The sequence below is a fragment of the Sminthopsis crassicaudata genome, chromosome 2 (genome assembly GCF_048593235.1).
Source record: "Sminthopsis crassicaudata isolate SCR6 chromosome 2, ASM4859323v1, whole genome shotgun sequence".
NCBI lineage: Eukaryota > Metazoa > Chordata > Mammalia > Dasyuromorphia > Dasyuridae > Sminthopsis > Sminthopsis crassicaudata.
Window position 1 is genome coordinate 514610055 of NC_133618.1, and position 136416 is coordinate 514746470.

Consider the following 136416-nt stretch of genomic DNA (forward strand, 5'->3'; position numbering starts at 1 on the left):
AGCTACTTTGACTTCCAAAGATCCTCTCAGCCAACCTAGAATCCCTTAATATCTGGTTTTAACCCACTTTCCCATTTCCTCCTGCAGAAGCTGCTAGAAGAGGTGCCACTGGGCCAGAACATCCCCCGCAGGAAGAAGTAGCTGAGGCTGGGACCCTCAGGAAGGTCCCTGTACCCCCTCTCCAGGGGCTGGGACCCTCAGGAAGGCCCCTGTGTCCCACCTCCAGGGGCTGGGACCCTCAGGAAAGTCCTTGTGTCCTACCTCCAGGGGCTGGGACCCTCAGGAAGGCCCCTGTGTCCCACCTCCAGAGGCTGGGGCCCTCAGAAGGCCTCTTATGTCCCACCTCCAGGGGCTGGGACTCTCAGGAAGGCCCCTGTGTGCCCCACCAGTTCCCATTTCCTGCGGACTCCCACCGAAACTCCAGCACCAATAAAGGTGTCTCCTCTCCCAGCCTCCTTGGTGGTCCTTCTTATTAGTTCCCTCCAGCCAAGGGCATCTGGGGACTGAGGGTTAGAGGAAGGGTGGGCCAGAGAGAACCTGGAGGAACTTTGCTGTGACCTCTCTCCGGACCCCCCCACTGACGCTCAGGGCCTAGAGCAGTCGAAGATGCCGGATGGCCCCCTCTTCCCCACCACCTGCTTTCCCAAACCCCGGGGGTTTGTCCCGTGCCTAGCACTGTGCTAGATGCCCAGGTGGGAGGGAAGGGCTTAGGAAAAGCCCAAGATGCATCCCCCGGTCCCCATTCAGAACAATTCAGGCTCCTGTGGGAGCAAACTGCCAGATCTCTGTGGAAGTGCCCGCGCCTGGCGGTACCTGGCAGCTGGGCTCTGCTCTGCCCACAAACTCACTCCCGCCCATGCCCAGAGCCAGGGCCCAGAGCCAGGGCCCTGCACAGCTCGGCCTCAGCCAGCCTCAGACACTTTTCCCAGGTCGTTGCTCCCCCCTGGTGGCGGCTGGGTGCCCTGCAGCTCCAGCCCATGTGATTTCAAGGAAAAGGAGGTGCCCAAAGAAAACGAAACTGGGGGACAGTAGGAAGGGGAGGAGAGAGAGAGAGACACCGTCGGGCAGCTGAGCTGTGCCTGTTTTCCTCGCTCTACCCAAACAAGGCACCTGGCTGCCAGCACAGGTAAGGCTCTCCCTCGGGTACCCGGGCTTTGCAGGAGAGGTCCAGTCAGTGGGCAGATACTCTGATTCTGGAGGAAGGTAGGTCAGAGAAAATCCAGTGGAAAGAGTGGACTTTTCGGGCCGGGCCTGGCAGAGGGGCCCAGCAAGGCTCGGCCTCTGTCCGAGGGAGGGTCCCTCCAGGGAGGGTTAGCCCAAGGGTAGATCACCCTCAGACCAGAGGACACCCTCAGCCTTTGTTTTTCTTGTCGCTAATGGTCCCCAGTCCTAGTGTAACTCCGCCTCCTTTTTCTTCTTCCTCTTTTCAGTCTCCCCTATTCCCTCCCCACCCTTTCCTGCCCTGGTCTCTGAGGGACTGCCAGGCCCTAGTTGAACTAAGGGGAGAGAATGAAGGGCCCCAAATGTGATTTGAGAATAAGAAACAGGCTGTGTAAAGGCATAGGTCCAGCCCCAGGAAATGCTATCATGAAAAATGCAAGAAGGGACCTCAGAAGCCTACTAGTCCAACTCCTCCATTTTACAAATGAAGAAACTGAGGCCTCAGGGGAATAGGACCCTTGCCCACTGCCTCAGTGCCAGCCTTCTCTACACTGCACCAAGTTAGTCCTTCTGGCTCACAAATGGTGATTCAAGAGAAGAAAAATGATTTGATTCTCTTCCCTATGAATAGTGAAAATACCCTGACTCTAAATGCAGATAGGAATTTTGTCCCAAATAGAATTGCCTAGTTAAATTAAATTAAAAATTTTTATATAATTTCTATTGTTGATGAAATACAAATGACTGAGTAGTTCAGAGGACTTCGTCCCAGAGTCTTCTGTGATAGTTCTCATCTTATTTCTGCTGATGTTTCCACTTAGTCCCTCCAGAATGGCATCTGGCCGGGCTAGATATACGCGAAAACTTCGGAACTGGATTGTGGAGCAGGTGGAAAGTGGGAAGTTCTCCGGAGTCTGCTGGGAAGATGCAGGCAAGACCATGTTCCGCATCCCCTGGAAGCACGCAGGCAAACAGGATTTCAGAGAAGAACAAGATGCTGCCCTCTTCAAGGTACCACACAACTGAGGGTCCTGACCTGGGCACGGAGACCTTCTTTTCCAAAGACCTGAAAGGCTCTTTTCTGAAGAATCTGAAAACAGGTGTTAGGGACACCTGGAAATTGCCTTTTCTTACAACTGGGTGGTGGGAAGCCTGAGTATTTTCCATATTGGTTATGTTCCACTTAAGGGGGTGGATCTGTTAAATGGTTAAATGTATTAAGTTGATGGGGACCTCGGTGATCATACCCATCCCCTTCCTTCCTTCTCAAGGCATGGGCAATATTCAAAGGGAAATATCGAGAAGGAGACCAAGCAGACCCTGCGGCTTGGAAGACCCGCCTTCGGTGTGCCCTCAACAAGAGCCCTGAATTCGAGGAGGTCCCAGAGCAAGGCCACATGGAGGGGTCTGAGCCCTACAAGGTGTACCGGCTCCTGCCTCCTGGCACTCTTCCTGGTGACTACTGCCCCCCATGCTCCCTAGCTCCCATTCTTGGAAGCAGTGTAAGAGGTGGGTGGGTGGGTGGAAGGCATCTGGGGAGGGTTCCTTTTCCTAGCACAGAACTTCTAGGAAATAACGAGAGTTAAATTTTTTATAGCAATTAGGTTTACAAAGTACTTTACTCCTTGTGAGGTGGGTAGTGTAAATAGCCTCTGTTCATCTCATAGGTGAGGAAACCGAATCTTAGAGAGGTGGGAAGGGACCTGCAGAGCCAAGGGTGGCACTCCCAGACCTCCCATCTTGGTATTTTTTGCTCTTTGCAGATCCATCCTTAACTCCCTCTCCAGGTCCTGACTCCTTCGGGGCTTCCACAGCCCCACAAAGGACCCAGAAACTTCAGCTAAAGAGAAACCACAGTTTATTGTCCTCAGAAGAAGATAATGTAGAGAATAAACGGAGTTGTATCCTTATTGAGCCCTCTCTGAAAAACTCCCCTGGAATCATGGTGAGTCCCAAGGGGTGGGCTGTAAGGGAGGGCATGAGCTTGGCAGCCCAGGTTTGAATCATAGGTTTTAGGAGAGGGAATATCCATTACTGATTGAGCCATTTTTTGACCTTAGGTACCAAGTGAGGGACCCAGCAGCAGCTTTCAGCATATGGACGATTCTGGTATTGGGAGCAGCAGCAACAGTCCTGAGTCCTGTGAAGGTAGATTCCCTGCTCCCTTCCTCCTTCCAACCAAGACAGTCCTTCTAGAGCCATACCACCCTGAACTCACTTAATCTCCTTTGGTATGCTTAGTCCTGACAGCCTGAGTGATCTTTCAAAAGTCACTAATCTCTATGAAGTGTAAAATGAGGGTCCTAGGTTATGGGACCTCTGAATGTCCTTCCAGCTCTAAATCTTGATCCCATCACCTTAATGAAATTTCCAATTAGTCCTTAGGTTAGGTTGATTTTTTCCTGCCTACTTACTGGAACTTTCTCTCCTTTTCTTATATATTTGCTGATTCTACTGATATCACTTTACAAGATGATCCAGAAATTCTCCAGTTTCTTCCTCTTTCAGATGCAGGTAAGTAGACTCTAGAGCCATGGCCTTTCCTTTCTGTGACCCATCCCTACTCTCCTTGTTTTGATCTGTTGTTTTTTTTTTTTAGAGCCCTTGTGTGTTCTACCTTCTAACCTTTCCTTTGGGACATCTCTGAAGCCAGAAGCAAGTGATTCCCTGAGTGATTTTGATTGAGGTTTCTGAGAAGGTCTTTCTGCTCTATTGAACAAGTTTTGAGTGATAAACAATGTCCAGGGAGGGAGAGTGTTAAAAAAAGAAGGAAAGTTTCTTGAGAAACATTAAGGGATCCCAAAAAGATAATCAACAAAGAAGACTAGCTAGTATTTATTAAGGACATTCTGTGTTCCAGATACTGTGCTAAATCCTGGAGATATATATAAAGAGAGGCAAAAAATATTCCCTGCTCTCAAGGAGCTCACAATTTTCTGTGGGAGATAATATGCAAAGAACTATGTGCAAACAAGATATATTCAGGATATGCTGGAGGTGGTTTCATGAAAGGTGCTAAGAGTAAGGAAAATGGGGAAAGATGTCATTCAGAAGTTGGAATATAAGCTAAGACTTGAAAAAAGCCAGGCAAGCTACAAGGTAGAGAAGGGAAAGAAGAGAGTTCCTGCCTTGGATAAGAAGCAGTGAAAATACTTGAAGTTTGGATATGGAGTATCTTCTGCATGAAATAGTAAAGTAGCTAGTCACACTAGATAGAGAGTACTTGGAGGAGAATAACATATAAGGAGACCAGAGAGATAAGAAGGACTTCCAAAGCCAAATGAGTTTAAATTTGGTATTCAGCCAATAGACAACTACCAAAGTTTGTTGAATAGGAGGATGACATGGGCAAACCTTTCCTTCAGGAAAATCAATTTGACAATTGAGTGGGAGATTGATTGGAGTGAAGAGAGAGTTGAGACAAGAAGACCAACTAGCAGGTACGAAACAGTCCAGGAATAAGTTAATGAGAGGCCAAACTAGCATAGGGGCAGTGCCAGAGGAAAGAAAGGGTATATGGGATATGACAAATGTTATGAAAGTCAAATTGACAGGGCCTGGCAACTGATGAGATATGGAATGTGAGAGGATGAAATGTTAAGGATGTCACATAGGTTGTAAGCCTGGTGACTGGGAGGATGGTGGTACCCCTACTTCCTAATAAGTTAGGAAGACAGGAGAGTTTTGGAGAAAAGATAAAGAGTTCAGTTTTAGGTATGTTGAGTTTACAGTGTCTACAGCATGTCCAGTTTGAGTTGTTGAAGGTTAGAGATGTTGGGCATAGGAGATTGGAGATTGTGAGAGAGGTTAATTCTAGACATGTAAGTCGGAGAGTTATCTGCAGAGAAATAATTGCATTCAAGGAAACCAATGAGATCACTAAATGAAATAGCAGAGAGGGAGAAGAGAAAAGAGTACAGGACAGAGCCTTGAGGGGCATAGCATGACTTGGAGTAACACCCAGCTAAGGAAAAAGAAATGGTCAGATGGTGGAAGAACTAGGAAAGAGTGATGTATCGAGTAGAAGAGAGTGATTGACTGTCAGACTGCCAAGACTTCCAAGAAGGAAGAGGACGGAAAAAAGGTCATTGGATTTGGCAGCTAAAAGATCATTAGCAGCTTTGGAGAGAGCAGTTTTGGTGGAATGATGAGGTCATAAGCCAGAGTGGAAAATTAAGAAGAATCATTAAAAAAAAAAAAAAAAAAGTGGAGACACCTCTTGTAGACATCCTTCTCAATAAGTTTAGCCACAAAAGGGAAGAGGAAATATTGCACAATAACTAGTGAAAATGGATGGGTCAAGTGAGGGTTTTTTGAGAATGAGGGAGATGTGGGAATGTTTGTAGACAGTAAGGAAGCAGATAGGAAGAGATTGAAGGCAAATGAGAGTAGACATGAAAAAGGGGGGCACATATTAGAGAAGATGGGTACAGTAAGATCACTTGTACAGGTTTGCTTTCACAAGAAGTTCCATTTCTTTAGATGAGATCAGAATGAAAGAGAGTAGCAAAAGATATCTGTGTGGTGTGAGAAAAGGAATTGGGAGAAGAGAAAGCTGTCTGCAAATGGCCTCAATATTTTACTGACATGTGAGGCAAGGCTGAACTGAGAGAACTGGGGGAGAGGCTTCCATAGGAGGTAGGTCTCTTAAGAGAAGACTAGGTAAAAGGAGATGTGTTCTTGGAGCACTTTGGAATTGGACAATTACTCCCTAATTTGATAGAGTAGGAAAGCAAAGATTAGAGTTGATTTGTCCTAGGTCATATACCTGTCAGGGTTGGGACTGGAAACCTAGATTTCCTAACTTCACTTTCATTACTCCTTTGTCACAAGAGCCACCTGCTAGTGACTGCTGAGATCTAATTCTGACCAGCAGAATAGATCATGTCATGTGAGAGGATGATAATGATACAAGGAGACTGAGAAGCAGTTGCACTGAAGGTCTCTTGACCTCTTACCTCTGATTTATTTCCTCTGTATACCGAATATATATTTTCTAAGCACAGCAAGGTTATTATTATTTTTTAAAAAGCATATATTCTTTCTCAAGCAACATCTGCATCAGTAAATGTGTTTTATGATCTTTAGACAGATATTTCTGACTCTTTGGGTTATGTTGGTCTTTCCTTGGGCTTGCTAGCTTTACTTCAAAGATTGTAAAAACAAAATATTCCCTTAGTCTCTCTAGTATGCTATGTTTCACAGCTGTGGGGGCTTCACCCTAATGGTACAGTCCCCTTTGACCTTTTTACAGGCTTTGTGGATTCCACACTTAAGTCCTCAACACTCCCTTGTCTAAGATCTCAGTGCAGATAATACATTCATCTGTTTGGACCTATTCACTTTCCTGAATTCCAGTTTCCAGATCCTTCCACCTATTGGACTTCTCCCCCTGAATATCTCTGGTCTTTTAAATTCCACACTCAGGGGCAGCTAGGTGGCACAGTGGATAGAGCACTAGCCCTGAATTCTGGAGGACCTGAGTTTAAATCATGTCTCAGACACTTACCACTTCCTAGCTATGTGACCCTGGACAAGTCACTTAACCCCAGCCTCAGGGAGGGAAAAAAAAAATTCCACACTCAGCATGTCTAAAACTAAAATTTTCTTTACCCTGCACACACACATTTTTTGTCTCAACTATTCTATTTTGGTATCACTTTAGTGGGATTATTTTTTACTTGCCTCTCCCTTTCAGCTTCCATATCTAATCATTTACCAAGTGCTGTTGACTCCACCTTGACAGTCTCTCTCACATCTGTTATCTTTTTATTCCAACTATACTATTCCTCATTATCATCCATATGAACATATACAATAGCCTTCTGAAGGTTTCCCTGACTGCCTCCTTCCTTTAACCCATTTCTTCATATCTTGATCAGAACAGGCATTCTTGAGATCTTCAATGGTTCTTTGCTGACCTAAGTAAAGTTTACACTTCAGAGCTGGGTATTCATCTTGCTCCTTCCACAATCTGATACACCCCACTTCCAGACTTATTAAACATCTCTTTCTCTTCCTTGTGGTCTTTTCTCTGGTCAAAAGGGAATATTCTGCCTCATGCTTTTCTAACTTGGTACTTTGTTCATGGTATTTCCTTCTAAGTCTCACAATCTCTTAGTCCCTCTGCCTATTGAGTTCCCGCCTATCCATTAAAACCTTATTCAGATGCCATATACTCAAGGAAATCCTTCTTCCTTCTCCAGTAAGTAAAGTTTTTTTTCCCCTTCTTACCATTTAGCACTTTGCATCTTTCTAATGTACTTATAACCATAACTATATATTATACCTTTGTGTATTTGTGTCTTATCCCCCTAAAGACTATGAGAGCAAAGCACATATCCTAGCTAATCTTTTTCCACTCAAAGTTTCTAACACACTATTCTGCACAAGATATGTTTTTGAGGATAGCTGAATACTTATCCAACCCTAAAATGCTATAGAATTTGAAATTATTGGTATTATAAGTGTTTCTTGAATTAACAAACGGTCAAATTACTGAACCTCTTCAGCCTTCCTTACTATAAAATGAGGGGGTTAGACTAGGTAACCTTTTTCGATTTTAGTGCACTAGTGTGTTGTATGTTGTAGCATGATGTATCTTTTTTCCCCCTCTCTCCAGATTACTCCCTTTTGCTCACCTTCCACTACAGTGGGCATTTGGTCGGAAAAACTGAGGTGAATAGCCCAGACTTCCGACTTGTAGCCAAATCTTCAGGATCCCAGAGTACCATGGAGCAGGTGGTGCTCCCTTCTGCCAGTGTATTGTCTGAATCAACCCTCCAAGTGTCCACAGAGCACCTCCTGAACCTCTTTGATCGTGGCATCTTAGTAGCTAGCAATGCTCGTGGTCTCTTCGTGCAGCGCCTCTGTACCATCCCCATTTCCTGGACTGGGCCCTGTACTCCAGCTGGGCCTGGACCCCATCTTCTACAGGACAAAATATGCGTAGAAGTCTTTAATCCTACCAAATTTTTCCAAGGTGAGGACTGTTCCACTCCAACCCAGCCTTACCTCAAGGACCCTAACCACTACTTCCTCATCTTGGGAGTGTCCTAATTTTTAGAATCTTGCTCTTTTCCTGCTATCAATCCTTTGGTTGTCCTGAGCCCTTGGTCTGTGACTCCTGCCATCCTGAGTCCCTTTGTTCCCTTGCTTCTTCCCCAGTCTAGACACCATTCCTGTGAGACCCTGGGTGGATGGGGGTCATGTTGCCTCTTGTTCTGTATATTTCCCTTCCTCTGATTTCTGACTATCCCCTCCTGTCTTTTCCCTGCTTGTTTTCTTTCCTTTTGTCTTTATCTCCTTTTTCTCCTTGCATGATTTTACTCCTCTCCCACACCTTCTTCTCACCCTTTTGTTCTCTACTGCTTCCCCTCCCAAATTTCTTTCTTTCCATTAGACCTATCTCGATACCACAAAGGCCTGGCCCCACCTCCTGAGTTCCAGGTGACCCTCAATTTTTTGGATGAGCACTGTGGTTCTGAATATACTAATAAGAATCTCATCACAGTCCAGGTAGTATCATTATCTGGGATTGGCTGGAGTCTCTGGGATGAGGGGGGGGATTCTTCCAGAATGAATGATGATTTGACTCACTGGTGTGTCTGTTCTTCCTGGCACAGATGGAGCAGGCCTTTGTCCGAAACCTACAGAAAATTGGACTTGTATAAGGGGAAGTGTTCTGTTCCCTTGGCATCTGTTACACTGGTCTTCTTCCTTTCCTTTAACTTTTGAGGGGCATGCTGTTCATTGTATGTCTTTCTAGTTCATGATGGTGCCTTCTATGAGTTGTATCCACTATGCTTGGGTCTAAGGGGGGAAGTGCCTGAGAAATCCTAACAGCTCAAATTCAGAGCACCTTTCAATTCCAAGCCCTAAAAATAACTTTAGATTCACTGTCTAAGTTTTTGAATAAAGTTTTGTTGAAAATGAAATTATCTGATTTATTGGGAGGAGACTGACATATCAGGGGAAAGCAAGTGTGATCATTGCAGAATCAGGAAAAAAAGCATCTTATCACTTAAACCAAGGGTTCTTAACCTGGATCCCAAGGAGGAGAGATATCAAATGTTTAATTCATTTGTAACTTTTAAAATATTTTGATAATTGTATTTTAATAGAAGTAGGTTCCTTTGTAGTTCTATTTTATTTTTGTGCATTTAAAAACATTAGGAAAAAAAAATGAGAGAAGGGCCAATGGGCTTCAGTGGACACCAAAAGAGTCCAGAACATACACAAAAGGATTAGAAACCCTTGATTTGAACTCTTGTTTTGGGGGATTAGAAAACATGGATTCTCTTCCTGGTCACACCTTGCCCTCACTCCAATCACTTCTCATATTTCTATATTCCCAGAAGTCCTTGACTATACAGGCCTATAAAGACCAAAGTGGGAAGATCTTCTACTCAGAGAGATGAGCAAGGTGCTAAGTTTTAGAAACAAAGATGGGTATGCAGGTCTTCTGTAAGAGGCAATTAGCCAACTAAGTTTGTGCTCTGTGTAAATTGCTAGGGATTTTTTTAAAAGGCAAGAGACACTTCTTGTTCTAAAGGAGCTCACAGCCTAATAGGTGAATCAGCATGCAAACAGCTGTGAATAAAGAAACTATATATGGGATAAATGAAACATAATCAGAATAAGGAAGGATTGGAGTGAAAGAGAATCAAAAAAGGCTTCTCGTTGAAGGGATTTTAGCCCGACATGAAGGAAGCCAGAAAGCAGAGATAGAGGAAGGTAATTGCAGGAATGGGCAGAGAGCCAGTGAAAATGTCCAAGTCAGGAGATAAAACATCTTGTGCAAAAAATAAGGGCAAGGAGCTCAGTATCACTGGCTCACAGAGTATATAGAAAAGTGTAATATAGAAGGACTGGAAAGGTAAGAAGGGCTTTCAATATCAAACGGGATTTTATATTTGCTCTCCGAGGTGATAGGGAGCCATTGGAGTGTACTAGTGGGTGGGGAGGAGTGACTCTGCCAGAGTCGCTTTTTAGGAAGGCAGCTGGGTGGAGCAGACCGGAATGGGGGAAGACTGGGGGCCAGGAGGACCACCGGCAGATTATGGCTGTCTTACTGCAGCAGGGTGCGCAGGGCCGGCAGGAATCAACAGGTCTTGGGTAAGAGTGAGGAGGCAAGGAGGACACCTCCATTTGAGCCTGTGTGCCTGGGAGGATAGTAATGAAGTTAGGAAGAAGGGAGAGTTTGGAGGAAAAGATGATGGATTTAACTTAGTAAGCTGATTGTAAGAGGTCTCCGGAACACCGAGGCAAGCTCTCCGGTAGGCAGGAGACGCAAGACTGGAGCTCCTAAGGGAGCTGGGCCGCCGGGAGAGTGAGGGAAGGCGGGCTCCGGCGGAGCCGGTTGTCATGGGTGGGTAATGCGGGGTAGTTTTTGGTCTCATTCTGTTACAGGAGACAGCGTTCTGTGGAGGTGGGAGGAATGTTGGAAATGAAAGTGATGTAGCCATAAGGGAGCAATTAAAACAAGAGGGGAGAAGGAAAAAGGTGGAGGGTCTTGTGTGCGGAGAGAAAGGCATAGATGAGGCGGCAGCTCACGTGCTATCTTCTCTAAGTCTGGAGAATCCGAGAGTGGGACAAAATTATTCCTGCCCCGGTGCACGGAGTCATTCCGCACGGCTATTGGCCAGGCAGGACTGGTCTCTGGGTGCTGGAAGCGGAGAGGAAAGGATGCTTGCCGGGGCAGAAGCTGATTGGTCAGCCCCACATAATTCAGTCCTCTCGAGATCCTCTCCAGGGCTACCGAACCCAGGCGCACAGATTTTGTGCAGAGATTGCAGGCAAAGATAGGGCTTAAGCTACATCACTGGAGGGAATACCCACGAAGATGACGTCACAGATCAATTGGAAGATGAGAGTACAGGTAACGTTTTTTTTGTTTGTTGTTTTTGCTGAGGCATTTGGAATTAAGTGACTCGCCCAGGGTCACGCAGCTAGGAAGCGTTAAGTGGCTGAGGCCGATTTGAATTCAGGTCCTCCTGACTCCTCTATTCACTGCACTACCTGGCTATCCCTCAGACAGATGCTACTTAAACTGCCATACCTACTTTCACATGGCAGGAATGAGCTGACATTCTGGGTGGGTTTCTGACCCATCCCATTGACCTTGCAGTCATCCTCAAGTCAGTTACATCCTTTACTCCCTCGGCTAGCATGTGCATTTGGCATTACTTTGTTTCATTTCTACCTCAATTTAAGAAAGTTACCAACCACTCGACAGCACAAAGGATTATTCAAAGGTCAAGATTTATTGTGACCAGGATGAGAGGAAGGCCCACCCTGGGGGTTCACGTTATTCTGGATTCTACAGTCTCTACGAGAGAAGCTTTTCAGGGCTTCTTAATTTTAAAATCCCGAGTAGCTCCCAGCCTTGCCCATTTATACAGGACCTTGTGGTCATGTCTGCAGTAAATATGCTTTTCTGCCCCCAACTAGATTGTAAGTTTCTTGGGAACAGGCCAGGGCGTTGTATCTCTGAACCTAACAACTTCAGCGCTTTATAAGTGCTTTTTGAAGGGTGGAGTGGCGACTATGCTCAGTGCCCCACACGGGTTACTGAACGCTGCGCGAGCTTCGCAGTAATTTTTAAAATTTCGGACTGAGGGAACGGAAGGACACAAAGGTGAGTCTCAAGGGCCAACCAAGGATGTTATCCAATAGTCCTTCGTTTCTCTATTGGCTGAGGTCATTGCGCACGCCTATTGGTCAGTCGGAGTCCCCCCCCCAAAAAAAGACTGGAGCGTCAGTACTGTCACTAGGCGCTGGGAAAGAGACGGGGGCGGGGGCCAAGAGGGGGGAAGCAGGGGGAAGGGAGGATGAATGCAAAAACAAAAGATGATTGGTCAGCTCACTTAATTCCGTCGTCCCGAGAAGCATTTCTGATTGGTCACCACGCTGCACCCAGGGCAGCGGACCCCGGACAGCTGACGGGAGGCTGAGGTTCAGAGCTGGAAGCTCCAGGAGAAGCGAACGCTGCTTCTCGGCATCTGTACCTGATTGGCCGTTCCCAGGAGGGCCATCATCCAATCAGAAAGGGTCGGAGAAGGAGTGAGCGAGCCCCCTGCAGTCGGCATCAGTCTAAGGGACAGGCAGGACAAGGGACTCCCGCGGCGAAATCTCCCTACGCTGTGCCCTCGCCCTGGCCCCCGCCCCCGGACACCCAAACCCACAGCTTGGAGGCCCGGAGAAGAGTTGGTGATTAGGGGTAGGGATCAGCCTTCCTCTTGAGCCTGGGTAGCAACAAGTGGCACACAGGACTTCCCATTTCCCTCCTGGGGCAGAGGCAGCCCCATTGCCCCACGCAGGATTCCCTCCACGGGGCAGCATTTCCCAGCCAAGTCCCCTTGGGGGTCCAGAGTGACCGGCCACTGGCACGCGTGACTTCATCTCCCAGGGGTGCGGGAAGCGCCTCCCTGACCTCTGGAAGACAGCCCCTTCTCAGCAAACTTATCCATCTCACCTTTCTCCCTACAATTCTGTGTCTATAGCCAGACTACCCGTCTATTTGCAGTTCTGTTTATCTAGTTATACCTGTCTCTTGATAAATCTCTATCTGTTCACGTAACCATTTGTCTACTTGTAAGCCCAAACCTTTACTGAATTAGTGGAGAGAGCCTCCCTTACATCCTTTGCTAGTAAGGGTCCAGGAAACGGCCCCCTTAAAGGATTTAGCTCACAGGTTCAGAAAGGTGGGGCACGGAGGACCGGAGAGTGAAGATGTTCTACTACCCCAACGTGCTTCAACGCCACAGTGGCTGCTTTGCCACGATCTGGTGAGGGGCTTTGTGGGGGAGGAGGCTGGGAGCAGCTGGGAGAGGGGGGAGGTGGGAAAGGAGGGGACAGACAAGGGAGCAAGACTGTTGTCCCGGCTCTGCCTCTAACCCTCTGGGTCTCTCAGGAAGGTCATTAGTTCTTGAGACCAGTTCTCAAGTGCACTGGAATTCAGGCACTAAAAGGAGGGAGCTGGGGCAGCCAGGTGGCGCAGCGGAGAGAGCACCAGCCCTGAAGTCAGGAGGACCCGAGTTCAAATCTGCCCCCAGACACTTAACCGTCCTAGCTGTGTGACCCTGGGCAAGTCACTTAACCCCAATTGCCCCAGGGGGGAAAAAAAAGGAGGGCACTAGACTAAATCTCTAAAGGGTCTTCTCCATCTTTCTGAGCTTGGGTCCCTCCCGAAGGACCCTCTCTCCTCCAACCTCCCCCCCCAGGTTGGTTCATGTGCTTGTGCTCTTGGAGTGACATGTTAGGAATGGTAAAGGTGACTGATCCTTCTCTTCTACTCCTGTCAACTCCTAGGCTGGCAGCAACAGGCGGCATGAGGCTAGTGAAACGTGAGTACCTGAAGGTGGACGTGGTGCAGACATGGTAAGAGCCCCTGAAGTTTAGGGGGGTGAGGGGGAGAGAACAGTAGATTAGAGATAAGAGTTGTCATTATTTTTATTTATTTATTTATTATTTATTTAATTATTATATATTATTTATTTAATTATTATTATTTGACCAAAGTGGGGGAGGAAAAATAAGGTTTCTTGTTTGGGAAAATGCAGAACAGAGCAGTTGAGGGCTGGGGACAGGGACACAGAGCCATTTGGAGATGAACCAGGGAAGATTTGCCCCCACAGTGAGAAGATCCTGCAGTATATTCTGGTGCAAGTGCAGTCATCTTTGCCAGGTGTCCCCAGGCCCCGCTTCTCCCTTTACCTCTCTGCCCAGCTGCAGTTCGGTGTTATTCGTGTCTATTTCCGCCAGTGCCAGTACCTTGTGGGTAAGGTGGTGACGGAGGATGGGGATTGATAGTGGACTCGGGTCACCTCAGAAGGTTTGGGGCCAGCTGAGTGGGCTGAGAAAGCTGAAGGGCAAAGGTGCTGTGGGAGGAGTGGGCCCAGGGGAAGGTGAAGTACAGCTTGTCCACTTTCTGTGACCCTGACAATTCCACAGAGGATATCCAGCATATCCTGGAGCGCCTACACCGAGCCCAGCAGCAGATCCGTATTGACATGGTGGATCTCGATGTGTGAGTACCTGACTCCATTAGATATTTTCACTCCAGGGCTGGGGATGTGCAAGTCTTCCCATCTCAACTCTTAGCCCTGATTCCTTTCATCTCTCCCATCCTCGCCTCGGCTAACCACCATTTTGGTCTCACCCGGGTCCATCCTTTCCCTCCTTATCTAACTACTTCTCACAGACCCGCTCTCCTACTACCTGACCCCCTGATCACAATGGAGACCTTGGAAGATGCCCCTGACCCCTTCTTTGGAGTGATGACCATTGACCCTAACCTTCCTAGTCCCCTGGATATCCCCCAGGTGTGTACGAGACGCCTAGCGCCCACCACTAACCTCCTCAGTGTTGGTGCTGTAGGGTCCCACTGGTCCTCGTCGGGATAGCCCCAGTGGAGATCTTCCTCTCTCCTGGATTGCCACACCTAGCTACTAGTTTTCTATGTGGAACAGATAAGAATTAGTTATTTGGTAGCACATGTAGGGTTGGGATTGGGAAAAACGGTGCATAGGTCAGGGGGCTCCAGTACTTTGTTAACTACCATATGGAAAACAGAGCAGGAGGCCCATGACTAAACCCTATGCTTTGGGCTTTGCCTAAAGGTTCGACAACTCTTGGAAGCCCCAACCCCTGAGAGGGTTTCTAAAGAGACTCCTCCTCAGATCTACCGCCAACCCAGGAAGCTAGGTGAGCAGTTCCCTGCTTCCCATGGAGCCAGTTAGGTGGCCAGAGAATCCTCTTTCTGGGAAGGGACATAAGGAAGGCGCAGAGGGCTGTGAGACTGTTTAGAACCATGAAGTCAAGGGAAATGGTACTGACATGATCTCCTTCTCTCAGACACATCCCCCATCACTGTCCTGCTTCCTGAAACCATCACCCTTCAGGAGGCAGAGCCAATCCACGTGCTGCACATTGAGGTGAGCAGGATTCTGGAACTGGGGACCTAGAAATGGGAAGCAGTCATCTCCCTTCCCTGGACTTGAGAGGATAGGCACAGGCTCCTGAATTCCAGGCACTCTTCCTCATTTTTCCCACATCTTCCCACCCAGGAGGGCTGTTTGCAGTTCTAGCTGGGACCTAGTCCCACTTGTCTACTTGGCTCTCCTTTTCCTGCAAATGAGAAAGCAGGCATTCATTCCTTATCTGCACAGGGTGAACAGGACCTGCCAGAAATCTCCCATCATGACCTGGACCTGCTGATGGCTGCAGAGGATGAAGCTATTTTGTCTGAGGAAAAGGCCAAGATCTACCCTCCCCAGGAGCAGCTTGAGACCAGAATATCTCATGTCCCGGATGGTCAGCCCTCTGGCAGGGATAGGGTTGGAGCAGGAGTTTTAACTGACTTTAGGAGGGAGGAAACAGGAGCACTTTTGAACCCTCTAATAATGAGTTAGCTGGTGCAAAGGAAATAATCCCCTCCCCTCTACTTCTTGTCTCTCTCAGCTGGAGAGTCGGTGGAAGTTTCCCGGGTCCCTGAGCAGGAAATCACTCCTAGGGTGTCACCCCCACCTCAAGCGAGGTAAGCAGACCAGCCACTTCAGGAGCTGAGTGAAGGTGGGGATGGGTGGCAGTTCAAAGCTGCAGGGTCCACTTCTAAGCCTTGCCTCCAGGATCCAGGAAGTGGCAGAGCCCCTTTTAGAGAAGGAACTAGTCCCTGAAGAATCTGAGTCACTGATTGCAGAAGCTGGTCCTCCACACTCGGGTGAGAAACCCTATCTTTTCACTACCTCTTAGTTCCCCCAAATTTAATATTTTACTGCCTTAACTCTTTGGGGAAGTCCCCTTTTCCAGATGCTTAGATATCTTAATAGTTCCAGCTCTCTCCAGCCCTACCTACACGTCAGGGAATTGGGATGGGGCTTAGTGTTCCAGGGGTGGGCAGGGTTTGGGGGCAGAACCACAACTCCTATGTTGCTCTTGGCAGAAGAGATCCCAACTACAGAACTGCTTCCACCTGGGATGCCCCGCCCTTTGGGGCCTCCAGTTCATGTCCCCAGCAGCCCTGAAGTAAGTATTACCCATGCCTCTCTCTTTCCCCACTGGTTCAGCCTCCTATAACTTTTTGAGCTTTTAAGTCTTGGATGAATCTGGATCAGGCTAGTAGGTAAACCACAAGGCTAACAGATGCCCCGTTTTCTGAAACAGTTGATTCTCCCCGAGCTGTCCGCATCACCTCAGCCTCCACCCTCCCGCCGCCGGCCCCGGTTGCAGCTGTACGATGAGGAGACCCAGATTACTCGAGAGGAATTCCAAAAACAAGTTCTACAGACCCAGGCCCACACCAGGGCTTGTGTGAGTATGGGACAAAACTACTGTTGGACAATAAGAGAAAGCAGTCGTGAGACTGCAGGGCTTTAATGGGACAAAAGAAGGTGGCAATAATAAGAAAGGGGACAACACAGAGCTACTTCCAGTCCCTAGCCAAATGATACAGTGGAGCTAGCAACATGAAGAGTCTCTGATAAACCTAAACACCCGAAGACAGTGGGGGCAGACAGAAGATTTGAGCCAGAGAATGGGGGTTCAGATGGCATCTCTGCCACTTACAACCAATCTGGGCTTAAGTTTTCACTAAGGAGATTAGACTCGATGATAGAGGACCTTTCAGCTTTAAAGCTGTGACCTTCCTTTCTCTTCAATGCAGCCAATGGTCCAGCCTTCCAGTCAGATGAAGAGTCCATCAGAGCTGTTAAGAACTCCAGTTTACCGTAAGAGTGGTGGAATAGGGTTGGGGGATGCTAGAAGTAGCGAATGAATGTAGAGTTCTAATCCACTTTACACATATGTGCAACCTAGATCTTAATCCTTCTGCTCCCAGGATACAAATTCCTACCCAACCTCTCCTTTGTCCCCAGCTGGATGGCTACACCCAGAACTACTTAGTCTCTGGACTCGCTGTGCCCGGGTCCCCCCAAAGGAGCTCCAATATCGGCCACCCCAAGAGCCCGAGTCTCTAATTGAGCAGTTAGAGGAAAGGCGAAAGGCTGAGACTATCAGTGAAATTGAGGTGCCTGGTCCATTCCACTCAAAGAATTGATCCCTCCCAATCCTAGTTTACCTTAATTCAAATCTTTGGGGTTTGGATTATAGCAAAGGCTCCAATTTAGCAATTGGAAACATTCATCACTGCCCCTCTTCCTCACCCATAGATTCTTCGAGATATCCAAGAGCCCAGTGGTCCCCTACTACCGTCTTCAGGTAAATCTTAGGAGGAGAATATGAGTAGAAATGATAACATGAAGGGTTGGACCCTCTCAGACCATTTTCCCCACAACAGAACTCTCCTTGGAGACTACTGAGGAAGAACGATCCCGTCTCAGTTTCATTCCTCCTGAAGAGAGATGGTAAGGGGCAAGGATATTAAGGGAAGAAAGATTGGTGGGAGGGGAGGGAAGAGAACCTTGTTTTTCTGTTACCCCTATGACCACCACCTCACAGGTGACATCTCTGCCTCCAAGGGGCTTAGGTGAGGTGGAAGTGGAGGCGCCTGTGCTGCCTGTGGTCCCTGAACTACCAGAAGTGCCTGAACTCCCCTTGCAGCTGGCCCCAGATGCGCAACTTCTCTCTCCAGAGGCCTTGCAAAAGTACTGATGGGAACAGGGAAAAGAGAGGAGGAGGATGGGGTCTAGAGATAGCCCAAAGTACACTAACTTGGCGTTTCTTGGCCTGGGCAGGGTTATCACAGTGGAGTTACAGGCTTCTGGACAAATAGACTTCAACAACCTCATTCCTCCCTTTGCCCCTCGTTTGGTAGCTGCTAGGGCCTTCTACTTGCTTCTTGGTAAGCTAAGGGAAGGAGATGGGTAGACAGAGGGAGCAGAGTGCTTGGTCCAGGACTTCTCTTACCACAGTTTATCCATTCTCTATCCCCTTCAGTGCTGTCTACGCAGCAAGTTGTGTATGTGGAGCAAGAGGAGCCCTATGGCAGCCTCCTCATCCGGCCAGGGCCTGGGAACCACCGCCATTAGAGACCCTTCTCTTTGAATGTGGCAGAAGACAATGTATTTACCTGCTGTATGATAAACCTTCTGTTTCCCTGTTACCCACCCACAAGCTACAGTTCATCCAAAATAAATGGACTTTATTCAAATCAGAAGTCAAACCTTTGTCCATAAAGTCCAATACAGTAACAGAACCAGCCCCAGGGATAGCTCCCACAAGGCCATTGTCCTGGGGATGGGGATCTTTGGCAGGCACCCAGATGGAGCCAAGGCAGTAAACAGTTCCCCCTGGGAAGGGCAGCTTTCCCTTTTTGATCCAGGAGGTCACTTTCCAGGCCCTAGGTGGGGCTGAGCACAGCCTGAAGTTCCTGGGCTTTGTCAGGGGACAGGGAAAACAGTGCTTCCTGGAATTTGTCTCTGTGCTGCTGGGCCAAATGAGTCAGGAGCAGCAGCAAGGCAGCCTTGGTTTCTGGGGATGGACAAAGAGAGTGCAAGTCACCAAGAAGGACAAGAGACATGATTCACCATAATCATTTTCCCACCTAACCAACCCACAGTTCCCCCTTCTCTAAATGAGTTACTCTGCTCACCCTGTGGGACTTTGCTGGCACTTAGAGTAATACTGCATAGTTTAAGGATCTCAGGAGCCACTTCAACCACCTGAAAGGAAGTTGGGGGAGAAATTAGGTTACAGTAACTTCTATAACTCCTGCCTCCCTGCCCCCCCATATACAAAGAGACCAAGGACTGGGATGAGAACCAGGACTAAGGTTCCAAGGCTGAGTACCTGCTCAGGGAAGCTCTGATAAAGGAAATTGAAAAATTTCCCCATAGTAACCCATTCTTCCAAGTCCTCCTTCAGTGGTAATGCATGGAACAGTGTGGTCAGCACCTAAACATAGAGTCAGCTGAGTGGAAAACCTTTCTTCTATGCTTGAAGCCCCCCCCTTACATTCCCTTCTCCTGGATCCCTTTCCTTTCTACTTTGTATACTTAGCATTCCCTCCTTTCTCCTCTTACCTGTTTCTGGGGCTTTCCTGTGGGGTTAGCCATCATTAAGCGCGCAAGGGCCCCACAAATATTGTCACGAACACGGTTCTGGCATTCCCGGGCAATGAGTGATGACAGAAACTCCAGAATCTTATGGAATTGCCTAGGCTGTAGTCAAGGAACAGGGCCTACAGGCAGGCCTCTCTCCACAGATCCTGGCCCAATACCCCAAACCCCCACCCACAGTGGTGGGATGTAGCACAAAGAGCACTGGACTGGGAATCAGAAGAATAGTCCAGCTCTGCCACTAGATCATGAGCAAATGGCTTCACTTTTCTGAGTTTTGGTTTCCTCATCTGTAAAATGAGGGGGTTGAGCATTGGTTCCAGAGGATTAATGATAAAACAGACCTCCGCCTCAGAAGAGAGGTGGGGGCTATGGTCATGGAATGCTGGCTACCCTCTCTGGTTTTGCTTTATGTGTAGAGGGAGGTATATTAGAAAAAAGACATCAGCAAATGTCCAAGGGAATGGACAAGACGCTATTCTCTTAGGCCCCTCCCATGGCCCCACCAGCTGCCCCAGCAATGAGGATACTCGAGGGCAGGACGGCCCCCATGCTCCATCAGTACGCCCAGCCCAAAGACTGCATTGCTCCGAACCTCAGCATCTGAGTCTCGGCCAGCACCCAGCAGTACCGGTAGCAGCCGTGACACAAACTGGGCTGAAGAGGGGCCCAGGCCTTGCATGGCCTCTGCCAGGGTTCCCACTGCAAACGATTTCTCAGCCACGGAGCAGCTTGGCTTCTATCGAGGGCAGAAGGGGACAGTCAGGCCAGGGGAAGCACAAGTGGGATCAGAGCTGGGAACTGGAACTCGGACATGGGGAGAGGGGAAAAGAGAGGGAAGCCAGGTTACAGGGGTCAGCAGTTAAAGAAGGGAAGTCACTCACTGCCTTCCGGAGCAGCAGAGGTAAGAAACCAGCAAAGAAGGGGGCGAAGGTCTCTCCTCCCGAGGCACTTGCCAAAGTTGGAATGATTTCACCTGCATGCTCCAGCAGCATGGCATCATACTCCGCCTGTGGGGCCGAGCTAGTCAGGGCAGCACATGCAACACCAGGATCCCATCCATCCCAAGCAACCCTCCCAACTGAGAGGAATCAAGGTACAGAGATCATATGAGGGATCTCCCCACTTTTGAAATTCTCCTGTCCAACCCTCTTACTCATCAAACCTTCTTTTTGCCCCCATTCTTTTAAACACGCCCACTCCAATAGAACTACACTTTGTCTCCAATCATCCAAGCCCTCAATGATCTCTCTCCTTTCTCTCCTATCACTCTCATCACCGTCACAGGATTTTACAATTAATTTGCTCATATATTTTGGTTTTCTCTATAATTAGTTGTTAAAGTATAGCTATGCGATCAATGTAAATCACATCTTTTTAATCTCTCTTTTAAGGCTTAGCTTAGAGCTAGACAAATAACAGGCACTCAGTAATACTGATTAACCAACAAGAGTTTCCAGACTATCCCCATTTCCATATACATACATGGTTTTCTCAGCTCCAATCTCTTACCTGTTCTATCTCATCTTCTTCTTCCTCTTCTGGGTCCTGACAGGCTATCTGGAAAATCAGGTAAATGGGTCAGTAAGGTCAGAGGTTGGATGTTAGGGGCAGTACAGCAGGACCAGGCTCAGGATCTCCAGTCTGGGGCATTCTGGCCCCGCTGCCCGACGGGAGCCTTCTCACCTTCTTCTGCAGTACAGATTTGATAACAGTGCAGATCTCTGACAACCGGCTGGGAGGCTGGAGCACGGACGATCCACAGTTCCGGAGAACGTTGTTCAGAGCCTCCAGCACGGCCATGACCACCAATCGTTCACGTTCCATATTCACTGCCTGCAGATAGGCCGGGATCATCCGGCCCAGGGCTGTCTGTAGCACTGGAAAAGCAATGGTTCCCTGACACACCTGCTCCAGCACAGAACCCTGCTGCTGGCTCTGCCTTTGGTACCCAACCCTTTGTGGAGTTGGGCTTGCCTTCTTACCAAAGTTGTTCTGCTCTGAGGGGATGAGCTGGGAAACCTTGTACAGAGAATGGCAAAACCGGCCCAAGTTTTCATAAGCTGACTTCCGGACGTTTATGTGGGGACACTGGTGAGGAAGAAAGAGAGAGACCAAGCACAGCTTAAAAACCTGTCTGCTATATGACAAAGCTGGCTGTCTCCCCGGATCCCCTGGCCAAGATCCTCACCTCCAAGAGTTTGAACACTTCCTCAAAGGCAGTTTCCATGTATGGAAAGAAGGCCATGCTAAGAACAAAAATACCAATGTCAAGGAAGGGCTTCATCAAAGGAGGTGAGATCAGGAGGACAGTGCAGGGCTTACCTAGCATTTACAGAAATCTCTCCCAGGGCAGCACAGGTGTCTTCCTTCTCATCAAAGAAAGCATTCTCTACATTATACCTTGAAAAGTAAAGAGAAATTCAAAAATTGAATAAACACATACTAAATGGAACAACAGAAAATATGGAGAAGAGGAGGATTGGGCACATGATGGCTCACGTCTAGTCCTGGTCAGGACATGGGTAGGGAAGTCCCTCTCCTCAACAGGAACCTCTCAACCCCATCTATCTGTCACCTCAGGGCTTACTGTTACTTTACCCTGGCTCCCTACATGAAGGCATTGCTTGGAGGCAGCAGAGGGCTCCCTCAATGAATCCCAACACATGCTTCCTACTCTAGAACCTCGAAATGGACCCTAGAACATTTCTGTTTGAAGACAGTACTTACAAGCTAGTTGCCATAAAGCCACAGCCCTTTATTTATCACTAAAGTCCAGGTTCCTGACTTCTTGTTTCTTTATCAATGGTTCTAGAAGATTGAAGCTGGAATCCATTATTATGGGGGTTAGGGAGTTTGAAGGACTCCTTGATCCACTACTGGATGGAAACGACCATATATTATGTCCAGTATAACCACCAAAACATTGAAAAGTCCTTCCTAACATTGAAAAACTAAGCAGACTGCCCAGTTCTCTCATATTTATTCTAGTAAAAAAACAAACAAACAAACAAAAAAACAAACCAACCAAAACAACCTTGATATTCACAACAGGCTGAATAAAGATAAAAAAAATTCAATGAGAAACCACAGTAAATGACTTCTGTCCTACAACTGCACAAAGCATCAGCCAGAAGCTCATGGGCAATAGGAATTGGGGCTACTTGTGATCCTAGTGTCAATGCAGGCAAACATTTTAGTCAAATGTTTTCTAGCTGTACCACTGATAGGCCAGAGAAATATGGAACATGCAATTATCTGTGTCTGGAGGCAAATAAATAGAAAAGAAAGCTAGGAGGACAACAGACCTTGGAAACTGTAAAGTAACAGCCTTGGTCCAAATACAGGAATTACAAAATTGAAGAGGTGAATAAACCAAAGTTGTAATGTTCTTTGGTTCAGTTTTCTTAGGGTCTCTGGGAGAAGCTTTCTTTTCAGTTCAGTAATCACCACAAGAGTAGCCAGGTGATAAAGTCTAAATCCTTATTATCTTCTTCCTGGGGCCAGGCAGCTTTCTGGAGATCCTTTCAGAGTCTTGGTTTCAGTGAAGAAAATGCAGGAGGAGCTTACCTCCAGGAAGCTGACCAAAAATCAAATGAATCTCTCTCCTTGGTTCTAAGAGCTTTAGCTCCCGCCCCCAGTGCTTTGTCTTCTTTGTCTCTCTTTTAATGAATCTCGCTGAGGCACTTAGCTTATATACTCTACAATGAGTATAAACCAATCATTTTATCACTAGGAAACCATTATTTGTTATAAGATTAAATCAATCATACTGAACTATTAAGCACCATGCTAAACTAGATAACCATTGTCTCATCAATTCCACTTAGTACCTTGTAAGAATCCTTTGTTTCAAGTTCAGAGTTTTGGCCCATAACACAAAGCCACTAACCAGTACAAAAAAATTACTTAGAGATGACCCCAAATCCAGGAAATGCTAACTATAACAGAAGAGATTCAAAGGAAAAAATGAATTATATAATGATGTAACAGATAAAAAAAACTGAGATAAAAGCTCTAAAGGAAAGATATATATAAGGAAAATATAGTTTAGAAAAGAGAGTGATAAACTTTACCCAAGCAATGTATTCCTGAAAACAAGACCAAACATGCATATATCAGTGATCTTGAGATAAGAATAGGGGGGGAAGGGGAAATAACAGAACATTAAGACATCAAATAACAATTCATCTGGAAAATAGGTCAGGGAGAGTCCCTGAAAGCTGATTTTTAAAAGTCTGAGTACTTTATTATTTATTTCAAGAAATTATGAACAAAAACTGCCTAGATGTATTAGATCCAAAGGATAATGTGAAGAGCAAACAAATCCAATGATTATTTCCTGAAAGGAATACAAAAAGGAAAAATCCCAGGAAGGTCAGGACCAAAACCCAGAGCTTCCACACTGAAGGACTTAAGAATTCCAAGCAACCAGAATCAGATTACATAATAGGTGGCAGCTCATGTCATAGATTGGAAAACAAGATTCCAAAAGGCAAGATTTACAACTGAGAATAGTGAACCCTGCAAAACTGAATATTATTCTACAGCAAGGATATGGGGAGGAGGAGTGGAACTTTAAAAGAACGAGAATTTTCAAGCATTTCCGATGAAAATACTAGAGATGAACAGGAACTTCAAAATACAAATACAAGAATCAAGAAACTTATAAAGGTAAATTTATATAAGCAACTGAAAGGTGTGGCATGATGGCATAGTGCTAATGTTAAACAAGTGTCTTCAAATCTTCAAAGACTAATAAGAGAGCTAAATGGAAAAAGAGGAACTGTGGTAGAGAGGGTTATATTGATTTTGTTCTGATGGAATTTATAATTGCAGAGAAAAAAGAAGGTAAAAGAAATATAACAAACTAATGTAGAAAGGAGGAAAATGGGGATAGAACTGGGTGGGGTTCATAAAATTATGAAAACATATGAAAACAAAAAATTGAACCTATGTGTAGTTTGACATAGAAATACATCAAATTCAACAGAAAAATAACAGGAGATAAGTGTAAAAAGAAGAGGATAGTCATGACAAAACAAACTTTCTGATGCTAATGGGAAGATAAAAAGGAGGGAAAGAGAATTAAAATCTAAAAGTATAGTCTTAATTTACCTCTTAAATCTTAGCTAGGAACAGATGTCTATGAATGTAACAGAATATTACTGCAAGATAAAGTAAGCACAACCAAGAGAATGATTTACAGAAAGGCAGCAACATGGTAAAGAAAAATAAGTGAAAGATTCAACAATTCTCAATCAATGTAATGAACAATCCTATTTTCAAAGGACCTAAGATAAAGTATAATAGTTACCTCCTGACAGTAGTAAAGTAGTAAAGTAGTAAAGAAGCCCATGTTTCCAGGCTTGGCCACTACAATAATTTTGTTTGGCTATAATTATTTGTTATAATGTGCTGGGGGTTTTTTTTGTTTTGTTTTGTTTTGTTTTTTGGTCTTTAATGGAAAAGAGGAAGAATTGGGAGAAGGGAAGGAATTAATGATAGTGATGGCAAAAAAGAGGGACCATTAAAATATTTTTTGAAAACTGTAGGTGACAATGCAAGAAACTTCAGAAGGAAGCAGAGAAAAATAGTATGGCTTTAAAAGTAACATGTGGAATTTATTATATATATAAAAAGCAAGTGATATTAAATGGACACTCAGTTTCACAGGCAATCTTAACGTTCTGTATGTATATGGAAAAATTAATTTTCTGGTGTTCAAAATAATTTAGTTTTAAAAAAAAGGGTTACTATTTAGATAAAAAAAAAACAAAAAACATTTGTTTTAAAACAGGGAGGCAAGCCCAATATTAGAACAAAACAGCACATACATTATTAGTCAAAGTTTCTGTATTTGCTGTTTTTGCTTAATTGTTTTTGTCACAGGAAAGGGTTTGATCTGGGGTGGAAAATGTCTGTGATATAAAGCCAAGACATCAATAATATATATTTAAAATACCACCACCACCACCACCACCACCCAACAACAACAAAAGCAGTTATGAATTGGATTCGAAAGTCTTAATTTATCATCATAGGTAATGATCTACTTTATCTTGTTTCACTGAAATCATCTGAGAAAAGCAGCAATACTTCAGTTTTCCATAATCACTGAGTATTTAATGCCAAAACTTAGGCTTTAGGACACCATGTCCAACTAGGAGACAAAGCCATGATACAAAGGCAGAATATACTTAACTACGGACCATCCTCCTCTACTTTGAGATCAGGCAAAGAAATCAGTATTGTGTATGACTTCAGTGAAACTCCTGTGAACACAAATCATCCAGCTGATTCACCTAATCACCTGTCTTCCCACTGCCCTCCATCATCATAGAATTTTTGGGAGTGTAAACTCTAGTCATAGGACTCTTCCCAACCCCAACAATTCCCTCTCTTGTAACAAGTAAGCAGTCTTTGTTACAAGGGATGATGCCTTGCTGAGTAGGGATATATTCAGAAATGAAGGAGGTGTAAAAACAAAACATCATTCTCGTTACCATGCCTGAAATAAGTACTCAATCTCAGGATCATGAGACCTTTCCATCTGATTTACAGCTGAAATTTCACAAATATACTAACTCTCCCAACAAAATATGAACAAGACTAAAAGCACTGTATCTGTCTATTCTTCTATTTAAATCCCTAGCACTTAATACAGGACTTTGCATGTAATGAACATGACAAATATCTATCCATTTATTCATCTTGGAACGTACAATCCCATCCACGAAAATGACTCCCCAGTTTACTTCTCTAGTTCCTAATTCCTCTTCTGAGCTTCGGTCCCACATCACTTGTGATTATCTGCACTTGTGGTTTCACTGGCAATTCAAACTCAACATGTGCTAAAAAGAACTGGCTTTCTATAAATCTTTTCTTCCTACTGAGATCACCAATATACTAGTCTATGCAGGTTCACAACTTTGATGGCATTCTTGACTTTTTCCTCTCCTTCCCATAACCAGAGAAGACAATCAGTGTCTATTCCACTTCTATTCTAGTTCAGTCTCCCCCTTTTCTCCATTCCATTCACGTCACCATCCTGGTTTCCCTGGGACAACGCCAGCACCTTTGTAGTTGCTTTCCCTATTTCCAAGCTTACCCTCTAACCCATCCTCCTACATAACTGATAAAATAATCTTCCTACAGAAGAAATCTGACATCTCTTCCCCATTTCAGAAATTCAGTCGCTCCTTATCATCTTCAGAGTAAAAATGCAAACTCCGTACTTCTAGCCCTTCATAATCCAGTTCTAACACCAGCATTCTAGGCTCAGGTCCCTTCAAGAATTCCAAAATCACATCAAATTTATGTACCTGCTATTCCTCAAAGTTAACATTCCCTCTTTCCCAAATCAATATCTTGGTATAGATTATCCTTCATGCCTAGAAAGCAGACACCTCTAAGAATCCTAAGCTTTCTTCCTGACTCAGTTCTATAGAAGACTTTTTTGATCCCAATAGAAGTTAAGGCTTTTAATTTCCTTATTTCCTCATATTTCTTCATCCATTTCTCTCAAGAGAATATGAGCTCCTTCAGGGTAGGGACAATTTCCCCCCACTATTATCTCCAATGCCTAACATAGCACCTGACCTGTGGTAAATCAATAAGCAATAAATGCCAATTGAATTGTTAAACTGAGGAGGCTACTACGTTCCAAGAACTGGTGCTACAGAAACACAAATAGGCTCTGTTTCCAAGAAACTTAATTTCAATCAAAGATGATACAGTATGTACAGAGGTAAATATAACACAAGGTAAATTTAGGAGACAAAGAACATTAATAACTGGATAAGATCAACACCAGCTTCAGAGAGGAAAGAGGTGGCAGCTATAGAGATCAGCCACAGCTTCCAATTCATGAGGCACTTCTATGACTTCCTCTTCAATCCCAGAACATGGCTGGCTCTCCCTGCTCCACCAGCCATCCTTGCCTTCCCCACACTTGGTTTCATACCCTGAAATATCAGAATCTTCCTCCTCTTCCTCAGTATCTTCATCCATCAGCTCTTCCTCATCTTCCTCTTCTTCCTCAGATTCATCAAAAAGCAGGAAGGGAGTGCTTGTGTCATAGAGAGGCTGCAAGAGGAGTTGTCAGGGTTAACAGGATCTTGTTACAGCTTCCCACCCTTGAGATACTGGCCAGCTCATCTCCTTCTCCATTGTCCCCAGTCCCATACTTACCACAATGCCCTCAGTTGAGCGCAGTGATGACATCATTAGTGTAATGATTTTCGGTAAATGGGGAGCTAGCCCCTCACCAACCAGTCCTGACAGTGCTGCAAACAGACTATACCTTTTAAGAGAAGCAGACCAAGAGAAAGAGGTAAAGTACAGCCCTACCAGAAAAGGGACGAGCAGAACAGGAAATCAGACCAAAGGTAGAGGAGAAAGGAGAGATAACAAGGAACAGTAAGAAATAAAGGATATAGACAAGAGATCCTGAATTAGTTCAGACATGAGAATTTGGGCAAGTGAGATAGTTGGTTTCCCTAATCCCCATTCCTTATTTCAGATTGCTCACGTGCATCGACGCATGTCAGGGTCATCCACTTGGTCACAGAGGCGCAGTCCCAGGTTGAAACACTCCTCAGCCAACGGCTTCATGGGTTCCCCCACTGCTCGAGCTAGAGTTCCCAGAGTTTCTAAGAAAAGTCAAGAAGAATAGAGAAAAAGTATAGCATTCAAAGCTGGATAGGCTAACATAGTTCTGAGTAAGATAGGCTAAATGAGGGGAGGCATATGAGATCAGTCAGGAATCAAGATGCCAAAAACGAGTTGAATAAACTCATCAGAATTTAAGACCCGCAAGAACTTGAGGGGGCCAAAACAAAGCTTCCACTATAGCCTCTAAGCATTTCCTGTCAAATCAGCAGAAATCCATTAGATGAAATAGGGAATAGTAAAATGGAGAGACATGTGGAAAGGGTGTTCCAAAGAACCTGAGAGGGTGAAAGGAAGGAGTGCTCACCAAGACTCTGGATTTGCACAGATCGAAGGTCCTCACGCCCAGTCAACAGGTATTCCCGGAGGTGTTCCATGATAGTGGGGAAGTAAGGTATCAGGGAGCTTTGGGCCGCACTGGCTGTAGGAATGGTGAAGTTAGCAATACTAGAAGATGGGAAAGACCCTCACAGATATATTCTTTGGGGAAGCCTGCATACATTTTCCAGGCAGTCAAAATATAGCCCTTTCACCCCAACCTGGGCAGCCCTATCACCCCACCTCACCGATGGCCCCTATCGCGCTCACAGCCAACTCCTTGGCTCGGGGGCTGGCAGGTTCTCTAAGGGGCTGTAGCATCCGCTCCATTAACTCTTGGAGGTATGGTTCCACATCTTGTCCTATGAATAACAGAATTACAGAGCTAGAAGGGAAACCACGTAGTTCAAACCTCATTTTGTAGGTGAGGAAACCAAGGCCTAAGTCACACAGGTTGTAAGCATCAGAGGCAAGATAAAAAGTCTAGTCTTTTGTTTACATCATATCCAATTACATCAAGTAGCTGTACCATCCTGAATGATCAGTCCAAAGTCCCTTGATTCATCACCCAGCTCTAGACCCAGCCTTAAATTTACTTCCTATCAAGTGAAGAATAGATCAATGAATCTGCCCCAGGATGAGACACTAAGAGAACAATGCAAATGCAGCTGCAAACATATTTCCATGCCAATGTTCCTTCCTTTCAGCCCTATAAATCCACCTTAAAATAATAGTCATAGAACTCTACAGTCACTGCCAAGTACCCCCCTCCACCTCCCTCCCTCCCTCATACCCAAGTTCTCCACAAAATTCTCGAGGGCATAACAGGCCTTGGCAAGATGTCGAGTATTTCCAGGTGGCACAGACTGGAGGTATGACAGAAGCAGGGGCATCACATCACAAGAGTAGGTGCTGATATTAGGCTATAAAGAGGGACAAGAAGAGATCAGTCTAGGTGATAAAGAAGTTTGAATGAAGAGGTAGACACAGTGTTGGCCAGGAAATAGAGCTCTGTGGTAGGAGTGAAGGACCCAAAGTCTCCAAGAAAGAAAAAGAACATGGCAGAGTGAGAGCTGAATAGCTTTTATGTGGGAAGAACTTGGGGGGGAAGAGGTACCAGTTTCTACATCACCAACCTGTAGGTTCTCTGAGAACTGGCCCATAGCAAATAGAGCGGCACTGCGCACCACCTGGGAAGGATCAGCCAAACCCTTGCACACAATCTGCAGCAGTGGGGTCAGCAATCTGGAAAGATGGCAGCAGAGACAAAGGAGAGTTTGAGATAAAAGGAACCCAGCAATGGGCCCTAAAATAAAGGAAATAGTTGCTAGGAAACTCCTCTTTTCCCTCCTACTGGGAGCTTCATGTCTTTTCTTTTGTTCAAATATCTTCAGATCCTCATGCCCCATGGCCTCCCTATGACCCCATCTACTTTAGAGCCAGGTCTTATCCTTCTTCCTTCCAGGGCATGGCATACCTCTGCCTGATATAGTCACAAGCACCATCAGACAACACAGCCAACACCAAAAGTCCTGCTTTTCGTTGATATGGGTTTTCTCCATGAAGGCTCTCATCCAGCAATGGCATCTATTAAGGGAGACGGATTCAGGCCTAAATCTCTTACCATTCTTTCACTTGGCTCCCCACCTTTCCAAGCCCAGTCAGGATCATCAGATCCTCCCTCTAAAAAGAATAGAGTCATAGGGTTTGGACCCACCCCTACCCTCACCCCAGCTCTGCAGCTGATTCATTCTGTGACTGTAAGCAAGGCACTTGACCTTTGTGGGCCCCAGTTTCCTCATCCATAAAGGACTAACTAGATGGTCTCTAATGTTTCGGGTCTGCGTGCCCAGTGCTACCACAGAAATATCAGTGTCTAATTTATTACTACCAAAAAATAGATTAGGTCAGGATGAAGAAAGAATAGAGGTCAACACTCACCAACTGTGAAAACAGTTTTTCTGGAGCCAGATGGAGAGCTAGTATATCTATCACCTGAAAAAGAGAAGTTTCAATTTCAATTCTGTTCTTTCTACTATCCTCACACTCCCACTTCCAATCCCAACTTTCTACTTCTCTAGAACCTAAACTGAGGCTTTCTTCCTTTACATAAACCCTGCCTGTGACCATCTTTCCCCTCACACTACACCTTCTTGCTCTTCTTCCCACCTGCACAGCAAACTGCTTGGGTGTTTCCACCTCCAGCCCTCCTTCCAGCTCTTCCTCTTCAATATCTTGGTCTTCAGGATCCAGTTGCCCTGGATGGGGCTCAGCAGTCATGATGGGGAAGAGAGTTCGCAATATTGTGCTCAAGAGTCGGTGCTTCAGTACAGCCTATGAGTATTTGAGGTAAAGTGACATATATTAGAGGCTTCTATTACATAACTGTCTTTTCATTCCTAATGTTCCTTCCTTTTAGCCCTATAAACCCAAGTTGACAAGTTTGGAAGAAAGCTAGGGAACTTCAAGATCTGGGGAACACAACCCTGGCTTGTAGGAGCAAGAGCACCTACACAGCTTGGGAATAAATAGGTTTGGGACTGACCTCTCCACTAGACTACTTACTACATACATAATCCCTTACATTTAAGACCCTAAAAATAGGCAAGAAAGCCCAATAGAAAGATAGGGATGGTTCAGAAAGTGTATGGGGCAATGCAGATTAACAGTGGAATAGCAAGTTACTTACCCTGCTCTTAAGTTTGACCAGGAAAGAGACACAGCAGAGAACCCGTACTCGAACTGCATCCCCAAGTGTGACGGTCTTAGCCACCTATGAGGAAAACAAATGTGATTCAGAGATGGAGAAATGTCTTGCCAGGAGAGGCAACATGGAGGCTCTGCAAATTTTTCCTTACCTCCAGACAGAAAGTGAGAACTTCAGAGAGGTAAGGGGTGATGATTGGTAACTCAGACTCTAGCAACTCATCAAGAGCTTCCAGTGCCTCGCAGGCCTTTGTCTAACATAAAAAGACAAACAGATAAGCCTTTGTATAGATAGTTCAGGGGTCTGAACTATATGTTCCTCTTCCTTCGCCAGCAGAGCTATTACCCTTCATTCTTACCTCATCTACTTGGATTAATGCTTGAAGAGCCAGAATGACCTTGGGCACCAGAGTCCTGGCATGAGGCTACAAGAGTAGAGAAAAGAGAATAAGTAGAAACAAAGTATTATAGTATAGAAACATGGTAGCTAATATGTTTGAGCTCCACAGACACAGAGCGTTCCCTTGGATGCTCCTTGACTCTCCCCCACTGAGCTCCTTGAGGACAAGAACTGGTTTTCCCCCACTTTTTGTATCCCCAGCACTTAGCACAGTGGCTCAGCAAAAGGTCTGATAAATGTTTATTGACTGACATGTCTAAGGATAGAGAAACAGGGCATAAAGACAGAATGAAAAGAAAATGGAATTTGGAAAGTTTCTTAGTCTCTCTTTTTAAATATTCAAAGTCCTGCAAGAATAAAGATGAAAGAAGATCTTACTTCCTTGATTTCACCAAAAGACATTAGATTCTAGAAAACTTCACGGGTAAGATGTAGTTACACATGAAGAGCAAAGAGGTTTCTCACCAAAGCACTGGGGCCCAGGTAGGGGGCTAAGGTGGTCAGAGTGCGCAGGGAGTAATACAGCAGCCCCGGTGAGGCCGATTCCCCCAGAGTCTCATTCAGAAGACTAAGGAGCTCTCGGTGGTGTGGTCGGAATGCTTCAGGCCGTGAGGTTACCACCACACTCAGGAGCAGTAGTCCCATCTGCCAGAGGGAAGGAAGGTAGAAGAAAAATTACTTTATACACTTAGCCCTTTCCCAAATTTCCCAACTCCTGACTGGCCCCATCCTCTGACACCCTCAGCCCTCCCTGGCTCTACAAACCATACCTCCCTTTCAGGGATGTGGGAGCTCCGAGTGCTTTGCTGGAGCAGCTGCATTAACTGAGGCCAGGCGTCCAGGCCTTCGTTCCTCAGAATGGTTGCTGACAACTGGGCCAGGCTGAGGCTCACGCTGTGTCTATGGGTTAAAGAGAAGCCATGCGTGTCACCCTCATCCCTCCCCCCCAAAAAAGCCCAGGAACATGGAAGAAAACAAATATTTAAAAGGCCCCTGGTACAGATGCATTCTAGGAGATGTTTTAGCATTTTCTAATACTGTCTCATTCACTTTTTCTAAGCAAAGCTCATGACCAAACTACTTTTTTTCTATTAAATATAATATTTACTTGAGTGCGAACCACTACACAGAATTCCCAATCCCTCTGTTTTTGTCCGCCTGCATTTGCATTTTTTATTTCCTTCACAGCTAATTGTACACTGTTTCAAAGTCCGATTCTTTTTGTACAGTAAAATAACTGTTTGGACAGGTATACATATATTGTATTTAATTTATACTTTAACATATTTAACATGTATTGGTCAACCTGCCATCTGGGGGGGAGGGGGGGAGAAAAGTTGGAACAAAAGGTCTGGCAACTGTCAATGCTGTAAAATTACCCAGGCATGCGTCTGGTAAATAAAAAGCTATACTAATAAATGTACATATAAGTAACATGTACTATCCTTCCTTTCAGGGGACTTGGCACGTCTCCTGCCCCAAGGAATCAAGAACCTGAGCTGGGAGAAGCAGCGGGAGATGCTGGAAACAAGAAAGTCCAGTCATCAGACCCAGGGCGCTCCGACAACAGGCCCACACTCACTCTGTCTCGTTCTGCAGCGCGCTCAGCACCAGGGACTTCAGACTGAAACACAAGAGGCGAGGAGCATTAGGAGGCGGCCGGCCGCATGAGCCCCCCTCCGCCCCCGGGCCGGCAGGTCCTCACCTCTCCCTATGCGTCGCCACCAGCCGCCTCCATCGGGTGTTGAGCCGCCTCCTGATCAGCAGCGCTGAAAACTGCCTGATCTGGGGTGTCAAAGGCGGGCCGGGTCAGAGCAGGGGGGGGGGGGAAAGAGGGGCGAGGAGGGAGCCCCCCCCATCCCGCTGGGGGGAGGGGCAGGCCCAAAGGACGGCACTACGTTTAGGGGTTAGAACTGAGGCCAGGGTAATGCCCTGGGATAAACTGGGAGACCCAAGAGTGGGGATCAAAATCTGGAGTCAAGCAGCGACCCGCATTGCCGACCCCGGACTCTGGATGGGGGAGGGATATGACCAAGCAGCCCAAAGGTCTCAGACAGGCAGAAGGTGTGAAAATTCACGGTTGTGGGAAAAAATCCGCTGAGTGAAAGGGAGAGTGGGACATCACAGTGAGGAGTTAAGTGAAAGCTAAGAAATGAAGAGTGAGGAGACTAAGAGATCAAACAAAACCAAGGTATGGGATCAAGAAATCCCCGGGGGAAGCTGTAAGACAGAGGGAACGGAGAGCCCCGAAGGTCAGAGGTCAAAGGGGACCAGAGGGAGGTCTGGATCAGAGATCGGGCGGTATAGGGGAAGGGCAGTGCTTTTAACAAACTCGGGGAATTTTGGCACCGCTCGGGGAAGGGGGGGGGGGCTCTCACCTGCGGGTCGGGAGCGTGGGCCATCAGCTCGCACAAGGCGGGCACCGCGCCGGGGTTCTGGAGAGCGGCCCGGAGCTGTTCCGTGGCCTGGGGAGAAGCGGGAGGACACGGCGGGTCTCAGGCCCCCGGAGTCCCTCTTCCCTCGGGCCCCGCCCTACCCCGGGGGCCCCATCCCGTACCCGGCGGATTCGCTCTGTGTCCGGCAGAAGCAATTCCCGCAAGATCCGATCCAGCTCCCCGGGATCCATGGCAGCAGAGGTAGCGGCTGCCTGCTGGGACCAGAGAAAGGGGGAGGGGCTGCACGTGGAGACACTGACACCCGCTTCCAGCGGAAGCGGCGCACGCACTTCCTGCAGAGACTACCCATCCTACTTCCGGCAAAAGAACCGAACTGTTCGCCCCCCAGCGTGCGGCGGGAGCACTGCGCCCTGCTTTGGAAAACAGGGAGCTAGGGCGGCTGAGGGAGGATGACTATGGTCGAGAACCAGACCGCCTTAAGGCCACGATCTCTCCACAGCGCCCCCGCTGGCTCAGAGCCTGCAGCCTTGGTCTCCTCCCCCCACCCAGTCCTGCCCGCTCCGCCTTCTGAGGCAGCGTGGTGGTTTCTTAACAAACTTTATTGTGACAGTCGTAAAAAGAAAATCATTGGAACCAAAACGAAAAGCAAATTAAAAATTCTAATATATAAGTCCTTCTATATATAGATATTCATAGATATTTATAGACTTGTAGGGCCTCTCCCCAAGGGGCTCGGAGACCGGCTCAAAGAGCGCGCTGCAGCGGGAGGGGGCTGGAGCCAGGCCACTTGACAGGACCCCCTCCCACCCTGCCTCCTCCGCCCGCTGTCCCTTCCCTCTTCCCCGGGGGGCGGAGGGCTGGCTCTGGGAAGGGGCAGCAAGCCATTCCAGCAGCAGAGGGCCCAGGGTTGGGCGTCGCTTGGAACTCAGTCCATCTTGAGGTTGACATAGATGTAGCGGATGAACTTGAGGGAAGAGAAGAAGGAGATGGTGCCCAGCATGAGGAAGAAGACATAGGCCGTGAGGAAGGAGTAGCCAAAGAACTCCACGGTCTGCACGGCACCCGACATGTTGGAGCGCCGAGCGTAGTAGAAGACAGAGTAGAAGAAGATGAAGAGGCCCGTGGAGCCCACACTGAGCACGGAGCGCCACCACCAGCGGTAGTCCTCCCCCGAGAGCTGGAAGTAGGTGAGGGCGATGGAGATGCAGGCACCCACGCTCAGCAGGATGGCGAAGACGAAGAAGAGGATGCCATAGAGCGTGTATTGCTCGCGGCCCCACACGGTGGCGAAGATGTAGTAGAGCTCCACCGAGATGGCACTGCCAGGAGAGACCGAGGATCAGGGCATGCAGCTGCCCGGGGCTTCTCCCACTCCCACCCAGGTCATTTCAGGAGGCCACTTTGGGCTCCCCTTTTTGATACCCCATGTAATCCCTACTCATGGGCTTATTGGTCCCACCTTTGATCTATAAATTATAACAGGCTTTGGTAACAACAGGAGAAAATAAAATCAGAAATGAGAAGTTCCCTATGATGACAGAAGTAATGTAACAGATACACAATAAATCTCTAGAAAGCTTTAAAAAAAAATTGGAAATGTTCTCTGTAGGATAGAGCCAGATTATCTCTGAGGCTGAGCTAAGTTGTAGGGAATCGGGGCCCTGGAGGGTGGGAAGTGTAAATACCTGAAGGGCAAGAAGCCACCAATGGTCATGTGGACAACAGTAGACTTGTACCAGGGCTGGGGCGGGATCTCCCGGGCTATATTCTTGGTCCGGCAGGGGGCATCAAAAGGAGTGGCATTGTTCTTACCAAAGATGCCACCTATGACAGTGAGAGGGAAGCCCACCAGGAGCCAGACTGTTAGCAGCAACAGGATGGTAGTGGCTGGAAGTGCTTGTGTCGATCCATTGGCCCAATGCACAGAATTCACCACACTCCAAGTCAGGAAGAAAGGCACTGCAGGGATGGGGCCCCAGGAGAGTAGAGTCAGCATTGGAAGTCACATTCTTGGGGAGACTCACTTAGACTGGACCTGAAGGGGGAAGAGGGGGAACTAACCTGCCATTCTAGCCCTAGATTTCTATATGAACCTAGTCCCCACCACCACCACTCAATTTTCCAATTATCCTTACTCTTGGTCTTGTGTCCAACTCAACAGGAGTCTCAATAACAGGGCCAAGTCTTTCTATATGGGATGATTTAAGAGATGAGTATTGTTCCTGAATTCTTCCCACTTTTGACCAAAGTCTGATATTATATCCATAATTGAAAGTATTTGAATTAAGGCATTGTTCAAAACAAATAGTAACTATGAGAGATGGTTACCCTCTATCACCTGTTATTAAAAATCATGAGCTGGTATCTATATAATGCTTTGAAGTTTGCAAAATGTCTTATGTTATCTAGTTTGATCTTTACAACTCGGTGAAATAGGTGCTATTATCATGCCCATTTTATAGATAAGGAACTGATGCTGAGAGATGTTAAGTGATTTGTTCAGATCACAGGGCTAGTGGGACAAAATTTGAAGTCACTCAGGTTTTCCTGACTCCAAGATTATCCATTGTAACACCACAATTACAATATCAAGAATGAGGCCTTATATAAGAAATGGGACATTTTGATTATTAGACTCTTAGATATACAAAACCATAAGAATTCTGAGGGCAGGGACTTTTGTTTTACCACAGTATAGTTCCAAATCTATTCTCCTATAATCATCTCAATGCTAAGAAGACCACTAAGAAAAGTAAGTTTGCAATACATTCCTGTTGAACTAGAGACTAGAAAAGTTCAGAATTTAGACTAGGGCCCTGAAGGGCAGGCCTGTTTGGGGTATTGTAGTGAAGGTCCAGTAGCTATCATATAACAAATATGTAAGCATTCTCCTACAGGGGAAAACACTGTAAAAATAAACAAACAAACAAAACCCTTTTATACAAATTTGTCTCAGGCCAACCCTCCTTTAAAGCCCATTTTGGCCCAAACCAGGGTGAGTGAAGTTCTCACCAGAGAAGAGGCTGGTGGTGAGAATGATGTTCCAGACCCAGCGCTCGCCTCCAATCTGCCGGTAGAAGTGGCTGGACACATAGCCAGAAATGCAACAGGTCAGGGCGTACAGCAAGATGGCTGCTGAGTTGATGGCGCCGTGCCGGTGCACATTGAACATGCCCAGCAGGGCCATGACGATGATGCCTACAGGGTAATAGTGTGAAGCCTGTATTAGATCTTCCCTATCCAAATCAACCTTTCCCCTTATTCATACAGGAACTCCAATGGAAGAATTTGTTCCCTCTTACCCCCTCTAAACGAAACTACCAATTTTTGTATTAAACCTGTAAACCCATAGGTGGAACATGCTTTGCAGCTCTCCTGTTTTTCAGGGAGAAGAACCAAATACTTCCCAATAAGAGTACCATAATTTGAGTTGCCGAGGCCAAGCCACCTCCCCCATCACCTTATGAATAGAGCCAAGAGCCCTAAATTGCCTCACTTTCTAGGTCTTCCTTAGCTGGATCAACAGTCCCATTCCCTAGGGAGATATCTTTAGTTGGTCCTGTTCCCCTCACCAGTGCCAAGGGCCAGGAACTGGGCACCCACACCAAGCACAGCACAGAGCAGACCACGACATGGGGGAAAGCGGAAAACATCAGTGTGGATAATCTTCCAGCCATTGTCACCCTGGTCAAAGTCATCAGTGGAACTACCAGAGTTTGGCTCCTCATCCAAATTGTAGCGGGCTAAGTCATTACGAAGGACCCGCATGAGGATGACGGCTACAAATCCCACCAGTAGAAACACCAGCACCATAGAGTTGATAATAGACAGCCAGTGGATCTCCAGGGTTCGAGGGAAGAATCCACCATCATCACCATGGTGCCTGTCGCCCCGACGTTCTGCTGAAGTCTCAGACCAGTGCACACTGTAAGTGTGAGTGAGGTCCAGAGGCTCTTCAGGCCGCACCACATCCAAGCTATGAGGTTTGACATCGCGAACTGAGACATTGGCAAAAACAATTCGATCCCCATGAAATTCAAGGTGAAAATCCAGGTGAGTCCAGAGTCCTATCTTGTGACTATGTGGAAGGAAACCACTCTCTTCCATGTAGCCCACAAAGCCACGAATTGGCAGGTCATCCACTACAAATTCAAAGTAGTATAATTCCTCAATGGCCTGGCGTAGCCGTTCAACCTATGAAAGATAGATAGCATTGGACAAGATCCTCTCAGGAACAGGGTGGCGGAGGATATGATAATCAGTCCATTCTCCTGAGGATCCTCCAGAAGGGTGGAAATGACATTATGGTACTATATAAAAAAAGGTGAGACCAAGTTTCCTTATGGTCTGAATGCTGCCTTAAAACGGGACTTGCTAGAGAGAAAATATGGAAGAGGGTAGATATGAAGAAAAGGAACTGACAGCAGGCAGCACAGTGGATAGTGTGATAAATCTGGAGTCAGAAGGAACCGAATCCAAATCTAGTTTCAAACACCTACTAGCTGGGTAGCCCTAGACAGATCCATAAGACCCCACTTCAGTTTCCCCACTTGTAAAATGTGTATGATAGCACCTATCTAGGCTTGAGGCAAGGACAAAACGAGATATTTGTAAAGCTCTTTGGGGTTATGTAAGTGCTATATGCATGCTAGCTATTCCTATTATAAGGAATTTGTTGGATGAAACAACCTATTTGAGAATGAAAGATAAAATATTATTGCAAATAAAAAATAAAACTAGAATAAAAATTCCTACCCTCACTAGCTTACAGCAAAGCTTCTAAACTGAGTTGTAATCCCACACGGGGTCACTTAACTGAATGTGTTGCCATCCGCAGATATTTGATTTGTGTACCTATTTTACACGTATACCTGAAATTGTATAAAAATCTTTGGGGAAAAGGGGTTGCAAGTGGGAAAAGTTTAAGAAGCCCTGCCATACAGGATGATTATGGGGAAAAACACTTTGAAGATGAGAACATGCTATGAAAGGTAAGGTATCATTTTAACAGGGGAAGAGGTAACCACGGACAAGCTGACCTGGGCAAAAGTTAGTCGCATCTGGCAGAGAGTCCGTTTCTCAACATTCTCTCGGAAGCGGATCTGGTACATGGACTCGGCCATTCGGTCTCCATCCAACACTTCGCCCAGGCTGAGGCTCTTGTGCCGGATCTTTTCAGGGGAGCACACAGGCAGCTGGTAGTAGTGGTAGGTCTCCTGGGGGTTGTGGTAAGGCCCCACCTTGTTGACATATAGCATGACTGGGTCTCCAGGCTGGTAGTGGGTCTCGCTGGTCACCCCAGGGACGCGGCCAGAGCCCAAGAGAAGCAGCACGGCCAGCCACAAGCAGGGCCCGCCCGGAGAGGCGTCCAGAGCTGTCATCCTGAAGGCAGCCTGACCTGGCAGAAAAGTCGCAGCGTCACACGATCTAGCCCGACCCTCTCTTCCCCACCACACCTCAGAGCTCGGCCGCTGTCTTGTGCACATAAAGTGAGATGGGCCAGGTCCTGTCCAAAGCCGTCCCAGCTTTGAGCCCCAGAGCCATCATTCACCATCTGGGTGAGCTTGGGCACATCACTCCCCTCCCCAGCCTCAGTTTCCTCATGTGTAAATTGAGGATGGGCTGGATGACCTATGTCTCCTTCCAGCTCAAGTTTGGGGTTCTAAGTAGTCAGAGCTCTCTGTCCAGTCCGGAAAGGCCCTGAGCCCAGCTAGTGAGAACGCGGCCCTTCCTCCCCATTCATAACCAGGCCTAGCTCGAGGCCAGGGCATCTGTACGGCCCTGACCCTCCCCCGACCGCCCCGGGGCAGCCTCCGCGCGCAGCGCCCCCGCCCCGCCCCCGCTCTGTTTCTATGGAAACTTGACGGCTCTAAACCCTTCCGCCTCCCGAGCCCTGGGGTCCTCACTTAAGGCGGGAGGGGTGACCGAGGCGGCGCCGGCGGCGGCCTCTGTGGGCCCCTTTACAGCCCAAGGGCTCTTGGTTGGGGTCTTTCCCAGAGCCAGCGGTAGCGGCTCTGGAGAGGTCCTGACGTTCAGTGGACCGCAGAGCGAGGGGCTGGCCCAGTACTTGCCTGTATCCAGCAGCTACCCTGGCTGCAGCTTTAAACCTGATTCAACATCCTTCTCTCCCACCTTCTCCCCTTCCGCGGCACCGCCTTTCAGGGGCACTGTCTCGTGGCCAAGCCGGCCTATTTCGGTCTGCGGAGCGGGGTCGGCAGGGGTAAGAGAGAGGGAGTTCTTCCGGCAAGCTGCCCGGGCAGCCCAGGACACGTCACGATTCCAGGCTTCCGCCCACAGAGGGCGGGGACTTCGCATGCCGCCGCGGCCGGTCGGAGCTTCGGGAGGCCGAGAAGTCACACCCCCTAGCTGGACTTAAAAGATCGGCGCCCTTCCCCGCACCAGTATTTGTGGGAGGGGTTCTGAATGCCCCCCGCCCAAACCCCTCTGAACCGGGCGTTTCTGAAGGCCTGTCGCGGGGCTTTGGTCGGAAATATGGATGATAATGGTTAGGTTGAGGAGGATGTGAAAGAGGGGACCAGGAGAGAGCTGTTACACCTTCATTTTACAGTCTAGGAAGCCGAGCTCCAGAGATTGAGGGACTGGTAGCAGAGGCTGAATTTGAACCCAGGACTCTTTACTCCAAATCCAGACCCTTGATGAGGAGCCTCTCCGGAGCACTCGGGAAAATCTTTACAATCTACTTCCAATAAGTAGGCTGTGCTCCCCCCTCCCCCGAGTTGATGCAGTGGCTGCTGAAAAAGAAATTGAGACGTATATCTAAATGCGCTGCAATACAGAATATAAGGGAGCAGAAGGGGTGGGAGTAGAAAATCGGAGACCCTGAGAACGCCGGTGATTTGTGGAGGTGGGCGTTGGCGAAGGGGAATGGCAGGAAACCGCCTGCGAAGCCTAAGCTCCATTGCCTCTCCTCTGGTCATTCTGATCCGAACTCTTCTCGGAGATCCCCAGGGTCTGCTCCCCTCAGCCCTCCCATTGATTTCTAATTTCCAAGAACCAAAGGATTGCTTAGGGTTTTCGTGAAAAGCTCATGGATGGGTTGAATCGATTCTCTCTCCAGAGAGGAAAGATTATACCACCATCTAAATAGGCGGGGGGGGGGGGGGGGGGGGGGGGGGGGAATTGCATACACCACGTCGTGCCTTTAATTCAAGCAACAAAAAGCCTGGAAAAATTCATCCCGGTAAATATAAAGAGAAGTGGGAGACGGGAGACAGGAAGAATCCTTTGACCGTGATTCTAGTTAAATGCTGAGACATCTTTGTTCAGAGAGACCCATCTAGTGGTTCTACCAGCCCCAGACATTGGGTATTTGCTCAGAGAAGAACTTGAGACTTTTCTATAAAACTCAAATCACCCACAGAACTTTCTCTCCTCCTCTTCTGGAGATAAATGGGTGGTTAGAGTACAACTCTACATTGGACTACTGTGGGGGATGGGGCTAAAAGTCACCAATTCCAATTCACCAGTGTACACTCAGCCTTTTCCAGTCTTAATCCTAGTACCTGCAGGTTTCAGCTCTCCATATGTAATGCTCCTGAAGGCTTGCTAAACAAATGATAGCTGTTACAGTCAGCCAAGGATGGGAGATAGAATCATCCTGATCTCCCTTCTGTACATATGGAGAAAGCAAGACTGCCCTCTGAGATGAGTGAGGCTTCTTTACTTACAGATAGCTTCATATTGCACTGTGGGCTCTAGCCCTCTTCCTGCATGGGACTATTTCCTTTCTAGCACCTTTCTCCTCAAGCATAAGATTAGAGAAGACCTAGTGATTGGTTATCCTCATTCAAATGGTTCTTAGGCAACCACCCACTTTCTGGAATTGGGAATATGACCAACATAAGAATTTAGGGTTCTAGGCCCAGCAGGGATAACTATTTTAGTATTTGTAATTTTACTTGATGACTTATACAGTAATGTGTATGTGAAGTTTTCCAGACTACTGCTCTTAGAAAAAGTTATAGTTAAGGGTAGGAAGGGACCTAAGACATGTCATCTAACCCACTCATTTTATAGATGAAGAACTTGGAACCTTGAGAGGGACAATTAAATAGTACAGCTACTCTGTTCTGCTGAGTCCTAAATCTACTGTTATATTGTATCTCCTTGAGCTGCCTTACTGAGAAAGAACATCCTCTCTCTCTCCAGCATACCTCTGCAGCTGCCTTTATTTCCTCCCAAATCCCTTTGAAAAGACTGACAATGGCCATCCGGGTTTTTATAGATTATCATGAACTTGACATAAGAGTAATGAAGTATCAGTGGTGGTACCTCACCTGGAGCTTGCCAAGGCCCCTGCAGGTTCCCAAGCCATGCTTCCTCCTTGCGCTACATGGCCGGTAAGTGGGTGGAGAACAGATTGTGATGTGTGCGGAACATGGGAACTGAAGGAATTCCGTAACCAGGAGGAGGAAGAAGGAACAACAGCTACTGGAGACAAAAAGAGCAGTCCATCCCTCCTCCTTCCTCTCCCCCTCCAAGTTCCTATTAGACAACAAAGCCCTGTGCCCCAGCCGGGGTATATATACAGGCAAGCATTTGGGGGCCAGCTTCATTTCGGCGCCGCAGCCCCCAGCGGCCAAGGGCGTCAGCCTCCCTGGACGAGAAAGTCAGGCTAGGTGAACATTCCCCTCCGCTCGCCAATGTTACTGTTACTAAGGGGCGAGGGGATGTCACCCAGGCACCAAAACAGTCAACAACAGCCCACCGCTCTGTCATGGAAGAGTATGGCTATGAAGTAGGGAAGGTGATTGGTAATGGCTCTTACGGCACGGTCTATGAGGCCTACTACACTAAGCAAAAAGTCCATGTTGCTGTCAAGATCATCTCTAAAAAGAAAGCCTCTGAGGACTATCTTAACAAGTTCCTGCCCCGTGAGATCCAGGTGGGGATGGGAGAGGGAGGCAAGTTTGGAGGGTCAGGCTATTGGGGCCTTCATCAAGATGGGGCTAAGTGTACCAGAGCCTCCCCAAAACAGGGCTGTAACTTATCCAAGATCCAGTCATTCAACACGGTCATTAGCCTAACCTAGATAACCTAATTCCAAGATCAGCATTCTCTCCAAGATAACCATGTTGATTCCCTCAAATGCCATCTTCTTGAGGAAGCCTTCCCCCCATTCAGCAATGACCTCGCCACTTGTACCTCCCATAGGATTTTGTTTCACACCACACTAATGTACTTATCATAGATGAGACAGTGCTCTTTCTTGGAGTTACCTACTACAGGGATAAGATATAAACAATCATAGTAATCGCTAAGTTTTATATAGTACCTACTATGTGCCAGGAACTCTGCTAAATGCTTTATAAATATCTTATTTGATCTTCATAACAACCCTGCTAGGTAAGTGTTCTTTTTTCTCATTTTTACAGTTGAAGAAATTGAGGCAAATAAGGTTAAGCAATTTGCTTTGGATCACCTAGCCAATAAGTATCTGAGATCAGATGTGAACTCAGGCTTCTGGCCTCCAGGCCCAGCGCCATAGTCACTGTGCTATCTAAGTAAACTTCCCTCTATCACATACAATAAATTACACAATTTATGCATAATGAATGCATCATTATATTGGATTCCAAACTGAGTTCTGAATTCCAATTTTGCCATTGATACTTATTTGCTGTGTGACCTTGTGTGGACTATTTAATCTTTCTGACTTTAGGCTTATTTATAAAATGGGGATGACCCAATCCATAGTATTATCACCTCAGAGGGTAGTTACTCAGATCAAGTGGGATGATAATGTAAAGTACTTTGATAACTTTAAAATTCATCCACTAATTGATGTTAATGATTACATTATTGAAGTAATTTATAAAGGATGGGTAGGAATTGAATTAAACAAGATGGGGGAGGTAATAGGTTAAGGGGTAAAAGGAGGCTGGGGACAAGTCATCTGATTAGAATTTAGAATGAAAAAAATTTGAGATAAGATGAAAGAGCTAAGGTGATATCTTGAAGGCCAAAAGAGCTAGAATTTTGCCCAGGAGGCAAAAGAGTCATTTAGGATTTGTAAGCAAAGTATTAAGTCTATGAATATAGATTATTATTCTAATAATAATATGAAGGATAGGTTGTGGAGAGGGGAGAAATGGATGCAGAAAGACCTACTAGACAGTAATCTTAGGAGTCTGATAGGGTGATAATGTAGTAGGAAACCCTTGTACTAGGAAAATGGCAATAGTAATAGAAAAGAGGGCATGGATCCAACAGTGTTGCAAATATGAAATCAAAATAATTTAGTAACTAATTAGATATGAAAGGTGGGTGAGAGAGGAGCAGGAGAGAGAACACTGTGAACATGGAAGGCAGGATGAAGGCTAAAACAAAGTCAGAAGAAAGAATGGGGTTTAGGGAGAAAGATAATAAGCTTATCTTTGGATGTATTGAATGTAACAAGGCATTCTGGTGAGTTGCACTTGAGAAGTCCTTTGCAGAGAGGCTATGGGAGGCCTTGGGAGAGAATGAATTTGGCAAGAAGAGCAGAGGGTCAACAAGAAACTTTCGAGAGAGATACACATGAAGGGGTTAAGGAGAAGAGGGACAAAATCAGAGAAGTGGTTAGGGTGGATAGAAGAAAAAGCAAGAGATGATCTATGAATCCATAGCAGAAGAGAATATGCAGTAAGAGGGGATAGTTAGTTGGGCCAAAAGCAGCAGTGAACTGCTTTCCAGAGACTGGAAAGTAGCCATTGGATTTGGTGATATGTAGGTGACTTGAAATGGAAGGAAACCTGATTGCAGGGGATTTAGGAGAGTGATGAAGCAGAGGCATTTGGTACAAACGCCACTGATTCCAGGCAGTGTTTGATCCTCTCTCCATTCCAATACAACCCTCTCTCCTTTGCCAAAAGGAAAGGAGCCTAAAATACTGACACAGCCCAATTAGTTCACCTCTGCAAAGCATTTGCCTCTGCTTCATGAAGTCTGATGGCCTGAGTTGTATTTTACCACCTACTCTTAACTGTCTAACTCACTTCTCTGACCCCGTTTCCTCATTTGTAAAATGGTATCATCCCTCTCTCCCTGGTTAATAAGGTTATTCTGAGATTCAGATAAGATCTAGGTAAGTAAAAGAGCGTGGTTAAGCTATAGTCTTATATAAATACAAGAAATCACTACTGTTAATAACTTAGCTATGAAAGGGAAGGAAAGTGTTGAGAGTCAAGCCATGAGCTCTCCCCTGCCAGGTCTGATGAACTCCATTCCTTGGGACCAGGTAATGAAAGTTTCGCGGCACAAGTACCTAATCAACTTCTACCAGGCCATTGAGACCACATCTCGTGTGTATATGATCCTAGAGCTGGCTCAGGGGGGCGATGTTCTTGAGTGGATCCAGCGCTATGGGGCTTGCTCTGAGTCCCTTGCCGGCAAGTGGTTCTCCCAGCTCACCCTAGGCATCGCTTACCTGCATAGCAAGGGCATCGTGCACCGGTGAGGGCACTGCCATCTGGGACTTTTTGGCTCCCAGAGGGGGGTGGTCTCACTGCAGCTTACCTAGCCTCCTTTCTATTAACCTATTCCCCGCCAAAATACATGCCTATCTCCTGCCTTAACTCCCTTCTCACCATTCTCCCCACAAACTAGGCTAGTCTCTCCCTCTCCATCGATCTGTTTTAGACATTTAGAACCCTTTCTGTGCATAACAGTATACAGAGTAGCCTGACAACCCCCAAGTCTCTTGCCCTCTGATAGCCATGTACCTAGACCTGCTTCTCCCCTATAAGCCCAAACCCCAGCTCATTTTCCCCACCTCTTTCCTCTGACCCCTGACCCTCTAGCTCCCAGCCTAATACTGACCCCTCTCCCCAGCCCCTGCCTGACCCTCAGGCCTTCTGCTGCTGGTAGGGACCTAAAGCTGGAGAACCTGTTGCTGGATAAGCGGGAAAATGTGAAGATCTCTGACTTCGGCTTTGCCAAGATGGTGCCAACTACCGTCCAGATTCAGCAGAAATCTTCCCAACACCTCATGGGCTGCTTTTCCCACCTCAGCCAGACCTACTGTGGTAGTTTTGCCTATGCCTCCCCAGAGATCTTGCTGGGTTTGCCCTACAACCCTTTCCTCTCTGACATCTGGAGCATGGGTGTCATTCTCTACACCCTGGTTGCTGCCCATCTACCTTTCGATGATACCAACTTAAAAAAGCTGCTTCGAGAGACCCAGAAGGAGGTCAACTTCCCAGCTAACCACCCCATCTCTCAGGAGTGCAAGGTGCTGGCCCCCCTGGGAGGGCTGGGGCCCTTGGGCTGACCCTTAGAAAGTGGGGTACAAATCCAAAAGGGACCACAAGAGGGTTGGGGGGAAAGCTCAATTAATTAGGATCTATCCCAGGAATCTCACTTATTCCCACTGGCCCCATGACTAAAGCACTAGAGAAGACCAGTGGAGATAGTTAACTACCTTCCTCTGGATCAGAAATTAGTTGAGTACAAGAAAACTTAAGCTTCCATTGCTTCAGGACAGAGGAAGAAATTGACAGTTGCTCTTCCAAGGATCTTGATACCACCCTGCATTCATCCCCTATCCAAGTATTAACCCTGGGCATATCTAAGGGAATCCCAGTTTAATCCTCTCCCTAGGGTAGTACTGTGGGCACTCCTGCTCCTGTCTCAGGTCTAGATGCTGCCACTGCCTAGACAGCATAATTCAGGACAAGCTCAGCGATGGCCTCTCTCTCCCCTGCCCCAGAACCTGATTCACATGATGCTGCGCCAGGCTGCCAAGCGTGCTACCATCCTGGACATCCTCAAGGACCCCTGGGTGCTCAAGTTCCAGCCAGAGCGGCCCAACCATGAAATTCAGATCCTAGAGGTCCTGTGCCTACCAAAAAGCTCCAGCACTACCACCTCACGCCCTGCCGAGGTTGCAAGTTGAGTAGGACTGGGGAAGGAGTCAAGGAGAGGGAATTATTGTGAGCATGGGGAGCAGGACTCCTCCATCCTTTTTTTTTTTTTTTTTTTATACAAGAAATCATAATTCCCATTTAGTTTTATCAGCAGGGGGAAAAGAAATGATTTCCCCAGGGAAAGCTTGGAAAGAGTCACTTCTAGACTGTTATAGAGGTTGGCCTCCATCTGTAGTCTGCAAAGGTATTTTAAACTTAAATACTGGACTGTGATTTCTTTAAGGAAATGTGCCTAAAGGGTTGGGGGGGAGATGGGAAATAAGAAAAGTGTCTTGGTTCTGCTTCTCTCTTCCTTCAAACTTTAAAAGGTGCTGACATGATTGCATTCTGTAAGTATTTCTCATAGTGACCTCTCAAACATTGCAGTAGCAGGGTTCCAAGCAGAGATTTTACAATACCTGGGACAGGGAGAGACGTCAATTTCCTACATATACCCTTCATCTTTATGGTCTTTTGTTTTACCATAAATAGATAAAGGGAGCCAAACTGTGGGCTTGTCTTAGAATCATAGAATTATGTTTAGACCTGGAAGTTATCTAACCATTGGTTATCTAGTCTGGCACCCTCATTTTATAGATGAAGTGACAGAGGAAGCAGAATAGGGTCTCTTGACTCAATATCTAACTGCCTTGGTAAAGGAATAATTGTACTGCCAAAATTCTGTGGCAACATGCTTGAAGAAATTGATCAACTATGATACTATCTAGTTAGATTTTACAGATTAACACAGATTGCTCACCTGATATACAGTAAGGAAGAGAAACGATCCTATAAGCCCAACTATCCCTTCTCTGGAAATAGAGAATGAGAACAGAGACCTGAAATAGGCACGTACAGGCTGATGAGAGATGGCAGACAATGGGGGTCCATCTGCCCAATTTTACTGAGAGTAAGGACCTTTGTAACAGCTTCCAATGAAAACTCTTGTCCCCACCCCACACCTTCCAAAAACTTTCCAGAATAACCCCATTCCAGAAATGAGTCAGTGAGGCATCAAATCCCTCAGGAAGGGTCAGATTACTATCTCACCAGGGCCCTCATGAGGTTTAAACCCGTCAGCTTAGTATGTTGGCACTTGGGGGAAAAGGAAGGAATTAGATGAAGTTTCAAAAACATCAAAGCATTCTTCAGGATACCCAATCAACTAATTGTTTCAGTTCTTCTTCCTCATCAGCCTTGGAAGCTAAGGGGAAAGGAAACAAAAGAAGGGTTAAGTTCCTTAGAATTTTCCAAGCAGCACCCCCATGATCACTGATGGCACCATAAGCCAACTTTCCCAACATGAATTTTAACCTGAGGCCATTCAAGATAGGAGGGATTAATATTATCCTTCCCACAGGCAATGTAGTGCTCAAGGTTGTTCCTCTGGTCAAGCAGGGAGAGTTCTTAGTACCTGGACTGGTGGGTAAATGAGTAGAGGGGACATCAGGCAGCTTATCTAGTGCTGCCTCTTTATCCTCTCCCATATTCAGTAGCTCTTGGTTTAATTTCTCCTGCTCTAGTTCCTCTAGTTCCTCTAATAGTTCATCCTGGAAATGGAGAAAACAAAATTTAATCAGAACACCTTGTACCGCCAAGAAATCACTCCAAAGACCCAAAGCTTCAAAGTCTACTTCCCAAGGGCCTCACAAATCCACTACTATACCTGGATTCCTTTTACTATCCTCAATACTACCCTCATCCTGTTACCTCATCCACACCATCTCCAAAGCCTACAGGCTGAGATATGGCATCAGAAATTTGCTGTGCTATTTCCTGCTGCTCTGTGATATCAGACATCAGCTCATCCACCTTGTTGATGTCCCTGTGGGTAGAGAAATAGGTAGAAAATCAGGACATTATCTTGCCTTTCACTCTGTGTTGGAAAAAAAGTCATTCCCATTCCCCTTAAAGTTTCATGACTTGATGGATCTAACACTCCCTGGCAGAAGGAATCAACAGAAGTCTGCACTTGGGTGGAACATGTTGCAGAGAAAGGGAATAAAGAATCTTTGTTTGGGGAAATATTGGGTTTTTGTTTTTTAAGAACTAGGTATTTTGGCCTGCTCCTTTCCCCTATGTTCTTAACTAGGGAAAAGGAATGTTTTGAAGTAGGGAATTTGATAACTTCTGTAGAAGATTCTTTGCTTCTAAAAAGAAAGGGACATGAGGTCTTGTGGCCAGACCATCCTTTCCCAAGTGTTTGTGCCCATGTCCTTCCTTCCCCCGTACCCACATGTCCTGATGGGCCTTGCTCATGGCACGGGCAGCCAGCCCCATGGTTCGAAGCACTTCAGCATTGGTGGTAGCATTCTCAATGGCTTCACGCTGTAATTCCAGGGTAGATAGAGTCCCATCTGTCTGTGCCAACTGTTGTTCCAGTCTCTTCTTTCTGCGTAGTGCCTGTAGGGCAGCTGATCCAGCCCACAGCCCACCCATCAGTGCTAGAAACCCTTAGACTCTTCCCCCTCCAATGGCTCTATCCTCTATACCTTTCCCCTAATACCTCTCTTGTTCTTGGTCCCATGCTTCTTTGCTGTTTGAAGTTCCTGCTGAATCTTTTGTTCTAAAAACTCCTGCTTCTTGATCAGTATCTTCTCTGTCTCCCGCAATTTCTGAATTGCCTCTTCAGGGCTTGGGTCCTTCTCCTTCTTCCCTGCTGGGTCCAATGGAGCAGGGGCAGTGTTGAGTAGAGGAAACTAGTCCCAATCCCTAGTATAGTTTCCATTGACCATCACTGGAGAAGGGACTGTAAGGCTTCTCTTCAAGACAGAACGTGTGTGTCCGGGGTTGCAGAAGGCAGGTGGGGGAGGGGGAAGGAATAGCAAAACTTGTAAAGAGACCCTAACCCATTAGTACCGACCCTGTTAGATCTGAGCAGAGAAAGGGTCCTAGGAAAGGTCCTATGGCCTATCCTCCTGCCCTCAAAATCCTGAACGCTTTCCTCAAAAATCAAAGGGCAAAATGGGGGAAAGGAAGTTTCTAGGACCCCCCAAGCCTGCTGGTGCGGGTGTTGGGGTTGTTCCCGTAATATTTAGGGTTTGGTGATTTTTCTACCCTCTCCAGCCCCTTATAAAGGCAGGCCTCCAAAGTTGGGCAGCCACACCTCCATTTACACAGAGGCAGGGTTCTGCCAGGGCTCACCCTTGCCAAACAGCCTGCCCAGGCCGCTCATCCTGATTACCGGAACACTGATAGGCCTCGACCCCCACACTTGGCCTTAGCCTCCCGGAGCTTTTCCCACTTCCGCCTTTCCCAGAGAGGCCCCTCCCGCCAGCCCCCAGCCAATCGTAGTTCAATGCTCAGGCTCATCATAGGGCGTCTCCAGCCTGGAGACCTGGGAAAGTATATCCGGAACAGCAGCTCATCACGTGACAGTCACCTGACTAACCCCTCCACATTTTAAAGGGCCCGAGTTTCCCAAGTTAACCACGGACCAGTAAGATCTGTTAGTCCCTGGCAGCCGAGCTGGAGGTCATTGGTTAGGTCTGAAAGAGTTTTACCTAGTCTGACGAAACTGAGGACCACAGGTGAAGTAGAAAATACCTTGCCCTGACCAGTCTGAGTCATGGCTCTGCACCTGTCCTTGAGATCCTGCCTCCGGGACTCCTGCTCAGGCAACCCGGAGTGGCCTCCCTCTCACCCTCCCCAGATCTCCACAGCCACCAAGATAAAGCTGTTTGCCCCAGAGTAACCTAATGGGCTCTGGGGCCAGTCTCTCCAGAGGGCCAAGGGCCTGTGCCAGGTTGCCTGGTCCCTCTCTTCTGGTGGGAGCTCCGTGTGCTATGGTAGGGGCAGGCGGAGGAAGTACAGAAGTATGTCACAGGAAGTTTTATTTGCTGAGCTAGATTGTGATAACACACCAAGAAACAGCACTGGGGAGCAGAGTCTGACAAAGGGCCTGGCATCGGTGCTGACCCACATACATGAGGACAAAGAGGACTTATGGCGAGGGAAGGTTTTGTAGGCTCACGCACAAATGTTTTTTTACAATTCACAGATGACCTGAAAATGTATTCCTCAATCTTGTTCTCTTCCTGCTGGTGTCCATGGCCAGGGCTTCCATCTGCAGGACTGAACCTGGGAGGTCATTTCAAGACTCTGCAAATGTTTCCAGGCCCTTAGTCAGAGTGTGCAAATTCATTTCACTCTGGACGTGAATACAGGTGACACCTAGGAAAGAATGCATGAGAATAGTCTTACCTCTACCATTTTGGGGCCCTTAGCATGCAAACTAGCCATCCCCAATCATCCTCTCACCCCATATATATATCTAAGGCCCCTTTGCCCCCAAAACCACCATTCAGTACCCAGTTTGCTGACATCTATAATGTTCCGCTTCTCATCATCAAAGAAGATCATTTTGGAATAGGGGATACCACTCTTCTGCTGCAATCTGAGTAGAACAGGGCTTTGTGAGGATGGGGACTTAGTTTCCCACTCCCACCATGCCTGTCAGATCCAGTCATATTTTTCTTTTCCTTTTTTGCCCTAAGTACCTCTCAAAGTGTGTGATCTTGCAGCCTGGATAGATTTCTTTGTGTGCAAAATACTTATCGAGGTCAAAAAGCTCCAAGAGCTGATTGGCTCCATGAATCTCACCAGTCCTAAGGTGAAGAGACAAGAAATGGTTATAGGATAGAATTAAGTCAAAAACATAAAAGACTTGGAAAAAGCAAGATGAGGAAACTGAGTGCTAAAATGCAAAGTTGTACAAATTAATATCTAGTTAATAGCCTCTTAAAATTTTACTCTCACTTAAAAGTTTACACTATTCTTTAAAAAAAGGAAATAGATTCTTTATTCCTTAACTTTTTATTTCCAGCCATAGGCTTTTCCTGACCTGTAGAACAGTAGGTCCTTTTCTAATTGCCCCTTTCCAGTACTTTATTTCTTTCATCATGGTATATACTCCTATCATGTCATATCACTAGCCATTTCTCAAACTCTGAACTTTGTCACTTCAATGTTACTTGGCAGTTAGATTCAGAATATAAATAATTTTGAAAAATTAATACAGAACAATGACGAGATACATGTTGGGGTGTGAGCAGACTGCAGCATATAATCACACACATTATATATGAGGAACTGAGAAATAGAGTAAAATACATCAAATAGTCACATGACAGGAACAAAGTGACAGGTGGACAGTCAGAGTGCTCTACTGGTACCCTTTTGATATCAGGAGAATACCAGAAAATTTGGGATTCAAGCACCACCTCAGACACATACTGACTGTGTGACCCTGAGCAAGTCGCTAAAATTTCAGTAATCTGGGTAATCATGACTATATTAAAATTATAACTTTAAAATTTACAACTTCTCCTTCCTAATCCACCCCTCCTTTAAGAAAGCAAGGAAAATACAACCTGTTATAAACTGTACAGTCTAGCAAAACAAATTTCTGCATTGGCCATGGCTCACCCCCTCCCAAGAAAAAATCTTAATCTGTACGTTGAATCCATTGTTTCTGTATCAGAAAGTAGACAAGCATGTCTTCTGGAATTCTAGGTGGCCATTGTATTAATCTTGACTTTCTAAGCCTCCCAAAGACTTAGATGATAAATTGTAAAAAAAAAAAAAAAGTTTGAAATCTGTCCCTGGTCTGGAATGTTCTAACTTTTCAAGAGTCTTTTTCTACCTTTGAGGCTCGGCCTAACACCACCTCCACAAAGGACTTTCCTAACAGATCCAGCTGAAACATTCTCCTCATACTGAATAACTGTTTTGCCTCCTTGGCCCCCACCATGCTTTACCTCAAACATTTATCACTATGCTAGATATAGGCCTCTCAAGCCCCGGAGGTGATGAACGTTTCTAGAAGGGAGGGTCTGTGTGCATTTTTACATCTTTGTATTTCCTAACCTTTGGCAGGGAGTAAGTGCTCCATAAAAATATGCTGCATGGAACGGTCCTTACCGGGATGCAGCCGCGATGGTCACCCCCTGGCTATGCAGACGTTCCAACACATCGCGCACTTCTGGGTAAAGTCTAACAATCTGGTTATTGCAGTCCCGAACAGTCCCGTCCCTAGAACGGGCAGAAGAGGAAGAACTCAGCTCAAGCCTCACCTCCCCACCCAATACATGGGCCTTGGCCCCGCCTTCACTTCATCTCACCTATTCCTATGAAATGGGGGCTCCACATGAGTGTCAACCCAGAAAGGCCAGAGTGTGTAATCTGCAAGGGAAAGGGGAGTGGGTCTTAGGGGGCTCCGGCCTAGGGCTGAGGGGGCGGAGCCCAGGGGACCTCATGTGCCAAGGAGGCGGAGCTTGAAGAGGAGAGAGGTGAGGGCTAGGGGCCGACTCGAGTCTGAGGAGATGTGAGGAACAAGGCACCTCTCTAGTTACGCACACCCTCTCCCGTTCCGCGGTGCACACACCCAAGTCGAAGACTGCGAGCTGCGGCAGGTGGGCCATGACCGACAGGCGCTGGACTTCTGCGGAGGTAGCACGGGTTTGCTGCCTTCAGCAAGCCACCATGTTTGATCATGGAGAGAGGCCTGCTAGAGCGCCGGTATTTGGAGTCTATCCCGTCCCTATGTCAGTGGCGCCACCTAGAGTTGAAGCTGAGGCATGGCAGAAGACGCTCTAGGTACTGCGGCTAGTACTGGGAACACCTAGCAAACTTCTCACTGGCCGGGATCTGAGCTGTCCGCAGGACTTATTTTACCCTAATACAAGTCGTCATCTTCCAATCAGACCCAGATGCAGAAATCAGTTCTTTCTTCCTTTGAATAGTCAAATTCCCCAAAGACCCTTCCCATTACTCCAGATCACCTCTCTCATCCTGATATTCTCAGGCACCAGCATCACCCCTCCTCACCTTGTCTCTTTCACGGTAACTGACCACTAAGCCATAACAAGGAAGCAGGTAGAGGTATCCTAGATAAAAGCTCCCTCTGTAAAATGGTGATCATAAAAATCATATAGTGCCTGAACCCATTTCCCAGGACCAGTATTGTTAAAAATTTAGCTATCCTGTATTCCACCATCAATAACACAACCAATTTATTCCAAGTTCCTGGATCCTAATGGCTCCATTATTTAACATGCCTTTTGGGCCTGATAGGATTCTGTAAGGATTATGATCCATTTTAGTCAGGTTACATTTGAGCACGGTTGAGGAAACATTCCAAGAGGCTGGGAAACGTCTTTATTAACAACCAGGACACAGCCATTAGGGAAGGGGCAGGCGAGACCACAAACTAAAAACCAACAGCTAGCAAAGGGCTCCATAGGCCCAGAAGGCTGGACCCTGGGGTCCTCACAGATCTCCCAGCAATAGACAGAAACACCTGGGCATCTGTCCTGGGAAGGAGGTGGTGGTTCTGTTGTTCCAGGAAGTGGAAGGGTATATGGCGCATCATTATGAGTGATGGGGTAAGGGGACAAAATAGAGGGAGGTCCATCACCGCCCAAGGCTACCTCCCCCACGAAGAGCCAACACCAAATGGAGTACTGAGCCCCCTTGAATCTTGTAATCAGCAGCTGTCTTCTCGTCGTTCCTAGCAAAAGAGAAAAAAAGACTAGGTAGCTGATAATGTCATCCTTCTTAGAACTATCCTACAGGAAACTTGCCTCAAGAAAGAATGAATAGTCCCTACCTCCCTGCCCTCCATTTCCTGATTTATTTGTTTCCTTATCTGTAGGACTAACATGACCTTTACTCCCCCTCTAAACTCACATCTGTTTGCCACTGTAGATGAGTCGCTGCTGCTGTGGAGGAATTCCTTCTTTCTCTTCCACTCGCTCTTTGATCCGTTCCACCTAAAAGGGGATGAAATGGAAAAGATTGCTGGGAGATGGGGCCAGGAAAATAGAGTAGTCCTGAGGAAAACATTGAGGTACATATATAAAAAGGGGACAAGAAATCATAACTAAGGGGAGGAAATATATTACCTTGTCTGTGGGTTCAATGTCGATCTCAATTTCCTTTCCTGTCAGCGTCTGAAATAGGCAAGGGCTTTGTTAGTTCCCATAGCCCAATTCGCCTATATATAATTACTTTCTTGTTAGGTCCTACCACCCATGGAACTACCACCATTATTAGCTAGATGCACCTTATCAAGTAACTTGGATTGGAAAATCAAATTGTTTTCCCTGAAACCTTGAATTTTAACACCAATGATCATTACATGTTTTGTCTGGTTTGCTTTAGACTATCTATTCCAGTCACCCCATGACAAAATTCCTCACCAAAATTAAAGAGAACACTGGTTTTGTTTGTGATGAGATGTCCAATGAGAGATGTCTTTAGAAAACTAATTAATGCCAGAAACACAAAGAAGTGATGCTGCTTTATAAAAATCTGGTGATAACCATAAATATCCTCACAGACTACCAGAGATCATCTTTTGACTACACTTCAAGAACCATTAATCTTTCTCTTTCTCAAAATATTTTTCAATTTCTATCACTTTCATTAAATTTTTAAATCCAGACTCTCAGCTAACTCCATTATATGCTAATATCCCTTTTCCCAACAAGACCCCAGAACTGTACCTTCAAGTTTAATTTAAAGTAAAAATAACTGCTAGCATTTACACATCACAGAGCTTTGGAAAACAATTTACAAATATTTAATTTTATCCTTATAATCCTAAGATTTTATACACAAGGAAACTGAAGCATTAAAAGTTAGAATAATTTGCTCACAATCACACAGCTATTAATATCACATCCAGATCTGAATTCAAGTCTTCCTGATTCCAGGTCTAGAATGCTTTATCCATTATGCTTTGTACCTTTGTACAATTGTACAAATACAGACCTAAGTTGTCTGCATAGAAGCTAGATTTCTGACTTGGCCTCTACACTGTTAGAGGTTTTTCCAGGCTAACCAAACATTAAGTATCAATTCGACATCTTTGTAACTTTTCCTCCAGCACTGAAAAGTGAGCATGTGAATTTATACATTGAATTCTATTCTCACTCATCAAGGATACATACTAGATCTTTGAACATTAGCTTTATAGTGTTTATTCTCAATTGTGTGAACAAATGTGTTCACTTCCAATGAAATTCCTTTTTATATTTTCCAACATGTCCAACCTATTTCTTTTAATTAGATATACTCTCATAGTGGGCAAAGGATAATGGGACAAATGTTGCAGTGACACCCTTACTGTTGTAACAATTTTGTTTTTATTTTCTGCTCATGTATTTGTATTTACTATATTTTTGTGGGTCTAATCCCTTAAACTGGAATGTAAACATTGAAAGGAACAAAATTAATGTTCAAATTATGCTTTTCTATCCAACCGGCCTAACCAAGCTCCAGCACCTACTAAGCACTCACATATGAGCTAGAAAAATAATGGATGTAGTTCTCAGATTTACATCACACAATGAGAGATAGATGGTTAGAGAAAAGGAAGACTCTCTTGATCATGGAGAAGTCAGAGGGTTAACAATCTAGAGTTGAGACTTTAGACTCCATCTAATACAACCCCAAAAGCAAAAACTTTAATTTTTGTCTTTGTATACCCCATGCCTAGTATAGAGAAAGATATAATTAATTGACATAAGATGAGGAAACTGACATCTAGAGCAAGGACTTGCTCTGGTCCAGAGGAATTAAGTACTAAATAGACTTACAAGGACAACTACTATGTTACTCTTTTTCACCTAAAAGCCAAGAGGACCAGGAATACAGGAAAATTTTCACCTCTCTTGCCCCAGATCTCTGTCGAGTCTATTCTCCAGTCTTCCCTTTCCTTCCCTGGTGCCAGAGGAGATAGAATAATACATATTCCAGGAAGCCCTTTCTTTCAATCCTTCTGTCAACATCCTCATTGTTCCCATTCCCTTTACCTCCTCCTGGATGAAGACCCCCATCTCTATCCCTGCTCTACTCTAGCCATATACTTAATCAAATGTAGGGGAGACACTGTTTGAATGAGCAGGGAGTTATCAACCACAATCCTTTCAGTATTGTGGAGGACCACTGCACCTTCCCATGTCTTCTGCCATTACAAGCTCCAGACACTTGGGTATTACCATTGCATCTACTAATGGACCTATTTATTTTGTTATCTGATTGTACCTTGAGGCCGGATCTATCTGCTCAGCAGCTGAATTCTCCCACATGTTGCCTCCCCAATCATAAATCTTTGCTCCTGAAAAGCAGGAACTAATTTTTCTATCTGTATTCCCTACAATAATTTATTAAGCACAGAGTAAATCAGGAAACTAGCGATCAAGTGCTTAGATAAGTGCTTTTTTTTTTTTTCCCCATTCTTCTGGAAAACTTGCATCATCTGAAATCAGGGGAATGGAATAGGGTGCTATTCCTGAACCAGAAAACTGGGATCCTTCACTCCCTATACATTTGACATCTTACATCATCAAAGGGTACATTCTGCCTCTACCATGGGGGCCTAGGTATTATCATGAGTTCTGGAGATGAGTCCATGATCCCAAAGCCTTCTCTTTGGGGGGATGTGCCCAAGGACATGGAGTGTTATAAAGAAGCTGTCAAACGTAGTTGCCATTTTCCTGGCAAGCAACTGTGCTTCCTTCTTGCCTTGGAGAAGATATTCTACTTCCCACATTGGGGACCTCACTTTTAACTGGTAAGTTCATAAATTTATCAGAGTGCTCCCAGCCCCTCCTACTTCCTTTCTCTACCACCAGTTTTCTGACACCTACTATGAAGAGCAATCAAGTCAGCTGTCCCACAACTTACCATTCCTGTGATTTCCCTGATCACTACTCTCCTGGACACATTAACTTCCACAATTAGAATGTTAAGTTCTTTGGAAGCAGAAAACAGTCATGCTTTTGGTATCTCTTTGTCAACAACCTGAGACCGTGCATATAATAAGTGCTGAATAAATGCATTTTAATTCATTCATCATTCAACTTTTGCCTGATGGATGAATTCAATCCTATTTAGCTGAGTTATTGCTTAACTCTGTAGTGGACACAAAGCACAAGACACAGTTCTTGCCTTCACTGGACAGATGGGATTTAGAAACATGAAATTATAGAAACACAAAACCAAGAAGGAAGAAATAAAAAAGTATGCAGCAAAGTGCTACATTGAGTAAAATAAAACAATAATAATAATTATAGTTCTGTGGAGCTTTAAGATATGCAAAGAATTATACATATATTATTGAAATTGTTCTGGCATAAGCCTATGAACTATTATTCTTATCCCCATTTTCCAGTGGAGCAAACTGAAGCACCAACAGCTTATAAACATGATTTGTCTAGGATCACAGTTTGCAAATATCTGATACAGGATTCAAATTTGGGTTTTCCAGACTTCAATATGTAAGTTAAAATAATATTATGGATGGTGAGGACAAAGAGAGACTGGAGTTGTTGGGGAACACTTTATAAAATATATGCTAATTAAGTGACCCAAGTTGATTCCCATTGAATGTTCTATACCTTTCCAAAAGTTTCTTGGGAACATTGTCAAATTTTTTTTTAATCTTTAATTTATTTTACTTAATCTTTATTACATATTGTACCTTCTAATAGAATCTATAGTTTCAGCATCTGGCACAGTGCCTTCCCTGAACACAGTAGGTATAACTGGTACTAATCTGAAACATGGGTTTAAATGAAACTTTTCTAAGATGAAAGAAAATGAGGAATCATTTGCAGACATTTGGGAATATCTATATTTTCCTAAATTACTTGCTTTTCTTCTTATTCCAGTTGCATTGATTTTTCTACTTCACTATGTTTTAGAAAGATTAATTTGATGTTATGTAGAAATAGAAGGAAAAAAATGAAGCTAGGAAGCCATTACAATAATCCAGATGTAAAACAATAAAAGGCTGGACTAGAATATGGCAGTGAGAATGGAGAGAAAGGGACAATATCACAGGAATGGGTCCAAAGGAGGATTCAATAGGCCCTGGTAAAAAATTAGATTATACAAGATGAAGGCAAGAAGTTACCTCTTGACCTTAGGAGAAGAGGCAATTAATGAAATGAAGGAAATTTGGTAAGAGACTGGTTTAAGAAAATGAATTCAGTTTTTGGCGTAGTTGGAAGAGACAAAAGAATACCTAAGTGGAAATTCCAACAGGAAGATGGCCACAGGGGACTAGAAGCTATATGAAAGCCAAATATATTAGTTCAAAAACAAAACCAGTATCAGTACAAAGAGAATGTACTAACTGATCCTTGAGGGATAATCAATTTATGAGACAAAAGGAATCAATAAAGAAGGCAACAAGGGATCAATCAGTAAGGTAAGAAGAGAACTAAGATGGTAAATCATTATAAAAGCAAAAGATGAAAAGAATTTTAAGAGAAAATTGCTCAACTTTATCAAATGTTCTAGAGGAGACATAAGGGCCACTGAAATGTGGGGAGAGGATCATTAGTAATATAAGTTTTGGCAGCATGGTAAGTGTAGAAATCAGTTTCAGAGGATTGGGAGAGAAAAATGGAATAAGACACTAAAAGGTTACTCATTCAAGAAATTTAGTACTGAAAAAAAAAAAAGATGGAAGGGGTAGTAAGATTTATTATTTTATTTAATCCTGCATAGAAGACAAAGGAATAAGGAAAGCGGTTTGTTGAGGAGTTAAGATTGAAGACACTAGACAAAAATTAGTAAGGGGTGAAGAAAAGTAAACCAATAGTCAAATATAGATTTAAGGAAGGATAAGCCTCAATCTTCTCAGTAAAGGAGAAGGTAGGTAGAATTGATCAGTGAGAAGTACAGAACAACTTATTGTGGGAGTATGCTAAGAAGTCAACAAGAAGTAATTATTGCTAAGCAGAATTGAGGATTCGGATCATAAATCTAGTACTGGAGCAGAATTTTAAAGTCATCTCACTTGATCCTGTTGTTTTATAAATGAGGCAAATAAGGCTAAGAAAAATTAAGTGGTTTGCTCAAAATCACAAAGGTAACCAGTGACAGAACTGGGATATGAAACAGGTTCACTTATTTCATATTTAGCAGTTTTTCTACTGTACGGGCTGGTTATACTCCATGAACTCAACAGTTTTGGAAAAGAAAGTTTGGCAGAAATTAGGTTTGAGCCACATCCTGAACCATATACCTATTATAACAAGCTCCAATGAATGTATGACAAAAATATAAAAGGTCACAACATTAAAAAAAGAGAGAGAAAAATGGAAATACTTTGCAAATCTATAGGCTAGAATTCTTTAAGACATGGAGTAATAATAAAATATAAACAACTTTGATTACACAAAATTGTTAAAGACTTATAGAAACAACATCAACACTAAAAAAAAAAAAAAAAAAGGAACAGGAAGTAATAGGAAAACATTAGAACAGCTGTCCCTAAAGTGTAATATAGCTAGGAGGAACCAGTGTGCTGATGGTGGGGAAAGGATATAAACAGATGACTAGACTACAAGAGTAGCATTTTTTATGCCTTAGCAAATGACCCTTTATAATCCTTACAGTGTGGTATTTCTATAAAAGATGACCTATAAACATGAAAATGTCTACAGAACTAGGGGAATCATTGACTGATCCTCTTCTTCCCCTTTCCCAAGCTTCTATTCCTTAAATTTATTCAAATTTATGGTATTGATTAATCAGCTGCATAGAAAAAAAAAAAGTTACAAGAAAGGGTGAAAAAAACACATCTAGAAATAACTGTGAATAATTTGGTAAATCACAATTCAGAAAAGGATAGCGTTTTTAAGTAGAACTGTAAGAAGTAAGGAGGAAACAAAGTAACCTTATATACGAAGAAGAGGCAGTTAGTGTTAGTCCTAAATATTGGGCACCAAGAAATAACTTTGCGTAAGAAAGTGAAGCCGACAGTGGGAGAACCTCATCAGTGTCCCACTCAGAAAGTCAGGTGCTCTAGGGAAATACTGCAAATTTTGTCTGAGAGGAGGCTTGGGATGCCACTGATGATGTCAATATGACTTTCAAAGATTTGAAGGCGGAAGTTACGAATCCAATTCTATCTCTAGCTGTGTGATCTTAAGCATACTCTGAAATCTTTCTGGGCCTAGGTTACCTCATGGATAGAATGAAGGGACTGAGCTAGATAATATATAAAGTCGCTTGCAGCTCTAAAAACTATGATCCTTAATGTGCCAGGGTCAACGTCATGAGTGTGCATTACTGAAAACCAGTTAAAGGGGCTGGAGGGAAAAAGGGTAAAAGGGAAGTGTCCGTTTGCTGGTCGAAGGACAAGTCTAAGGACGAGGTATGGCACAGAACAGTGAATCTGGAAGCAGGGGGCCCGAGCTCAAATCCTACCTCTGATGCTGGGGGCAATATGACCGTGGGCAAAATGAGGCCGTACCGGACGGTCTCTTTAAGCCTCATCTCTAAAATTATGGCCCTAAATTTCAGATGTGCCCATGAGAAGAGGGGAAATCCCTCCAGACCCCCAAAGACAATCACGCAAGCCTAGCCGGGAGCTAGCAGGGGAATAATGTCGACGGAAGGGACGAGGCTAGAGGTTGGAGACGCGGCCTTGCCGCCCCTGACCCGACACGGAGCCCAAAGTCTGCCCTTCCGAAGCCCCCAAGACAGGCTCTGCCCCGGTTTCCCATCAACGCTCGCGCCCAGCCTTGGGGTTGTCAGTGTCCTACATCCCTACGGGGGGACAGCCTCACTCTTTTACTGCTCTGCCTCTCTGGGTTGGAAGTCAAATCCCGAACCAGTACTTCCCAGGAAGGCTTAGAGGATCCCACCTTAACTTTGATCAGCATCTTTTCCCTGCACACAAGGCTCTTGTGGATGAATCGCTGCTGCTGCTGCTGCCGCCGCTGCCTCCGCTCTCTAGCACTCCGCCTGCAGGGGACTTCCGCTTCCGGATCACCGTTTGGATTCCAGGCCCCTGGAATCTTCCGATCTGATTTCCTAGCATTAAATATTCAGGGATTCAGCCCCTTCGTCTTAGTAACTAGGTTAACAAAAAAGGTGACCGGCTACTTATGCCGAACCCGTTGCCTTCGAGGATCTGGAAGTCTCCACAGTCCGAATTCTTCCGGCCAACGAACAAGATTCATTTCCCTTCATACCCCGCGACAGCCCGGCTAGGCCCGCTCATCCTCTGGGGGTTGTAGTTTTTCCTTCCTTAGGTCTAACGTCTGCCCGACTTGGTGGACTCTGTTTCCCAGAAGTCCACGCGAGACTCCCTTAAGGCCTGTTTCTAGTTTCCTCCCTGGCTGAAACTGAGATATTGATGGAGCTGCGCGTGCCTTGTTGCTAAGCTATAAGTTGAATCAACCGCTAAGGTAGATTTTGCACCCGGAAGTAATCCTTCTGTATCATATCTTTCTCCCCTTAAAATATAACTACCTCGGTTTAAGGGTGGCAGGGGAAAGAGGAAGGCAATTATGGGGGGAGTGGGGTTGTACTTGGCCGGCATCAGCCATGCTTCTCTGGTCAACTCCTTCCCCGGTAAGTACTGTAATATGTAGGTCCCTGAACTAACAAACGCTAAGGTCAGAGTTTATTTGAAGGCGAAGAATGTGGAGTGACTTTTCGGGGACTTTGATGAATACCGCAATGTAGCTGCACGAGCAGAGCCGTGGGACTGTGGGATTGAGGGTGCCCTCTACTCCTTCACGCATTCAGTTGCCGCCTTTATTTCTGACTTTCAGGTATCTTTTTACACGCAATCCCACCATGCCTCACATAGACAATGATGTGAAGCTCGATTTCAAGGATGTCCTACTGAGGCCCAAGCGAAGTACTCTTAAGTCCCGCAGTGAGGTGAGGCTGGGGCTATTTTTCTTTATTCTACCTGAGAAAATCAGCCTAGTGTGAAGTGCTAATTGTGGAATTTGGAAAGAACAAAGTTCAACTGACTTTTTTCTCATAGGTGTGTATATATCTATGTACACACATATTATCTAGCAGGGTTTAATGACGCACATTTTAAAGCACTATTATTTTAAAGCTGCTATGCTGCTAATCTTCCTGTCTCTCACCCCATATCCCCGTTGTGTAGGTGGATCTCACAAGGTCCTTCGAATTCCGGAATTCAAAGCAGATGTACACGGGGATCCCCATCATTGCTGCCAACATGGACACTGTTGGCACCTTTGAGATGGCCAAGGTGCTCTGTAAGGTAGGGTGCCACTTATTCCCTTCTTTAGGTGATATTCAATTACTTTAGCTGTCTGCAGCATTTCCCCCTCCAAATTCAGGGTTATAGTCATGGGCAGTCATACTTGCCTTTGGACAAGAGTGGACAGATGCACGTTTGACATCTTTGAAGAATTTTTAATTATCTTAGTTTTAGAATCAATCTTATTTCTTAAGCCACTCATAAAATGTGCAATTCCCCCCCCCTTTTCTCCATCCCCAACATACACAAAGGCATGTCACAAATAGAATTGTCCTTAATGTAATTTCATAATTAGCACTGTGAATAACATTAAGACCAAATCCTAGCCTAAAGTCATAAAACACTTGTATTATGATTCTTCCCATCATTGTTTATAAAATTACTCTTATATAGAATTACCCTTTGTTTTCACTGGGAACAATTAGTAACTTTAGTGTATCCCTCTGTGAATAAAAGCACATCCTCTATACCATTCCCCAAGCATACTTTCTCCCTTTATGTCATAATTATGGCAGACCCATAACTTAAGACACTAAATACAATGAGACTGATGTTAGTTTTTGTATTGCATACAATATGGTATATATATTTTTTTATATACACAGTATCTTATTGAACATCCTATTTGAAGATATTGCTGCTGACATTTTTACAACCAAATGTAGCTGGGAAGATGAGTGAACTTTTCTACCCTGGGCATATGCTATATTCCATTGGTTAGTGGCTGTATGTCCATCAATGGATTTGTCTGTTGGCATGTTTTGTTTTGTTTTTTTTTTTTTTTTTTTTTTTTAACTGCTGTAATCCTCTCTGGCCTGTCACTTCTTGAAAAAATGTAGCTTTGGTGTTTTAAGATTTTATGCTCAATATGTCCTCTAGGAGAGTGGTCTCTGAGTCAAGAGTCTAAAAGATGTGGGTTTATGATAGCTTTGTAAGTCTTGGCAAATCTCTGAATACAATTTTTTCTTCCTTATCCACCCTACCCTAAGTAGTAGATGTCTGCCTATCTGCATTTCTGCATTAGTGGAAGGAGTTGTGCTCATCAGGAATTCCTTCTTGCCTCTGGTCTCTAAACTTTAGCTTGCCATTCAGTTCACTTGTGAAAATTGTGCTATTGTCCATTTCCAGATACCCTTCTCTAGCATAGCTTATTTGTGATAAGCATGATTTCAGTACTAATGATCTGTCTGTATTGTCAGAGTTTGTCTATGTGGAGTAGATAAGCAGATAAAGAGTGTGCTTACAAGCCTCATAATTGTAACATAAGGATTGGACATGTTTTTAACAGCTGTGCTGTAAATAAATCTCTGTGTTTAATCTGATGCAGCATTCTGTCAAGATTTCCTAAAGGGAATCTTCATTTCCTGAACCCTGGTTTCTTGGTCTGTCAGCATATTGTTTGGGTTATGTTGCTGAAAAACTAAAATACACTGCTAAACTTTTAGCTCTTATCTCGTCTAAAGATCTTTAGCTAAGTAAAGGGTTTTGTGGATACACTTGCATCAGTGCCTGATTTCTTCAAATATGCCTTAACATTATATTAACTTACATGTTATTTTTTCAAGAATTTTTTCAGTTTTTGAACTAAGGAACAAGGGATTTGACTTGAAGACTCATCGTTGTCCTTAAACATGAATATACATACATATTTAATAAAATAGTTATGATCACACACACACAAAGAGTCTGTCCTTCATTTCAGTGGTTATGAAGGAAGAATCAATTACCTGCTAGCTCTAGTACCACTGACAATATTGTCAGATAGTACCTTAAAGACATAAGGTAACTTCCTTGGGCAGCCAGTTACTAAAATGCTGCATTCACTAGATACAAAGAATATAGGGAAATATGCTAATTTAGCACTATAAATTTAGCCTTATAAAATAGCAAGGCATCTAGACTGTCATATCAAGTACCTTACCTCAACCATTCTAGTTGATGCCTGCAAATTCAAGAGCCCAGTATCTTCACTGTTCGTCTTTTGGGGCCCTGTGACAGGATACACTCATATGGTATTCCTGGAGTCCCTGCCAGTATCAAAGGAGGGACAGTCTCTTGGTCCTGCCTGCATATCCACTGCCTGTCACATTGCACCAATTGCTCATTACCATATTAACTCCCTATCAGCACTGAAGCAGGATCAGAGTAGATGCCAGCAGATGGGATCCTAAACAGGCAAATAGGAAGTTACAAAAAAACAAAAACAAATTTATGATTATAATCCTTGGAGTGAGAGTCTGTGGTAAACACAGGATTGGATTAACTACAACTAAAAGCTCATCTACTGATTATTCAGTTGCTTCTTTACACTAACTGAAAAAGAATTGTGTAAGGACACAAATTTTATAAGGTTAAAATCATTCTATTTTTGCTTCTCCTCAGTTCTCTCTGTTCACGGCCATCCACAAACACTATAGCCTTGAGCAATGGAAGGAATTTGCTATTCAAAATCCTGACTGTCTAGAGGTAATGCGGGACCCTATCTTGTTCTACTCCCAGAAGGAAGCCATATAAAGGATCTTTTCTTCAGGGATCTAACCCCATCTCTTCCAACTCTTACCTTCTTTCCCCTAGCTATATATCTCTAATCCTTTCAGCCCTGTTAATTATCTATATGATTCCCATCTATCAGATCAGAGATTTAACCTTTTTTTGCATGTCTTTTGATAATCTAGTGACAACTATGGACCCTCTTCTCAAAACAAAATTAGTTGCTTAGTTATAAAAAAGGGAAATGTTATTTTAGTTACAGGTTTGTGAAAATGAAGATTTTTTTTCCCCATAATCCCCTTGAGGGATTCACCTATGAATTCCTGTTTTAAGATATTGATATGGTTTCTTCTTCAGCATCTGGCTGCCAGCTCAGGAACAGGCCCTTCAGACTTTGAGCAACTAGAACAAATTCTTGAAGCAATTCCCCAGGTGAAATACATCTGCCTGGATGTGGCCAATGGCTACTCGGAGCATTTTGTTGAATTCCTGAAGGATGTTAGAAAACGCTTCCCCCAGCACACTATCATGGTATGTCTTTGTTTGCTACACATCTTGGCATATTCCTGGCTTGTCTTCACCTCATCCTATCTGTTCCTTTCACAAAATTATAGAATTTAGAATTGGGAAAACCACAAAGATTATCTAGTCAAACCTTTCCATTTTACAAATGGATAGAGATTCAAAGCAGCTAAACTTGCCACAGCTCCTCCTATATTAGAAAATTTCTTCCCTGCAACCTCATCTATCCCATCTCATTTTATACTACCGTAACTCATTAACTCTGTGCTTCATACACAGGGTGCCCTAGGCGGCTTTAAAGCTGCATTCCAATTTTGGAGCCACCCTGTATTTCTTGCTTGATGAAGCATGCCTGACATAGCCCTCGAGAAGCTTCTGACCAAATATTCAAAACAGAATCTTGTGCATCTGTGATACATAATGGTCTGCTCACTGAGGCTCAGATGTGCCATGGACACATAAAAGGAAGCACATGGTTCAGGTGATAGCCAAATCTTGCACAATGTGGTTAATTTCCTTGTGTCAAACTGTGTTTTAAAATTATACAGAATAATGAAATAAGGCCATTATTCACCTTGCAGAATTCTCTTTTACAAAGGCCTGGCAGGTTTCTGGAGTCAGGTGAGGATAGAGTTATGTCCACTATAAGGTAGTCACACACTCAAACATCCAAGAGCTGGCCCCAGATGGGCACTGCAACTTCTTGGACCAATCCATTTTCCTCTTCACTGAATTGCCCTCCATGTTCTGCCACATCTTCCAGCTAATCCTGGCATTGAGGCCAATGGGAAGGTGCTTCACTAAAACAGATTCTAATGCAATGGTGCCACACCAATTACCGAGACTAGTTAATGCATGAGTCAGAATTTAACATAACTGAAATAGATACTGGTATTAATAATATAAACAAAGAGGATATAGGGAAATGCCTGCCTGGCAAAGGAAGTTGAAATGTATCCTTGGAGACCTTTTATTGCTAAAACAGCTGCAATGTTGCCTTCAGCACAATCAAGAATTTTTATTTTTTTCTAGAACACCCTGGTTCATTCACCCTTTCAAACCCCAAACCTCAATACCTTTCCTTGCTATTTGCTCCACAGGCTGGGAATGTGGTGACAGGGGAAATGGTGGAGGAGCTGATCCTTTCTGGGGCTGACATTATCAAAGTAGGAATTGGACCAGGTAAGCTAGAGTTTCACCATCAACAAAAACCTGCCCAACTTATCTTCCTGTGGTTTTAAGCAACTGTGAGACACCAGGGTCTTCTCTCTGTCCTTGTCTATAGGCTCTGTATGCACCACACGTAAGAAGACTGGGGTGGGCTACCCACAGCTCAGTGCTGTGATGGAGTGTGCTGATGCTGCCCATGGCCTCAAGGGCCACATCATTTCTGTAAGTTATTGAAGGGCCAAAACATGATTTCTTATATCTGGGGATAAACCCAAAGAACTTGGGGAGTTGTGAACTAGAACTCCTCCCCATATGGAAATTTAATTGTATGGAAAAAGAGGCATCTGGCAAAGATTATTGGGGCCTTTCTTGAGCTACTGTCACCATCTCACTCCAGTTTCTTCCCCACAGGATGGAGGTTGCAACTGTCCTGGAGATGTGGCTAAAGCTTTTGGTAAGTAGTTGGTTTGAGGCAGGAGATGAGAACTGCTTAGAGTCTAATGCTGCTTAGAGTCTAATGCTGTATCATTACTGAGACACTCCCAGACTTCCCACAGGCAGAGGGAGGCTTTGGGAAACAGTTGAATTTAACATGTTCTACTCCATTCTTATTTTTGGAGTACAATTCCTATTGAGTAAGCCTAAACTAAGAGCCTAGCCTCTCCCACTCCCTTACTAATATCTTTGTAATTAGCAATGCTAAATTGGAGAGAGAGCAAGAGAGTTGGAACTTTTTTCATCTTGTTATAGATCTTTTTTCCTTTTCTATAAAAGAATTGGATCTGATTACCTTTAAGGTTCTTTCCAGTACTAAAATTCCAATCCCAACATCCCTGAAATGAGGGAGCTATTAACTGGAATCTGAGAAGAAAACTGCCCAGATGAGTAGACAACAGCAAGAAAGGGGATTTGAGGCTTCTAAGTCAAACTGGGAGCCATTGTGTCACTGAGGGAAAAGTAGAGGCCTAATAATCCGGGGACCATAGCAGAGTAATCTCTCTCTGCCTTTAAGGGATTCTGGCTTCTGTCAAGAAAAGGGTCCCAATTATATTTAGGCCTGAATTAAATTTGGGTTTTTATTGGGAATCATTTCTTTAAGGAATAAATGCCTGAACTTGATTAAATTTTTTTGTCTGTTCCTCAATGCTGACAGGAGCAGGTGCTGACTTTGTGATGTTGGGTGGCATGCTGGCTGGTCACACTGAGTCAGGTGGTGAACTAATCAAGAAGAATGGCAAGAAATACAAACTTTTCTATGGCATGAGCTCTGAGGTAGCTATGAATAAATACGCTGGAGGTGTTGCTGAGTACAGGTATAATAGCAGATAAGGCATATAGATGAATTCAAGAATAGGCACTAGGATGCTGTTGAATGGCTCTTAAGAGGGAAAGGAAAAGAAGTTTTCAAAAAGAATCCATGCCTAACAGGAACAGATGGTACACAAATGGGAAATACATGGGGAAAGGCGGCTATGGGTCTATAGCTGAGTGATTAGCAAGAAAAATTTCTGGGATCAGAGGAGTAGAAATTGTAACAAACTCATCTGTTTCAGGGCCTCAGAAGGAAAAACAGTAGAAGTGCCCTTCAAAGGTGAGGTAGAACATACCATCCGGGATATCCTGGGAGGGATCCGTTCCACCTGCACTTACGTTGGGGCAGCCAAGCTAAAGGAGCTCAGCCGACGTACTACTTTCATTCGAGTCACCCAGCAAGTGAACCCCATCTTCAACGATGAGAGCTAGGGGAATGAGCAACACTGCCTGGCAATATTACCAGCATTCTAAGAAGAGGTGGTATGGAGAAACCTCGTGCATTGCAGCCACAATGGATTATCTGGATCAGTGATTTTTTTGTCCCCCAAAGAGCCTTTTGAGGCCTTCATGCTTCACTATTCTCACAAAAAAACTCAGGCCAGTGGATCTGGGACTTACTGGGAAGGAGGCAGGGAGGAAGAAGAAGGTTATCAAATAAATATTGTTGGAGTCAGGTTATAAACACACTCTGCTGCAATTTCCTATATGTAAAGCAACATCAGGCAAGAGCTCAAAGCCTGATCTAACTCACAGAAATAGCATTTTGTTTACAAGTATCTACCTGAAAAAACTCATCAATTTGAATCTCATTGTTTATTTACCATATTGCATTAAAGTTTGGCCTTTCTCCCAAAAAGCAGTGTGTGCAAACCAGAACTACTCTTAGGAAAGGCATCACATCTCTCTAGAAGAGTTTTGGAGCTCTGGGCCCCTTTTGAAAGACAAAGGTTCAGCCAGAGTCAAAGAGGCATACAGATGTACTGCTAAAGACAGGAAAGTTAGATTGCTCCAGAGGATACTGGAACATTTACTTGATTAGCTGGGCTACACATTTTCAGCATGGTCGGAAGCCTTGTAGAGTGAACATGTGCTTTTGATTTGGAGTTACAGATGGGACCAGAGTTTCAAGGCTAATGCTGCTCTTTCCTGCTGTGACTTTGGATAAATGATTTAACCTTCCTGGGCTTCAGTTTCCTCATCTGTAAAACCAAGGGAATTAGACCAAAATTATCTTTTAAGTGGTGTCTATTGTGCCATGCATTTCATAGCACCTGGCTCCATTTCATTCTTATTTATGATGACAGTGACATTACCACCAGTGTTACATTAGTTTATCCAGGTGGCTCAAGCATTTTATAAAAATACTATTTGGTATTTTGATCTCCAAATGAAAGTCACATGTATAGTGGGATCCAAGATTCAGAATTAACATCTCTAAAGTTGCCTCTTCTAAGCTTCTCAACTACTTTGGGCCCAGAGCCAGTCATATCAATTTCTAAGGAAAGGCAAGAATCGGTGGATTCATCCTATTCCTGGACCAGTTGAAAGGAACTTATTTGGGACACTATATAGACACCACAGGACACCCTTAGCCTGCCTTACCTCATAGCCAAGACAACATTTCGGAAGATTCAAAATTTAATCACTGGCTGTTACAAAAAAAAAAAAAAAAAAAAAAAAAGTGATAAGGTAATATGATAAGGTAAGACCAATCCTGTATCCCAAAATAAAGATCTGGCTCAAAAGGCAAGCCAAATCTACTCAGTCCATTTTTCAGTTTTCTACCAACTATAAGGTGGTGCATAGCCATATCAAAGAGACCTAAGCCACTGGGTTTTAATAGGGTCAGTTTGGCCACAGGAAGGGGCCTGGCCAAGTACAGAACTTTGTTCAACAGGGGAGAGGTAGTCGCAGAAGGTAGGGATCAGAGTGCCAAACTTCGTCTTCTGATAGCTTTCAAGAAACTTCTGCAGAGAGGGGATTATGGAGGTAGGGTCATCCTCAGTCATTTACTAAGCACCATACAGATATCATCAGCATGCTGTCACTTTGTGGTTGGAACTGTCCCCATCCCTCCCAAGCTCCCTTCCCCTTCCCACTCACCTTCCCTCCCCTCTGGCCATTCCCTTCATCATCAGAGTCCAGAACCAAGTCCCCTATGGTAACCACAGGGCTGCACAGAGATGGGGAACACACTGTAGGAGGGAAACCAAAATCAATCCTGTTCCTTACTGAAGTAAATAGACAGGACTCTGGCATCCCCAAAGATTTCAAGTTGCTCTTAGAAGGGAGGAATTCCCTTTCCCAACCCCCAACTCAAAGCAGTGTACACCTACCTGGCTCCCTGGCCCCAACAGCAGGTAATGGCAACCTCAAGGGCTCCAGGGAGTGATCCAGGCAGTTCCTGGGATAAAGGGGCATGAAGGAAAAAAGGGTGAGTTGGAGGAATGGTGGGCAAGGGAGAGAAAGGGGCAATCTAGTGTGGGAAGGGACAACACTTCTTAACTCACTCCTTTTGCTCTGAGGAGAGCTCATCAGAAGTCCAGTTCTGTTCCTGAATCCTCCCTCGGAGGGAACGAGCTGAATTTCTGTGTTTCCCTTGAGGGACTGATCTTGTGCCCATAGTGCCTGCTGGATCTGCCACAGGCTGTCCACGTTCTTTACTGTTCCCATGCTTTATTACATCTTGGACTGGAAGGCACATACTCCGGAATGGGAAGAGCATGACAGTGGGCCGGTCCTTATGACCTCCCCTGGCAGATGCACAATTTGCCTGGATTTGCCGGCGGCCTAGAGGTGCCAGGTTGAAGTCCCGACCAGTCAGAATCTCTGGGGGTTTCCTCAAATCCTGTCCTTGGGAAGAGGGAGTGCTGGGTTTGATTGTGGGAACAGGATCCTGGAAAACTTGCTCCAGTTGGGGAGAAGGTAGAGGACTCTGCTCCTGGGGTTCTGCTCCCCTCACTGCAGTAAAAAGAGAGGACTCTGAAAGAGAAAAAAAAATTTTTAAGGGCATTACACAAAAGGGCATCATATATTTCTGTATTCTCGAGCCAACCCTTTATGAGGGCCATCTTAATCCAGTAATACTAATGAACTTTTCCCAAAGATCCCACCACAAGCACCATCTTGCTGGATTACTGCCCCAGCTGGCATCAGTACCTTGAAGTAGCCACCCCATGTCCATGCAATACTGAGTCAGGGCAAGGGGAAGGGGAACCAAGGTTTCAGATTGCATCCCTCCTAATACTTCCTTAAGCTGTAAGAAAAGAGTAGGGATAGGAGCATTAAGATAACGCTGTAAAGTCAGGAATTATACACTTTCTGTTCTCCTTTTGCCAATTTGCCTTCCCATCCTTCAAACAAATTACCTCTTGCAACTGTAGCACAGGTAGTGTCTTTTCTAACTGGCAAAGGTATTCAAATAATAACTTCTCCAGGGCAACTAAGAAGGGTTCCCCATATTCTTGTTCTAGTTCCTAAGAGAAGGAATATGTCAGATAAAGATTGAAGAGAGGAGTCTGCCCGATTAACTTCCAACAAAGTTCATCTCCTCACCTGCAGCTGAATGGCAAAATCTTCAGGATCTTCTGCCAGCTGTTTTACTCGTTGGCAAAAGGCCTCGTGTGCCTCCACAATCTTCAGATCCCTTACAGCCTGCGAGTTTGGGGAGTATAAAGATCAACCGAGTTAGAGGCACTAGACTTGGAGAGTTTGGTTTGGTGTTAGAGGAAACCCATTTAGGATTGCGCCAGTGGGACAAAACGAACTTACATATTGCCTGGTGACTTAATAACTAGACCAGAAGATTCACTCACCGCCTTGGAACCGGACTCGCGTGGGCCAGCCTCTGGGAAATGATAGTTTAGGGCATCCAGGACCAGGGACCAGGACTGGCCTCCCGAGATCATCTCCACGATCACCTACGAGGGATACACTATCCTATGCCAAGATCCCCAAATTCTATTCTCTTACTCCTCCATCCACCCCACTGGCACCTCCTTCCTCGCCTACACCTGTGGCTGTCAATGCTTGCATCCCAAAGTCCAGGCTGCCCCAGGATCCCTGCCCAGGTACCTTGGCCCGGAGCCCCAAGCAGAGCCTCGCGTGATGGCGGGGGCGGACCAGCCCGGGTGCGGCGGTCTTCAGGACTCCCAGCAGTTCCACAACTCGGGGATAGTGGGCCGAGAGACGCCTCCGTACCACCCACCAGGAAGCAGCCGCAGCCAATCGCAGTGAGGCAGCGGCAGCCGCGGCGGGAGCGGCGGCGCCGGCTTCCGAGGGGCCGGACATCACCCGCTCAGCCTGGCTCGGGAGCTTCTTCCCTTAGGCAGAGGGGTCGCGGACCCGGCCCATAGAGAGGCGGGGCCCCTGCGTACTCCTCCTCCCCCGCCCCCCCGCAAGGATGTAGAGGAGTTCGCCGGGGCCTCGCGGTGAGGGCTGAGGGAGTAGAGAGAGGAGGGACGCTCAATTCCGGCCGCCTATGGGTGTCCAGTTTCCTCAGGGGATCGTTTCCACAGTGTAGGCCGAGATCCCGAAGGGGATGGAGAGTAGGATCTGAACAAGGGGAGGAGCCCAAGCGCCAAAACAACTCCCAACGTCTAGCCACCTAGTACGCGCGACGACTGAAACTTCTACCGGCCGACTTCAGCACGTCACTTCCGACTCTGCCGCTAGTTCCGCCTTAGAGATATAAAGACGTCGAGAAAAAACGAGCCAATCGGCTGCCAAGGGGCGCGGAGACGTCAGACTCGCTACTGGGAGCCACCCAATGGCAGCTGAGGGACACGGCTCCACCGTTCTTTGGAGGTACGAATTCCAGAGCACTGAAATTAACTTTTGTGCGCATGCGCACTGAGCGTGGCTCTCCGCTTTTTCTCTGCCGCCTTGTTCCTCTCACACCTCTCGGTGTGGGTGGTCAGTTTTTGGGCGACGTTTGACTTTCTTCAGGCGAGGGTTTCGTTATCTTATTTTTTTGTCACACACCCCTTTAACAGCCCAGTTATTATAACTATAAAAGCTACTTATAGTCTGTCAAGTCTGAAACCTCTTCTTAAAATCATGTTTTTAAATAATGGGAAAAATGCTGAATTTCACTCGTTATTGGCTCGTGAGAATAAGGACATTTTCTCCCCATGCAAATTCTCAGACACATTTCCCGTATAGTCTAATTATTCATCCCTCATTTAGGCTGGTGGAGTCGCGGAATCCGGAGAATGGAGGCTTTATTCTGATAGGGAGGTAACCGAAGCACGTAATTGGGCCCAGCTGGAGCCTGAGGCGAGCTTCTACAGGGCTGGGAAGGCGGGGCTAGAGTGGGTTTAGCCTAGATTCAGAAGACTGATGAGCAGGTGAGTTTGGGGGCGGAGGGAAGGAGCCTAGGAGAAAGACAATTGTTCCGAGTCTCTGCCGGAGAACGGCTGTGAGCTGCAGCAGGGTTGAAGGAACCGTAGCTTTTCTGAAGTATCGCGAGGGGCGATACCTATGCCCCCCACTTCCGTTGCCCCCACTTACGCCCTCTGAGAATCAACAGAACAAATCTACCTATTCTGTTACGTGGGAGCCTTTACAATAATCAGACATTTAGGTCCCCAAAGTCTTTTGTAAACGAAATACCATTTTCTAAACTGAGCCTCGTCAGGTTGTTTAGAATTGCCCTCATCTTGGTCACCCACCTCTGTACACGCTCTGGCTTATCGAAGTTCTTCCTAAAATGCGCTATTTAGAACCTTTCTTTGAATGGTCTCACTCAGAAATTGTCATCTTTATGCGGATCACAACATAGTATTTTCACCTTTTGTGTTGTTTGCTTGCTGGATTTTCCCCCCTTTTGAAATGATTTTTTGTGTGTGCAATATGATAAATATGGAAATAATGTTTGGAAGAATTGCACATGTTATAATATAGGGCATTACTTGCTGTCTAGGGAAGGGGGTAGTAGGATCAAGGAGGGAGAATTTTTTTTTTTTTTGCAAAAGTTAATGTTTAAAACTATTTTACTTACATGTATTTTGAACAATAAAAGGCTATTTTTTTTTTTTAATTCTGGAAATAAAAAATCATCTTTACTGAACTCTTCATTACTGTTTTTTGTTCTTTCATATGTTACTTCTTTTCCCATTTCAAAGCCATGCCAATTATCATGAAAATGTGTTACTAGTTATCGATTGGGACGCTTGGATTTTTTTTCCCTGAGGCAATTGGGGTTAAGTGACTCGCCCAGAGTCACACAGCTGGGAAGTGCTAAGTGTCTGAGGCCATATTTGAACTCAGGTCCTCCTGAATTCAGGGCTGGTGCCCTACTCACTGCGCCACCTAGCACTTTAATCCTCATTCTCGGATTATTGTACTTGAGTGCTATCTTCTTTAGACCTACAAAGAGATAACCTGTGCTATTGTTTAGTTGGTTGGTTGTTGTCCTTCATTCTTGAAGAGGACCAAAATGACCACTACATTAGAGTCAAGTTATGTGTCTGACTGTAACTGAACTCAGAACGCTCTGCCATGACTTGGACACAAATAGATCCTATGAACATTTGGGGTAGACTCTTTCAACCTCATGTTTCTTCTGAGCCAATTCAATTCTGCTTTGCTAATAGAATACAGCACTTTCTCTTATGAGGGCACACCATACTGGGTGGTCCTGTACCAGTGTCTCCCATGTCATAAATCAGTTCTAAAGTTCTGAAGAGTTTAGTTAATTAGTTTAATTAGTTGGTATCTGAAATGCCCAGAAGATGGTGCTCTATTTTAAGCATTTGTCCAGGCCTTTATTAGGTAATCTGGTACATGCCTGATAACTGATCCTTTTCCTGAGAGGCTACAATTCTTGGCTTGTACCTATACAGCACAGTGCAATGTTTCAGGCTGCTAATAATGCCTAGGCTGTCCCTCCCACAAGCAAGCCTACACCATAGCTCCCTGGACACTAAACGCTCTTTGATTAATACCTTAATCAATGGCAGGTTCTGAATTTAATCTTCTTCCCAAAATGATCAATATCTCACTTTTCTGATATAAACTTCCCCACTCAATATACAATACTTTGTAGCAATGTTTTGTTTTGTTTTGTTTTGTTTTTTAAGAGGGGAAAAAAACGCAGTTAGGCAAAATGAACTAACATATAAACTAACTGACAATTTGTATACATACCCATAGTCACATATCCACATGGAAGGGAGAGAAGTGCATTTTCTTGATTCTTCTCTGCCTCTGCATCATTCAGATCTAAGAGGTAACCTTCTACTTCCTATGCCCTTTCTAGCTCTCCATTATGTATTGTATTACCCATTAGAATAAGGGTAAGGACTATCTTACTTTCTTGTAGTTGAATCCCCAGAGATTAGCACAGTTCTTGGGACATACCATAAGCCTAGTGGTTATGTGGCAAGAGAATGCCCCAGGAGTTCAAATATGCCTGACTTGTCTATCACTATAAAAATACAGGGAATAGATTGTCCTGTGACACACTGGGAGCTTTCTTTTCATTATTGCTGGTAAGATTCATGCCAGAGTCCTCCTTAATGGGCCAGTCTTACACCTGGAAGAAGATCATCTACCTGAAAGCCAGTGTGGCTTCAGATGGGGTTGAGTAAAAGTCAATATGGTAGGGGGCAGCTAGGTGGCGCAGTGGCTAGAGCACCAGCCCTGAATTCAGGAGGACCTGAGTTCAAATCAGCCTCAGACACTTAACACTTCCTAGCTGTGTGACCCTGGGCAAGTCACTTAACCCCAGCCTCAGAAAGAAAAAAAAAACGTCAATATGGTGTTTGCTGCCTGTTAACACCAGGAGAAATGCCAGGAGTAGAATACAGGTCTGTATGCAACATTTATAGATCTGACCAAAGCCTTTGATACTGTCAATCACAAGGACTTGTGGAAAATTTTGTGAAAATTTTGTAACTCAAAAAAGTTCATCAGTATAGTATGTCAGTTGCATGATGGCATGGTTGCCTGGATTCTGGAAGATGGAAAATGCTCTCAAGCTTTCCTAGTCACCAACGGAGTGAAACAAGGCTATGTGCTTGCTCCGATGCTTTTAAGCATGATGTTTTCAGTCTTGTTGTTAAATGCCTTAAATGAAGACAAACATGAAATTTTTAAGCATTTGTCCAGACCTTATTCTTCGATTTGAAAAGTTACAAGTCAAAACTAAAGTGGAAGAAGTGTTGATGCATGATTTTTTATTTTTTGTTTGTTTGCAGATGATTGTGCGTTCACTGCAGCTTCTGAAGCTGAGATGCAACAAAGTATGGATCAATTTTCTGCTGCTTGTACTAATTTTGGCCTAACAACCTCAAGAAAACACAGGTTCTCCATCAACCAGCACCACACCATCTATATGTGGAATTGTCCCTTACAACAAATGGAGAAGTTTGAAGGAAAGTGTAGGAGAGGAGTGGTATTGGACTTATTACCAAACTGAAGGTCTATGGAGCCATTATGCTGATTTTGTCATTGTTGTATGCCTATGAAACTTGGGCAGTCTAATAGCACCATGCCTTGAAAAAGAATCACTTCCATTTGAACTGTCTTATTCAAATGCCAAATAAAAACTTGCCAAAAAAGACTATTTTATGGAGAACTCACACAAGTACTCACAAGGTAGTCAGAAAAAGTGATAAAAGGATACTCTCAAGGTCTCTCAAGAACTTTAGAATTGAAATTGTATGCCATGGCAGGCACTGGCACAGGACCACCCAGAATGGTTTGCAGTCATCAGAGAAGATGCTGTGCTCTATGAGCAAAGCAGAATAGAATTAGCTCAGAAGAAAAACAACATGTGCAAAATTAGAGAATCTACCCCATCTGTTTATAGGGACTATTTTGTGTCCAACCTGAGGCAAAGCATTCCGAACTTGAATTGATCTAATCAGCCACAGTCAGTCACATTAACTTGACTCTTCATAGTGATGTTATTTTTGTCCTCTTCAAAATAAAGGGCAAGAAGAATCTCCACAGCCATGCTTTTTGAATACCATACTTACATGGTGACAGATTTAAGATATAAAATTGAACATTGCTCAAACTAATAAAATATGAAATATGTTGCCTATAACTAGCTCAAAGTCCCACACAATCTAGGTTATAGTCTCATTATACTTTTCTCTGTATTCATACATATGAACAGATGCATGCTGTAATCACAAGAATTTATTTTACAAAGGGAAAAATGAAAAGAAAATGAGGTTAAACAATTTGTTTAGAAGACATTGGTTACCAACCATCTTTTGGTTCTTTTTTTGTTGCTTTCTTAGGACTTTGGGTGTATCCAGGGGAAGTCCCAATCACATATAAAGCTCATGGGAAAGTAATAGGGAATTGATTTTTTCCCCCTCATGTACTTAAAAAAGATCTTTTAAAAAAACTCACCTTTTTCTTTAAAAACTGTTTTTAAGTATTTAATGATTTATTTAAATATTACTCTTGCTGTGATACTTGTTTAACCTTCTTGTGCTTTTGTTGCTTTTGCTGGAGATGGGGGATTATGCTCCAATTAAATAATTTGTTCAGGCATTCAGGATGGTTATCCCCTCCTCCAAATGCTTCAGAAGTCTCTCTTTTGTTGAATATTAATATTTTTTCTTTAATGATTTAGTTTAGGTAAGTATGTCATGTCATATGCTGGGCAGGGTAGAGTTGCTTCTTGAGCTCCTTTGCTTTTCATAATATATTATTCCATTTGTTTCTATAGTTTCTTCTTCGTAAAGAGTTTTCTTGTATTATTTGAATTTCTTTTTTTTTTTAATATTTGAAGATTTTTCTTTCAAAAGCTTACAGAATTAGGGGTTAGATCCTTTGTATAGATTGCCTGAGGCTGGTGGTTGTCTAGGTTCAGGTGATCTTTCTTTCTCTAAGAGGAATATAATAAAAGTCATACTAGGTCCATCTCTCATTACAATATTCACTCTTATTATTAATTAACCAATTAGAGCTGATTTCCACCATCAAGAACACCTATTCTTCCAAGCATATATGAGTGATGAATGGGTTCCTTTGGCATTTGAGAGTGCCACTGATCCCTTTTATTAATCCTCAACCATAATAAATAAAATGATCAATTACCCAGAAACTATGTCTTGGACTTTTTTATATGTTACACATAATTTATTTGTCTGTTCTACTTTAGAGTAAATCAAGTTATTAAAATAAAATTCCTAACATTAAGTCTAAGCCTGTTTTTCTAAATTTCTTTTCACTCACTACCCCTACTGATTGGGAATCAACAGAACAAGTCTACATGCCAGCCTTTCAAATAACTGAAGACAGTTATCATGCCCCCCAAAATCTTCTCTTCTCCAAACTAAACATCATATATCTAATTAATACTCATCTCATTCTTTAAAATTCCCAATATCCTAGTCACCCACCACTATTCACATTCTAGCTCATCAATGTTCTTCCTAAAATGTGGCATGGAGAACCTTCCTTAATGGGTTGGAGTTGTTAAATTTAACCAATTTAAATCACTGAAGCATAGGTTCCTTTTTTTTTTTTTTTACTGAAGAAGAAAGAGCAGGAGGAGGAGGATCCAAATAAACTAGGTGAAAAGGATGAAGAATCAGATAAGAATGGAGTTAAGTACGATTCTGATGGGTATTTCCCAACTCATGACCCTCTGCCCTAAATTAACCCTTCATGAGTGGAGGGAGAAGGAGGGGGAGAGGCAGTAACACAATCAGCACCACCTGTGAAGCAGCCTATGACAAGATTACAAAAAGCACTGGTTAAAGCAAAGGACAGGATATATCTGATTTAATAAATGCATACTCTACAGGTCAAAAAAGGAGAAGATATACTCCTTTTGATTTGGAAAGAATCAAGGATTTGAAAAAAGGTTGCACTTTTTATGGGGCTAAATTGTCTTATGTTAAGATGTTACTAGATAATTTGGCTTATGAAATCTTAACCCCTAGTGATTGGAAATCCATAGTAAGGACATGTTTAGAACCTGACAAAACTTGTGGCTTTCAGAGTATCATGAATTATGTAGAATTCAAGCCCAACACAATAAGCAAACCAACTAGCAGATAAGGTCAGTATGCAGAGAATTCAGCACAGATTAATTATCCCATAGGAGCATATGAGCAAATTGCTACTACTGCTATAAAAGCTTGGGCTTCTCTTCCAGGGAAAGATTTAGGGGAAGTCTTCACAAAAATAGAGCAAGGTCCCAATGAACCCTTTGTGGAACGTTTGCAAACACCTGTCGCAAGAACCATTGGAGAAAATACAGCTACAGAAATAATGACTAGACATCTGGCTATGGAAAATGCTAATGAGATTTGCAGAAGAATTATATGAGGACTACATCTTTATACAAAGATATTCCTTTAGAGGAGATCATAAGATGCTGTGCCACAGTGGGCACAAGTGCTTATTATACCCAGACTATGACGAACGTGGGGGGAAAAGGAAAAAGGAAAGGTACTAGAATTAAGAGATGAGAAAGACTTCTTGTAGAAGATGGGATTTTAGCTAGTATTTTGTATTTAATGCTGGAAGTAATAAGGAACCACTGGAATTTATTGAGTAGAGGGAGTGATGTGGTCAGATCTCTGATTTAAATGGAAGAGAGATTGAGATTGGAAGAGGTACCAGCAGGTAATTTTATTATAATAAACATAAGGTGATGAGAGTCTACACCAGAGTGCTGATAGTGTCAGAGGATAATGTCAGAAGGAGGCATAATTGTTGATAATTGTTGCAAAGGTAAAATCAAGTCTTGCATTTCGGAGTGAGACATAGTAAGGAGATGAGGATCATATCTAGATTGTAAGCATGATTTAGTAGGAGGCCAGTATTGTCCTCTACAAAAATATGGAAGTTGGGGGAGGGTGGTGTTGTGGGGGAAGATAATGATTACCATTTTGGACATGTTAAGTTTAAAATGTCTTCTGAACATCCACTTTGAAATGTTTGAAACTCTGGACAGTTTTCTTGCATTATTTCCTCTCTATTAGGGTATTCTAATGTTAAATTTCCAATTTTTTTAGAGAAACTAATGATCCTTGTGTGTGTGCGAGAAGAAAGGGAACAATTAGGATTAAGTGACTTGACTGGGATCACACAACTAGAAAGTGTAAGTGTCTGAGATCATATTTGAACTCAGGTCCTCTTGACTCCCTGGCATATATTCTATCCACTGTGCCATTTAGCTGCCACTAAATTGAACATACTACTATCCTGTCTTCAAAATCAACGATTTTGGCTTCTATAAATTCAAGTTTTTCACTGCTATTACATTTTGTCTTATGTCTCTAAATTTTCTTCTAATTCAGTATTGCTGTATTTTAAAACCATTATCACTCATTTCTTTGAAGATTTATGCCACTGGGATTTTTTTTTTTTAAATCTTCCAATCTGCTTTGAAAGCTTTAAATTCTGGCATCTGTTCCATTGTAACTTCTTTGCATACAGACTTCATTTCTCTTTGGAACCAATCTGGAATTTCTTGTTGTTCTTCTATATTTCTATAGGATTCTGTGTTTCATGAAGCATTTGTTTACTTTCTTTTGTCTTGCAATATTTGTTAAGAGCGTTGTACTTTCTTTGAATACATCTTTCTTTCTAGTTTTCGTATCTTCTCTATTGATTAATGTGCTTATGCATGATATAGAATTTCATTTTAGAATTCAGAATTTCAGCTTTTCCCCCTCTCTACATTTACCTGATGCTCACTTTCTGACTCCTCCCCCTTTGATAGTATGTTCACAACACACATTGAACTACAAAGTTGCCTCAGTTTACTCCCATGTTGGGATATATATATTTATCCTTATAAATCTACTTAGACCATACCCCAAGTTTCTAGAAAGATTTCTAGAAGGGCAGTACTAATCCTTTGGTATCCTTTGCTTCAGGTCTGCTGCAATTACCTATGCTGGCCCTCAGCCTCGGTTCCTTTCTTAGATTTCATTTTTTCCTTCCCTAGCTGGACTGAATCAGTGTCTGCCAGTTCCCTATAGGGTATGAGGAAGAATTTCAGAATATTACCAGACTAAGGGGACTCTAATCTACAGATTTCTCCTGTCTGAAGATAGTCCAATTCTCTTCCTCCCCACTTCACTGAGAACAAAAAGAAATGCCTCTGTATATGCCAAAATATTTGTAGAAGCATTTTTTGTGTTAACAAAATTATAAACAAAGTAGATGCTTATTAGTTGCTAAATAAATTGTGGTGCATGAATGTAATGGAATATTACTATGCTATAAGAAATGATATGTAATGAATATAAAAAAATCACAGAAAGATTTATATGAATTGATGCAAAGTAAATTAAACAGAACCAGAAAAATAATATACATAAAACCCACAACAATATAAATAGAAAAAAAACCCAAAAATCTTAATGGATTACTGCAAAATTATATTAATATAATATATTATTATATAATATGACACATGTTATATAATAAATATAATAATAAATAATACTGCAAAAATATATTAATAAGAAGACTTATTAAATGACACGTCATGCTTCTTTATCCCCTCCTTTACAAAAGTGAGAGACCAAGGCTACGGAATATTACAAATAAGGTCAGACTTTTCTGATATTTCATTTTGTAGAATTTTTTTTTATATTTTATTATAAGAGATGATTCTATGATAGGTTGAATCTTTAGGAATACAGTGGGAAATATAAATAATGTGAAAAGAAAAGATTAACAAAAGTTTTTTTTAATATAATTGGAAAGAGGGATTTATCTTTTATCGCAGTCACAGATTACCCCAAGTCTTTCTCCTTTCCAGCACTAAACCTGAATTCCAAAATCCCTTGTTTGGTCATGATACTCACTTTGCATTGACTGCCCAATCTGCTTCTGGCCTGGAATAGCCTTCCTTTTTACATCTTCTACTTAGAATTCTTACTTTTCTTCAAAGCTCAGCTTAAGTGCCACCTTCCTCATGAGGCTTTTCCTTATTCCTCTCCTCTTCCATTCCTCATAAAAATTACCATGTATTTACGTTGTATATAATTTGTCTTTCTACATATACAATTTGTTTCCCTCAGTTGAATATAATCTCTGTGAGGGCATGAACGTTTCGTTACTAATTTTTCTAACTACAGAGGCTGAGATACTGTATCTATCTTGTACCTAATCTATCCCTAGACATATAGTTTAAATTGACTTCAGTTCTGGGAGCATCTATGTTTTTTGTTGTTGTTGTTTTGTTTTATCCTCGTCTTTCCTTTCTTTCTTTTTAGATTTTGAGTTCCCAACCTCTTCTTACTTCCTACCCCTCTTCCTACCCACTGAGAAGGCAATTTTTTTTTTTTTTTTTTTAGGCTGGGGTTAAGTGACTTGCCCAGGGTCACACAGCTAGGAAGTGTTAAGTGTCTGAGACCAGATTTGAACTCAGGTCCTCCTGAATTCAAGGCTGGGGCTCTATCCACTGCGCCACCTAGCTGCCCCAAGCAGTATGATATCAATTATTCATTTGAAATAATGCAAAACCAATTTCCATATTAGCAAAGCAAGAAAAATAAAGAAGTTGAGAAAATTATACTTCAATTTGCACTCAAAATATACAGTTCTCTCTCTGGAGGTAGGTAGCATTTTAAAAATCATGAGTTTTGGATCATCGTATTGATCAGAATAGCCAAGTCTTTCACAGCTAATCATCATTATAACATTGCTGTTACTGTGCAAAATGTTCTCTCAATTCTTCTCACTTCACTTTGTATTAATCCATCTACGTCTTGCAATGTTTTTTTTTGAAACAACCTCATCATTTCTCATAACATAATATTACCCCATCACAATCACATGCTATAATCTGTTCAGACATTCTCCAACTGATGAGCAATTTTCAATTCTTTGCCATGACAAAAAGAGCCACTATAAATATTTTTGTACTTTTCCTTTTCCTTTGGTCTCTTTGCTGTACAGATCTAGTACTTTATACAATTCTTTGGCCATAGTTCCAAATTGTTCTCTACAATGATTGGACAAGTTCACTACTTCACCAGAGGTTCATTAGTGTACCTATTTTTCTCTCATCCCCTCTAGCATCTGTGATTTTTGATAGAATTGTTTTAATTTGCATTTCTCTAATAATAATGATTTACAGTGTTTTTTCATATGACTACAGATAGCTTTGTTTCCTTCTCCTGAAAACTGTTTGAATTATTCCTTTAATCGTTTATCAATTGAGGAATGGCTCTTTTTTTTTTTTTTTTTTTTTATAAATTTGACTCAGTGCTATTTGCTCAATATATATTTGAGAAATGATAAAGATCAGAGAAACTTGATGTAAACATTTTTGATATCACTTCATTGTCCATAGTATTTTTTTAAGCAGAATATAATTTCCCTGATTATCTCTTTTAACTAAATGTATTTTTGTTTTTGTTTTGCCTGAGATCATGATTGCTACCCCTGAATTTTTACTTCAGCTAAAACATATTAGATTCTATTTCAGTCCTTTAACTTCGTGTGTTTAACTTTTCTTTCAGATATGTCTCTTGTAAACAACATTTTTTGGATTCTAGTTTCTAATCCATTATGCTATCTACTTCCCTTTTATGGGTGAGCTCATCTCATTCACATTCACAGTTATGATTACTGTATGTGTTTTCCTCCATCCCATTATCATTATTTCATCTCCCTCTCCCTCTGTCTGTCCATCTGTTCGTCTGTCTCTGTCTCTCTTCTTCCTGTCCCTCCTCAAGTTTTATTTTGATTCTAACCACTGCCTCTTAATTTGCTCTGCATTTTATCTTTTTTTTTCCTCTCTATTTTCCTACTGGGTAAGTTATATATGTATACACAACCGAGTGTTTAGATGTGAACCAATTGTAATAAGACTGAGATTCAAACATTGCCTGCCTTCTCTTCTCCTTCATTTTTTCTCCATTATAAAAAGTTCTTTTTAGCACCTCTTTTATGTAAGAAAATTTTCCTTATTCTATGTCCCACTTCCCTTTTCTCCCAGTGCATTTCTCTTTCTTACCCCTTCATTTTTTCCCTCAGAGATCATTCCAAAATAACCTCGTTTCTATGAGTCACATGTATCATCTTCCCATATAGGAATGTAGATGGTTTAACCTAAATCCCTTAAGATTACATTTTCATGTTTTATCTTTTTATGCTTCTCTTGAGTTTTATGTTTGAATGTCAGTTTGGTCTTTTCATTAAGAATGCTTGTAAGTCTGCAATTTCATTAAATATCTATTTTACCCCTAAAGAATTACACTTAGTTTTGTTGGGTGAGTCATGTATATAATCCCAACTCCTTTGCCTTCTGGAATATTTTAAGTTCTCTGCTCCTTTAACATGGAAACTACTAAATCTTGTGTGATCCTAATTTTGGCTCCACAATACTTGAATTGTTTCTTTCTGGCTATTTGAAGTATTTTCGCTTTGACCTGAGAGCTCTAGAATTTGCTTTTAATATTTTGGGGACTTTTCATATTGGGATCTCTTTCAAGAAATTGATATATTCTTTCAATTTCCATTTTACCCTCTTCATTTAAGATATTGGGGCAATTTTCCTTGATAATTTTTTTGAAATATGATGTCTAGGTTCTCTCATGGTTTTCAGGCAGTCCAATACTATATAAATAGTCTCTCTTTGATCTTTCAAATCAGCTGTTTGGATGAATTAGTTTATATTTTCTTCTATTTTTTTCATTCTTTTGATTTTGCTTTATCTCTTGATGTCTCATGAAGTCATTAATTTATACTTGCCCAATTCTAATTTTTAAGAAATTCTTTTCTTCATTGAATGTTTGTGCCACTGTTACCATTTGGGCAATTCTATTGTTTAAAGTGTTATTTTCTTCAGTATTTTTAATGCCTCTTTTGCCAACTCATTAATTTTCTTTTCATAATTTTATTGCATTATTTTAATCTTTCCCCAGCTTATCTCTAAGTTTTCCAAGAATTTTTGTTGGATTTGGGTCCAATTAGAGTTTTCTTTGAGGATCTTTTATAAATTTTTTTCACATAGTTGTCTTCTGAATTTATGTCTTGGTCTGCCACTGTAGTAACTTGTTATGGTCAAATTCTTTTTTGTTGTTTGCAAACTTCCAGTCTATCTTTTGACTTTGAACATTATGTTAAAATAGGGTTCTGCTCACCTAGAGGTGGGGAGGTAATGTCTCAAACTCTAGACTTTTTCATGCTATTCTTTTCAGAGCTAGTTTGGAGCAGGCAGTGGGATCTTTAAGTTTTTGGTGCTTCTAGGGTGATATGATCCTGAGAGAAGTATGGTAACTGTTCTGATTTTTAAGTAGAAAGGACCCCTAGTCCCTTCAGGCAGAATTCTCTTTGCCTTGGAACTTCAATCAATGCTCCAGCTCCCTTGTAACCTACCCTCAATGCCCCCTTCCACCTTGGAGCTGTGATCCAAAACTGAGTATAAGCAAAAGTTATCAATCAGTATCATCTGTATTCAGTGCCAAAGATTACCCAGTTCTCTTTCTGACAAGTTGTCTGACTCTCTTACCATCTTTGGGCTGAAAACTCCTGAGATTGATGTGAAAACTGTTGGACTACAGACAGGTTTCCATCTCAGTATCATAGACTTTTCCTCTTAAGTGTTCTTAGGCTGGAAAAATGTCTCACTCTGACTTCTTGTTGCTTCTGATGCTCCAAAATTTGATATGAGATTTAGAGGAGGGGGCAGCTAGGTGGTACAGTGGATAGAGCACCAGCCCTGAATTCAGGAGGACCAGAGTTCAAATCTGGTCTCAGACACTTAATACTTCCTACCTGTGTGACCCTGGGCAAGTCACTTAACCCCAGCCTCAAGAAAAAAAAAAAAAAAAGGAGAGAGATTTAGAGATTTAGAGGAGAATGTTGGGAGAATTCAACTGGGTGACTGTTCCTAATCTTCCATCTTGGCTCTGCCAAAGAGCCACTTAGCAATGAGTCACTTATGGCTGAAAGTAGGCTCTCTCCAAAGCTTCTATGTGGTCAACTTAAACCAGGAATGATGACTGAGATACTTAATGGTGGGGTGAGCACTACCACATTTTATATCTCCATCATACAGCATAGTATCTGGCATGTAGTATGCATTTAATAAATTCTTGTTAATTGATTGAGTCATTTAAACTTGCTGGGTCCCAATATCCTCATTTAATATGAGGGAATTGAACTAGATGCTATTAGAGGTCTCTTCCATCTCTAAATCTATGATTCTATGAGACCTCACTTCATGTCCCAACTCTGTAACGTTCAGCAAGTCATTCAAGTCTCATTGATCTCAGTTTCCTCACTTGTAAAATGAAGATAATAACACTTGCACTGCCTCACAAGGTTGTAATGAAGAAAGCACACTATAAATTGTAAAACATTATATAAATGTAAGCTATCATTATTTTAGAGTGTAGTTACAAGAGTAAAAATCATTAGCTTCCTCAACTCCCATGACCTACATCTTCTATGTATTTTAGCAAGCCACAGCAGTGCTTACACCCCACAACCTGTCATCCAAAATGGTACCACCTTCATGACCTTTAAATCTTGATCTCTTGTCATTTTTCCTATCTTTCCCTTTTCTTCACTGATTGTAGGACAAATTTTTTGTTTCCTCTGAGAACTCTAGTTCTTTTATTGTTCTCTGTCTTTTCTATCCATTTCTTTGCTGCTGGGCCCTACAACTCTGTAACTAATCCCAAACAGCATTATCTTCCTCTCTTAAATTCCTTACTCCCTTGTTACATTTTCTTTGCTTCTATTAGCATGTTTTTGATTGTTGCAGGAAGAAATCATACTGCCCCTGGAGTCTGAAGGCTTAAGTTCTGCCTCTGCCTCTTATGGTTATTCCCTGTATGATCTAAAGTTAGTCATTTAACTTCTTTAGGTTTCAGTTTCTTCAACTATAATGCAAGATTTATATTAGATGATAGCTGAGGTTCCCTTCAACTCTAGATCTATTCTTCTATAAACTATGAAGAGTGGATCCAGTGTAAATACATGTTATTTGTTCTTATCTGAGCCATTACTATTGCATGGCCATCTTTTTATACTTCTTTGATTGAGTTTCTATCACAAAGTAATGCTCAAAATGCCTTTCTTTAAGCCTTCAAAGGTACTTTTATCTCTAGATTACCTTGCTTCCTACTTTGCTGACAAAAATTGAGGCTAATCAAGAGTAATCTCAGTTCTCAAACTCCACGAATTGAAGTATTTCTACATCTTCAACTATTCTCTCCTCTGTTGCTTTTTGGATCTTTTGTTTTTTAATTATCTCAGTCAACATTTCAAAATCAGAATTCATCATCTTTCCTCCTAAACTTGCTCTTCTTCCAAGTTTCCCTGTTTCTATTGAGGACAACAAACTCCTAAATTTGCAAATCTGAATAATCCTCACTATTTCCCTCCCCCCATTCAATCAGTTGATGAGCCTACCTCAATAATAACTTTTATACTTCTACTCTTCTTCCAGTCACATAGCCACCACTTTTGTTCCAGTCTTCATTATGCCTTCATTGGTTTTCTGGTTCTGTTCTCTTCCTCTTCTCAATTGATTCTCCATACAACTGCTAAATTGATCATTTCCACATTAAAAAAAAATCAGCATCTTCCTAATCTCCTCTAGGATAAAATGCTGTAACAGGTGGAATAGACTAGGAATGTATTTGATGATGCTGCAGAAACTAGCAATTCATGCCTGACTACTCCTCTTGGGTTTTTTTTGCAATGTATGAAAAAACTGGTTGACAAATATGCTACTAGCAAGAGAGTGTAATATATAATTTAGCCACTAATGGCAATAACCTCAGGCTATTAGCCAATTACTTCATTAGAGATTATTTATTACACATAAACTTGTTTTCCCAAAGTCCTCAGTATCCTCTGGCTCACTAAAGGATACTCAGCCTAGAAATTCTTTGAGTATTCTCATTACCTGGGGTTCCCACTGCTTGTGTTACCTGAATTCAATAAACTATATAATCATGATATGGAATATATTCTAAGACAACTAAAATAAAAATACATAAGTGAGAAGCAGAGATAACTAGCTCAATAAATTAGTATTTGAGAAACCAGGAACATAAACTATTGGGGAAGAACTCCCTATTTGATTAAAACAATTGGAAAAACTGAAAACAACTTGGCTAAAATAGTTTAAACCAGCATACTATCCCATATTCCACAAAAAGTTCCAAGTTGATATTCAATTTAATATAAAATTTGGTCAAAATATAAAAAAAAAGTTGGAGAAAAATATATAAGGGAATCTTTCACAATTATGACAAAGCAGAGAAATCTTAAAAATAAGGGATAAAGTAGATCACAAAAGTGAAAATAATTTCAGTTAAGTGAAATTGAAAACCTTTTGCACATTGAAATCAATGCAGTTAAGATAAGACACTTATTGATTGGGAAAACATTTATATCAAATATCTTATTTGAGACCTGATAAATAAGAAATGCAAAAAATTCAACACAAATACCCTGACAGCTAGGTCGCTTAGTAGATAATATGCCATTCCTGGAATCAGAAAGATCTGAGTTCAGATCACTTATTAAAGCATGACCCTGGGCAAGTTAATTACCTAACTTCTGTTTGCCATAATCCACTGGAGAAAAAAAAAATGGGAAACCACTAAAGTATCTCCATTTTGCCAAGAAAATTATATGAACAGTATGGTTCATGGGGGTCACAAAAAGTCAGACATAACTAAAAATTTGAACAACACAAGCATGTAAAACTGAGAATCTTTCCTTAGCAAATAAGTGATCAAAAGATATGAATAAAGATTTTTGGGGCATCTAGATGGTGCAGTGGATCAAACACTAGCGCTGAAGTCAGGAGGACTTAAGTTCAAATCTGGTCTCAGACACTTAACACTTCCTAGTTGTGTAATCTTGGTCAAGTCATTTAACCCCAATTACCTCAGCCAAAAAAAAAAAAAAAAAAAGCTTTCTCAAAAGAATCACTATTAGCAACCATATGAAAGATTGCCTCAAATCACTCGCACTAAGAGAAATGTCAATCAAAATAATTGTAAAGTTTCACATCACAGAAAATTTGCAAACTATATATGTATATATATATATATATATATATATATAAAATGCCCCCAAAATGACTAAAACATCCATACCTTTTCACACCCCAAATCCTACTGCTAGGCATATATCTCCAGAAGGTAAAAGATAGAAAGGAAGGCCTCATAAAAACCAAAATATTCCTATTAATACTTTTTGTGGTAGCAAAAAAGAAAAAACAAAAAAACTATAAACAAAGTGCCCAAGGATTAAGAAATAGCTAAATAAACTAGGAAACATGGGAAAATTCATATGAACTGATACAGAACAAGGCAAGCAGAACCAGGAAAGCAATTTACACAATGACTACAACAATGTAAATGGAGGGAATAATAAAGCAAAACTGAACATTTCATAATGACCAAGTTTGGTTCTGGAAAAAAAAGAGGAGAAAAGTGCACCTCTCTATCTTCATGTAAAGGTGAAGATCATGGGTGTGAAATATTGTACGTGTTATCAAAGTAGTGCTGGTTAGTTTTTGTCAAACTGACTTTCCCCCCCTTTCTTTTAATTTTTATGTCAAGAAATAGATCCCTGGGTAGGAGAGGAGGAAAGAATATAACTAGGAATGAATTTGATGTAAAAAATAAAAGTTAGCACATTAAAAAAACTAGTAAATAGATAATATTTCCTTAGTGCAAAGGCACATTGCTTAACATGTAACAAGTGCTTAATAAATGATTGTTAATTGACTAACTTTAGAGCAGTGTTCTCAAATATGGGATCTCTGCTGCTTAATGGGGAAATATTTAACAAAAAAATAAAATAAAAAAAAATATCTATTTTATCTAGGTTCTAAGTCAACATGTTACCTAATCTATTTGAATTTCACATATTTTACTAAATTTGGGAAACCTTCACTCAATCTGATCATCTGCCTAAATTTGATCTTACTTCACACAAGCAATCCATATAACAACATATTTTTTTGGAAAAAGAAAATGAATAAGGTTTGCGTTATAAGCTATTCCTTCATTCTGAGAGTCTATGACACATCTTCTCGACCATTTCCCAAAATGGAAAATATTTCCATTTTGCCTTTTCCTGTTTTCCTCTTAACAAGATATACACACACCATATAACTGGTATGCATTTTCAGGAAACTGTTAAGTGGTGCGAAGAAACATTGTAGGAAGGGTTTGTGCCCTTTCTATATCACTGATTGATCACGGTTTTCAAAAGTAGGTAGACCAGACACCCTAGAATGCATCTTGGATCCAGACTGCACTTGCCCCAGCAATGTCATCTCCTTGGCGTTTTCATAGGCAGATTACATCTCTGCTCTGGCTCTGAGTCTCATCCAGAAAGAGCAAGGGGGGAACTGGACCAAACTCCAAATTCCTGCCAGAAAACAGGACATTGGGGGGTGGCTCGACCCCTGTACCATCTACCAGGTGTTGACTGTCGTGCTGGAAAGGCAGTCACTCCAGTGCTCCTCCTGCTCGAACTCAGGATAGGAACTAGGGAGTTTCTTCAGACAGTTTCTGTGACACCTACAGCATGAACCTCTGGGGGGTTCCCTGCCTAAGTCTGGGAGGGATTTGCATTAAAAGGCACCTCTGCTTTGAGCGTCTTTCCCAGGAGACAGAAGTTGCCCTGAGGAGAAGAAAAGAGCTGAGAGTCGAAAGTTTTCATTCAGGTGCTGTTTGTAACAGCAGAGTTTGGGAGAAACATCAAGGGCTCAAACTTGGCTCCTCTGAAAAAGTTTTAGTAGCCAGGTTTCTCCTTAGGCTGGGAGGGGTTTCGGCTTTGAAGGAAACACTTCTACTGAGAGTTTCTTGACCTGCAGCTTCTGGCTAAGGGCAGAAGTCAGAATCAGTCCCAGGATTTGAAAGAAAAAAAGAAGCACTTCAGTACATTGAGATGCAGGGGGGTGGAGGGAGACTGATTCCCTTTAAACTGATAAGCTTTCAAGTTTTGAGGTTTTTCTCAAGCCAAATTTCTCAGCTTTTTTTAAGAGACAGCGTAAAGGTGAGTCTTTAGGGATAGAGTACAGGCCCCAAGCTCCAAGCTTTCCCAATCTATAGATTTTTCATTCTCTATAGGCGTCCTTAAGAGAGAGAGAGAGAGAGAGAGAGAGAGAGAGAGAGAGAGAGAGAGAGAGAGAGATGACAAAAACTTTATTTTTGTCAATGTGCAGGAGTTTTGTGCCATGAGCATCCTCAGGCAGAAACTCTGCTTGGGCATGGTGCCCCAGACAACTCGATCATTCCCTGTGGAGTTGAGCTGTCCCCCCACTATAGAAAGGGTAGGGTGGTGGCTTATCTGAGCTTTCTAGAAAACATCTTGTGAACAGTCACCAAGTGGGAAATCAGCCTTCACTAGAAAGACTAAATTCCTTGCTTTCTAGGGGAAAAAAAAGCTTTAGTGTTCTTGATTTAATAGCTCCCCAACTGACCCTAGACAGTGTCCCCAATCTTATAGCTCTTTGTCCTTCTCTAGAGAAGGAGAGAGACAAAGATGCTCCCTGAGCAAGGGAGAATTGTCAGAGACTGGCGACTCAAAGTTTGAGTGTCCTAGCTATAGAACAGACAAATCCAGAGAGAGAGAGAGACCACAGGAATCCCCATAAAGGGATTCTGCAAACTAGAGAAAAGGCAACTACAAGGAAGACTTTTTTACCTTGTCCAGATTTCTGGGGTTCCATTCGGTTACCAAATGATGAGGTCTAGATTTAGGGAACCCAAATAAGATTAGGGTTCCTGGTGGTCAGGGAGTTAAATGATGAGGTCTAGTGGCAGGTTCAGGGAACCAAATGGAGAGGTTTGGCTTCCCTGCACCCCCTTGGGATTCGACACATGAATAGGGAGTTTGGGGAAACCCTCTTCTGGTGGTGCAGAGATTCTTCATAAAGTAATTTACATACCTGAAAACCTAGATTGATAAAAGAGGTTTATTATTGGCATTGGGAAGTTAGCCTTTGCTATGTAAGAATAGAAAGACTGAATTCCTCAGTAGAGGAGTTCTGGCAGAGAAGTAGTTTAGAGAAATCCTGGCAGAGAGGCATAAAGTCTTGTAAAGGAAATAGGTGAGGATAAAGAGAGGGTAGCACCAGAAGAGAATATTCCAGCGGGCAGAGTTTTCCTTGGCGTAGCAAGCATGGCATAGCCTACCATGGCATGTCAGGTCCTCTGCAAAGAAATGAGTTTAAAATTGCCATTTTTTAAGGAAGTCTTTGGCTACAAACCAAGGCCTGCTTCCCCTCCTGATGAGGCTGGTAAGTGGAGTTGGAATTGAATAGAAAATCTTCAATTGAAAGGATGTTTCTCCAATTCAATGGGATTGGTATCTCCAACTCACCAGGGACTCAGCTAGCCCCACCCAGACAACAGAATGAAGCTGCTTGTCTTCCGGTGGGGTCCCCACAGTGGGAGGGTTCAAGGAGAAGTTGTCCTTCAAGGAGTTTTAGAGTTCTGAGGTCCCTTCAATATCTGATTTTTAAATCTCTTTACAACTGGTCTTTTCTATCTTTCCAGTCTGATTACAGCTTTGCACTCCTTGCCAATCCCATTTTTCTCACAAGACTTCATTTTCTAAATCCATGCAATTTTTTTTTTCCCCCCTGAGGCTGGGGTTAAGTGACTTGCCCAGGGTCACACAGCTAGGAAGTGTTAAGTATCTGAGACCAGATTTGAACTGGGGTCCTCCTGAATTCAGGGCTGGTGCTCTATCCACTGAGCCACCTAGCTGCCCCCAATCCATGCATTTCTTGATTATCTCCTCTGCCTGAAGTTCTCTTCACTTCTTTCAAGTATCAACTAAAATCCCACCTTCTCTAAGAAGCCTTTCCCAATCCCCCTTAATGCTAATGCTTCCCCTCTGTTATCTAGTTTATATTGTAGGCATCTTGTTTGTACCTAATTGTTTGCATGGTGTCTCCTTCATTAGATTTTGAGCTCCTTGAACTATTTTTGCCTTTCTTTGAATCCCCCATGCTTAGCACAGTACCTGGATTGAAGCATTGGGCAGGAAAAATGCTTGTTGGCTTGACTTGATTCCTAGGATCATACTTTTCTATCACATCTTAGAGGAAACATCAGCTTGCCTCTAAACCTCTTGCTTCTTCAGAAATTGTATCACATAGGGGATAAGAAACTGAATTTAGAATCAGGATAAATTGTGTTCTAATCCTATCTCAGGATATAATACTTTCTAACTGTGTGATCCTAATCAATTCACTTAAGTTGCCTCATTTTTTTCATCTGTAAAACAATGAGGTTATACTTAGAGACTTCTGGGGTTTCTTTCAACTATCAATTTATTATCCTATGATCTTACTTTATGCCATCCTAGATCATTCCCTTTTAAGACTATCTAGAATTAGACTGGGCACATAGCTAATGTTCTATTAACACTGTTCAGGTGGTGATTGTTACAGGGAGAAAACACTTTGATGACAAGATCAAGGCAGTGAATCAAATCAAATAGCCAGTCCTGTCACCAGGCCCCCAGGCCCCCAAGACTTGTCCAATCCCAACAAATACTCCTAGATTTAGATTTATACTGGAATTAAGCACACAGGTGATTTTCTCATTAAAATCTCATTGGAGTGAAAGGGTGTGAAAAGGATTTAAGAAATCTTAGACCTACAGAACCTGAGGCCAGATTCGTTCAATCTATGAAGCCCACAATAGAATATGGTGGCAAAGGTTCCAGGCTTGGAATCAGAAGATCTAGAATTGAGCCCTAGTTCTTCCATTCACTATATAATCTTAGGAAAAACTCTAAATCTCCCTAAACTTCAGTACCTTAGTTGTTAAATCATAGGGTTGAACTAGATGATCTCTAAAGACTCTTCCAGTTCTCTGATTTGACCAAATAGTGACTAGAACATCTGGGATCTCAGAACCAGGGATACAAATCTTTAGGTATACAAATGTGATATAGAAATCAAAAGGCTTATGAACCCATTTTCCTTAGATTGGCATGAGCAAGCAGATGGACAAAGCCAAAAGCTTCACTAAAAAACAAAACAAAAACAATCTTTATTACCTTCAGTGCCATGCAATGTGTATGAAAGTTGGATCCCACCCCAGGCCTCCTGGGCCTTCCTTCCTAGGCTTCAAGGTATCCTTTTTGTGCCAGCCTTTTGCTTCAGTGAAGTGTCCATGCTTCTATCGCTTCTGTCCCATACTTATATCAAGTTTAGGCTTCTCCTCGGGATACCATAGGGACATTCTCTCCAGAACGACTACCTCGGTCACTGGAGAAAAAGTTCCCACCAGAAGCAGGGGCCACGTCTACCTCGATGACTCCATGCACCTGGGAGAGCTGAGGGCTGTCCAAGCTGGCAATGAGCTGCCGTCGACCTGGCCGCACAGGCACGAATGTTTGGCGCAGTGTCACTGTTTCATTGCCTCCAATGTCTCTGTAGGGAAAGATTAGGGCCAAGAGATGAGGTTTGGAAGAGCTACACCAGAGAAGGATAAAGATTGGGGTAGAGACAACTGCCCAGAGAAAGGCAGGAAGCCGAGCATAAGGTCTTGTTGAGGGCGGTAGCCCCTTGATATTCCTTGTTTGATCTCCAACTTCCTTTGGAATTTGGACCTTTGATACAAGATCTGGTCAAACTAGTTTGGGCTATCTGAACTGGTTGGGGTTTTACAGCCCCCATTCTAATCTGCTCAAACAGACCAAATGTCACAGCAGGGGAAGAGACTTCTGTCTCTACTCAAAAGATAACAAGAGAATCCTTATCTTATTTACATCACTCTCAGGCTGAATGATTGTGCTCTGGTATAAAAGAGAGAACTCAAAAATCTACTGTTTGCAAAATGGGCCTTGTACCATGCAGCCATTTTGCCACTGGCTCTCCGGTGTTTCCATTCTAATCAATACAGACTATGTTTCCATACAGCATTAAGTAGCAAATTCCTTTGCTGCCGAACCCGCCCTTGGTTACTTTGGGGAAGGAAGGAGAGAGAGAAAAGGAACTGACCCATCTTTGTTTAGACCACAATTTACTCCTCATCATTTACTCATCAGTCTCAGGCACAATTTGAGGTAGAACTTAACCAGCAATTTTTCCATCTTAGTCTGGACACCTGGACGCACCAGGAAATGGCAGATGCCCTATGCCAATGAAAGTCTTTCTGGATCATGTCCTGGTCAAAGAAGGGCTAGGAGCTTGTGATCTTCCAGGGGTGGTCTTATCCTATAATAGCATTTCTTTTTTCTGATTTAGGTTCCTTTCCTTTCCACTCTTTCTCTTCTCATCTCTCAGCACCTGATGCTTCTCTTTCTTCTCTATCAGTTTATCACCTACCAGTGCCTTCTCCCTAATGATCTTTCTATTAAGCATATCCTATTTTTTTTTCTTGATCACACTTTCACCTTAAACTGTATCCTTCCTGCTGGGTGTATTATCTCATCTCTATCCAAAACTAGAGCCTTCTTGGAGAAATACAATCTTGTTTTTTTGTTTTGTTTTGTTTTGTTTTGTTTTCCCCCGAGGCTGGGGTTAAGTGACTTGCCCAGGGTCACACAGCTAGGAAGTGTTAAGTTTCTGAGACCAGATTTGAACTCCGGTCCTCCTGAATTCAGGGCTGGTGCTCTATCCACTGCACCACCTAGTTGCCCCCGAGAAATACAATCTTAATAGAGTTCATTTCCAAAGAGTCAAATATCATCTTAAGGAAAAATAGGTTGATTCCAAAGCTCCTGGAGAATATTTTCTCTTTCTAAAACTATCCCCTGCTATAACTTTGGGAAATAGCATTTGACTTGGACATTGATATAACAAGAATTCCTTGAGCATCTTTTTGAGCCTTACTTTCCTGATTTATAAAAATAAAGGGCTTGGATTAGACAATCTTTAAGATCCCTTCTAGTGCTAAGATTTTTTGATGGAAGGTTTCAAGGGACTGTTGAGGTGTTCTATGCGTTTAGAAATTGTGATGCAAGACTCAGACTAAGAATGTATTTTAAAAGTTTGTACTTTCCCATAGAAACAATGTTTTGAGGGCTACTGAGACGCCCAGTCCTTAAATTCTTTCCTAACTAATAACAACTCGTATAAAGCTTTAAAGTTTTTACCATTGCTTAATTATATTGCTAGCATAATAGGATCATACTAGAAAGGGCCTTAGAAATAGATCACTGAGTCCAGTCCTCTCACTTTAGAGATAACTAATATACAGAAAGAGGTTAAGATGATTTTCCTCAAGGTCACAGAGAGAGGAACTAGCAGAGGTAAGATTTTAACTCAGTGTCTCATTCCCATGTTTTTTCCTCTGTACCAAAGTACCTCCATTGAAAACATGGTTTTTATGGGACTTAGTTGGGTTCAGCTGTGATTTCTCATAGTAGCTGTATCAGGGCTTTAAGAGGAAATAGGTGTGTACATACTGATTATAATTTGTAATTCAGGTATTTCTAAATAGGGATCTGCCTTAGATTACATGATGTGGCTAAAATGATTTTGATTACATTATATCATTACTCAATGAACACATCAGAACTTATCCATTCAAAAGTATATTGTCCCTTTAAAGTTGCCCCCTGGAGACCATACTCTTACTCCATTCATACTACCATTACTACAGATCTTTAGGGGCATACCTTTTGAAATTACCACTAGAACTAGTTGGACTCACACAAAAAAATCTGTCTCAAAACCCTCATACCTCCTTGTTGACCCAGAATGATATAATCAACTGCCTTATGTGCTAGATGAGGCTCCAAATGACTATTGGCTATTTACCAAAGTCAAGTACACCCTCAAAGGTTAATGAACTGCTACCATATGAGACATTTATAAGTACTTCCAAAAGTGGCATCCAAAAAAATATTTTGAGCAGAGGGGAATTATTGCAATAAGTTTGCACTATACTAAAGTTAAAAGGGACAGTACTCGTTTGGATGCTGCCATTAAAAAATTTATCAGTTGTATTATATTGTAAACCTTTGAAGAAGCAACAAGTATTTTTATATGCAATTGAGAGTTAGGGTAAGGTGTATATTGGATTCTAATTTTTCTGAGTCACTAGCTGAGGGGCTTTTTCTTCCAGGCTCTATACTCTGGACTACATTGGACACATAATCAGACATGGAAATTCCCAAGAGAGGAAGTGAATACAGGGATGGGCTGTAGGCTAAACCCATTCAGGGGTAGTGGGGGTGGGGGCAGAAAGGAAAGAGAAGGAGGAGGAAGAAAGGAGAGTTGAAGAAATTAAGGTTATGAGATTTAGAGATTTACGAATAAAAGACATTCCTCCTCCCCAACTATTATGAGTAAGAGAAGGGACTGCCAAGAATTGGGGATGAGTGAGATGACTAAGGGTGGGGTGAGCCCAAGAGTCCCTTTGAGAATCTAACTTGTCTCCCTGTGAGCTAAGTCATTTTTGTTATAGTCCAGGCAGAGAGCAGTCTTTAGAGTTAAACCTCAGTAGTTCTAAGGCTAGAGATAGGGTCCAGGATCAGGGTGGAGATCACATTTATACCTTGGGGATAGGAAACATCTCTGACACCACAGAGAGCAGGATCAGGATCCTAGTGTCATCAGGTTCACAAAGCTCTCTACATATGTGAACTCATTTGAGACCTGAGTAGAATCACATAGCTAAGTGCTGATCAGGTCTTCCGGACTCCAAGTGCAACACTTTATTCACCACACCAGCCAGTTTCTGCCACATAGATGTGATGATGATGGGACAGTGTCCAACTCAAACCCAGCCTCCTCCTCCAAATCACCATCATTATCATTATGACTGATATCATCTTCCATGATTCTCATTACAACCCTTGAAGGAAGATGCTATTTATCATTTCATTTTACATAGGTGGAAACCAACACTTAGGGAGCTCACTAGAGTCTGAAGAGGCATTCAAACTCAGGTGCTTCTGACTTCAAGACCAACAGGCTGCCATATTATTGAGAAAAGAGACCAAAGTCTTTATATCCTTTGGCCCAGTAAGTCAATACTGGGAATATACTGTGAGAAAACCAAAGTCTATAATTTATACCAAAATATCCAGAATAGTATTTTCTGAGTGGTGATAAAGAAGGAGCAGCTAGGTGGCTTAGTGGATAGAGCCCTGGAACTGGAGTCAGAAAGACCTGAATTCCATCTGCCCTCAAATACAAGCTGTGTGAGGCTGAAAAGTCATTTAATCTGTTTGACTCAGTTCACTGGAGAAGGAACAGGCAAACCACTTCAGTATTTTTGCCAAATACCCCCCCCCCAAACAAAAACAAAAACAACCTCATAGAGATTATGGTCATGAAGAATTAGACTGAACTGGAAACAAAACAGGGGCCCATCACATGGAGAACATTAGAACAAGCTATGGTTTAGGCAGTATGATATGATGGAATGGTGGGCAATGGATTTGGAGTCAGAAGAATTGAGTTCCAATTCTCCTCTGCAACTCGCTATCCTGTATTATCTTTGGCAAATCATTAAATTTCTCTGGACTTGATTTCTTCATCTGTGAAATGAAGAGGTTGGACTAGTATGTCCTCCAAGTGTTTTGAGTCAAGATGCTGGGGTTTGGGGAAATAAGACAATACCCCCTTCCTCATAATACAGCCAGGATTGTTGCAAGCAAGGAAGTTGTATGGCAGATCAGGGAAGAGAGTGTGTTAACTTTGCCATGGGGTGCACTGATCTGGGAACTAACTGTGGGCCCTGTGATAAGAAAGATGGTTGTCAGGATGCTAGTGGAGAACTTGGGACCAAGGACTTCTTTGCTTAGCATTTTTAACCTCTTTGCCAGTAGCTTTTCCTTACTTTTATTTTCCTAACCTCTGCCTTGGAGTCTGCTTCTGCCTGGGTACACTGGAATATTTTTAGTAAAATGTTTGAACCATCAGACCCTTTGTGATAGCGGGCCCCAATGAGGAACCTCAAAGTCCTTTCCAGCTCTCAACCTAAGCCTCTACAGGAGCTCCATAAGCCTTTCTAGCCTACACGGGCTCTCTTCTCTGAGCTCCTGTAATGCTTCAATGTGCCACTGAGCTGCAGCCTGTCTTGGATTTTTCTCTCATGGTTTAAGGTTTATGTCTGATCTCCCTATGAAGATCTCAAGGAAGAGCCTGTTGCACAGACTTCTCTGCACACATTGGCCTCAGTAAACACGAATTGAATGGGAAGATGCCGAGTTCCTTCCTGGGTTGTTTAAATGTCTCCCTACTTAACAAACTTGGAGTGAGGGCATGAGGGGAAAGGAGAATCAGAGCAAAGGGATGAGACTCACCCAACATTGAGAACCTTGGGCCTCTGGAGGCCAGAGCCCTCCAGTCGGAAGACCACTTTGGTGAGAGTGACAGGCAGTGGGTTCCTGAAGATAATCTGTACTTCTGTCTCCTGGCCGACCACAGCGGCCCCCAGCACCTGAGACAAAGAAAACATGACTTCTTTACCACCGTCTAAAACAACTTTGCCGAGTTAGAGACTCTCAGCAAGGATCCTGCCTTCCACAAAGATCTCATCACCCAAGACTTTCCAACCAGCAGAGACAAAGGGATGCTACCAAGCTGCCCCCCAACCCTGGCTGTTCATGTAGGGTCTGTTTTAGCTCTAATCTCATGACTTTCAAATCCAACCTTTCTTTCTTGGATTTCTTGTTAGAATTCAGGCTAACACTTTGGGGTCCCTGTTCCTCCTGTCCTGTGTCGCCCTTATGTTTCAGGAACAACCTGCTAGTGGCTGCTGGGGAATCTAATTCTGGCAGCGGAACAAATCCCTTCATGTTATAGATAATGATACAAGGAGGCTGAGAGGCAGGTGCATTCTCTGACCTCTCTCCTCTTCCCTCTTGCCTCTGATTTATTGCATTCCCAGTTCACAAGCAGCACCTGAATCAGGAAAGGCTGGTTTGTAATTCCTTCAGGGGTGATTCACAGCTGTGAGGGCTTTTGGAGAACTGACCCGCTCCTTCACACTTATGCATGGTCCTCAACACCCCTCGGCCTGTCTCTTCTGACCAGCTCCCCTTTCACCCCACGTAAAATTAGTTTCTATTGCCCATACCGTGAGGGAGAGGTCAGGGGTTCGAAGGCGGAAGGTGTGTTGCTTGGCGATCACCTGTCCGTTCTCTTTGACGTGACCTGACACGTTCAGCAGCATAGCTCCCTGATCCACCAGATGTGGCCGGTACTCTGAGTAAGCTACAGGCAGAGCCACACGCTCAGCTGGAGTGGGAGAAGGAGAAGAGGTGTCAGGCAGAGCATGTGCATCCTTAACCACGCCCCTCCCCCTAGTTCTGCCCGTCCTATTCTAAGCTTTCTCCTGTAGAACTCTTGATAGGTATATGTATGGCTGGCCAAAAGGGGTTATGTTGCAATAACCAAACACTCAAACATTCTCCAAGCAATGTGCCAGATGCTGAAGATGCAGAGACAAAAATGAAACAAGTCCTGCCCTCTAGGAAGTTACAGTCTTTTGGGGAAAACATGTACATGTATAAAAATATACTAAATACATAGAGTGTAAATACAAGGTCATTTTTATAGTGGAAATTCTTGCAGCTAGAGGTAAGTGGAAATCAGAAAAGGTCTCCTATAGAAGGTAATCTTTGAGCTGAATTTTGCAAGAAAACAGAGAGATGGAGAAAAAAAATATTGTGTCTGAAACATGGGGACAGCTTGTGAAAAGTCACGCAGGTTGGAGATAGAGAAGTGCAGTTTGGCTGGAAACCATAGTACATGAAGATGACTGATGTATATTTAAGATGGAGAGGTTACCTGAATCAGGTTATAAAAGGCTTTAAGTTTCAAACAGAGAAATTTGTATTTGATCCTGGAGGGAATGGAGAGCCACTGAGTTTTATTGAGCAGGGCAGTGACATGGTCAGACCTGTGCTTTAGGAAAATTATTTGGTATCTGTGTGGAGAAAGGAAAGACTTGAGATAGGTAGATGGTTCAGTCAGTAGGGGACAAGGGCCTAATCAGGGGTGGGAGCTTGACTAAAGAGACTATACAAAATGGCCATGAATAGCAAAAGCCAGAGAAGAGGGAGGTCTTACAGCTTCCAGGGGACAGTGCCACCTCCTTCTTGCTGTCTTTGAAGACAGGGCCGGTGACCCCGGTGTAGAAGGTGACAGAGAGGTAGAGGTGTAATTTAACGGTACGCCGACTGCTTCCACGGTTGGTCAGCACCACGCTGACTACTAGGTCTTGCCCCATCACTGCGTCCTGGGATTCCACCTGCACCGACACGTCTTCGGCTGAGTCCCGGTTTGAGTATATGTTGGGTTTGCTGCCATGGGCTGCTGCTGTCTCTACTGCCTTCCTCTCTGCATCGGACCCTGGTGACCGGCAGGAGAGGGTACAAATGGAAAAAGATGGTGCCAGAGGCCATGCTTACAGGAGAAGGCCAGGAAAAGAATCCTCCATCCCAATGATGCTTATTGAAATATCATCTTCCCATCCCACTAAGCCTTCCCTGAGTATTCCAAGTTGGAAGACACCACTTCTTCATTTGAATTTCCAAGGCACTTTGCACCCCAAATGTACTTATCATTTCTGGTTTTATAGTTGAGTACAATTTTTCTCTCTTCCACTAGATTCTGGGCAGTCAAAGATCATGGGGCTTTGTATGTGATAGATGCCTTACAAATGTAAGAGGAATAGTGCAAGTTCTGGGAACCATGCAGTGGGACCTCAGAGATATAGTATGGAGCCACAGAGTCAGGGAGGTGGTCAAATGGGTAGTCCCAAAGAGAAAGAATTTCCCAGGCCCCAGAGCAGGTACCTTCAGGGTGTTTATAGATATGAGTAATATCCTCTCTCATGTTAGAGCCAATGGCTTTGGTGCAGATGAGGGTCCCAATTGCCTTCTCCTCCACATAGACAATCTTGAAGCTGCCGTCATCCTGCCGTTGCCAGTAGACTTTGTCACTGTTGACCTGTGAATGGTGAAGGAGGTAAGGAGTTAGTGAGTAGTGAGTAAGACCTTTTATGATATTGTGGAGAACAGACCTACACTACACAACTTGCTTCCAACCTACCTTTCCAACTTCATTTCATTAACTACAACTTTTAAAGCATTTATGTTCAACCACATTGAACTACTAGATTCCATCAATCTTTTCTTATAACACAGGCTGCCCTCCAGTCCATGCCTGGAATGTACTTCTTCTACAATTAAAATTCTTCTCTTCCTTAAAAAACCTATCAGTCTTATGAGGACAGCTCGGTGGTACAACAGATAGGATGCAGGATCTGGAGTCAGGAAGACTCATCTTCTGAGTTCAAATCCTACCTCAGACACGGACTAGCTGTGTGACTCTGGGCAAGTCATTTAACCTTATTTGCCTCAGTTCATCATCTATAAATGGAAATGGAAAATGAACTGACAAACTATTCTAGTATCTTTGCCAAGAAAGCCCCAAATGGGGTCTCAAAAAATTGGACATGATTAAAACATCTAATCAACAACAACAGCTTTCTCTTAGACTATTCCTTTCCCCTTCCCCTTCCAGTCTTTTTTGTATGATACTTATTTATGTAATTAACTTTATTTTTTTTTTTGGTCTAGAACTATGATTTCCTTTATATAGTAAGTTCCATTGAGAAAATTTCCCCTATCAATGAGATTGGGAATGGCCTTATAGCTTATAGTCTTTTGGGGTATCCGGATGGTAAGTGACTTCTGCAGCTAGTATGGGTCAGAGACCGGACTTGAATCCAGGCCTTCCTCATTCTAGGTCAGCTCTGTATTCACTTTTCCACACTATCCCTAAGTATATGTCTTATCCCTGCTATTAAATTGTAAACCTGAGGACATAATCTGTGGCTTTTTTTTTTTTTTAATCTTTGTATATTCAGAACCTAGCAGTTGCATAATTTGTTGTTTGTTGAATTTGAGCCAACCCAATTTGGTACTTGTGGCAAAGAAGAGCCTCCTGGACCATGTGCTTTGCACTCTGGAATGATGGGATGAGGATTTGGTCTCTTGCTAGAGGACATGCACATTTAACCTATGTCGGATTGCTTGATTTTGTAAGGGTAAATGTTGAAAACTATTTTTACATGTATTTGGAAAATAAAATACTATTTAAAAATAAAAATAAAGGTTATGCACAACCACAGCCCTTTTGTCCATGACTTATGGTAAAGTCTGGTCAATGAGCAGCGAGCATCCTCTGCAGACTTTAGAGAAATGATTTCTATCTCAGGATCAGTTTTTGGTCAGCTATGCTGGGGGAAAGACTTCTGATATCCAGTCTGCCTGAGCACATTCTCCAGTTGCTATATGTGAGCAATGACCATTACTACCAGGGAGAAGGAAGCCCTTACCATACTTCCATAGAAAGTCCAGAGATTTATAAAAGAGGAAGAAGAATGCAAGAACAGAAGTTGTTTCTCCCTTTATCATCTCCCTCTGATGCCGTGCCCCATCACAGGACTGGGAGGAGGCACAGAGGATCCAACCAGAAGCTTCTAGTTGTTCTTGTTCTTTAGCAGAGACTAAACCCTGTGTCTCATTCCCCATACATCCATAACTCATGCTCCAATGGGATCACTCCTATTACACAGGATAGGGCCAGAGATGCAACATTTCAATACAGTTTGATAATAAAGGGAATGGATCAGGGCATGGAATATAAACATATATAAAACAAATTCCATGAAGTTCTTTTACCTCAGCAAAGATGAAGGGTGTATCATACTTCATATAGACCAGGCCATTCTTAATAGATTCCACGGAGCAGGGACCACAACAGAAGATGCCTAGAGAATCAGGGAATATTCGTAAGATGTTTTGTTCCCTGGGATGCAGGGAGCAGAGAGGATGGGGAAGGAGGATCTTACAGGACAGGATTAGGAATTATAGGTAGACATTGCAAAGAGACAAATTTGAACATAGAATGAGCTTGTAATGTTTAATGATTGGCTGAGAGAAAAAATACACAATCTACTTTAAAGCTTATTCTACATTATTATAATGTATTCTATATTATTAACATTTTCTCTATCACTTTCTTAAGTCTAAACAACCAATAAAACAAGAAATCAAGCCATTTTTTGTAGCATTTGCTTGATTTTCAAGGTATTGATGTGTATGCTAAAAATTTAACAACCAGCCCTCATGCCAGTACAAGCTGGCTCTAGCACATCCCTGGATGAACAGTAATCTTTCTGGTTCTTCTCTAGAGTAGACTGTGACTATGACTCAGACACAATCACTGAAGGAAATCTCAGGGTAGCAAATAATGATAAAAATTATTTGCGTTTATTGAGTGTTTCACAGTTTACAAAAATACTTTCCTCACTATAAACCTTATTATAAATGGCATTATTAGGGGTGTTATAATACCCTTTTATAGATAAAGAAATTGACTGATTTGTCCACAGATAATCACAGAAGGAAAAATAGACTGACCCATCCACAGTCACATATGTTATATTGAGATTTTAGTGTAAGAGCTAAACTGACAATCTGTCGCATATTTATTCAGCCATTCTCCCCTTCTCCCCTAGCCCCACAGTATAAGGATAGTGGAAATTTGTGCCTGTCTTCTACTAACAAATTCAGGATTCCCCCCAAACAAGACACGGAGTCCCATCCAAAAGAAACACTGAAAAAAAAAAAGCCAGAAAGGCGTACTGGAGTCGATTCTGTGTGTTTTTGAGAGAATTCATGGATTTTCCTATTGTTTTCATTCTTCTGATTTTGGGTTTAGGATGAGTCTCCCACTGGGAAGGGCAGATGATATCTAGGTCATTTGTGTATTCTAATTTGATTGGCTGAAATTGTGCTTCTACTTTACAAAGGTCGGATGCTCTCTGACCACTAGAACCACGATGTTATTTTTCCAAACAAAATAACCAATCAGGTTTTTGGCAGGAAAGATCACAAGAAGCTCCTGCAACAGAGGTCTAAGATTAGCTATTCTCCACAGAATCAAAGAAAGGTTGGAGGGGGGGCAAAGGGACCCTGAAGATTATTTGATCCACATCCCCTCATTTTGTGCATGAGAAAACAGAAACTCTGAGAGGAGAAGAACCTCAAGCTAAGTCTCTTGGTTCTTATTCTGCTGAAGTCCAGATTACTTAAAGGAACTGGGGTGAAGGTAGGGGTTGACAAATGAGCATCCAGAAATGGGGTTGTTAAAGGATGCAGGATGGTGGAGTAGGAAACCAGATGGAACACTGAAAGGAGGTTTGTCTATCTAGAGATAGAGAGAAATAGTCCACAGACTGGATAGAATAATAGGGGAAAGAGCAGAGAGGATGGGGAAGGAGGAAACTTAGAGGGCAGAATTAAGGAATTATGGGTAGACATTGCAAAAGACAAATTTAAGAAACTTTTTTGACATTAAGCCTAATACTTGAATGGGCTGCTTTGAGAAGATACTTGTTCCCCCTTCCCTGGAGATCTTTAAGCAAAGGTTTAAACTTACACAAACAAACACACACACACACACACACACACACACACACACACATACACACGTATATATTATGTATATATTATAATTTGGTTTAATCTTTCAGAATAGTTTCGACGGGATGGTTAGATTAGAAATATAGAGGTCCTTTCTGAAATTCAAGATGGGAAAGGAAGGACATCTCAAGATCTGAAAGACATAGGATCAGTAGCAAAAAAAAAAAAAAAAAAAAAAAAGGACTGGCAGGGAATAGAGCTGAGAGGTAAGCAGGAGGAGCGAGCAGGAGCATCCTCTTGGCAAGAGGGGGGAGGGATGGGCAGAGGAGAAGAAAGGTGGACTTGGGCTCCCTTACCACTGCTGGTTTCTTGGGGGGTGGCGTCCACCACCTGCCAGCCATCAAACCCTGACTGCAGATCTGACCGCCTCATCCAGCAATCGTTCCAGACGTGAAAGTTCCTGGGACAGATAGAATGCTCCCCCTTCGCTGATGCTACCCCTCCTTTCACCCACAACTCCCCACCTTTGGCAGGGCAGGGCTTTCACACCACACCCTTTGTCACCCCGTACAGAAGCCTGTAACCTGCCCCCCTCTCTCCCCCTCCTTCCTCACCACACAGAGTCACGGTTCAGGTGTTCCAGCGGCTTCATGTTCTCATCAAAATAAATGTCCATGGTGAGTGAGGTATCCGTGTCATGAGCTGAGTTATAGTTGGTGACGGTCCTGGTGGCGATTCCGAGGCACCGGAGCACTTGGGAAGGGAAGAGAGTCAGTGCATGGGGGATGGGGGCACGGGGGTCAGGCCACCTGCCTCAACTCCCTGCCCTTCCCTTCTTCCTACCCCCACTTCCCTTGTTAAGGCTAATTACTAATAATTAATGCCAGCCTGCCAGGCCACCCCCGCCTGAGCCCTGCCCTGGTACCACAGGTGTTCTGGAGTCGTGGGGTTAAAGGGAATCTAGGCGGGGATACAGGGGATCCCGGATCTGAGAAATTAGAGGTCACGGCCTCCTGCGGGGTCAGAGTGGGACTTTCCTCCATTACCTGTGGTGGTGACGCCAGCAAAAACCCAGCACTGGCCATAGGGAACAGAGTAGCCCGTTCGGAGGTAGCTCAGGAGGATCTCCACGCTGCCCACCCAAGCTGAGGGGTTCGTGCCTCTGGAGTAATCTCCGGACCAGTTTCCGATCAAAACCCCATTGTCATCTAGAGAGTTCACCTGGGGGGAAGGGTGGAGGCTGAGGGCTGTCTCGCACACACACACACACACACACACACACACACACACGTCTCTGCCGGCTCAAGATTCTTCTCTTCCTCTCCTCTGAGGTTCAGCTGCCCCTCCACCCTTTACCACCCGAGTTTTGACATAGGAATGTAATTCCTGGGTGTGCCAAGTTTTGGGTTTGGTCACACATTCCAGAAGAGTTGGAACAGGAGCCAGGATGGGTGTGTATGGGGGTACACCGAAGCTGGGAGGGGGCAGAGAGGTTTCTTTATTATGGTTTCTTTACCCAAAGAAGGTGTGGAGGGAGAATAGGGAAGGGGCGGGGGACTAGAAGTGAAGGCAGCTTGAGAAGTCAGATGTGGTGGGAAGCAGGAGAAGCCCCATGGCGAGTGGTGGGGTGTGTGGGGAACATACCATAGCAGAGATGACACGGGAGACGCTGACGGGGTCCCCCCGCCCTGCATATGGCATTCCCCGCCGGTCCAAGATGTAGAGACAGGCATCCAGGACACCGTGGTCAAACTAGGAGGGGAGAGAACCCGCTCATGGTTACCTCAGAGATCTCTCCCCGTCAGGCACTCTGCAGGCTTCCTTTCCTTCCCTGCATCCCGACTCAAGCTCTCTCCTCCCATTCTATTTGTAATACCACTCATCTCTTCTGATTTCTCCCCTCCATTTTTCTTTCCTTTATATCTCTCTCTGCCCTAAAACTTCCCTCCCACTCATCTCCCCCTGCTCCGGCCCTCCCCTCCCGCTCATCTCCCCCTGCTCCGGCCCTCCCCTCCCGCTCATCTCCCCCTGCTCCGGCCCTCCCCTCCCGCTCTTCTCCCCCTGCTCCGGCCCTCCCCTCCCGCTCATCTCCCCCTGCTCCGGCCCTCCCCTCCCGCTCATCTCCCCCTGCTCCGGCCCTCCCCTCCCGCTCTTCTCCCCCTGCTCCGGCCCTCCCCTCCCGCTCATCTCCCCCTGCTCCGGCCCTCCCCTCCCGCTCATCTCCCCCTGCTCCGGCCCTCCCCTCCCGCTCATCTCCCCCTGCTCCGGCCCTCCCCTCCCGCTCTTCTCCCCCTGCTCCGGCCCTCCCCTCCCGCTCATCTCCCCCTGCATCTCCCCTCTAAACTCATCTCTCCTGGCCCAGTTCTCCCTTCATATTCTCTCCTATCCTTCTTCCTTGCCCCATACTTGGCCATAGTTCCAGGTTCGCTCTCCAATCTGTGCCTCTGTGCCATAGTAAATTCGACCAGACTCGTTGAGCACATATTCTTGACGCCAGCTTTCATGTTCCACATACACAGGATCATCTATCAGTCCCCAGGATAAACATACAGACCTATCAAGGGCATAGCCTGGCTCTTCTAATCCTGATGTTCTCTACCCTTCCCTGAACACTCTGCTTTTCTGAGACTACACCTGTGGAGTTTATAGTTGAGCTGCAGGGTTGGGGTAAAAGTAGTGGGGCAAATCTTCCTCTGGGGCGTGGGTATGAGCAGCTTAAAAAAGCCCTGTGGTGGGCAGCACAACCCAATCTCAATAGAAATATCAAGGCTGGGAAAGGGGTGTGGATGTTAGCAACCAGAAAGCTGTCCCATGAGCCATGACAGCTTGCTTCCAGGTCAGGGTCTCCATTAGGTGGTCCAACATTTCCCTCTACCATTGGTTTGAAGCAGAGGGAAGCCAGGGGGACATGGGGAAATGGAACAAAGAGACTAGTGAAATGGAAAGACAAGGAGATTTGGGGCCTGAAGACAAGTACAAATTCTGAATTTTTTTTTTAAGCTAAGTGACTTCTCTGAGTTTGAGTTTCCTCCTATGTAAAGAAAGGAGTTGGATGAGAGGCCCTCGGAAGTGTCTCACAATTTAGACCTCACAAAATCACAACATCTGTAAGACCTTTGCCTAGAGGCAGGGGATCATGGGAATCTACTCAATTTGACTTGTGGTGATCCCTTATCTCTCAGCCTTCCTGCCCTGCCATTCCAACCTTTACCAACCACAGGCTCACCAGAACACCAAGGGTTGAAGAGGATGTAGATTTCATTTCGGGGATCAAAAGGCAACTGGAACTCTCCCGCGTCAGTTCGTGTTCGGACAGTAAAGCGGAACTTGCCCACGATGGCGTTGGCGGAGACGTGGACTTTTAGGTCCACGTGCTGCCCATTCGACTTGACCACCTGGGCCTTCCAGCCCCCACTACCTCCCTTGCCCACAGGGATGATCACATGGGTCCCCTTGCCTATTTCCGGGTTTGCACCTAATGGGAGCAGATGAAGAAAGGGAGTTAGAGTGGCAAGGACCTCAAATTGGGTGGCATCCCTGGGCATCTGTAGTCCCTTTTCAGTTTTGTTCTGGTAATATTAATCAATGACTATCGGCTCCCATCTCAACTGGCTCTGCAGAGGTCTGTGTATTGGGGCAAAGCCCTATTTCTGCCCCCCTGCCACTGAGCCAGAATGAGGCAAGGAGAGTCCCTGAGGTCACTGCTTGCAGAGGAGGAAGGAGCAGCCCTGACCCCAAGCCCTAACCTCATCAGTTCCGCAGGCTCCCAGCAGAATCCAGGACACCCAGGAGAGGGCCCAGGAAATTAGAGGCCGAGGTGGGCAAGTTAGGCTCTAATCAGAGACTACAAGGAGTCTTCCGCCCCCAGTAGCTGCATAATCACTGGCCTTAGCAGCCAAAGAACAACGCACCCAGCCCCAGGCCAGAAGGGACAGAGACACTGAGACATGCAGAGTCACAGGGAGAGTCAGAGACACCCACACGCTAGGGGGAAAAAAGTCCAGAAAGAGAAACACGGAAAGACACACCCATCATCCACCTGTTGACATGGCACAGACACTCAGCACTTAGGAGAGAGCATCCTGAGGAAGGGACGGGGCTAGAGAGAAGCCCAGGAAGACATGTGCACAAACACCTAGGCCCTCAGTGAGAGGACACAGGCAAGATGGAGCGATGCTGTCACTGGTCCTAATGCTGCAGGGGAGCACAGCTGGGAGACTGAGGAGGGCTTCCCCCCTTCTCTCTGTTCCAGTCCCTCGGCACTGACCAATAAGCAGCTCCAGGGCCATGCGGTCTGAAGATGAGTAGGACCGGGACAGGCTGACTGTGAGGTAGAAGGGTTGTCCTCGGCGAATAATGAGGTCATCATATTCATATTCCTCTGTGTGGTGCTCCCGCCGGTTCTGATCAGAGCGCCCACTCATCAGATCCACTCCAGTCACTACCAGCATGCCATCTGGAAGGACCACAGTGGGTTACAGTTCAGACCCCCCACTCTGGCTCAGGCCAAAGAACCGAGGCCCCTGAGACAGCTGGCTGATCCAGTGGAAAGTGTTGATCCTGGAGTCAACTGATCCCGTCCCAAATATTTACTTAGCTGTGTGGTCAGCTTGGACCTTAACCTCTCCTTGTCTCTGCTTCAGTCTTTCCAATTGTAAAATGGAGATAATAAATAATTGGTGGTTGTAAGGATCAAGTGAGATAATCCTAAAGTGATTAGCACCGAGACTGGCCTATAGTGGGCCCTTAATAAAGCTTATTTTGTTCCCCTTCCCTGCTCAAAGGACCCCAGAATCCTAAATCTAGCCCTTTGGTGGACCTCGGGAGTCTTAGAATGGCAACTGCATCTTAATGGGACTTGAATGGCTAACGGCAAAGGGCAAACCCATTCTTCCCCCCTCTACATGTTAACCTTTACTTCGGGGCAAGGGGTCCCTGAGATTCCCCTTCCTCAGTGAGAGACGTTTGAAAGCTCACCGCGGATAACGCCGTCGCCTGCTGCATTGACCCCACTGCCTCTGGAGCCAGGACGACCGGAACCCCGAGATCCTGAACCTCGGGATCCGGGGCGACCGGAACCCCGAGATCCTGAACCTCGGGGGCCTGCAGGTTCTGGGCCCCAGTCATCATCAGCTCCACCTCGGCAGGAACAACAGCTGCAGCACCGGGCCCAGAAAGAGCGACCCCGAGAGCGAGTGTCCGGTTCTGGCTCAGGAGAAGGTGTGACGCTGGGCTGCCAGGAGCTCCCACCCCATCGCCCCACATCCGATCGTGACCCGTCAGTCATAGTGGCTGCCAAGAAGCAGTGACAAATCATGGTCAAAACCGGCTCGAGTATCTCCTAATCTGACCTTCCCAAGAACCGCAACTCCGAGGAGACTGACCCCCAGCCTCCGCCCCCACTCCAACCAGAGCTACCTAGGAATGGCTTCCTTATAGCTCAACGTCTTCACAGCCTTAGGTCCAGACCCTCCCTGGGGTCCTGGAACTTCCCTCTCACCCGCTAATCCAGGGACCCCAATATTCAATAATGTCCATAATTTCCTCCCCGATCCAAAAGCCACTCCACTCCACGCGGACAGGACAAATCCATTCTGAGAAGCTGCCTATTCCTCTTCTCCTGTGAGGTGCCCAGTTACTATATTAAAGATTTGCCTTATTTCTAAAATAATTCTTAAGACACCTCCCCACCCACTCTCACCCCTTTCTCAGGAGGCAAGGTGGGCTGTGGGCGGCGGGGAGCAGGGCCGTTCTGGACCGAGCGCCAGTCTTCCCTTCCTACCCATTTTCAAACAAGTTGTCAGAACTGCCTGGAAGGTGAATTTCTGGGAGGCAAAAGGGGAGGGAGCTGGAACTGGGATGCCGCGGGGGAGAGCCGGGGGTAATGGGCTGGAGAAGAAAGTACGGTTTGGGTCTGGGGCAAAGCGCAGGAACTCCCTCCCGTCCCGGTGCCTGAGTGTGCGCAGGGTTCCATCCCTCCCTCTCACCTGGCGGCGGCGGCGGCGGCGGCGGCGGCAGCAGCAGCGCTAACGCTGAGTCCGGGCCACGGGACCAGGCGGGGACCTACGGACCGGCGGGACGGACAGCTCCTGTTTAAAGCTTGGGGCGGGGTGGCCGGCGGTAGTTTGAGAGGGGCGGGGCTGCCGAGAGGAAACCAAAATACTTGAGTAATGCAGGGTTCCTAAGAAGGGAAGGAAGAAGGGTCACGGGCCCCCTCACCGCTGGCTCTACCTTTTTTGGGAAATACAAATGCTAAGGAGTAGGATCTGGATATGGAATGTGGAGGGTGTGGGCAAGAGTTGGAAAAGGGAGTCAGGGTCCAGCCAAGTCCATGATGTTCTCAGGGGCCCGAGTGGCTGTCCCTTTTTTGCATGTGGGCAAGGGATCCTAAGACCTAGGACCTCCCCCTCCCCTCCCAACAAGACAGTACCAGGAACCTTTTAGTTTGGATCTTGAACCATAATCCTCCACTCTAAAGGATTTCCCAGTTCTAGATGGAGATGTCACAAAAAAAGTGCTGCATTTTATTAATCTGTTCACCTCTCCCTAGTGCTCTCCTGATCCCTTACACTCATAGCTCTCACCTGAGCCCCACATTAAGATATTATGGCAGAAACCAAAGCAAATGTGGGGATCACTAGCAGCAGTGGCTTTCAACCCTTTGGGGATGCATAAGGGCTTCGATTTGGGACATGGTGGGTAGGATATGTGAAGCCCTAAAGCCCTTAAAGGAGGGGGCCATGAATTTGAGTCCGGAACCCCTCACACTTGTAATCAAGTAAGGGGCTATCTTCCATTTTCCTGAGCAATATTTGCAACTCTGGAGGGCCACTCCTCCCCTATTTCCTCCAATATCCTTAGACATCTTCTCTCTTTATATATTTCCCCCTATCCTGACAACTTTTGACTAATAAGAAAAATGAGGGACTGAGGCAGGAAAAGATGAAAATGTTTCACTGAAAAGGTTCAGTTTGGCAGGTCTGGGGTGGAGCTTGCATTGCCATGTCTCAGGAGTCCCAAGTGTGCGGGCTAGGTGACATCATAGGCCTAACACTCAGACTGGCTACACCGGCTATCCTTCTTCCTTGCCCTGTTCCACCGGCTCAGCTGTCTTCTACCAGGCCTGCTGGGCCCCAAAACTGTTCTGCTCACACCAGCCACACCTGTTTCACCCTCTTGGTCGGTGAGGTCTTCGCCCTTTCTTCCCCAGGTCTAGTCATGGAATGGGAAGAAGCATTTATATAGTGTCTCCAGCCCAAGAATGGGTGTGTGGGTTTTTTCCTGAGCGACTGTCTTGAGTAACAGCTAGTTCTTCCTCAACAAGATACATTATACACCCTGCTCTTCCCCCATGGCAAAAGTGGTTTAACACAGCATTCAATTTCGGTAAAATGTATTAATAGGGACAGTTATCTATGCGCAGATACCCACAATTGTTAAAACTTGAGATTACAGGATTATTGATGTTGATTCCTTTTAGCTTTTACTCCAAAGTTAAACAAAAAGTTATTTGGTTTTCTTTTTTTAAAGATAAGATTTGAAAGATTGGTTATGAGGGCTGTTCCTTTCCTAGACTTTGGAATTCTTCCAGGGAATGCTGACCAACCAGCTCCAGACACCCACCTATATATGCACCCAATTCTCCTTCCCCAAGATCTGGAGGCAAAGGAAGCAAGAGACAGAAGGTAAGGCTAGATATTTCCTGTGAGACTCAAGAGATGCTCTACATAATTATGTAGATACTTTTGGTGAAAGTTCCTCATTTTCTTGGCTAATTGCCTTACTCCTCCAAGTCATGTGGGATGAAGCCCTGAGGTCAATGACTAAGAACCCAGAAAGGCAGGGGGCAATGGATCCTGGCAACAAGCAGAAAAAACCCAAAAAGAATGGGGATAAGTGTCGTGTTTTTGTGCACCAGCCAGAGATTATCTGTCCAACCAGTCCCCAAGTATTCCCCTTTCTGTTGAGTTTTATGCTGGGACTCTAAGAGGTGAAACAGCTCAGACCACAGATAATTGCTGGTCCCTATACTCTGAATTGGGCACAGACTGGGGCTGGAGAAGACATGGTACTGGAAAGATAAGCAAGAGTCAGAAGCACTCTACCTGCATCGGGCATGGCAAGGGTGGGTGTTTGTACAATGCCATGGAGACAGGAAGAGGCTGGGCAGTGTCAGTTAGCATCAGGGTGTGTATGCAGGTGAGCTCAGGGACATTTCGCAGGTTAGCAGGCTTTATTAGTTTTTCAGCTTTCCCACCCATTTCAATGAATCTTTTTTTTTTTTTTTTTTGTCATTCTATGACAAGTTTGGACTTAGGACTCTGGCCCAAGTTCCTCCACTCTTTCCTTCCGAAATCATTCTGGATTAAATCATAAAATTTTGGAAGTGGACCAGATATTAGAGATTATGTCATTCCACCCTGAAGAGGCTGTGGATAAGGGGACATGACAGTCACAAATACAAAGTAGGTACATTGCTTGCTGTCTTGAGGAAAGTGAAGAGAGAGGAGAGAAAGAAAAAAATTTGGAACTCAAAATCTTACAAGTATGAATGTTGAAAACTATCTACATGAAATTGAAGAAATAAAATACTATTAAGGGAAAAAAAAAAGTATGTCCAAAGAGAAAATAAAGAGAAAAGAAGGGTATGTGTGGAGAGGAACAGAAACAGAGAAAGAAATACCAGCCACACTTGGGATTTCTGCACCACAGGGAAGCTGGGGTAGAGATGAGCTATCTTCAAATGTAGTTCCTGTGACTGGGGTTCACTTCCACCAACAATTAGGGACATTATGTAGCACTTTAAAAGTTTTCTAAGTTTTCAAATACAGTTACTTATTTCATCCTTACAACAAATGGGAGGATGGATGGAAGTATTATCAACACTTTACAGATGAGGAAACTCACAAAGAAAAGCCAAATGAGAAATGGAGGTGGGTGAGGTAGGGGCACTAACACAAATAGAGGGAGGCTGGTTTCAAGGGACAGAGACAGACATGTGTCATCACCTTTTCCCCCCATTTTCAGTTCTTCTTTAGCCCAGTTAACATTCTAGGCCAATCCTCCCTCTTTTTTGCATTCCTCCAGAACCTGAAGGATGGCGGCAATGGTGGCAAACACATCTCATCAGCCCAAATGGAGGCTTTTCTGTTCTTTATTCAGTTCAAATAAATTAAAGGTCAAAGGTGGAAAGGGTACACAGAGTATGTACCAGTAGAGTCCCCTAAGTCAGGATTCTGTCCACATCAGGCAGCAGGGCCCTCAGCTCTTCTGGAGCTGCCTCTAGCTGGCAGAGGGGATTGCGCTCCAGGCTGAGGAGGGACAGCTTGGGACAAGAGGCCAGAGTCTGAAGGACTGAAGGATGCTGAAGACCTAAAGTGGGAAAGTCAAGGAAAACGGAGATGGCTGGATACTTGCATGTGATCAGAATCAATTGTGTGACACAGATTTCAGAGACAAAGGGAGAGATGTCACAGAGGTTACTCCAGTGTCCTCTTTCACACCCTTCCCTTTGTCTCTTGTCTCCGGTGGGGGAACTGGGCTTAACATAACTACTTTCACATGAAGATATGACCTGACCAAATCAATGAAAATGATGTACATATAAAGTAGAACCATTTCTAACATCTGTATAATTAATTCTCCAGGCCACCCATTTAACTCCTGCTTTGTTCTTCAGGAAGAATACTCCTAGAAAGTCACAACATAATCTATTTTATCCTTTGTGGATCCCTTCTCTGTGCCAACCCTCCTCCACTTTCTGACTTTAGTACCACAGAATTAGGATACAATTATCACACAGGGAAAGCTCCCGTAGTCTGGGCAAGTTCACAACACCCTCCACAGACTCTATGGCATTTCCATCTGCCTGCAAGACCTAGAAAGAGAGGAAGTGGATATAAGCAAACAGCTTTATTGTGGCATTTGTGAGAGCATAGTGAAGGAGTTCCTGTTGACCAGAAAGCAAGTTTTAGTTGGGGCATTAGAGATGGGGGGCCAGTGGGGTCAGCAGGGGAGGCCAAAGAGTTAGAGGAGATTCCTCAGAAAAAGCAAAGGAGAAGGTTGCATGTACCTTCGGATTCTAATGTTTATTGTGCAACAAGAAAATGATATTCACACACATGTATTGTACTTAGACTATATTGTAACACATGTAAAATGTATGGTATTGCCTGTCGTCGGGGGGAGGGAATAAGAGAGGGGGGGTAATTTGGAAAAATGAATACAAGGGATAATATTATAAAATATATATATATATATATATATAATAAAAAAAAAAAAAAAAAAAGAAAGTAACAGTAGGTGCTGTAGGTTAAACTTTTAAATGTGTTATCTATACTTTTTTTTCCCCTTTCCTGAGAAGCTAGTCATTTAACATGTTTAAGAATATCCCTGGCTAGAAGGGACCTTAGAGATCATCTGTTTGTTGTTGTTTTGGCTATCTGGATCACACAGCTAGTAATACCTTATGTGTGTGAGGCCACATTTGAACTCAGGTCCTCCTGACTCCAGGGTTGGTATTTTAGTATTTTGGTATTCTACCCACTGTGTTACCTAACTACCTTATCTTTGAAGTCACTTTGTCCAACCCCTTCACTTTACAAATAGGGAAACTAAGGTGCAGAGATCATAAATGATTAATAGCAGTAAGTCACAATTATAATTCATAAGAGATACTCTGACTTCAAAATCTAACATATCCACTGGACTACAAGGCCTCTCAGACAGCAATCTTGCTCTTGCCATTATGTGTCAAGAAAAATAATATAAAATATATAGCTATATAGAAATACTATATAACAAAAATGTTAATGTTTGAATGACTGATTCATCTTTAGCATTATAAATACTCAAACCAACTATAAAGGAACTATGGAGGAAGATAGTATTCACCTTCAGAGGAAGAACTGATAAGTAGAAGTATGCATAATATGGTAGATGTATAATATGATAGTTAGTATAATGTAGTATTATAATATGATAGATAGATTTATGTTTAATTATAGCCTTTTCTAAGGTAGGATGGGAAAGAAAGGAATAAAAAAAGTACACAGTAGGGAGTAAAAGAAAACCTATAAGAAACAGAAAAGCAGAGTAGCTTTGAAAACAAAGTGTAGTATTTTTTTTAAGTGAATAATCTGAAATAAAAATTCATGGTTATATTTGAATCCTCTCTTTTATGTTGTTCTGTGTACATGAGAAAATTTTTTGCCTTTTTCGTATTTAAGTTCAAAATGAATAAAAATTTTAAAAAAGAAAAGAAATAAAAATATACAGAAAAACTGCAAAAAAAAAAAAAAAAAAAAAAAAAGAAAAAGCAAAGGAGAAAAAGGCAAAGGAGTGAGCAGAAAATCTCTTACCTCAAGGCAGCGCAGCATAGCCAAGGCAGGGGGCAAACTTCTGAGCAGATTGTGAGAGAGGTTAAGATGAGTGACCAACAGCAGCTGGTCCAGGTGGCACAGCACAGTCAAATCCTAAGGAGAGAAGTGAAGCTAGAGGACAGATAGGAAGTATCATCCAGGAAGACCTTAGTGGAGAGTATTCTAAGACGGGAAGCCCTGATTTCTGGGTCATTCTTTCAGAATTTTATCAATCTACTAGATATACAGAATTATACCAAAGATTGAAGGTGAGATGAAGCCAAGTATAGGGAGTCTATCAGAAGGCCACATGCACACTCATTTAAACAATACAAGACAGTGCATGTTCAGGCATACAAGTCAATTCACGTGACACAAGAAATTCAGGAGTAGGAAGGTTGGAATAGTTGGAGGTGGTGGGATTTAGACAGGTGGAGAAGAGATGAGGAAGGAATTGTAAGCAGGGGAAACATCAAAAACAAAATTGTACAGTAGCTGTAACAGGCCCAGTAGGGGTTTGAAGAATGGTAAGAAAACTGGTTTGGTTGGAGCAAAAGGTTCATATTGGGAAGCAGCTGCAGATAAAAGTTAGAAATGTAGGCTGAGCAAATCTTGAATGCCAAGAAAAGCAGCACAAACTTCATCTTATTAGTAATGGAGAAACTTTGAAATTACATATGGCATGTAGATTTCACTAACCGGACATTTCAAATTGGATGTCCCAGCAATATCTCAAACTCATGACATTCAAAAAGAAATCGTCATCTTCCCTCCATCCAAAAAAATCGCCACTCCACTCTGATATTTGTCCATTTCTTGTCAAAAGCACTAACACTCTTCCCTGTCTCTCAGTTTCATAACTTTGGTGTTATTCTCAGCTATGTTCTTCCTCCTCTCCCCCCAAATCAATCCAAACAGCTGCAAAGGGTGCCACTTCTTCCTCCACATTTCTTGAATCTCCTCCCTTTTCTCTACCCACACATCCTCCCACACTAGTTCAGATCTTCAGACCTTCATCCCCCTCCATTTAAGCTTTCAGGAATGGCTTGCTCCAGGCCTCCCTGCCTCAAGGCTCCCCAACCGCTAGTCCATCCTCCACAGTGATGCCCAAGAGATTTTCCTGAAGTACAAATCTGACCACAACACTTTCTAACTCCAGTGGCTCTTACTGCCTCTGCAATAAAACACTTCCTCCTCTCTTTAGCATGCAAGTCTTACACAAACATGAAATGCCTCTTTCCAAGCTTCTACACTCTATAATCAGTCAAGCTGGCCTTGTCTCTTCCTGTCTCACCACTGTCTCTGTGCCTTTGTATGTTCCTCATACCTGGAATGTGCTCCCTCCTCCTCTTCCCTCAAGACACAGCTCAGGCACTGCAATCCCCTGAAGCCTTTCCTGGGGCCCTCTCTCCTCTCAAACAACCTTCAATGGAACTACTTTGCATTTATTCTTTTTATATTGATTCTATATATATCTATATGTTCATTCCTGTAATCTCCTCACTAAAATAGAAGCTCCTTAAAACAGAGATTGTTTCATTCATTGTACTTTTATCTCTAGCATCCCACATTTAATTAATAACTTGCTAAATAACACTTATGAAATAACAGGTTTGAATAACCACAAAGTGACATGATTAAAACAGCATTTTCAGCAGGTTAATCCAGCAGTAATGTGAAGCAGTGGAATAAAACTCAGACAGATTCTGCTAGGCCTATGATAATGACAAATTAACATTATCTATACTATACTGAATTTGTATACATTTTATTATATACATTACATTTTAATCTGATTTAAGCATACACAGCAGTTTTGCTGCCTTTTCGCTATGAATGTGACATTTAAGATGGGGAGGACCCTAAGAGGTTATTACCATAGTCCAGGCAAAAAGGGTCTGAATGAGGGTTTTATTGGTACAAATAGAGGGGAAGGGGGCAATTAAATAGCTCAATAATTAGAGTACTTTTTTATCTCTGAATTCTCTTATATACAAAATAGCATCTGATTAGTATTTAAGCTCCCTGAGGACAAGGGCCTATTTCTACTTTTTCTTTGTATCCTCAAAGAACAGCATTTTTCCTAGCATACAGTAAGTACTTAATGCTTCTGTGATGGTGACTAAGCTCTAATTGTGAATCTGTAACTACTGATTAGACATTTTCATTTGTCTAAGAGTGAATTTATCATCTTTCTATTCAAGTCATTTCCCCTCCAAACTTCCTGTTTCTGTCAATGGTCATTCTTTTGCCCAGTTTTAAGATTTTAACTCCTCTCTCTCTTATATAGAGGACTTCACTCTCTCTCTCTATATATATATATAGAGAGAGGACTTCACAAAGTCCTCTAAGTCATCCAATGATTGTGTCAGATCTTACTCTCAATTATCTTACATCTGTCCCTTCCCCATTTTTTTTTGGGGGGGGGAAGGGAGGCAATCAAGTTAAGTGACTTGCCTAGGGCCAAGTTAGTAAGTGTCAAGTGTTTGAGATCATATTTGAACTCAGGTTTTTCTGATTCCAGGGAGTCAATTGAGATTAGAAGAAAAGCAAAGAGCTTTGTACAAAAATATTTAAAGCAATACTTTTTGTTGTAGCAAAGAACAAGAAACAAAGTAGGTGCCCATCAACTGTATTATGCAAAAATGGAATATTATTACATCATAAGAATGAACAAAATGAAGAATTCAGGGAATCTTGAGGAAAACTTATATGAACTTATGAAGAGTGAAATGTGAAGAACCAAGAAAACAATTTCCACAACAACCACATTAACTTAAGGGAAAACAACTCTGAAATACTTCACAATTTTGAAGATCCAGTAAAAGTAATCATGACTTCAGATGCCTTTTTGGGCAAAGAAGTGCTGGATTAGAGACCCCAACTGAGACATAAATTTTCAGATATGATCAATATATTGATTTAACTACACTAATGTACTTACAAGAAAGAGTGATTTAGTGGATAATGATAGAAATACAAAAAAGAAAAAGAAATAATACACACAGGAAAAAAGTTCAAAAGAGAACTTGAATAGAATCATTTTGTTACTCCCTTGTTAATATATATTTTTAAAAAGTAAAATAACAGATTCATGGCTTCATAGGCAATCCTCAGGGTCTTAGGTGCTTAAGAACGATTTGATAACTTTACATTATATTCTTTGTATATGGACATATTTGTTTGTTAGTGACTGCTAAATTCATTTGTAATAAAAAAAGAAAATATGAAAGTATACATGAGTTTTCTGTATGTCATTGAGGACTAAATCAGTAAGAGCAAGAGCAGGGGCTAGGCCAAAGAAGATTCATGAGCAATAGGGAGGAGTAAAACTGTTGGGGATGGGACAGTTGTACCTTGTAAGATAGGTCCAGCACTCGCACTTCAGCATATTCCATTTTGAGGATGTGGTTCTCCATCAAGAACTTGCTTCGAAGATCATCCAAATATGAAGCTCGCATTGGGTCCGCTACCTTGCCAGAGAGGTGGAGGGATGGGGATCAACTGATTACCCTTATTCCTCACTCTTCCATGCCCTGTCTTAGGGAGCTAAATGAGCCCTAACCCTTAAATCCCAGACTTTCTTTTCTTGTATTATTCCACTTACCTTGAGGGTCTGAAAATACTTCAGAGTATCCTTTTCATAAACCAGTGGATCCAGTGCCCGCATCAGCAGGATGATAGTCAACAGACACCCTGAGAGTGAGGATGGTGGTGGTGGGGGAGGGAACAGGGCAGATAGTCTATCCCTAGTTCCTCCTCCGGTCTAACTCTTCCCACTGCCCAAGATCCATCGATCAGGAGAGGCAAGGTCTCCAGGACAGGGTGCTCCCTGAAGGGACAGGCTCTTGGGGGTAGAAAGGGACCTCACATTTGTTGTCTGGTTCCAGGTCCTGCAGCTCCTTACAGGACTCCAGCTCCGACTGTAACACAGTTGACTTTTCCACTGATAGCTCCGTTCTGATAGGCAGGCAGAGTAGTGAGGGATGAGGATCATAAACCTGCTTTTTCTCACCCTCTTGTACCCTAGAGCCTCAAATATCCTAGAGAAGGTCAGCCCCAAAGTTTTTAGGCCTTTATTCTAGCTTTATCTCCCAGAACACACACTCCCCCAGATATGACCCTTTTTAATCTCTCCCATCACCTGAACAGTTGCTCTTCTGTGGCAGAGTCTCGACACCAACTTTCTTTTCGACCTGGGGTATAGATTGGGACAAGAGAAGGGAATCTGTGAGGAAGAGGTTGAAAGCATGAAAGAATTTGGTAGGGGTACGGTACATGGGGCTACACATTTATTAAAAATCCACCATATGCAAGGCATTTTCCTAGAAGCTAGAAATATGGAAATGAAATGAAAAAGAGCACAGTCTCAAGGAATTTACAATATAACAGGAAGAGAGTAAAGAATTAAGACGTAGACAAAGGAGGGAGAATATAATATGGGCAAATGAGAGTCAAATAAAATGCTCTAGGAAAGTCTATAGAGGGAAAGATTATTTTCAGATATTCCTAAAAGTTTTGAGAAATGATGGTGGAAGAGAAGAGGAGTGGGACTAAGAAGATCTACATCACCTTTGTAAAGCACACATTCCTTCTGGACATCACCCCACATCAGGAAAAATGAATGTTGAGAGGACTGGTCATTAAGGGAGTCAGCTGGCAGGTCACACAGCTAGAATACGCTAGGTCAAGGAAATGCTTTACAATTCAACAATTTTTCAGCCCCCAACCCAATTCCAGACCCTCACGCATGTGCTTGTGTGTTTGTTGCAGCTGGGGGGGAGGGGGAGAAAGGGGATACCCAGACATGGTTGGGCTGCTTTTTGCCATCAGGTGTCCTCCACTCCACAGGTAGAGGAGATTCATCAACTAAGAGCATCACAGTCTCTATGCCAGGACCTACCTATGTGAGAAAACACACAAGACGGGCAACATATAAGGTCCATCTTTCCCCCCAAACACACACACACTTTTTACTTTTCTCTCTTCCCTCTCTTCTCACGTATATGCCGAGAACTCACAATTATTGGCCGAGAGAAACAAACAGTCAAACAAGCCTCGTTCCGGCTCACATGGAGGCAGCGAATGGCGTCCTGAGGGTCAGCTGTGGGTAGGGGATAAAAGAGCAGGAGGGCAAAGAAGTGGCACTTAGTTCCAACTCACTTCCCTTGATGCCCAAATAGTTCCTAACTTTCTCTGCACCATACCCTCACCTCGACCCAGGAGCCATCTGTGATAGAACCAGGCACTCTGGTCGTTGGGATCCGTGAAGAAGGCATTCTGTACCAGCTCCAGCTCTCCAGGGGACAAAAGAAAAGGAAACTCCAGTTAAAACCCCGGGGCCTCACTAAATCCACCTCATAGTTCTATGCCCCTTCTCCCCAATTCCCCTCATGAAGCTCGATGGCCTTGGAGAAGTGAGGTAATGACCTCCCTCTTCCTTTAACTAGCATTAGTTGTCACACCATTGAGCACTTAAGATATATGCTGTTTGGGATCATTCAATATTATTTCACATTGGTCTTCTCTCAGGTTAAATGATTATCTCAAGAGTTTTTCTGTTCTGAAGGTTTTGCAAGGGTCAATGTTAAAAAATTACCCATGAATATATTTTGTAAATAAAAAGCTATTTAAAAAAGTTTTTCTCTTCCTACCTATTATCAACCTCCAACACTTAGCCCACTGCTGACTCTTCTAACAGTATCTTCCTAACTACTGACTGTCTGACCTGCCTCAGAATTCCATTCTTCCCTGCCCTGATTCTGCAGCTGCTGAAGCACTAGGCTCCGGGTTTCTGTCTCTCCTTCTGTTCCCTGTAACCTCTCTTAAACATAAACGAAGGACGGGAAGTAGGCCTGTCCCTCTCTGCTCCTCCTTCCATTCTCAGCCCCCCCGAGCCCTGCTCACCCCGTAGAAGAATATCTTCAGGAAGGCGCCCCGGCGGCTGCGAGTCTGGCAGAGGCTGCAGCTTGGGCAGGAGGCAGGACCGGTAGTGCCAAGAGGAGTAGTTGGAGAAATTTCGAGTGATGAGGCTGTCAGTGAAGGCTAGCTCCTCTGCAGGCGGGACAGCTGCTCTTTGGGCCACAAACCGCCTGTAGTCCCAGCAGTGAACTGTGAATGGCAACAGCGTGAGACCCGGCTCTGGCTCAGACACCCCCTCCTTCCCAGAACCATCACCTGCAGAGCCCCTCGCTCTGATGGGAGTGGGAACTTTTCTCCCACCAGCTCAAGAGTTCCCACCCAACTCCCGTGTTTGAATATGGGGGGGGGGCCCTAAGAGGATTTGAGGGGGACGTACAATTCCGTTCATCGGCTTCCAGAAACTTGGCACACAGCTCCAGCTCCCGGGTCCAGTTGGGCTCGGGCAGGCGGCCGAGGAGCCAGCAGCGATGATGCCAGGTCCCGTAAGACTTGGGGTTCACCCGTAAGCAACTCTCCAAAAACCCCAGTTCAGCTGCTACAAGGGCTGCAAACTCCTCAGGTGACCTACGCCAAGATGCTATCCATCAGTGCCCCCAAGTTTTCCCCCAGATTTCCTGTTCCAGGGCCTCGCTGTGGTACCCTCTCTGTGTGGAGCCAGTCCTCCCATCTCGCACCTGCTGTGCTCCTCCCTCCCTGGGCCGCCTGGTCCGGAATGGCCACTTCTGGGGGCATGAGCCCCAGGTCGGGCCCCTCCAGCACCTGGGGGGGGGCATGAGCCCCAGGTCCGGCCCCTCCAGAACCTCGGAGGCATGAGCCCCAGGTCCAGCCCCTCCAGCACCCCGGGGGCATGAGCCCCAGGTCCGGCCCTTCCAGCACCTCGGGGGCATGAGCCCCAGGTCCGGCCCCTCAGCACTTCCGGGGACATGAGCCCCAGGTCCGGCCCCTCCAGAACCTCGGGGGCATGAGCCCCAGGTCCAGCCCCTCCAGCACCCCGGGGGCATGAGCCCCAGGTCCGGCCCCTCAGCACTTCCGGGGACATGAGCCCCAGGTCCGGCCCCTCAGCACTTCCGGGGACATGAGCCCCAGGTCCGGCCCCTCAGCACTTCCGGGGACATGAGCCCCAGGTCCAGCCCCTCCAGCACCCCGGGGGCATGAGCCCCAGGTCCGGCCCCTCAGCACTTCCGGGGGCATGAGCCCCAGGTCCGGCCCCTCAGCACTTCCGGGGACATGAGCCCCAGGTCCGGCCCCTCAGCACTTCCGAGGACATGAGCCCCAGGTCCGGCCCCTCAGCACTAGGGAGGGCAGCCCCCACGGTCCTGCTGGTTGGGTCCCCGGGCAGGGACACCCCCGTTAAATGCCCCCCCACGAAGGGACGCACTTGTGGGTCTCCAGCTGCATCAGGACTTCCCGTCGGCAATTCCACAGTGTGGCAAAGTCGGGGTTCGCCCCCAGGATTTGGCTGGTCAGCTCCAAGACCGATTCGTCCAACTGGCCCTCCTGCCGCTGCAACCAAGGGGACCCGCGGTTCAGTGGTCCCGTCCGAGTCACTGTGCCTCCCCCCCCCATGCTACCCCCCCCCCCCCGGGGGCTTCCACCTTCTGGAAGATGGCCTCGGTGGCCTCTCGGTACAGCTTCAGCTTCTGCTCCCGCTCCACCCGCTTGGCCTCGGCTTGCTCCTCAGTAGTTTTCACTTTCAGGCGGCCGTGCTGGAAATAAATGAAGGGGGGTGACAGCACAGCCCTGATGTTGAAGCCCCCCGGGTCCCCCGTGCCATCCATGGTGCCAAGTGGCCGGGATGGACCCAGGGACTTCAGGCTTCTCCTTCGAGCTTCATCCGTTCAGTAGAAGCCCTAGGGGTTTAGGTCAGAGGTCAGAGAAGAAAGTTGGTTTAAAGGTCAGAGGTCAGAGTAAAGGTCAGGGAGGGGCAGTCCATCGGAGAGGGAGGGGAAGGAAGGGGAAAATGGGGAGGGGTAAGTCTCACCATGATTCTGAGGCTCGGGGAGCTGGGTGGGGCGCAGGGTCAAGTGACCAGGTAAAACCTGAGTGCAAAAGGAGACAACCATCTGGAGGTGCAGACCCATCGTCCAAGCACGCCCCTGGACGAGGTTTCCCCCTCCCCGCCCCCTCCAGTCTTCCTCCCGGAAGTGGCTCGGGCCTGGAGGCAGGAACGAGACTGAGAGCGAAGGTAAAGGGTTGGCCGGGTCAGACCTCAGCACAGCGCCGGGGGGTGAGGGGAAGAGGGCGATCGTGCGGCCGCCCCGGCTTCCCACTCGAATTCGGCCCATCCCCGCCCCCCCCCCCCCGCCAAGGCTGGGTCACATGGACTAGCCCAGCAGCTAGCGCGCTCCGCCGGGCGAAGCCACAAGCAGCCCCAGGGGAGGGAGGCTGGGGTCCTCAGAAGCAGGTGCATGGGCGAGGCCAACTTACCCACCTGTGGGGTGTCCGGAGGGAGGCGCGGGGAACGCCCGGCAGCGAGGGGGGGGGGGGGGCGGCGGCGGCGGCGGCGGCGGCGGCGGGCGGCAGCGGCGGAACGAGCCTGGGCGGTGCTCGCCAGCAAGGAGGGGAGGAGCCGCTGGGAGGACGGCGCCCCTCCCTTTTGCAGCGGGTGGGAATCTCTCTTAAAGGGATAGGGCCAGACGGCTGGCCTCTAGGCTAGGGAGCAGGATCCTGAGACCCTCATTTTCTGCTCCCCCCTCACCCGGGAGGGCTTATAAGTAGTAGTGTGTCTGCCGACGCTCTGAGAGGCTCATGGCCAAAGGCCTGTAGCGGGCATCGGGGGCCGGATTCGCACCGAGGCCCCCAGTTTGGCCCCATCCACCCCCATCCTCCCTTTTTACTGCCCCCAACGACTTCCCAGCCTGTGGGATCAATTTCCCCTGTCTCCACCTCCGCCCCCTTGGAACCGCCGGCCTGGGGACTGCTGATGAGCATGAGGTCCAAGCGTACTGGAGCCATTGGTAACTCAGAGATGTTGGGCGACCTACTTCCCTCCCCGCCCCCGCCTCAGGCTCCCTATCATTAAAATGGGGGAGTTGAACCTAACATTTATATGGGGAATTCTGAGTGGTCAGCGTTTTACAGTTATTAAATTTGGCCTTGGGAGATAGGTGCTGTAATTACCCCCATTTTACAGATTAGGAAACTGAGATTAAGTGAGTTGCTCAGGGTCATACAACAAGTAAAGTGTTGGAGGTGGGATTTGAACTCAGGTCTTTCTGTGCTCTTCCCATTTATCTGCCCATTCTAATTCTTAATCTCGCGAGCTGTTGTCGGGTGACCAGTTGGTGAGAGCACTAACACCATATGTTCAAGTCCCACCTCAGGTGTGATCCTTGTTATTAGGTAGGACCCCAGTAAGGCGCTTAATCCAGCTTCACTTTCCTTCACCTGCAAAAGGAAGATAATAGTGACTGTCGGCATCAGTGAGGTGACGGGCTTTGAGATATGAAGATTCTGCCAAACTCAAGCGTTATATAAAGGCGCCGGGCAAGGCGCTGCTCCGGTTAAATGGGCTGTGTCAGGCGTGTATCATTGGACGAGCGGTCACGGCACCTGCTGTACACGCACCGGCGTTCACTTTTAAAGGCTGGGTGTGAGTCAGAAGATGGATGACCGACGCAGTAGCTGATTGGAGCGAAACTTGTTCGTGGAACCGCTGGCGAGCTGTTGGGCAGGGGTACGGGTAGATTCGGCAGCAGCCCTCTAAGGGAATTGCAGAGGAAGCCAGAGACCAGAGCTTTCCAGGAGGGCCGCACACCTGCGAGGCTGGAACTGCGGCCTAGGTTTCCTTGCTCCCAGTAACATGCTCTTCGTGCTGCCTTCTGTGTGTGACGTCCAGGGGCCGCGAAGTCTTTTTAGAACCGTACTGGGAATAGATCAGAAATAGACAAACCAGTGTTAAGACGGAGGAGGTAAACTAAGAATTGTGTAAGATCGCTGGGAGACATTGCAAGAAAGAACAATATTATTAGTAATACAGAGCGTTTTACAGTTGGTAAAATGCTTTCATCTAGAGGATTTCATTTGATCTTTGCGATAGTTGTATGAAGTAACGGGCCAATATCACAACCGTTTTTTAGACAAGGAAATAAGCCCAGAGAAATGATACGGAGCCGAGGCCGGTGTCCCTGATCTTCTTGCTGTTCCATTCAAAAGACATTTCATCTCTCCGCTCCAAACGACTTTAGGCTGTTCCGAATCTCTGAAATGCCCTCACTTCTCATCTCCACCAGCTTCCTACATAAGTGGCAACTAAAATCTCATCTTCCATGAGAAGCTTTTACCCCCTCTGTTAATTATTTCCTGTTTCTCCTATATAGCTTGTTTGTATATATGTTTATTTCCTCATATTGTGAGCCCCCTTGGGAGAACTCTGTATTGCCAGTGCTTAGCAAAGTTTTTAGCACATAGTAGCAAAGACTTTCTTAAGGACCTTGTTGTTAAGGACCACTCTGATGCTCATTGATTGGCTACCAGTGGTCCTAAGCCAAGTCCCATTTGGTCTTTGGATTCTGATTGACTCAGATTGAATGTCTGCGTTGGCCAGAAACCCTAAGGGTCTTCCCCTCCCTGACTGATGGATTGATTAAAAAAAAAGTTTTTTTAGGTGAAAGAGGAGATTCTTTGCCTCAAATGATACCTAACCTTCATCACTGAATGGGTCCAACCTCAGTCAGACTGAGATAGATCCAGCCGATGGACCCAGATGTCTTTGGAAGGGAAAATGTCGCAAGTGACCTTGCACAGCCCTCCCTCACATGTCATGGCATCATCTCCCTGATGTCATGGAGGGACATGCCATCACGTCCCTCCCCATGAATGAGGACCTGGTCCTCTCCAAGTACAAAGAACAAGCAGCAATATTCGTGTGGCATGTAGTAGGCATCTACTAAATGTTTTTTGGTTGGTTGATTCCCACTATTCCCCATTAGTCTCCATACTTGTGTATATACATGCTTTTGTTGGGAGTGCCTATGGTTCACCAAGTTTATGTTGTAGGACTGTTGGTGGGTATGTATTCACTGTCTTCATGTTTATTACCAATGCTTGGCCATTTTCTCTACTTCAGAATATAAACTCCCTGAGACACAAAGGTATGGCTGATCTTTACTCATAGATGCTTCTTATACATTCATTTTAGTAAAAAATTTTTGCTCAGAGTAGAATGCCTTTCAAATATCATCAAATATATAACAAAGACATATATAATGTATATGTAAGTTTATATGCATATACATATAATATATATCTGTATAAATATATATACTGAAAATGTGTCCCCAAATCCTAGTACTACCAATCAACCTATTTCTTTGAATCCAACCACTAGATTGTGTAACTTTGTTCTAGTTACCTTGAGAAGTCCCTATAATAATTACACATATATTGAACTCTGAAACTGTCCCCTCTGATCTGCCAAACAAGGGAGATTTGGGAAAAGTCTGGGAAAGCATATGTTCCCAGACAAGTTAAGTGGCTTCATTCAATTGGAGATACCCGCCATTGCTCTTTTGGGGGTAGCCAGATCCTCTTCAGGAAAGTCCAGGTTCTGAGGGGGGAAAAAAAAAAAGCAAACCCTTCAAAATGATTTTATTCAGCTGGAGATCTGGGTTGTTGAGTGGCTTGAAACTCCAAGATAAATATCTAGGCCTGGGGGCCATTGGCAACATTGAAGAATCTCATTCACTGGAAGCCCTAGCCTCAGACTGCTATAAAGGACAATTCTGAACCCCAAATCTGTACAGAAGTCTGAAGTAGGATTGTGCTTTGCCAAGGGACCTCTATTCTTGGCACAGCTGCCTGCCAGGACTCCTGCCCGCTCTGAAGACATTCTCTTCTCAGTGATAACCTTTGTTATTTCTCTGACAGGACTTTGCCACTGAGGAGTCTGTCTTCCTAGCAAAGCTGGCTTCTCAGAGCCAGTAAAAATCCCCTTTGCTATTCATACTTTTTGGGTTCCTGAATTCTTCCACATTAGACTCGTGTCTTTCTGACCAGAAGGGATTCTCATATCAATTCTCTACCACTAGACCTGCATCAGCTTTTACAGTTTACAAAGCACTTTATGTACATAGTGTCATTTGATCTCCACAGCAGCCATATGACATAGTTGTTGGAAGTACCCACTTAGCAGATAGGGAGACTGAGACTCAGGGAAGCTAATTAACTTGCCCGGAGTCATACAACAAGTAAATAGTAAAACAGGGACTTTCAAACTTGGGTCCTGTAACTTGAAATCCAGTAGTTTGGCCGCTCTGCTTCTATTACTCCAGCCATCTTCTTGATAGTTTGTCAACTACCTTGACATCCTGTAAAATCAACTAACACAAACGCCTGCCTCTTTCAGACTATAATTTCAGGAAAGGCCGAACCATAATATTTTTCTTTACTCCTTATTCTGTGGCCATCTCCTCTAAGTTTCCACAACTGCTTTACTCTGTGCCTTCCCTTCCCTCCCCTAACCAAATTTTCAATTCTAGAACCATGAACCATGAATTAAATCAACTGTGCTATTGTCCCTGAATAAAGCGGGTCAGTCTACTCCCCTATGGGTCTCACCATCCCAGTAACTTTCGAAAACAAAGTGCTTTAACCTCTGTGTGTCGTTTTCCCCATTACAATGTAAAAGTCTTGAAGGTAGGAACTGTCTGTTTTTGTATTTGTTTCCTCTGTACTTGGCATAGTGCTTGGTCTGTCACAAGCACTTAAATACTTTATCATTCATTCATTCATTCATTCACTATACTGCTCCTATCTGAAGATGCTGCTGTTTGCCCACAAGGAAAAAGATAAATATGTATTTACACAGACGCCCATGACTATATTTCCGAAGAGAGACACACTTAGAGTAATGAAGGATGGTGAAAGAGAAAAGGATGTCAAATATGAATGGGATTGATTTTTTGGAATAATCAGCACTATTGTAACTGGAAAGGTTTAGTCAGAGAAGGCTCCGGAGATGATGTGAATGTTGGAGAGGAGGTAGAGTTTGTTTTATAGTGTGGAAAGGATCAGTAGGAAGGGAATTCAAAGCATGTTATGATTTGAAAGTGGGCGAGAGAAGGCAAAAATAGGTTTTAACTGCTTATCACTGAATCAGGTGTCCTGGGAGGCTGGAGGAGTGGAATTCATGACCAGATCATTTGCTTAAAGGCAAAAGGAGTTAACAGGAATAATATTGTCCTGCATGAGCCAATTTGGATCTAATGCTGACTTCTGAAAAATATAGTGATTAAATTAATGCATAAGGCTGATAAGCTATACTGTTGTATACTGGAAGAAGAAGAGGGAGAAAGATAAAGGTTGCACAGAGGTCCTTTAGGAAATCGAAGGAGATCTCATGGAGGAGGGCTATGTTTCACTTATTGCCAGTGTGATCACAGTTGTAGGTTAAGAAGAAAGAGAACTAATTCTGAAGCTGTAGGACTATGATTAGGATCCTAGGATTGAAGCTGGAAAGGATCTTAGAGCCATCTCTTCCAGTCCAGGATCAACACATTAGTAAGCTGTGCAGCCAGGATCTGTCCAAACTGAGATCTTCTAACCCCCAAGTCCAGAGCTCTTTCCTCTCCTCCAGCAGCAGTTTTATTGGCTTCAGCTCCTGCCTTCTCTGACATAGATCACAACCCCTCTCTGACTTCAGAGAAATTTTCAAGCGTTCTTGTGACTGAAAAACTCACTACTTTGCTGTCAGTTTCAGTGATGAATCCCTACTCTTAAAACCAAGGACCTGGAACCCGTCTCTCCAGGCCAATCCCGCTAAGCCTTTCCCATTTTGTATTATCCCTGGCCTAGCATTTGGGAGCCCATATTCCATACCATTGGTATAAGTTATTGGATGAGAATATAAATATACTATGGATAAATTGCTTATTTTTTTCTTCTCAAGTTTTCAGTTGCTTAGTTATAAAACATTTTTGGCTATTGTGATAGTGGGATATGTGGGAGACTGGGGGAGGGCTGGTTTAAAATGAATAGAGAGAGGATGGTGAAGGAACAGAGAGTCAGGTAAGCTAAACTGGATCAAGAATAATGGTCATTGAATTGATTATGGGGTGGAAGAAGGAATATAGAAATAATAATACTCATAATTGCTCACCTGTATTTGATACTTTATGAGCACTTGACAACTTTTATCTTACTGGTATATGCCCAGCATGTTTTTAAGTTGAGATGTAAGGTGGAAGATTAGACAGAAGTTCTGTTCATAAAATGAAGGGAAAAGGATTAATATAAGAAATATTACAAAAGAGAAATCACAGAACAGATATGGGAGCAAAGGAAAGGAAATCTTTGAAGATAAATGCCAGGTTGCAGAGGTGAGTGGGAAAAACGTGGTCCTGATAGGGACTTTCAAAAGCAGCAAGGGTTTGTGGGGGGAGAAGAATGGGCCAGTTTGGGCATATTTCCTTTTAAGGGAAGATAACCTAGGGATGGTGAGAAATCCAAGTCTAGAGAAAAGAGTGAAAGGGCAGGGCTGGAAATATGTCTGTGAGATACAGAGTGTGATATTGAACCCTAGGGATTTCTCACTGTGAATAAAGGAAAGAGATGTCAAGAAAAATAAACAGAGGATGTAGGGAGTGAGAAATCCAGAGTAGTGTGAAAATTACCTCAATCCTTTGAAGCAAGCACCAAAGCTAAAAGTTCACAAAGAAGAGGATGGTCATTAGAATTAAAGGCAGCAAAGACAGGGAATCTTAGAGCTGAAGCCACAGTTGTAGACAGCTAACTGGAGTTAGAAATGGACCCACAATTGGACCTCACATCTTACCCCATTACAGGATTTACCCTGTAATAGGATTTCCTCCCTAACGGATGCAGTACCTGTGCAGCATTAGGCAGCCCTTTGTGCTTTTGACAACTCTCACTTTTAAGAAGTTCTTCCTTCTTTTGAGCTGTTTATTGGCTGTCCGTAACTTAGAATCCCAAAGATCTCAGGCCTTGAAGTGACTTTAAGTCATAGGATCACAGGTATAGAGATGAGTCACTCATTAGCCCAGGAAACTCGGGCTGGTTGAACATTTTTTGTAGAGTGCCATTGGAGATGAGCTTTAGGCAGGGTTTCAGTCCCTATTGCCTTCAACACTCATCCTTGCCCTGTGATCAGTTTTGTCTCAGTTGCTTATAAATGATAACTTCCCTACCTATTTCTAAACCCATATCATACGAAGAATTATGAGAGTAGCATGAGCTAGCAAAACAAATTTAATCCTTTCACATGACAATCATTCAAATATTTGAAGACAATGTACTCAACTGGAAAAAAGAAAAACATTCTCATCTGTGAAATGAAATTTTCTCATCTATAGAAAAGAGGATTTTTCCATTTTCTGGACTAAATAACTCTAGCTTCTTTAACCATTTCACTTTCTCCTCCAAGGAAATTGAGTGTCAGAGAAATTAAATGACTAGCCACATTCTAGCTAATTCATTCATTCAATCTATTTAGACATTGAATAAGCATTTATTAGGTGTCTACGGTGTGTAAAGGATAGTCAGAAGTAGAGCTGGGATTACAGATCAGATTTCTTGACTCTCAGCATGCTATTTTTTCTCTGCTATACTTTTCTTACTCTTCAAGATCTAGAAAGAGAAGGATATGAAGGGGCAATTAGATTTGTCTAGGAAGAGATCACAAATGACCATTCCAAGAAAAATTGCAATGGAATGATAAGAATAGATCAGTATTAGGTCCAGGAAATCAAGGAGGCAGTTAGTAATAATTAGGGCTTTAGCAGTTAACACAGTGTCTGGCACATAGTAGGCACTTAATAAATGTTTATTAATTACTTTTAAATGTGTAAAGCATTTTACATATTTTTATGTATTATTATTACATGTATTATATATTACACATTTACATATTATTTCATTCAGTCCTCACAATAGTACCCGAGAGGCAGGTACTATAAATTGTATAATTCCCATTTTACATATAAGAAAATTTAGACTAAGGAAAATTAGATCAATTTGTCTATGGTCACATAGCTAGTAAATCCTTTAAAGGGGATGTGAACTTAGCTGTGTTCTGACCCCTAATCCAACCTCTATCATTTCTGCCAGAAAATTCAGAGCAGGAGTTTGTAAGTTGGGGTTCCTGAACTTGTCTTTTTAATATTTTGTTAATTATTTCAACATAATGTATTTCCAAACCATCCTATGTGATTTGTTTTATGCATTTTAAAACATTCAAAGAAAGGAGGTCCATAGAGTTCAATAGACTGGCAGAGGGATCCATGACTTCAACAGGTAATCCCTACATTAGAAGTAAACCAGAGTCATGGCTATAGGGACAATGGAGTCAAATGATGCTTTCTTCAGAAGTGGATATATTTACTGACAGGAGAGAGAGAGAGAAAAAAAAAAAAGAGTTGGTGATGCCAGAGAGGCTAAAAGTAAGATGATGTTTTATAAACCAGGACATTAAAAAGTATAGAACTATGGGATAAAGGAGTAGGGAGATAGAGCAGAAAGGAGACCTCTCTGGGATTTCTAGGAAACAGGATGAGGCAGCAAGAAGGGCTATATCTAAATGGAAAAAGAACCAAATTGGGGAACTTCAACCTGATGGTCTTGATCTTCCAGAGGAAGATCACCTCATCAGTGTTTAAAGGAGAAGAAGAGAGAGTCCTAAGGGATTTAGGAGAAAGTTTAATTCTTGACAGTCAGCAAACTGGTGGAGGATATCAAAAGAGTAATGAGAAAGTTACAGTAGTTAAGGATGAGAAGGGCATAAGGTGGTGGCCTTGTGAGTGGACAGAAAGGAACAGATGAATTGAGCAAGAAGACCCATTCCCTTCCACCCAAGTTCTCTTTTCCACAAAGGGCTGTTTTTCTTATAACACACAGTCATATATTTGAGCCTCTTCATTTTCTGCTTTCTGAGGACTGAATTGGTAAGTCAAGGCCATAAATATTATATGCCAGATATTTTTTACTAAACTGGAAATACAGATAAAGGTAAAAAGAAATTTGTTGCTATTAAAAAGTTCATGATCACCCAGAGAAGGAATTGATTGTGTCTGTATATAAATTGAAGTATTCCTCATTTCTCTATCTCTCTCTTTATTTCTAATTTTTGAGGCTTTTTATTTTCATTAAGATGGGAGATTTATGTTTTCTTTCACAACTTGACTTTTATGGAAATGTTTTGTATAATTTTACGTGTGATTTCTTAATGTGGGGTAAGGGAGAGAAACTAGAACTCAAAAATCTTAAAAACAAATGCAAAAAAGTTTTGAATATAACTGGGGAAAATATTAAATTATTTTTTTTAAAAAAGAAACTGAGAAAATTTAACTCAATGAAGAAAGATTCAGATGACATTCAAGAGCTGTCTTCAAGTATTTCCATGTTATTGCATGGAAAAGGGACTAGACTCATTCTTTTTTGGCTCTGGGTGGCAAAACAGGGACTAATCAACTCTTCACCATCTCCAATTTATGATTTATTTATTTTCTAATATGCTTTCAAAACTTTTTTTTTTTGAGTTTCAAATACTCTCCCTTCTAGTCCCTCTTCCATCTACTTGGTAGGCAGATAAGTCATGTATGTAAAATCATGCAAAACATTTTCATATTAACCATATTGTAAAAAAAAGAATGATAAAGTGAGAAAATTATATTTCGATTTACATTCAGAATTCATCAATTCTTTCACTTGGGGTAGATAGCATTTTTCATCATGAGTGGACAACCATGTATAGGGTAGGCTATAGGAGGATTCTTATTTAGGTATAACTATTGAGATCTCTTTTAATTCTTAGAAATTCTTTCAAGAAATACTGTTATTAATGTAATCTTTTGACTCCTTATAATAATGTATATTGAAGTGTTAATGACTGATATTTTCTTATTTATGGTACTTTATCTCCTTTCTCCTTCCCCTTTCCCTATCTTGGACTATTATCATTTTAACTTGAGAGTTGTGAAGATTGAAGATATTCAAATAAAAATTGGATTACTACTTAAGGAAAAAAAAAAAAAAAAAGAGCTCATGGTCTAATGGGGCAGACCACATACAAACAACATTATACAAATAAAATAATCTGAATAAATTAGATAAATCATCAGAAAAAGTCACTAGGATTAAGGTGTTTAAGACTTCTGGTAGAAGGTAGGATTTTTTTAGCTGGAAATTGAAACAAGCCAGGAATTGTTTGAGGTAGAGATAAGGCGGGAGGGAATTCCAGGCACCTTGGAGAGTCAGTGAAAATACATGGGACTTGGGAAAAGACTTGGTCTTTTTTCAGGAGCAGCAGAGACCAGTGTCAGTGGATCCCAGAGAATGTCAGAGGGAATAACGTATAAGAAGATTGGAAAGGGAGGAAGAGGCCGAGACGTGAAGGACTTTAAAAGTCAAATAGAGGATTTTATAGTTCATCCTGGAGGCCATGGAAGTCACTTAGTTGACTTGAACCAGAGACTTGTATTTTAGGAAGATGGATCCCAGTGAAGAATGAATTGGAATGGAGGGAAATTGATTGAGGGAGACCAACCAGAAGTCTATTGTAATGGTGCAAGAGGTGATGTGTTGAAGGCCTGCACCAAGATAGTAGCACTCTCAAAGTAGAAAAGGGCTTATATGAGAGAATTGTTGTGAAGGTAAAATCTATAGGACTTTAAATAATTTGCATATGATTTGTAAGACAGAGTGAGGAGACAAGAATGACTCCTAAGTGATGAGTCTATGTGATTGGGAGGATGGTGGTACAAGAGTAATAGGGATGTTCAGAAAGGGGAAAAAGACTGGTGTGAAAAATAAAATAATGAATTTATAGGCCTTGACCCACATCTAACACCAAATACCAATATAAGGTCAAAATAGGTTCATGATTTAAACATAGTGATATTATAAGCAAATTAGAATAACATAGTATAGTTTACCATTCAGATCTGTGGAGAAGGAAGGACTTTGTGATCAAAGAAGATCTAGAACTCATAATTGAACATCAGATAGATAATTTTGATTATATTAAGGTAAAAAGTTTTTGTACAAACAAAACTAATGCAGATAAGATTAGAAGGGAAGCAATATATTGGGAAAACACTTTTATATTTAAGGATTCTGATAAAGGCCTCATTTCTAAAATATATAAAGAATTGAACCAAATGTATAAGAATTCAAGCTGTTCTCTAGTTGATAAATGGTCAAAGGATATGAACAGATAGTTTTCAGATGAAGAAATTAAAACCATCTCTAGTCATATGAAAAGGTGCTTTAAATCACTATTGATCAGAAAAATGCAAATTAAAACAACTCTGAGATACTACTATACAATTCTCAGATTGGCTACGATGACAGGAAAAGATAATAATGAATGTTAGAGGGGATATGTGAAAACTGGGACACTAATATATTGTTAGTGGAATTGTGAATGGATCCAGCCATTCTGAAGAGTAATTTGGTACTATACTCAAAAAGTTACCATACCCTTTGACCCAGCAGTGTTTCTACTGGGCTTATATCCCAAAGAGATCTTAAAGGAGGGAAAGGGACCTGTATGTGCAAAAATGTTTGTGGCAGCCTTTTTTGTAGTGGTTAGAAACTGGAAACTGAGGGGATGCCCATCAATTGGGGAATGGCTAATAAATTGTGGTATATGAATGTTATGGAATATTGTTATTCTGTAAGAAATGATCAGCAGGATGATTTTGGGG

The 136416-nt window shown here is 43.8% G+C and overlaps 13 protein-coding genes and 1 long non-coding RNA gene across 34 annotated transcripts in view; 6 read left to right on the plus strand and 8 right to left on the minus strand.

The window, feature by feature from the left end:
* The window catches only part of RNF31 (ring finger protein 31), an 8177-nt gene extending 7727 nt beyond the window's left edge, over window positions 1–450 (plus strand). For both annotated transcript variants that reach the window (XM_074294330.1, XM_074294331.1), the window contains exon 22: window positions 88–450. In XM_074294330.1, coding sequence (XP_074150431.1) covers window positions 88–141 — 54 coding nt within the window. In that variant the 3' untranslated portion in view covers window positions 142–450. The remainder of the gene's footprint in view (window positions 1–87) is intronic.
* Window positions 451–998: 548 nt separating this feature from the next.
* Window positions 999–9098, plus strand: IRF9 (interferon regulatory factor 9). Of its 4 annotated transcripts, none has more exons than XM_074294344.1 (9): window positions 999–1126; window positions 1983–2172; window positions 2433–2670; window positions 2925–3106; window positions 3222–3309; window positions 3634–3675; window positions 7784–8143; window positions 8564–8679; window positions 8787–9098. In XM_074294344.1, exons 2-9 carry the CDS (start codon window positions 1993–1995, stop codon window positions 8832–8834), a joined length of 1254 nt encoding a protein of 417 aa, XP_074150445.1. In that variant the 5' UTR covers window positions 999–1126; window positions 1983–1992; the 3' UTR covers window positions 8835–9098. The 4 variants fall into 4 exon arrangements, with proteins under 4 accessions (XP_074150445.1, XP_074150446.1, XP_074150448.1 ...); XM_074294345.1 differs by having other exon boundaries at window positions 2949–3106; XM_074294347.1 differs by having other exon boundaries at window positions 2433–2616.
* Window positions 9099–12245: 3147 nt separating this feature from the next.
* On the plus strand, window positions 12246–18271 carry REC8 (REC8 meiotic recombination protein). 3 transcript variants are annotated; one of them, XM_074294334.1, is made up of 19 exons: window positions 12246–12950; window positions 13474–13542; window positions 13800–13942; window positions 14116–14191; window positions 14366–14486; window positions 14784–14868; window positions 15019–15098; window positions 15333–15477; window positions 15625–15700; window positions 15780–15883; window positions 16106–16188; window positions 16327–16473; window positions 16826–16889; window positions 17037–17188; window positions 17331–17379; window positions 17459–17525; window positions 17640–17765; window positions 17856–17962; window positions 18058–18271. In XM_074294334.1, the coding sequence occupies exons 1-19, from the start codon at window positions 12895–12897 to the stop codon at window positions 18147–18149; spliced, it is 1842 nt and encodes a 613-aa protein (XP_074150435.1). In that variant the 5' UTR covers window positions 12246–12894; the 3' UTR covers window positions 18150–18271. The 3 variants fall into 3 exon arrangements, with proteins under 3 accessions (XP_074150435.1, XP_074150436.1, XP_074150434.1); XM_074294335.1 differs by having other exon boundaries at window positions 12760–12950; window positions 15792–15883; XM_074294333.1 differs by lacking the exon at window positions 12246–12950 and having other exon boundaries at window positions 13342–13542; window positions 15792–15883.
* Window positions 18242–33989, minus strand: IPO4 (importin 4). The gene is made up of 30 exons (XM_074294332.1): window positions 33833–33989; window positions 33654–33740; window positions 32981–33060; window positions 32858–32899; window positions 32046–32175; window positions 31741–31920; window positions 31235–31300; window positions 31028–31129; window positions 30859–30942; window positions 30339–30503; window positions 30111–30164; window positions 29647–29756; window positions 29306–29414; window positions 28963–29092; window positions 28418–28531; window positions 28159–28272; window positions 27712–27832; window positions 27372–27483; window positions 27145–27266; window positions 21504–21581; window positions 21370–21427; window positions 21164–21269; window positions 20865–21058; window positions 20691–20738; window positions 20063–20188; window positions 19709–19917; window positions 19143–19275; window positions 18910–19014; window positions 18713–18782; window positions 18242–18591 (listed from the first exon to the last, which is right to left on the minus strand). The coding sequence occupies exons 1-30, from the start codon at window positions 33899–33901 to the stop codon at window positions 18461–18463; spliced, it is 3249 nt and encodes a 1082-aa protein (XP_074150433.1). The 5' UTR covers window positions 33902–33989; the 3' UTR covers window positions 18242–18460.
* A 260-nt stretch (window positions 33990–34249) lies between these two features.
* Window positions 34250–39952, minus strand: TM9SF1 (transmembrane 9 superfamily member 1). 2 transcript variants are annotated; one of them, XM_074294337.1, is made up of 6 exons: window positions 39743–39952; window positions 38711–39069; window positions 37244–37865; window positions 36684–36869; window positions 35357–35630; window positions 34250–34990 (listed from the first exon to the last, which is right to left on the minus strand). In XM_074294337.1, exons 2-6 carry the CDS (start codon window positions 39050–39052, stop codon window positions 34597–34599), a joined length of 1818 nt encoding a protein of 605 aa, XP_074150438.1. In that variant the 5' UTR covers window positions 39053–39069; window positions 39743–39952; the 3' UTR covers window positions 34250–34596. The 2 variants fall into 2 exon arrangements, with proteins under 2 accessions (XP_074150438.1, XP_074150439.1); XM_074294338.1 differs by lacking the exon at window positions 39743–39952 and adding an exon at window positions 39578–39726.
* A 2129-nt stretch (window positions 39953–42081) lies between these two features.
* Window positions 42082–46797, plus strand: TSSK4 (testis specific serine kinase 4). Of its 3 annotated transcripts, none has more exons than XM_074294351.1 (4): window positions 42082–42576; window positions 44911–45125; window positions 45504–45903; window positions 46381–46797. In XM_074294351.1, exons 1-4 carry the CDS (start codon window positions 42409–42411, stop codon window positions 46564–46566), a joined length of 969 nt encoding a protein of 322 aa, XP_074150452.1. In that variant the 5' UTR covers window positions 42082–42408; the 3' UTR covers window positions 46567–46797. The 3 variants fall into 3 exon arrangements, with proteins under 3 accessions (XP_074150452.1, XP_074150453.1, XP_074150454.1); XM_074294352.1 differs by having other exon boundaries at window positions 42090–42576; window positions 45540–45903; XM_074294353.1 differs by having other exon boundaries at window positions 42107–42576; window positions 44882–45125.
* Window positions 45977–68812, plus strand: GMPR2 (guanosine monophosphate reductase 2). 2 transcript variants are annotated; one of them, XM_074294350.1, is made up of 11 exons: window positions 45977–45985; window positions 61882–61957; window positions 62161–62272; window positions 62511–62630; window positions 65013–65096; window positions 65478–65651; window positions 66743–66824; window positions 66928–67034; window positions 67224–67266; window positions 67966–68125; window positions 68366–68812. In XM_074294350.1, exons 3-11 carry the CDS (start codon window positions 62186–62188, stop codon window positions 68553–68555), a joined length of 1047 nt encoding a protein of 348 aa, XP_074150451.1. In that variant the 5' UTR covers window positions 45977–45985; window positions 61882–61957; window positions 62161–62185; the 3' UTR covers window positions 68556–68812. The 2 variants fall into 2 exon arrangements, with proteins under 2 accessions (XP_074150451.1, XP_074150450.1); XM_074294349.1 differs by lacking the exons at window positions 45977–45985; window positions 61882–61957 and adding an exon at window positions 61386–61791.
* Window positions 47430–49869, minus strand: CHMP4A (charged multivesicular body protein 4A). 2 transcript variants are annotated; one of them, XM_074294355.1, is made up of 6 exons: window positions 49721–49869; window positions 49083–49232; window positions 48813–48990; window positions 48287–48401; window positions 47991–48126; window positions 47430–47780 (listed from the first exon to the last, which is right to left on the minus strand). In XM_074294355.1, the coding sequence occupies exons 1-6, from the start codon at window positions 49749–49751 to the stop codon at window positions 47725–47727; spliced, it is 666 nt and encodes a 221-aa protein (XP_074150456.1). In that variant the 5' UTR covers window positions 49752–49869; the 3' UTR covers window positions 47430–47724. The 2 variants fall into 2 exon arrangements, with proteins under 2 accessions (XP_074150456.1, XP_074150455.1); XM_074294354.1 differs by having other exon boundaries at window positions 49083–49235; window positions 49721–49849.
* On the minus strand, window positions 50393–53097 carry MDP1 (magnesium dependent phosphatase 1). Its single transcript, XM_074294356.1, has 6 exons — window positions 52962–53097; window positions 52699–52759; window positions 52499–52609; window positions 51076–51183; window positions 50887–50972; window positions 50393–50749 (listed from the first exon to the last, which is right to left on the minus strand). The coding sequence occupies exons 1-6, from the start codon at window positions 52996–52998 to the stop codon at window positions 50670–50672; spliced, it is 483 nt and encodes a 160-aa protein (XP_074150457.1). The 5' UTR covers window positions 52999–53097; the 3' UTR covers window positions 50393–50669.
* NEDD8 (NEDD8 ubiquitin like modifier) lies at window positions 53092–61397 on the minus strand. 2 transcript variants are annotated; one of them, XM_074294357.1, is made up of 5 exons: window positions 61246–61397; window positions 54481–54528; window positions 54266–54348; window positions 54007–54086; window positions 53092–53147 (listed from the first exon to the last, which is right to left on the minus strand). In XM_074294357.1, exons 1-5 carry the CDS (start codon window positions 61261–61263, stop codon window positions 53107–53109), a joined length of 270 nt encoding a protein of 89 aa, XP_074150458.1. In that variant the 5' UTR covers window positions 61264–61397; the 3' UTR covers window positions 53092–53106. The 2 variants fall into 2 exon arrangements, with proteins under 2 accessions (XP_074150458.1, XP_074150459.1); XM_074294358.1 differs by lacking the exon at window positions 53092–53147 and having other exon boundaries at window positions 53720–54086.
* Window positions 68813–68922: 110 nt separating the features above from the next.
* On the minus strand, window positions 68923–72792 carry TINF2 (TERF1 interacting nuclear factor 2). Of its 5 annotated transcripts, XM_074294341.1 has the most exons (10): window positions 72201–72792; window positions 71942–72046; window positions 71682–71780; window positions 71495–71602; window positions 71286–71382; window positions 70637–71108; window positions 70463–70530; window positions 70230–70321; window positions 69729–69775; window positions 68923–69325 (listed from the first exon to the last, which is right to left on the minus strand). In XM_074294341.1, the coding sequence occupies exons 1-9, from the start codon at window positions 72414–72416 to the stop codon at window positions 69758–69760; spliced, it is 1275 nt and encodes a 424-aa protein (XP_074150442.1). In that variant the 5' UTR covers window positions 72417–72792; the 3' UTR covers window positions 68923–69325; window positions 69729–69757. The 5 variants fall into 5 exon arrangements, with proteins under 5 accessions (XP_074150442.1, XP_074150443.1, XP_074150444.1 ...); XM_074294342.1 differs by having other exon boundaries at window positions 68923–69775; window positions 72201–72791; XM_074294343.1 differs by lacking the exon at window positions 71942–72046 and having other exon boundaries at window positions 72201–72789.
* Window positions 72452–78286, plus strand: LOC141557941 (uncharacterized). The gene is made up of 2 exons (XR_012486921.1): window positions 72452–72932; window positions 76328–78286. It is a non-coding gene; the product is annotated as an uncharacterized LOC141557941 (long non-coding RNA).
* A 15808-nt stretch (window positions 78287–94094) lies between these two features.
* On the minus strand, window positions 94095–111561 carry TGM1 (transglutaminase 1). Of its 2 annotated transcripts, none has more exons than XM_074294360.1 (15): window positions 111461–111561; window positions 110451–110765; window positions 109741–109929; window positions 108700–108948; window positions 107880–107998; window positions 107118–107225; window positions 106520–106694; window positions 106088–106226; window positions 105830–105933; window positions 103728–103816; window positions 101835–101988; window positions 101107–101388; window positions 100081–100272; window positions 99336–99492; window positions 94095–94506 (listed from the first exon to the last, which is right to left on the minus strand). In XM_074294360.1, exons 2-15 carry the CDS (start codon window positions 110758–110760, stop codon window positions 94284–94286), a joined length of 2490 nt encoding a protein of 829 aa, XP_074150461.1. In that variant the 5' UTR covers window positions 110761–110765; window positions 111461–111561; the 3' UTR covers window positions 94095–94283. The 2 variants fall into 2 exon arrangements, with proteins under 2 accessions (XP_074150461.1, XP_074150462.1); XM_074294361.1 differs by having other exon boundaries at window positions 99336–99472; window positions 100112–100272; window positions 111461–111557.
* Window positions 111562–114611: 3050 nt separating this feature from the next.
* Window positions 114612–125353, minus strand: RABGGTA (Rab geranylgeranyltransferase subunit alpha). Of its 4 annotated transcripts, none has more exons than XM_074294364.1 (17): window positions 125183–125353; window positions 124737–124794; window positions 124351–124461; window positions 124134–124258; window positions 123132–123319; window positions 122741–122944; window positions 122047–122130; window positions 121855–121937; window positions 121635–121736; window positions 121406–121505; window positions 120978–121029; window positions 120705–120793; window positions 120437–120529; window positions 120190–120302; window positions 116834–116947; window positions 115263–115350; window positions 114612–114845 (listed from the first exon to the last, which is right to left on the minus strand). In XM_074294364.1, the coding sequence occupies exons 2-17, from the start codon at window positions 124737–124739 to the stop codon at window positions 114697–114699; spliced, it is 1698 nt and encodes a 565-aa protein (XP_074150465.1). In that variant the 5' UTR covers window positions 124740–124794; window positions 125183–125353; the 3' UTR covers window positions 114612–114696. The 4 variants fall into 4 exon arrangements, with proteins under 4 accessions (XP_074150465.1, XP_074150466.1, XP_074150463.1 ...); XM_074294365.1 differs by having other exon boundaries at window positions 125187–125307; XM_074294362.1 differs by lacking the exons at window positions 124737–124794; window positions 125183–125353 and having other exon boundaries at window positions 124351–124662.
* Window positions 125354–136416: the final 11063 nt, after the last annotated feature.

Bases quoted from the DNA above. Each gene is read 5' to 3' on its own strand.
- REC8 (XM_074294333.1), top strand. From the start codon at position 13,394: ATGTGCTTGTGCTCTTGGAGTGACATGTTAGGAATGGTAAAGGTGACT. The intron at 14,487-14,783 runs GTGTGTACGAGA...CTTTGCCTAAAG, and splicing joins GTCCCCTGGATATCCCCCAG to GTTCGACAACTCTTGGAAGC. The intron at 17,766-17,855 runs GTACTGATGGGA...TGGCCTGGGCAG, and splicing joins TCTCCAGAGGCCTTGCAAAA to GGTTATCACAGTGGAGTTAC.
- GMPR2 (XM_074294350.1), top strand. From the start codon at position 62,186: ATGCCTCACATAGACAATGATGTGAAGCTCGATTTCAAGGATGTCCTA. The intron at 65,097-65,477 runs GTAATGCGGGAC...TTTCTTCTTCAG, and splicing joins AAAATCCTGACTGTCTAGAG to CATCTGGCTGCCAGCTCAGG. The intron at 66,825-66,927 runs GTAAGCTAGAGT...CCTTGTCTATAG, and splicing joins CAAAGTAGGAATTGGACCAG to GCTCTGTATGCACCACACGT.
- TSSK4 (XM_074294351.1), top strand. From the start codon at position 42,409: ATGGAAGAGTATGGCTATGAAGTAGGGAAGGTGATTGGTAATGGCTCT. The intron at 42,577-44,910 runs GTGGGGATGGGA...CCTTGGGACCAG, and splicing joins TCCTGCCCCGTGAGATCCAG to GTAATGAAAGTTTCGCGGCA. The intron at 45,904-46,380 runs GTGCTGGCCCCC...CCCCTGCCCCAG, and splicing joins CCATCTCTCAGGAGTGCAAG to AACCTGATTCACATGATGCT.
- CHMP4A (XM_074294354.1), bottom strand. From the start codon at position 49,751: ATGAGCGGCCTGGGCAGGCTGTTTGGCAAGG. The intron at 48,991-49,082 runs GTATTAGGGGAA...GGGCTGGATCAG, and splicing joins TGGGACCAAGAACAAGAGAG to CTGCCCTACAGGCACTACGC. The intron at 48,127-48,286 runs GTAACAGGATGA...CTCCATTTCCAG, and splicing joins TTGGAGATGGTGTGGATGAG to GATGAACTATTAGAGGAACT.
- IRF9 (XM_074294344.1), top strand. From the start codon at position 1,993: ATGGCATCTGGCCGGGCTAGATATACGCGAAAACTTCGGAACTGGATT. The intron at 3,107-3,221 runs GTGAGTCCCAAG...TTTTGACCTTAG, and splicing joins AAAACTCCCCTGGAATCATG to GTACCAAGTGAGGGACCCAG. The intron at 8,680-8,786 runs GTAGTATCATTA...TTCCTGGCACAG, and splicing joins AGAATCTCATCACAGTCCAG to ATGGAGCAGGCCTTTGTCCG.
- TM9SF1 (XM_074294337.1), bottom strand. From the start codon at position 39,052: ATGACAGCTCTGGACGCCTCTCCGGGCGGGCCCTGCTTGTGGCTGGCC. The intron at 35,631-36,683 runs GTGAGAACTTCA...CCATCCCTGCAG, and splicing joins CACCACCAGCCTCTTCTCTG to TGCCTTTCTTCCTGACTTGG. The intron at 34,991-35,356 runs GTATTTACACTT...CTCTCCTGGCAG, and splicing joins GGTGGCTTCTTGCCCTTCAG to TGCCATCTCGGTGGAGCTCT.
- TGM1 (XM_074294360.1), bottom strand. From the start codon at position 110,760: ATGACTGACGGGTCACGATCGGATGTGGGGCGATGGGGTGGGAGCTCC. The intron at 108,949-109,740 runs GTCAGTGCCGAG...TGCTCCCATTAG, and splicing joins GGCCCTGGAGCTGCTTATTG to GTGCAAACCCGGAAATAGGC. The intron at 100,273-101,106 runs GTAAGACCTCCC...CTCCCACTCCAG, and splicing joins GGCACTGTCCCCTGGAAGCT to CTGAGCGTGTGGCTCTGCCT.
- TINF2 (XM_074294339.1), bottom strand. From the start codon at position 72,416: ATGTCCGGCCCCTCGGAAGCCGGCGCCGCCGCTCCCGCCGCGGCTGCC. The intron at 72,047-72,200 runs GTACCTGGGCAG...TATCCCTCGTAG, and splicing joins GCTTGGGGCTCCGGGCCAAG to GTGATCGTGGAGATGATCTC. The intron at 71,383-71,494 runs GTAATTTGTTTG...CTTTTCTTACAG, and splicing joins CTGTGCTACAGTTGCAAGAG to CTTAAGGAAGTATTAGGAGG.
- MDP1 (XM_074294356.1), bottom strand. From the start codon at position 52,998: ATGGCCCACCTGCCGCAGCTCGCAGTCTTCGACTTGG. The intron at 51,184-52,498 runs GTAAGGACCGTT...TCTTCACCTTAG, and splicing joins ACCATCGCGGCTGCATCCCG to GACTGGTGAGATTCATGGAG. The intron at 50,973-51,075 runs GTACTTAGGGCA...TGTTCTACTCAG, and splicing joins AAGATCACACACTTTGAGAG to ATTGCAGCAGAAGAGTGGTA.
- RABGGTA (XM_074294362.1), bottom strand. From the start codon at position 124,533: ATGGATGGCACGGGGGACCCGGGGGGCTTCAACATCAGGGCTGTGCTG. The intron at 122,131-122,740 runs GTGAGCAGGGCT...TGTCCCCTGGAG, and splicing joins TGAAGATATTCTTCTACGGG to AGCTGGAGCTGGTACAGAAT. The intron at 120,794-120,977 runs GTGATGGGAGAG...CCTGCCTATCAG, and splicing joins ACAGAAGAGCAACTGTTCAG to AACGGAGCTATCAGTGGAAA.
- IPO4 (XM_074294332.1), bottom strand. From the start codon at position 33,901: ATGGATCCCGGGGAGCTGGATCGGATCTTGCGGGAATTGCTTCTGCCG. The intron at 31,130-31,234 runs GTAAGAATGAAG...TTTTTATGTTAG, and splicing joins CATTAATCCAAGTAGATGAG to ACAAAGGCCTGCGAGGCACT. The intron at 19,918-20,062 runs GTGAGTGACTTC...TGCCCTCGATAG, and splicing joins CTCTGCTGCTCCGGAAGGCA to AAGCCAAGCTGCTCCGTGGC.
- NEDD8 (XM_074294357.1), bottom strand. The intron at 54,349-54,480 runs GTAATATATTTC...ATCCCCTTTTAG, and splicing joins ACATTGAACCCACAGACAAG to GTGGAACGGATCAAAGAGCG. The intron at 54,087-54,265 runs GTGAGTTTAGAG...CTCTTTTGCTAG, and splicing joins ATCTACAGTGGCAAACAGAT to GAACGACGAGAAGACAGCTG.